The sequence below is a fragment of the Mustela putorius genome, unplaced genomic scaffold (assembly GCF_011764305.1).
Source record: "Mustela putorius furo isolate JIRA1106 unplaced genomic scaffold, ASM1176430v1.1 tig00003836_pilon_pilon_pilon, whole genome shotgun sequence".
In the NCBI taxonomy this organism is placed as follows: domain Eukaryota; kingdom Metazoa; phylum Chordata; class Mammalia; order Carnivora; family Mustelidae; genus Mustela; species Mustela putorius.
Window position 1 is genome coordinate 37,382,074 of NW_025421989.1, and position 144,179 is coordinate 37,526,252.

Here is a 144,179-nt window from a genome sequence, read left to right on the forward strand (position 1 = left end):
CAGCAAGATGAATGGATCCCCACACCAGCCAACCAAATCTTAAAAAGTTTAAAAAGAGGCCTTAAGTGGCTTCAGTCAAGAATACCGTGCAGGTGTTCTCAACACCACATCACCTTCTCAAGGCTCTGTCCTTGAAACAGCTTTTGGGAGAGAGAAAGGCAAGTGGAACCCTTAGTGCAAGGGCAGGGGAAGGGGTGAGGAGCCTCTGATTGCCTGAGTCCCCCTCATAGACCTATGGTGGTCACACCTTTTCAATGACCTTCCCCAAGACATGTATTCTTTTTTTTTTTAAGATTTTTTATGTATTTATTTGACAGAGAGACAGAGATCACAAGTAGGCAGAGAGGCAGGCAGACAGAGAGGGGGAAGCAGGTTCCCTGTTGAGCAGAGAGCCCGACGCAGGGCTTGATCCCAGGAGTTAGCAACTTGCAAATCTAGGGTTCAAAGCCAAACAATCTGGCTCCAGAAGTCATACGCTTCACCATTACACTCTTCTGCCTCTTTACATGGTGAGAGTCTCATTTTGGTGGCTATGTTCCTAAAATGAGACTCTTCTCACTGATTTCAGGTGTGATAAATCATATAAATAACTCTTTAGGCACAGAAGTACTTTTTTGAAGGCTTTGTCAATGAGGGATTGAGCAAGAAAACCCAGAAACTTGGATAAGAAAACAACAGAGGAGAGAAATTAGGAAGACTTCCCATTTGAACACGAATGTAAGCTACAGAGACACTGGGGCACAGCTGAGACATTGCCATCAGAAAATGAAATGATCAAACATGGACAGAGTTACCTAGAGTTGCAGAAGATTTTTGTATGCTTTTCTCACTAGGCATTTTGCCAGCTGCTCTTAAAAAAGCAGGTCATGTCTTCCACTGTTCTTTCAGACCCTGTACATTGTAATATAAGCTGGAACTGAGAAATATACATCACTGTAAAACTTGGCCTTCCAGGCTCAGATGAAAAAGTTGGCTTCAACTCTTTTCATAACTATAGGCTCATGAAGGAGCCTGTGGCTGCAAGGCCATGCAGTTCACCCTTGTCAGGGAAATCAACTCTCAGCACCTGAAACACATTAACTGTATCAGTTATCTATTGCTGAATAACAAATCGCCCCAGTACCCCATGGCTTTCAACTACAATTTATTACTTTTCATGATTCCATGAGTTAGTTGGCTGGTTCTTATGCTGGTTTTGCTAGAATCACTTATGCAGCTGTATTGAGCAGAGGGGGCAGGGGGGCTCTGAGTTCTGTTAGAACTGCTAGGAGAGCTGGATGTCTCCATGTGGTTTTTCATCTCAGAATGTTTTAAAGCATGATTGTCTTAGGTTTCAAAGACAGCCTAAGAAGAAGCAGTAAGACCTTGCAGAGCCTTTGTCCAGAGCTTGTGCAGCATCACTTCTGCTATGTTCTATCAGTCCAAGCAAGTAATAAGGCTGATTTTCCTACAAGATTAGAGTAGACTGCTCAAGTCCATGAATTCAAGGTGATATGATTCATCAGGGACTATTTTGTAGTGCTCTAACACTCAGGATTTTTTAAAGCCATACCAGGGCACCTGGGTGGCTCAGTTGGTTAGGTGTCTGCCTTCATCTCAGGTCATGACACCAGGGTCCTGGGATAGAATCCTGCATCAGGCTCCTTGCTCAGTAGGGATCCTGCTTCTCCCTCTATCTCCACCCCCCACACTCCACTTGTGATCTCTCTCTGAAATAAATACATAAAACCTTATCAAATAAATAAATAAAATAAAGCCAGACCTGTCTTTCTTTTGCATGATTGGCTGTGATAATAGCAGCTTAGGCAAGAGGAGAAACAGCATTCAGTACTGACCTCGTCTTTCAGAAAAAGGCATCATGCCAAAGGAAATGTAAGAAACATGGTTATTTATTAAGTCTTTAATTTTTTAAATGATTCTCATGGCATGTGAGTGACTCTGACATGGCCACAGCCAGAAGAGGGTAGGCCAGCATAGATTTTACCTCAGGATATAGTAGAGGATTTCTGGCTTAAAGTTGGTTAGGGCTGAGAGAAGGGAAGGAGGTTGTACAGAATAGTGTTGCCACAGGAATGTCATATCTTAAAGTCAGGGTTAACAAAATAAATACCTATGAAGAAAGAGGGGAGGGGATAACCACAAAAGTATTCATTAAAGCTTTGTTTCCCTTCAGCATGCTTGGTAACGAAGCTGGCAACAGTTTCCAGTGATAGAAGATTGCTCCTTCCCAGTCCTTGACTAAGATATGCTGCCAAGGAGGTAGTATAGTAAGGAATGTATGTGAGGGATGTGTGTGTGTGTGTGTGTGTGTGTGTGGTGTATGTTTTGGGGGAGGTGTGGCAAGAGATGTTCTGGGACAGATGTTCCAAAAGGGTATACATATTTTCATAAAATAATCTTAAAATGCAATCTTGCAAAAACCTTAATAAACTTCTACTTTTGTAGAAAATAGCAAAAAGATAGGCATCTGGGTATCACAAATGGATATACTAACAAAAAGCTTCTTCTTTTATCTAGACAGATCCTGATTATCCACAGAGCAAGTGGGGTAAGATTGATCAAAGTCTGGTTATCAGGCTATTTCTGCTACATTTTTTGTTGGTGTCCATACCCAAAACAATTGCCAAAGGTCAAGGTATTCCATAGGCCCCTATCAAAATGCCTGGTAACCATTTGGAATAGTTCTAAAACTGACAGCCTCTGAATGGAAGGTTCCTAAATGTTGAGAGTGGGGGAAGGCCTTTTCAGGAAGAAAATATGAAATATAAATTTTACTTCATTTACACCATCTGTCACTCCACCTAAGATTAATCTTTAGATACAGAGGTGGCTCAGTTCTGTCAAATGGCTCTTTAGGCCTATTGTTCATGGTTTCCTGCTTGAAAGAAGACAGGTCAGCAATCCAACTAATGAAGTCCACACATTTTGGTATCTGTCCAGGTAAAAGATACTCAAAAGTCAATGATGAAATGAAAATTATATACATTTTACATCACCTCAATAAGACTTAGCAAGTTCCTTTTTTTCTCTTTCTTTATTTCTCTCTCCTTCCTCCCTCCCTCCTTTTCCTTCCTTCCTTCCTTCCTTGTTTTCTTCTTTCCTTATTTCTTTCTTTCTGCCTAATGGCTCTGGTTAGAACTTCCAGCACAATGTTGAAGTGGCAAGAATAAACATCCTTGTATTGATCCTGATGTTATTAAGGAGAAAGCTTTCAGTCTTTCACCATTATGTATGATGTTATCTGTGGGTTTTTCAAAGATACCCTTTAACAGGATGAGGAAGTTCCTTTTTATCCACAGATTGTTGAGTGTTTTCAACACGAAAGTGTGTTGGATTTTTTTTCAAATGCTTTTTTGCCTTTACTAAAGTGATCATTTTATGCTCTTAACTCTATTAATGTTGTGTATTACATTGATTAATTTGTGGATGTTAAACCAATCATGCATTTCTGGAATAAAATTTTATTAATTGTGTTCTTAAGAGTTTGTGAGAGTATAGCTGCAGGGGGAGTAACACTAGTGAAAGCCCAGCCCACAAATAGGAGAATATTGTACTGGGTGTAGTGTGTGTATGTATGTACATGCACATGCACATGCATGCACATCTATGCTTTCTACCCCTTGGCCTTGAAAAATTGCAAAGAATCTAACCACCCTCCTGGAGTTGCATGTAGAAGTGTTACTCAAGAGAAATTAAAATCTCAAGTTCATACAATGCACGATTTAAATTCCATATGCATACTCTATACAAGAGGAAATAACTGTAAGTACTGAAATTAACTTTAAAACCTCATTTGGAACCAGTAAGGGAAGGCTGCTGCTATATTTCAGGGAATCAGAAAGTCACATTTAATAGTTGTACTAGTTTCCAGGGGCTGTCATGAGAAAGTGTCACAAAGTGGGCGTTGGCTTAAAAACACACACACACAGAAATGTGTTCCCTCAGAGTTATGGATGCCAGAAGTCTGAAATCAAGGTATTAGCCAGGTTGGTTTCTACTGGGGACTCTGAGGGAAAATATGTTCCATTTGTCTCCCCTAGCTTCTGATGGTTATTGGCAATGTCTCATATTCCTTGGATTGTAGCGCCATCACATCAATCTCTGCCTCCATTTACACATGACATTCTTTTTTTTTTTTAAATAATTCATTCATTTATTTGACAGAGAAAGATCACAAGTAGGCAGAGAGGCAGGCAGAAAGAGAGAGAGGAGGAAGCAGGCTCTCTGTCGAGCAGAGAGCCCGATGTGGGACTCGATCCCAGGACCCTGAGATCATGACCTGAGCCGAAGGCAGTGGCTTAACCCACTGAGCCACCCAGGCGCCCCTACACATGACATTCTACCTTGTGTTCCTTCATATAGTTTTCCCTTGCATGTCTATGTCTAAATTTCTCTCATAAAGACACCAGCCTTTGGGTTAGGGCCCATCTTAATTCAATATACCCTCATCTTAACTTGATTATATCTGCAAAGATCCTATTTCCAAACCAGGTCACATTCTGAAGTCACAGGTCACTGTGAACTCTGGGAAGATAGTATTCAACTTTAACTTCCTTAAATGCTTACATCTTCTTATAGCACCCTGGCAAATATGTGAGCCAAGAATATTCTATCCAATCAAGTTGTGTTTAAAATACAAAAGGATAAAGACAAATAGTATTGAACATGCCAGAACTCAGGGAGTATCATTGCCATGAGCACTTTCTGAGAAAATGAATGGAGGACAAATATAAGACAAAAAAGAGATTAAGACTTTACAACAAATTTTGAACATATTTAACAGTAGAAACAAGACGTGGGTAAGAAAGTCCAAAATAGAATGTAAAAGTTATACACAGGAATAATGGAGAAGTGATACAATATCTAGGAGACACTGCAACTTTACCACTTTGGGTTGTTCTAGCCGATTCTATCTACATATATGTGTCTTTTCCCCAAAGGCACCATAAAAGAAGTACCATGGAATTAAAATCCCTCCAGGAGAAGCCCTCAACAAATGATTGATGGGATTTGGTGAATAAATATTCTGGATCCCTTCATCCTTGGAGAGACAACTCTGATGCATGTGTATTACAATATGTCCCAGAAATTCTTCACAATATTAAGCTCTAGTTACCCACAGAAATAGCTGGCATAATATTCCTTTTATTGGTTGCTTTGTTTTTCCTGTGTACTTCCGTCCTTTCCTATTGGTATTCTTGTCCTTCACAAATAAAGAAGTTACAGTTGGATCACTGTCTCATGATGTGCCTCTGAGGGAACCCAAATTAAGACAGTATAACCAGCCAAAATTGATTGGGGGAGGGAGAAAGTAAATACAAAGTATTGCACATATCCAATCGCTTCATCTGTAATTGCTGGGAGTCCAAGAAGATAATTTAAAGTTGCAAATATGAAGTCATAGAAGCATAAGCATAGTTAACTATAAATGGTAAACAAAAATATAATATAATTAACTAAAACTCAGTGGTAGAAGGGAAGGAAGGAAATGAAAAGGAAGAAAAATATCCTAAGTTTATCATTGCTCAGATAAAAGATACTGCTTAAGAAATGGAAGATTAAGGATATTATGTAAATTTACAGTTATAAAGTGAAAATGGCGAAGTAAGGATGCCAAAAATTCTCTCCTCCATAAAAGCAATGAGAAAACTGGCAAAAAATAAAGAATCAGCTTTTTCAGACTCTGGAAATTAACTAAAAGCTTGCAGCAATCCAGGGAACATTCATACAAGAAAAACAGCTGGTAAACCTTGGTAAAAACAGCAAGCTTTGGGGCATCTTAAGTTGTCCTGGACTCATCCTCTGCCTTGCAGAAGCGTGGTTGCCTTGAAACAGAACAATGCACATTGATGGTGAAGATTGGCAACTATTGGAGAAAGCACAACAGTGCTGAAGCTCTTTCAAAGCACCATTACCCCCAATGGTCAATTTGTGACCTGCCTGCCAATTGTGACCCTGTGAGACCATATTTGCAAGCTCTCTGTATCTCACCCAACTGGGAGCTTACCTATTGTGAAAAGCCTTACTCCCTATGGACTTTTATCAAAAAGCAGTTACAGACCATTGCTAACCTTCACGGATGCCTGAGGCAGTGTATAACAGTTGGGGCAAACAACAGACTAACCAAAAGCCTTTGAAAACAAAAGTTGGGGAATGAAATTCCACTGGGACATTCAAAAGCTCTGATACATTGCAGGAAATCTGTAAGTCCGGGCACAATGCCTAAGGCTGTTTGTATGCTCAGGGCTATGCCTGTGCACGGAAAGGATCTGAGGAGGCCCTCAGCTCTTAACTCTGGCTGACCTTGAGATTTTGTGCAAATAAGAAGCGAAGGCTAAGGCAAAGTTTTAAACTGCTTGGCAAAGTGTTGAAAGCATACCTCAATACACACACACAGCCCCTCAGCAAAAACTGAGAGAGATCTACCAGTCTCAGGCACTTAAGAAAATCTCTGGCCAATCATTAGCTGACCACTCAGCTAACCAGGGAAAGATTCAGTGGCCACATATGACAAAGACGCAGACTTTATGGAACTAGTTTAGAAAACTTATTAAAAAATAACAAAAACTACAAGTGAAAAACAAGTCCCAGAGAATGGGATGAATCTGATTTTAAGAGTTATTACATTATATTACTTCAAATGTCCAGTTTGCAATAAAAAATAAGTTACAAGACATAAAGAAACAAGAACATGACCCACACACAGGTCACAAAAAAATCAAGCCATAGAAAATGTCTTTAGGAAGCCCAGACTTTGGACTTACTACACAAAGACTCTAAGTTAACTATTTTAAATATGTTCAAAGAACTAAAGGAAAGCATGTCTAAAGAATTAAATAAACGTATGAGAGTGATGGCTCACTAAATAAGAAAACCAATAAAGAAATAGAAATTGTAATAAGGAACCAAATAGAAATTCTGGAGTTAACAAGTATAATTATTAAAATGAAAAATTCACTACTGGGGCTCAATAGCAAATTTGAGCAAGCAGAAGACAGAATCAGCAAACTTGAAGATGGGTCAATTGAGATTATCCAGTCTGAGGTATAGAGAGGAAAAATAATGAAGAAAAGAAACATAGCCTCAGAGACCTGTGGCATATCATCAAGCATACCAACATACACATAATAGGAGTCCTTGAAAGAGAAGCTAGAAAGGGGCAGAAAGAATATTTGAAGAAATGATAGCTAAAAACTTTCCAAATTTGATGAGATAACCTGAATCTTCATACCCAAGAAGCTCACCAAATCCCAAGTAGGATAAATTCAAAGAGATCCATGCCAAAACACATAATTAAGCTGACAAAAGCCAAAGCAGACTCTAGAAAGCAGAAAGAGATAAGTGACTCATCACATACAAGAGATCCTCAGTAAGACTAATGATATCTCATCAGAAACCAGGGAGCCCAGAAAGCATTAAGATGACATAGTCAATGCATATGTGTATGTCTGGGGGGTCAGGAGTGGGGGAAGAAGTTGGAGCTGTCAACCAAGTATCACACACCTGGCAAAACTATCCTTCAAAAAGGAGATATTAAGTCTTTGCCAGAGAAACAAAAACTAAGAGAATTCATCTCTAGCAGACCCATCTTACAAGAAATAGTAAAGGCCCAAGAGAGATATACAAATGGCCAATGAAACCAGGAAAAGATGCACAAGAACTTTCATCAGCAGCAAAATGCAAGTGAAAACCACAATGAGATACCACTTCACATATACTCATGGCTAAAATAAAAAGGTCAGATAATAAGTATGAGCAAGGATTTAGAGTAGTTGGGACCCTCAAATACTACTGGTGGGAATATAATATGATACAGCCACTTTGAAAAACATTCTGATAATTACTTTTTCTTTCATTCCAGTAATTTCTCAAATGATTAGATACAAAGTAGTCCTATGACTAGACAATTTCACTCCTAGGTATATACCCAAGAAAAATGAAAACATGTCCACACAAAAACTTGCACATGGATATTTATAGCAGCATTATTCAGAGTAGCCAAGAGTTAAAAACCACCCAAATGTTCATCAACTGACAAACAGATAAACAGAATGTGCCATATTCTTACAATGGAATATTATTCGGTCCTAAAAAGGAATGAAGTACTTACACACGTTACAACATGGTTGGACCTTGAAGATGTTATGTTATCTGAACTAAGCCAGTCACAAAAGGCTGTGTATTATATGACTCCATTCATGTGTAAGTCCAAAATTGGGAAATTTATAGAGACCAAAAGTAAATTTGTTAATACTTAGGACTAGGGAGTGCATAAAGGAATACATGTTTGCTAATGGGAACAGGGATACTTTTCTGAGGTGATGAAAATGTTCTCAAATTGACTGTGGTAGTGATTGCACATATCTGTGAATAACCAAAAACCACTGAATTGTACATTTGAGTGAATTGTGTAGTATGTGACTCATATCTTGTCAAAGATATTAAAAAACAAAAAAATATACTAATGGGAGTCTGTTAGGCTTAAATGAGAGGATAGTAGACAGTGAAATCCACATGAAGAAAGACAGAGAACCAGTAAAGATTGAGCCATTCAGCTCTTCTCACCAACACCATGCTATGCATGCATTTTTGTGAAGAACCTTCTATATACTAGGTCTCGTGTTAATGGGACCAGCAATCTGCACCCCTCTCGAAATTTTAGACAAGGGAAGAGAACAGACATGGAACATACCTTTTCCCCTCTGGTAAGTAAGTACTAAAACAAGGGATAGCCAGGTCACTGCAAATTATCAGCCCAAGGCAAAGGATCCCATGGATCCTTGAACTCTTGTGAGGTAAAGAATGTTGACTTCTCTGGAACTCACTTTTCCCATCCACGAAATAAACTCAAAAGATTTACCCCAGGTCTCAATTCATAATAGAAAATAGGCTCAACCCTAAATTCTAATAAGTTCATTTTTATCTCATCAACTCAATGGAATATTATAAAAGCATTCTTTATGTAGTTATTAAGACTGTTAAAATGGGGCATAAAGCACTTTACAGGTATTTTGACATATTAAATGAAAGAAACACAATACAGAGTTTCATTTGTGCTATGTTTACAACCTTATAATATATGTAAAATTATATAAAAATGAAGCAGATTACAGTTATAAAGAAATTACTGGTATCAGGTTATAAATCTTCCTAAAAATATTGAGTCCACAGAGAAAAAGATGTGAAAAATTATAAATACAGAAACATAAAATTAACTGTAATGACAAAAATAAAACTGACTATATTTTTCATACCAATAAATTTAAACGGGCTAAAACCCTTCACTAAAAGAGTTCTAGGTTGGTTCATAAAATAAATTCAGACACATAAAAAAAGATTCCAAAATGTTAAAAATAAAGAATTGGTAAATGTATGCTGGGCATAAACCAAACCAAAAGGAAGAGGGTTCATGATCTTCATTTCAAATATAATACAATAAGTGAAAATGCACTAGTAGCAGGAAACTTAGAATATTCTCATTATCCAAGATAATTCAAGTTGTTAAAAAATGAGAAAGTCTATAGAATACCTGTGCCATTGGATCTTCACTTGGCTTCTCCAAATGCACATTCTTTACTCTGGGAAACCAAACTCTTCTGTGGACTATGCCAAATGCATCCCTGTGTCCCCTAGTCTCTGGCTCCTGGTGAGGTCCAGTCAATAGGGAGCACTAGTGATAGAACAGAGGATGAAAAGAGAATGAGAGCAGAGTATTTCAATCGAGTCCAATCCCAGTTGAGTTTCTGCAGGTGAGCAAGATCTTTCTACTGAAGCTCCTGTCAGGTGGCCTTTTTCACATAAGCTCTCCATCTCAAAGTATGTTGGCTCTCCTTTTCCTTCATCTACAGGTCTATGGGAATGGAACCCCCTAAATATCTGAGTTACTATTCTGCTCCTTGTGCTTTCCCCCTCTACTTTGCCTCTACCACTGTAAATTGTCCTTATATCAATCCTCCCTGTTCAAATTATCTCATTTAACTATGGCCCACCTCTTTTCTGGTGATACAAAAACTAAATGTTTTTCATAAGGTAGACCTAATATTTTCTTATCAAACTTTATCTTGAAAATACTGAATAAACTTTTTGAGTCCCCATTAAACAATCATGAGAAAAAGGGACCATGCAGTGGTCTCCGAAGAAAAACAAAACAAAACAAAACAAAAACACAAAAAGCTCAGTTAATTCCAAAAGGAAAGGAAACAAATGAAACCAAAAAATATTCTCTTGTTCCAGTGCAATAAAAGTAGAAATTAAACATAGAATCAGAAAATACTATCTATTGGAAATGAAAAAAAAAGTTGTTGGTTGAGTCAAGGAGCAAATACAAATGCAAATTGCATCCTACGTCCCAGGCAGAATTTTTTAAAAATTTAATACCTAGATACATTGTAATACATGCCTCGAACAATGAAAACAAGGTGCCTGGGTGGCTCAGTTCGTTAAGCATCTGACTCTTGATTTTGGCTCAGGACCTGATTTTAGGGTCGTGGGATTGAGCCCTACACTGGGCTTCCTGCTCAACGTGGAATCTGCTTGTCCCTTTCCCTCTGCTCTCCCCTTGCTTGTGCTCACTCTGTCTCTCTCAAATAAATAAATAAAATCTCTAAAAAAAAAAAAAAAAGAACAACAAAATCATGCTTTTTTTTTTTTTTTTTTTTTTAAGCAGCAAGGAGAAAAGAGCTTATGTGGAAAGATAGACAGAGGCTTTGGCCAGGTATGACAGAAGAATGATATTTCCCAAGTGTTGAGGGAAAATATTCGTTATTCTAGAATACTATGTCAGATAAAGGCATTAGAGTTATATGAGAACCAAGAGAGATTACTATTCACAGAAGCTGGCTGAAAGAATGAAAGGAAGTACTTTAGTAATAATCCAGAAGGAATATGTAGGATATAAGACACAATGGTGAGCAAAGAAGTTGGAAAACATGATAGTAACTCTAAACAATTATAGAATGTTAAGAGAGAAAGGGGGGAAAAAACAGTTTTGGTGTGTTTAAGACAAGGAGCTAAAATACAATAAACCTGAAAATGGGAGGGTAGAGCATAAGCTTTTAAATATTTCTAGCTCATTTACAAAACAAGTTATTTGGAACCTTTGTGAAGTAAGAGATGTGTTCGAACATGGTGCCATCTGACTGCAGTTTCCCTCATGGTGAACTTCATTTCCCTGTTTTCTACCACTGACCTTCTTATACCTGATGGGGTCTGTGATAACTTGCGTAGTTCCAGAGACCACAGTATGATGAGTATTGTGCATAGCAGTATAGCAGTTTTTAGCCCTGGCAAAGAAAGGCCAGCTTCTTTCTGTTCCAAATGAGTAACTCTCCAACTACCCCGAGTTTCAGAGGCCATGAAAGGCTGGGAGTTTCTGGGAATTTCATCTGATGAACACTCCAGATTGTTTAAGAATGAGATTAATTGTCCTGTCCCCAGGTAGAGATGGTGCATTTTATCTACAAAGCCTGCAAAAGAACTCTCATCTTCATTTTAAAGCTGGCCTGGGGCCCCAGAAATTCAGTGCGTGGGCTTTACACAAATTGGAAGGAAGATCAGAGAAACTCCCTCTGCACATTTCACTGCCTTTTTTCCCCCCACAGATTCCCTGAATTTTGCTGAGTCTGCTACTGAAAAAGCTTGCTCATCTCCCACACCCCATCTAATTAACTGGAAATTAACCTTCTCATTAACCCACAGATGGGGAAGACCAGTACACATATTTCAGTTATGTACACTCACATGGGCTCCCACTGGCCATGATTAAGAACGAAATTCCGGTTGATAGATATAGGAGGCATAAGTAGAAGATATTTGAAATAGAATTTTCATTTCAGAACTTGGTTGCCAAGACATGTATTTTTTTTTTAATGTTAACCAGAAGTCCACACTTGGGATATGATTGTTAATCAAGGAAAATATTGAGTCATCTCAGGAAACTGACCCAAGTTTCTATTGATTTTGCCACATCCTGTGGCCCCAGCTTACTAGCCAACAACACAGCCAACCTGTGTGTGCAGGTTGGTTTATTCACCTGCATGAGAAGACCCCAGGGGGTCTTCTATAAATCCATGTGAAGATGGAGGCCCTTACCTCTGCTAATCCTTTCCCATGTCCAAGCTCAACCTTTTCCCTTTCGTCAGGCCTTACATAACACAGTAGCTCTATTTATTGATAGCCCATCCTTTTTTTTTTTTTTTTGGCACTAATTCTAATGAAATCTCTTGTCTTTGGATAAGTCCAAGGCAAATTGGTGCCTTAATTAACACTCATGCCTCAATTGTCAATCACTTAACATAGTCCTTCTGGAGTCTTACTGTCAAAATCCAAGTATAAAGGCCAAAAAAAGCAGACAATGGGTTTCCAGTTTTATGCTTGTCTTAGCAATTCTATGAGAGATATTTTGAAGCTCTTCTTGAAAACTCTGTGCCAAAGACCTGGTAATTGTTTTTTATGGTTTTCCAATGAAGTGTGAAGTCCTCCTAATAGCTGTCAATAGTTTTTTTCTTCTCTGTAGCTGTGGACATGAAGAAAGAGGCCTTTAACAACTGTTCCTGTGTTTTTTTTTTTTTTCCTCTCTCCCATCATCACTACTTTAGTCTGATGTCTGGATAAAGAGTGAACATTTGGCTTTTTACCACTGAATAGCCTAAGAGGAGTTCAGGGTAGGTAAGATTAATCATGTTGGATCCCTCCTAAATTTCAGAAGAAAAGACAGTCATCACAGACAATATATATCCAGTAGTTCTATACAAAAATCACTGACTTTTACTCTGTGCCGGGCATATTGCTAGAACCTAAGGATATGTAGAAAAATAAAAGAGGTTCTTGTTCTGAGGAGAGAGGTAACCAAAAGAAGAGGATGATTCTAAGGAACTGTGAGCATAGACAAGTTTTGTTATCTCTGTTTCTAGTACTTAACACAGGGGCCAACTTTCGATAGATAGGCAATGGATGTATGTTGAATTCAATCATATGGCCTTACTTTATTTATTTATTTATTTGTTTGTTTGTTTGTTTGTTTATTTATTTGACAGAGATCACAAGTAGGCAGAAAGGCAGGCAGAGGGAGAGGAGGAAGAGCAGGCTCCCCACTGAGCAGAGAGCCCAATGTGGGTCTTGATTCCAAGACCCTGGGATCATGACCTGAGCTAAAGGCAGAGGTTTTAACCCACTGAGTCGCCCAGGCGCCCCATACCGCCTTACTCTTAATGAGACATTGACTAGAACAGAGAAATCATCTTCAATATATCATTATTTTAATATTGCAAGTCTATTAAAAGAAAAAGAAAGGCATCTTTTTCAGCTTTCTTAGATATCTCTTTGAAGAGGTAAGTCAGCAAAACTGTCCCCTAAAAAGCCCTTTAGTTTTTAAGAAGGCACATGAAATTATTGATAAGTAAATGTTTAATTAGTGTTTGTTCTAGTTAGCATAATAGTTTAGGTCAAATTTATGATTCATGAGAGCTGTATTTTTATGTGCTCTATATGCTCTTTATGGTACATCGGAGTCCCTTTTGTGTAATCAATGTGCACAATATATTTCTGCCCATTATATAGGACTTGACACATAATTTTACTCTTTTAAATTGTTATGGAGGATTGTAGTTGTATCTTTGGCTCTATAGCACACTGTTGTCCCTGTGTATAATTTATTTTATACCATATTCTTCATTAGAAACACAATCTCAATTATTATATTGTTCCTTGAGGAGAGAAGACGTGTTTCAGGAATATATGCTTTCCTCTTCGAAAGGAAAGAATGCATTGTGCTAGCAATGGGTGACTACCCATGCAGCCATGTATCACTGGTTGTGTTTTCACAGGGATGTTAGGAGTTTTTCCTTCAGTTTGAATTTAACCCTTTCATGGAGTCATTGTTTTCCCCTAGCTCCTCTCTCCCGATTTTTTCCTTCACCTGTCCAACTTCCTGTAGCTATTGGTAGGTTTTCCCTCTAGGCAAAGTTTGGTCTTTGGTTCTGAGTCAATTCTGAATGCCATAAGTATCTGAAGCTCCAGCTCACATCAAGAGGAATGTAGAATTCAATTTTAATGCAATAAGCAACGGGCCAGGTGTCCTAGGGATGTATATTCTCCTCTAATCCCTATGTAGTAGCCCAGCAAATTTAGTCCCATAATCTTCTCATGAATCCACCTACCACTTAACTGGGTTGAGGTCCTTCTGAATTCTTGTCAAACTCTTCTCTAAAGTTACTGGACCTTACTCTGGATATCCCCCAACACTACCTGAGGTCTGCCTTTGAATGGACAGTGTTCACAAACATGATTATCATTGGAGCTCCTGGGTGGCTCAGTTAGTTAAGTGTCCAACTCTTGATTTCAGCTAAGGTCACAATCTCAGGGTTGTAAGGTCAATCCTTGCATCAAGCTCTGCACTCAGCAGGGAGTCTCCTTGAGATTCTATCTCCTTCTCTCTGCCCTTCCCCCACTCACAAAAGTGCACTCTCTCTCTCTCTTTAAAAAAAAAAAAAGGAAACATGATGTCATCAACTTTCATAACAACTAACCCCTGCCACCTAACATCTGAACTAGACCTTGCCAAAGACCCTACCAATTTGAAGACTGGGCCTCCAGAGTTAGAATGCCTGACATGCTATGTATGCCCATAGCACAGTGGATTTCTCTGTTTAGCCATCCTTCCTAGGGCAAGCCTCTCCAGCTTTCCCAGATTTACTAGTCCTAGTTTTGTCTCCTTTTTCACTAGCTCCTGCTTCTGAAGTACCAAGAGGTCTCACAGCAGCACTCATTCGACCTTGGTTCTACAGATAAGAACATTCTATCAATCCTGTACCCTGCACAATATCTAGCACAGGATGGAGCACACAGAATTTCTGCTGATCACATGCCTGGCCCTAAAACAGGGAGCTTGTCTGCAGATACTGGTCCAAGGATTTGGGGCAAACAATGGCAGGGAAAGTGTAAATTAAATATTAAACGTTATTTGAGTTTATAATTTAATGGGGAAAAGAAGATCAACACACAGGAAATGAGAAGGCATAATGCAGACTGTCTGAACCCTGTGTTTTCTAGATAGATAAATGTTACCCCTTCCTACTCAGTGGCTCAAGCAAGAAAGTATGTTACCTCACTTCTTTTCAGCCCTACACACATTACTGGTGATCAAGCACCACCAATTCCTCATCTTTTTAAAAAACTTTGTTTTTTTTCCTTTTAGAGTTTTTATTTAAATTCAAGTCTATTAACATACAGTGTATTTTTAGTTTCAGGTGTAGAATTTAGTGATTTATCCATTACATACAATACTCAGAGTTCATCACAACAAGTGCCTCCTTAATCCCCACCACCCATTTAACCCATCCCCCCACTCACCTCTGCTCCAGCAGCCCTCAATGTGTTCCCTATCAATAAAAGTCCTTTATGGTTTGCCACCTTCTCTGTTTTTTTTTTTTTAAAGATTTTATTTATTTATTTATTTGACAGAGAGAGATCACAAGTAGGCAGAGAGGCAGGCAGAGAGAGAGAGAGGAGAAAGCAGGCTCCCTGCTGAGCAGAAAGCCTGATGCGGGACTCGATCCCAGGACCCTGAGATCATGACCTGAGCTGAAGGCAGCGGCTTAACCCACTGAGCCACCCAGGGGCCCACCTTCTCTGTTTTTATATTATTTTGTCTTTCCTTCCCTTCCCCTATGTTCATCTCTTTTGTTTCTTAAGTTCCACATAAGACTGAAATAAAATAGTGTTTGTCTTTCTATGACTATTTTGCCTAGTGTAATACCTTCTAGCTCCATCCACATTGTTGCAAATGGCAAGATTTCATTCTTTTTGTGGCTGCATAGTATTCCATTGGGTATGTATATACCACATCTTCTTTATCTACTCATCAGTCAACGGACACTTGGTCTCCCTCCATAATTTGGCTATTGTTGATAATGCTGCTATAAACATTAGGGTTCACATATACCTTCAAATCACTATGTTTATATCCTTTGGGTGAATACCTAGTAGTGCAATTGCTAGGTTGTAGGGTAGTTCTAATTTTAACTTTCTGAGGAAACTGCACACTGTTTTCCAGAGTGGCTGCATCAGTTTGCATTCCCACCAAAATCAATTCCTCATCTTTAATATCTCTCATAGTTATCCTTCTCTTCCACCATCAAACCTATTATCTCAATTGAAGTAATAGTTATTTGCTTGGACTATTATAATAGACACCGAATTAACCTTCCTGCTTTCAAATTTTCCTATCCTATCTATTCTTCATTTATCAATTTTATTTAATTAATTTGTTTATTTATTTGAATGAGCAAAAAGGTTTAAATTTATTTTTTTATTTATTTCAAATTTTTAATTTAAGTTCCAGGTAGTTCATATATACTATAATATTGGTTTCGGGAATAGAATTTAGTGATTCCTCATTCACGTATAACACCCAGTGTTCATCATGACTGTAAGGGCCTACTTAGCCAGAGCAAGCCATTTTTTTTGTTTATGCAGTAAACTTAGATTGACCCTGCCCCGCCAGAGAAACTTACTTAGAAACACGTTTGGGAAATCAGTAAAATATGACTGACCAGCCCCTGATAACAGAGCCCATATACCAGGAGGTGTCAGGTCAGGGAGAGGTAACAGAGCCCAGAATACAAGGATGAGTCAAGCCAGGTGTAGACATCCAATCAGGAAAACACCTCCCAAACCACCCAAGAATGTGGGCCTTGCCTTTTGAGTGCCAATTCTGACTAGAGTGATAGGCTAGTTCAAATAGCTACTATAGGGTGAATTATAATTCAATTGGCCATCTGCGTGTGGCCAGGCTCAAACAAGTGGCCTTTGCTCTATAAAAGTTAGTCTGTGAGACTGGGAGGGGTTGCCTCTTTGTAAGAGACGGCCCTGGCCGGTCAGTTTGATTCTCGATGTTTGGTGTGAAATAAAGCTTTGCTTGACCTTCACTTTGTATCAGCCTCGCTCCTTTGATCTTGGACCCAACAATGACAAATGCTCTCCTTGATACTCTTCACCCATCTAGCCTATCCCCTGCCCACCTCCCCTCCTGCAACCCTAAGTTTGCTCTTTCTAGTTATCAGTCTCTTATGGTCTGCCTCTCTCTCTCTCTCTCTCTTTTCCTTCCCATATGTTTATCTGTTTTGTTTCATTTAGCTATTTTAATGATGTTCGTTTTTATTTATACCACTTAAAGCTAACTATTTTTTATTATTTTTTAAACAAAAGACATGTGTTGTTCTTTGTAACACTGTAGAATAGTAAGAATGGAAAATAATTCTCCCTGCCATCTCAGATGTTCGTTTCTTTCCAGTAGTGATTCCAGAATATAGGCAGCCTTTCCTCACTTCCCATGCCTTTCTTCAACCACTTCCATCTGCTTTTGTTCCTATCATTTGATGAAAAAAGTTCTCACTAAGGACAACAGTAATATCCACATTTCTAAAGGCAACAGAATTGAGACTTGCCATCTCAGCATCATGTGGCTGTGTTGGCTACATGTTCCTTTAAGAAACTCTCATTGGATTCTATTCATTTCCTCTTACTGCTGTAACAAATGACCACCAACATGCTGGCTTGAAACAACACACATTCATTTGCTTATGCTTCTGGAGGCCAGAAATCCAAAATCAGTTTCAATGGGCTAAAACCAAGTATGAACTCTAGAGGAGAATCTGTTTCTTTGCTTTTTTCCCCCCCTTCTTTCTTTCTTTGCTTCTGGAAGTTGTCTGCATTCCTTGTTTTGTGGGCTCTTTCTTCATCTTCAAAGGCAGTCATGAAATATCTTGCCTCATCTGTCACCTTGCCTCCTCTTCTATAGTTCAATCTCTTTCTCCCTCTCTACACAAGCACACTAGATTATTCAATAGGTGTTAAATGTAATCATAACTGTCCTTATAAAGAGAGTTTCTGTGATGTTTAATTTTATACGCCAACTTAACTGGGCTGATGGATGCCCAGATAGCTGTTAAAACATTACTTCTGGGTGTTTGTGACAGTGTTTCTGGAAGAGATTAGCATTTGATTCAGTAGACTGAGTGGATAGATCCACCCATAGCAGTGTAGGTGGGCGTGATCTGATCTACCTAGGGTCTGAATAGAAATAAAAAAAAAAAAAAAAAGGAAGGGTGAATTCTCTTTCTCTCTTTCTTTTTGAGCTGGGATAGCTGGGATGTTTATCTTTTCCTGCCCTCAGATATCAGAACTCCCAGTTCTCAGGCTTTTGGACTCAGACTGAATTATACCACTGACATTCCTGGGTCTCTAATGTGCAGACAGCAGATTGTGGGAATTTTCAGCTTCTATAACCATGTGAGCCAATTTCTATAATAAATCTCTTCTTGTATATTCTCTCTATATATCATATTGGTTCTGTTTCTCTGGAGATCGCTGACTAACACAGACTGTGTTCTACTTATTTATTTACTATTTATGAATCATAGTTCTTTTGAGGAAGTATATTTTTAAATAAATTAATGTTGATAAATTTAAATTAAACTGAATAAATATTAAAGTATCTAAATATTGTGAAACACAACACACTTAGAGAAAAGTGCAAAAGCCATAAATATTTAGCTTACTAAATTATAACAAGACATGCAACCACCACTCAGGTTGAGAAACACATTTTCAGCAGTCTAGAAGCCCTCTGTGAGCACCTTCTCCATTACACCCCACTCCTTGTTAAATTTATCCCCAGGTGTTGTAACTTGTACAGTTTGAGATCTTGTATCTCTTTTGAGAAAGAGGGAAGCAGTGCCTGACATCCAGGAACTGGTTTGGCCCTTTCCTGGTGAGCATAAGCAAAAACAATTTCATAGAATATCAACACCAGCAAGAACACAGACAGAAACATGAACTCTTCCAAACCACAGAAATTACCTCTCTCCCAGGTAATGGGAGTGACTGTTGTTTCTTAATCAGTTAGAGCTTTGGCCTCACTTGAATCTTCTCTTATGGAAGAGATTTACTAAGATACTCAATCACAGAATTACCTCCATTTCCTGACAGCACAAAATTCTGAGCAAAGTCTCATTTGGACTCACTCCTAAAGGACCAGAAGCAAGCCTGAATCCTGTAGTAAGTCCTTTCTGGCACCTCTTAACTGAGATGATCCACTGTGGCCTGCATCCTCCCTCATGACGATAAGCAGTAAACATAACTTGTTCAACTCTGAGTATGTTCATGACAGTCTGCCTATAGGACACTGACATCTTCTAAGGCCAATGACTCCTTCTAAACAGGGTTTTCTAAGTGATTTTTTTAAATTTTCATTTTATTTTTATTTAATTCTATGGGATTTTTATTTGTGTAAACACAGCTGACTTTTTTTGTGTATTATTTACATTGATTTTGTGAATAGTCTCCTTGCTCATTTTCCTTCTGGCTTAAGGCTTCAAAAATTACACTTTCAAAATTGTAGGAAAAAATTCTACCTTTTCTTTTGCAACATTTACTCCTCTGATTTTTTTCTCACTTATTTGCATTGCCTAGTACTTGCAGAACATAGTAAGTATTTCTGATGATAATGGTGTCTTTGCCTTGTTTTTGCTTTATTGGGAATTTGTTGAGATTTTCACTATTAAACATGATGCTGGCCTTTGGTTTGAGATGCACATCGTGTAAGAAATTATCCTGGTTCAAATTCTGGCTCTGCCATTTACGTGCTAAGATTTGGGCAAACTACTTAAATTAGTACTAATTTCTTCACCTGAATATTATGGCAATAATAAAACTACCTCATAGGGCTTTGTCAACATGAAATGCATTTAAAAATGTTAAAAATATGAAAAAACGCTTAGAACGTGCTTGTTTCATAGTTATTGCTACATAAATGCTTCCTTATATAATTTCAACATAATATAGCATAACATAACATGATAGTAAAACAATACATAATATAATAAAAAATGATATTTTATGTATTGTATAAGTATTATTTATTATTACTCTATTCTGTTTTAGTTAAGAATTTTATCAACATTACAGGTTGGGTTTTATTAAATGCATTTGTGGGATCTACTGTGATACTCATATGGCATTTCTCCTTTCATGGATTCATTTTTCTTAAACACCCATCTGATCATGTTACACCCCTATCTGGACTCATCCTACCTGCATAGGAAGATGTGAAATTCCTTAACAAGACATTCAAGAAATCCCATGGTACACCCCTACTTCCTTTCCAACTTCCTCCCTGCATCCTCTGCTTTGGATTTATTAAAGAATCTGCTCCATCAATGTACCATATTCTATATTTTTATAATATTTTTCCATGTAAGTTTGTTGTGATGATCAAATAATTTATTTAAAAATACATGAAATGTATTGAATAGCACTCGGCATAGGGCAAATGCAATATAAGTGTCTCTATAATTTTTTTTTCACCAAGAGTTTTACCAGTACAAGATGTGGAATTTTATCACATTCTTTGGGGGCATTTGTAGAGATATTTATGTGATAATTTTCCTTTGATTGAACCATCTTTTAAAACATATATCTGATCACATGACACCATCATATAGACTCACCTGCAAGGCAAGATATTCAGTACCTTCCACGATCTAACTCTGTTTTGGGGTACTTGACTGTGGTCCTGTAAATAGCTTTTAAAATGTTCTCTTAATTCTGAACAGTTTTCTCCAAGCTGTGAATGTTCAAGTTTTTCCCACTCTCTCAGGTCCCCAAAGTTGGTGCCAATTATAAGATAAAAGCATAATATTGTAGGTGTTGGTGTAAACCTTTTAATCTATTGCAGCAATTTCTTGCCAACCTTGTTTCTTCTTTGGGGCCCAGATGTCACTTGATTAAGTGTTCATTAGTATGACTTCTATACTTCATATGTAAAAATTCCACATGTATTTAAAAAAGGCTTTCGTTTCAATACTTAGGTCCTTGTTCTAGGAGTTTCCTGTTTACCAAGCATACATTACAGACAACTAAACTGTATTTGGAGATCCCCTCAGGGCTGTCTGAAAATTTCAAGGTATATTAAAATCACTTCAACAATACCTTGCCCTTTCATAATATATTATGTGAGGGTTTATAATCTCTCCTAGGGAAACACAATTAATTTTTCAATGTTTTTCTCTTGTGAGAAAGGAGAGCATAATAAATACCCCTTCTCTGTACCTTTGGAGATAATTGGCTGGAAAACGATTGGGTGAAAATTGTTTTCTCACTCAAGGTCACTCTGCTGCACATTAGCACCACTGAGGCATGCTTCTGAATACCAGGAACATGCCCTTCAGACAAAGATTAATTAGATGCAAAAGTTAAAAGAAAGAAACAGATGAATCCTCAGCATGGCTTTCAGAATATAAGAAGCGCAGTCCACGTTAATGGCAGAGCTAGTTTTCAAAGCTAGCCTTTTGAACTCATCTTATTATGTATCTAGTTTAAAAAGCTTGTATTCCTATTCATAACGAGATTTTAAAATGAAGGAGAGCCATGTAATGATCTACCATTCATGCAAAGGAAATAATTATTTACCATAAAAGAATTAATTCACAAATGGCACCTAAGGAGCCAAACTGAGAAGAAACCCCTGTTTTGCTCATTGTCTTTCATCTGCTTACAACCTTCCATTGTAGTGGAAAGGGCTTCACCAGGATTGCAAAGACAAGTATAATGTGGTCCCACTACTCAATGGCACACTTCTTAAGAGTAGCAATCAGGACAGATATACAAACGTCTTTGATGCAAGGGAGAAGATAGTGGGGCCCAGAAGAGAAATTTCAAAAAATTTCAAACTTTCCTTGTTTTGCTTTCTGGATGCTTTGTCTTGCTTCATCATTTTCTCAAAGCTTTTGTTAGTTACAAGAGTAAATAAGACATTGCATAACAAGTCAAATAATACAGAGACATAAGAGGATACAGTTCATAATCTGCTCCTCCCTCCCTTCAGTCTCCACCCCCGTTCAAGGTAACTGATGTGAAATGTTCCTTGTCTAACTTCGGTACCTTTCTAGAATCTCATATTAAAGTACCCAAACTTATTTTATTCTTTTACCCAAAAGAATGGGATCATCCTACAGATCTTTTCACAAAACTTTTTTCTTCTTTTTATCTCTAGTTTAAGGTAAAAAGAGCTAGAGATGACAACGCATTTCGCTGGAGGAAATGGGAGTCTTTTCAATGAGCAAGAAATGACTAGGTCTGGAGCAATTGAATATCTGCATGAAAAAAAAATGATCCTTGACCCCCTCTCCCTCACACATATATAAAAATCAATTTGATATAGATCACAGACTTAAATATTAAAGCATAGAAGAGTGCATAAAAGAACATTGTGTGTATATGAATATATGACCTTGGAATTGGCAAAGTTTCTTAACAGAACAGAAAAAGAACCAATCATATTTGAAAAAAAAAGAAACATGCACATACACACACACATACACACACACATACCTTCTGCTCTGATTTCCAAAGTAAATGGACTCATGTATACTTTCATCAGTAGCAACTGAGGACTCTAGTGGCCCTACGCCCTGGTCAACCCATGATATTAGAAGATCCTTAAATTTTACTATTACTGTGGTTGTTTCCGTTTTAATTTTAGCCATTTTGGTTGGTGTGAATCTCACTGTGGTTCTAACTATACTTTTTTGATAACGAATGAAGGCAGGCACCTTTTCATTGGCTATTTGGATACTTACTTTTGTGAACTTTCCACTAAGGTATTGTATTCATTGAAAAAAGAGAAAGTAATGAGTTGTCAGTTTTTTATTGATTGCGGAGATTTGTTTTTGTTTTTTGTTATTGTTGTTTTGTTTTTGTTTAAACGACAGAAGTTCATTTTTTCAAAATTCAGGAGGCTGGAAGTCCAAGATCAACATTGTCAGCAGTATTGGTTTCTTCTGAGATCTCTCTCTTTGGCTTGCAAATAACCTTCCTTCTCTGCATCATCACGTGACCTGCCCTCTATGTGTCCTAACCTCCTCTTCTTAGAAGGACACAGTCAGATTGGATGAGGACCCTCATAAAACCTCACTTTAACTACTTTGTTAGTCCTTAAAAGTCCCTATCTTTGGAGGCATTTTTTAAATCTAGATATCTGAACATCATATATATATATATATATATATATATATATATATATATATATAAAATCTCAATCTCAAATATCTTCTCCCAGTTGGGGCCTTGCCTCACTATCTTAATACAATCTTTGGATAAAGAGAAGCTCCTCATTTTAATGGAGCATGATTAGCCAATCATTTTTCCTTACTGTTAGCGCATTTTGTGGGGGCCTAGCTAAGCAAGCCCCAAATCTGTAGGGCAGGCAATCAGGAAGGCAGGATCATGAGCAGGCTGGAATCCCACAGGCATGGGCTGTAGCTCATTCACACACAGGGAGACAAGCAGGCAGGCGGGCAGGATGGGAAGGTCCCCAGCAGGCTAGAACAGCAGCATGAGTAAAGCTTATTGTCCACAGATAGCAGGTAGGAAGGAAGATCCAAGAGGGATAGGAGAGCAATCGCAGACCCACGAACTGTTTGCAGTCTCTGAGCTCAGGAAAGCCCTAAGCCCTTTAATAAAGGTCTTCCAACAGATTAAATCAGACCCACAAAGAAAATAACAAAAGAAAATGTCTCTTTAAAAAGAAGATTTTATTTATTTGAGAAAGAACACAAGCAGGTTAAGGGGCAAAGGGATAAGCAGGCTCCTTGCTGAGCAGGGAACCAGACATGGGGCTCTATCCCAGGATCCTGAGATCATGACCTGAGACAAAGGCAGACGCTTAACCAACTGAGCCACCCAGGCGCCCTGAAAACATCAGTCAACTGACTTTTTTTTTTGCAAACTCCCTTTACAATAGCACCCAGATTAGGTCTGTGTATCCTACAAAAAGGGCTATTGCCTCCCTTCTATTCCTCAGCTCTTGCCAGACAATCTCCTCTGAAACTAGGGCTCAGCCCAGTCAAGTTAACACACCAAATAGTTACCACAGATAGTCTCTTATGTTAGCTGGCAGAACCGCAATACCTGATATGGGGACCACGTGTGCTACTTTCATTTAAATGAATTGCAATGAAATAAAATTGAGAACCGAGTTTCTCAGCTACACTAGTTAAGCACCAAGTGTTCAATAATCTCTTGTGAATACTGTGTTAGCACAGGGAGAAAACTTCATCATTTCAGAAAGTTCTACTGGATAGTGCTATTTCAGAAACTTTATTGTTTCACTTGTCTCCCATCTGGAGTTCATGTTTTCTCAAGATTTTAATTATTTATTTATTTATCTGTGAGAGAGCACGCCAGGGAGAGCATGAGCTGAGGGGGAGTGACAGAGGGCAGGGAGAAGCAGGATCCCCACTGAGCAGGAAGCTGAAGACAGGGATTGATCCAAGGACCCTGGAAACATGACCTGAGCAGAAGGCAGACACAACTGGCTGAGACACGAGGCATCTCTGGAGTTCATTTTTAAATATAAGATGAAGCTGGAGTCAATATTTTTTTTTCCATGTGGAAATCTAATTCATTGAGCCACCATTATTTATTGTAAAGTCCACCCATTCTTACTACATTTCAGGGGCTGGGGCACCTTTGTTATAAATTGGGTGACCAGGTATGTTAATCTGGGTGGTCTGTTTCTTGTTTTATTCTGTTTTGTCTATTAGTTTATCCTTATACCATTGCCACCCTATCTTCATTCAAGTCTCTATAATAAGTATTGATATTGGTAATGAAAGCTTCACAATTGTTTTTCTTCTTCAACATGGCATTGATGATTTTTGATGTTTTGCATCTCCATACGCATTTTAGAATTGGCTTGTCAATGTGCACAAATAATTTTTGTGGGTATTCACTGTGATTGCATTAACTCTATAAATTAATCGAAAATAGGCATTCTATTTTGAATTTTAATGCTATTACATACCGTCCAGGTTGTTGAGTTATGTTCTTTCAGACACACTCCCATTAGCAATATGTGAAGTGTTTACTTCCCTGTGTTCTCATCACCAGTGAATATTATCAATCTTTAAAATATATATTATCTGATATGCAAATGTCTTGCTGTTTGAATTTGAATTTTCCTCATTTCTCATAAGGCTGAGCATCTTTTAATATCTTCTTCCATTTGAATTTCCTTTTCCATGAATTGATTTTTTTACTTCAAATTATTTGTGCTAATTCAGTTTAGGTCTCTTGGTGTATTATGCACTGAGTGGATACTATGCCATGCCACCCAGATGCCCTTTCAGGAAAGAAGCACTTATTCCACCATCCGCCTGCTGTGTTATCTACTAGCAGGTCCCAGCTATGCCCTTTTTCAGACTTATCCCTGACCAGAGGATGCAGCACCATGTAAAGCTGTCCTTCATGACTGGTTAATGGTGGAGCACAGAGGCACAGGCTCTTTGCCTTAAGGCAGGACATTTCCAAAAGGCCATCCTGGCTTCAGAGCAACCCCACTGGACTAGCTAAAGTTGGTAGTGCAAGTGTACCATTGTTCAACTTCTCCCTCTGCCCTGTCTGCTTCCCTTGCTCTCCCACAGGTATTTTGGTCCAAAAACATTCCCCAGTAAACCTCCTGCATATAAATCTCAGTCTCAGAGACTTTTTCTCCAACAATCTGACCTGTGACAGTGCATTGAGGAAGTGGTTCTAGGTAACACAATCTAAAATAGTATTTTGAAGATGGATAATCTATAGACTTGCTGGTGATACAGATTCCAACACTGGTAGTAGGTGGACAATGGAAAGTCCCTGACATGTTGTGATTGTATAACTGCTAAAATTTACACCAGTGGTAAATTTAAAATCCTCTTGTGGAATATTGGTGGAGTGGAGTGCACCAGCAGTTACAATGTCTCAGGCATTTGGTATTTTCAACAAAGTAGTAATTTAAAGGATTTGGGATTGGATGGCTTGTGGGGGCCATTGCACTGGATCAAGTCAGTGCAATACTGAAATAGACGAACCTGTGATTAAAATGCTACATGTCTAAGTCAGATGGTCTCATTGGAAGTATCGAAAGACAATGTCCTTCTATAGCCATGGGGGAGAAAAATGGGGGAATCAGGCCCTGGACTTCATTACTAGAGTAGCAAAGCTCTACAGGAAGTTGAATTCTCAGAAGGGAAGTGTCGAAAGCGCACACATCAGAGAGCCATAAGAATTTCTAGGAGGTGAGCTTGAAACTATCATATATTTAAAATGTATGAATGAATATAAGTTTTAGCTCTCCCATTTAATCTTTTTGACCCAATATATATTGGTATCATAGGTATGGAAATTAGGAGAATCTGACTCTATTACTATAAAATTATTTACATCTTGTTATTTGCAATTGGAAAGGCAATTCCACTTTGGTCTTCTCTTATCATTGCCCTTCATTTTGTTGACTTTGTAAAATGATCTGGATAGTTTATCTGATTCCACAATGCCCTTTTTGAGATGTGTCAAGAATACTTGGAGGGTAAAGATTTAGGAAAATCTTTCAAAGGGTTCAGAGTGATTCACAGACCTGTACCCCTGGGGATAAAAATATATGTTTATAAAAAATAAAAAATTAAAAAAAAAACGTATTATAGTCAGAGAAAACATAGCTCCCTGATGTTTTTTATACTGAATAATCAACTCACAATAATCGAAAGCCAGAAAAGCAAGAATATTCAATTGAAGGACAAGTGCGTGTGGAAAAAAAGAAAGAACAAGATGGGATTAAGAAAAGGAAATTGATATTAAATCAAGAGTAAAATGACAGTGTGTAGTCAACAGGGTCCTGGAGTTTTGTTACTAAGGCAGCTTCACAGGACATAAGTCTAAATTGAAATGAACAATTTTCTAAAAGTCAATATTGACAGAATAATAGAAAAGATTGCATTTACTTGCCTCATGAGTCCAATGCAAGACCTTTTTGTAATAACACAAGTCAAAAGATATTGCTTCTTAGCTTTTCATTGCCCTACTGTTTTTAAATTAAACCAGAAATATAGAAATGCCAATAAAAATTAATATTGAGAATCCTTCACAGAATTGTATTTTTCTAAATGCTAAACTTTCAGAAGATGAAATGACAAGAAATCCCTAGCATATTGACTATGCTAGGACAGAAAGATCATCTGAGAACATTGTTTTCTTATTATTTGGTAGAAGAACTCCAGAGTGAGCTGTGCACAATATATGGAACATATTCTTCCCTATGAAAAACAGATAAAACTATATTCAAATACTCTCTACACTTTTTATTTTAAAGATGAACAAAAATGATGATATCTAATATTATCTTATGTAACCACATTGTAGGAATAAAAATTCCAATATTGATGAACATTGCGCTCTATTAAAATGTATTTGAAAGAGACCACATTGTCATCATTTTTCATTCTATTAATGTGTATTTTTTAGTGACTTCATCGAATATTAGAAGCTTCTGCATACAGTGATAGCAGGTGGAAAATATGACTCTCCATTTAGAATTTAAAATTATCTTGACTCCAAAAGCATTGATTATTCTAAACAGAATTTCCACAGTTGTGACTATAATAGCATTTTAGCTGACTTTATTCAGTCTGGCTTTGAAAAATAAATGTAAATTAAAATCAGGACATAGATACAGGAACTGTCATTGTTAATGTTTTCAGTCACTTTGTTGAGCCCAGTGCATCATTGCGGTTCCCAAGGGCACTGTACTTACTTAATGGTAAGGCTCTAGAAGTTCAGAGCTTCTTTCATTAAGTCTCCTACCCACTCTTTCCTCACTCCCTCCTCACTGTAACTACTGACCTTTGAAGTCCCGGGAAAATTATATGAGAATGAAGGCATGTAGGAGTTGCCAACTGAGCTTTCCATTTGGCATCGGCTTACATGGCATTTTTTCAACATTTTGTGAAAAATAAATGGGTCAATTAACTACATCTCTGTATTATGAATCTTAAAAAAACAAAAAACAAAAAACAGGAAACACTAACTGATCTTTTCAGGCTGAAGTACAGACACCTATTAAGATAATTTATCTTAGAATGATGGTTCAACAGGATTCTAGTGAGTTGTGAGAGTGGGGGGTAGACATATGGGGCACATCCTTCTCTCAGAAAGTTTCTAGTCTTAAGGGAGCAGCTAAATAAATTTACAGTGAACTAAACAAGTGTAGATAAATAAAACTATCAGAAGGTAGTTAGCCCCATCAAACTTTAGCATGAACCACAATCACTTGGAAGGCTTGTTAAAACACAGAGGACAGGGTCCACCCCACTATTTCTGACTTAATAATCCTGGGGTGAAGTCTGAGAATTTGCATTTCTAAGAAGTTTCCATTTAATGTTTATGCTGCTGATATGGTGACCACCCTGAGTACAGACAGGGACGTACCAAGAACACGTTTAATAAAACTGGTTCTGTTGTTATTTATTGTAAGTGTTGCTGAGGATGTTTGGATATTTTTTGGTGCATTAAATATCTCTTCTTTGGATGACATTATGGAGCAGATTTCTTGCTGGCCTCTGCTGTATTACCTCTGAAGTCATGTTTGTTTTTATTTTCTGGCCAAACTGAATAACTTTTTTCCCTTTTGAGTTGATCACTCGAAAGCTTAGAGCCAAATTCATGACTCCCATCTTGGCAGTGAACAGGTCTTAGATTTACAGTAAGCATTTTATTCCTATCCTCACATCGGGGTTCAATTTGGTTTTCTTATGTACATTCTCCCCAACTTCCTCATTTTCTCACTTTTTTTGTGAATATGTGTGTGTGTATATATATGACATAAATTTTATATATAAGATATAAGACATATATGTATATAAAATACATAAAATTTTTCATCTGCCTAATGTTCGTTTTAAAGTGTGAGTTCAAGGCTGTTTTCTGCCTCCTCCCTCAAAAATTCATCTTCAATAATGAAGACCACTAAAATGGGTCAAGGAGGAAGGCACCACCCTGATCTTAGAATTACATTCTACATACTACTTTTTTTGTGATCTGGCTTCCTTTACATAGTATGCTTAAACTGAGATTTATCCATGATGTTGTGTATATCATTAATTTTTTTCTTTTTATTACTGAATGACATTCCATTGTATAAATATACATATCCCAATTTGTTTATCCATTCAGCTGGTAATTGGACATTTTGGTTGTTTCGGTTTTTGGCTATTACAAATAAAGTTTCTATGAACCTTTATGTACAATTCCTCGTATGAATCAATAAATGATTTCACTGCTCTTGGGTAATTGTTAATATAGCCACTCCAGCTTTCTTTTGGGTAGTGTTAGCATGGTCTCTGTTTTCCCACCATTTTACTTTTAACCTATTTCTGTCTTTATATTTAAGCATGTTTTTTGTAGGTAGAATACAATGGGATCTTGCTTTTCATCCAGTCTGACAACCTCTGCCTTTTAATGGGGTATCTACACTATTTATACTTAATGTGATTATTAACATATTCAGATTTACATTTATTGTCTTATTATTTGTTTTCTATTTGCCTCATTTATTCTTTGTTCGTCTTTTTCTGCTTTCTTTCAGATTAAAACTTTTTTTTTTTAATTTAAGTATGTTGACACCCAATGTTAACATTAGTTTCAGGTGTACAACATTCAACAAAATCTATACACTGTGCTTTGTTCACCACAAGTGTAGCTACTGTCTGCCACCATACAGCATTATTATAATATCATTGATTATATTCCTTATGTTGCACCTTTTATTGCGTGATTTATATATTCCATAACTAGAAGCCTGTATCTCCCACTCACCTTCACCCATTTTGCCCAGCCCCTTACCTTCTCCCCTCTGGCAACCACAAGTTTGTCTTCTGTATTTATAGGTCTGTTTCTGCTTTTGTTTGTTCATTTCATATAAGTGAAATCACATAGCATTATCTTCATCTGACTTATTTCACTTAGCATAATATCCTTTAGGTCCTCAACTGATTACTTTTTATAATTTCATTTTAATACCTTTGTTGGTTTCTTGGCTGTAACTATTTGCTTTGCTCTTTACTGTTTTAATGTAGAAAATACATTTTAAATTTTGTCACAGTCTACTTTCATTTGTTATTAGGCTACTTCGTATAAAGTATGAGAACCTTAAATATTAAATTTCCATTTTTCCCCTCCTGGACTTTGTGCTTTTATTATTATACATGTTACCTCTACCTGTGTTGTAAACCCCACTACATCATTCTACATTATTTTTACCTTTGTTTAAGCAGCCAATTGTCTTTTTAAAAGATTCAAATAATAAAAATATCTCATATATTTACCTAAGGAGCTACCATGCTGGTATGCCTCATTTCTTTGTGTAGATCTAGATTTTCATCTATAGTATTTTCTTTTTGCCTGATCAACTTCTTTTAACCTTTCTTGTAATAGGAGTCTTTGGGTGATGAATTCTTTCAGCATTTTTATGTCTGAAAAGGTCTTTTTTTAATATTCATTTTTGAATTCTGTTTTTGCTGAGTAAAGAATTCTAGGTTGACAGTTTACTTCTTTCCACACTTTAAAAATGTTGATCCACTGTCCTTTTGCATTATTTCTGATTAGAAATCTGCCATCATCATCTTTGTCTTTGTTCCTTTGTAGGTAACATAAATTTTTCTCTGACTGTTTTTAAGATTTTCTTTATGACTGGTTTTGAGAATTGGATTAATGGTGTGCCTTTGTGTGGTTTTCTTCATTTTTTTTGTGCTTGAGGTTCATTCATCTTCCTGGATCTCTGGGATTTTTAGGTTTTACCAAATTTATCCACATCTATCTTTCCTCTCCTAGAAGTACACCAATTATATGCACATTAGTTGTGTGAACTTGTCTCACAGCTCCCATTTTTTTCTTTTTCGATGTTTTAGTGTCTGTGTTACAGATAGTTCCTTACACCACGTCTTGAGGTTCACTAATCAGTTATTCTGCAACATCAGATCTGCCATTCATACCATCCAGTGTACTTTTCACATCACACATTTTGGATCTTATCTCTTTAATTTCTTCAATGACTTCACTTAACATATTTAATCTTTCCTGTGGCTTTTTTTTTTAAAGAAGCAAATGAAATAGAGTTATACTGTTTTAATGTCATTGCCTGCCACATTTGTGCCTGTTCTGGGTCTCTTTTGGTTGATTTATTATTCTTGTCACTATGAGTTTTTTTCCTGCTCCCTTACTTGCCTGGTAATCTTTAATAAGATGTCAGACATTGTGAATTTCACCTTGTTGGATGCTGGGTATTTTTGTATTCTTATAAATTTTCTTGATCTTTCTGTGGGAGGAAGTTACTTAGAAACCCTTTAATCCTTTTGGGTCTTGCTTTTAAGACCTGTATGTCAGGAATTGAGCAGCATTTAGTCTGAGACTAATTAGTCTCCACTACTGAGGCAAAATTTTTCTAATGACTCTACTCAGTTCTCCATGAATTATGAAGATTACCAGTCCAGCTGGTGAGAAAAGGCACAATTAATGATCCTGTGTTATCACCAAGTGCTTTCCCTATGCTCATTTTGGGTGGTTTTCCCTCGGCTTTTGGTAGTTTTCTCACATGCCTATGCAGTTGGGTACTCTGCTGAATAGTTGAGCGGGATCCTCTATAAATCTTCAGAAGTTTCTTCCTGTGTAGCTCTCTTCTCTCCAGTGCTAGGTTTTGTTAACTTTATTATTTACTTCTCCAGAGCCTGCTAACAATATTGGTTCAACTCAGGGAATTTGGTGCATTCCATCTGGGTTTGCCTTCAATACACTGTGGCCTAGAAATTCTCTCAAAGGTTTAAGCTGGGGCAATAGTAAGCTTCTGTCTCTTGGAAATCGTATCCTTTATAGCCTGATATCCAATGACTTAAAATCTACTTTTTTGTATGTTTCATCCAGTATCTTATTCATATCAGATGGAATAGTAATCTACTCCTTGTTACTGCATCCTGGTTAGAAAAAGATCCCTGTCATCCTTTCTTTGGCTTCAAGCTTCAGTTCTCTTTTGAATCAATTCTCTGAGGATTTTTCTTCCTCAAGTGCATGGTTGGTCAGCACAGGATATCTCTGCTCTTGTCTCTGGAGGGACTAGGTATTTCCCTTTCTATCTTTCACCTTGCATTAATCCTTCCTTAACTCTACTTACCATCAACTGGAATGATGCTATGGCTCAAAATTAGTTAAGTGCACCTGGGAGCAAGGGGCCCTGGAGACCAGCTCATCTCCTCTAAAAGTGTGAAACAGAGGCCAGCCTTGTGTTTCAATTTAGCTCAGGAATAATTGTGGTCCTCACATTTATCTGCCTCTCATGACACCAATAGTTGGCTGAAGATTTGGATATTCAGAATTCTAGTCCTGTATCTTTTCATCTTCTAAGACTAATGTGGTCAATCCATTTTGAAATAAAGTTGGAAGAAGGAATTTGCACTTAAATGCCAAAATTGTATTTCTAATTATTTATACTGTGTTGTATATTCTGTTGAAGTTAATTGTATATAGTTCTCTCCCCTGGTGTATATTCAGTTTTTTTTCAATTAATCATTATTATTTTTAGAGTTTTCATTAAAAATCCCCTCAATACCTGCTTATATGTGAGTACTTGAACTTGGTTGGTCCAGATGATAAATTATAGTTCAAATGAACAGAATGTGGAGACAAGGTAAGCAACCTCCTTATAAGTGACTACAGCCATAAACATTCCTTTCTACACATGTCATAATCCATGTTAGTAAATCTGAATTTGCAGACTGGCCATGGAAGTTGAGGTCTGAGAAATTTAACAAATATCAAAATTTTATACTTAAAATTCTAGTCTTGCTCATGGGAATAATTAGCCTTTACCCAGATAGAGATTATCAAGCAACTTTTCTTCATATACTTACTCTTATCATTTATAGGAAGAATATTTTACTGTATTGGAAAATGTCCTAATGGGGAAAAGGTTAACTTTTTTACAAGACTATGACTTCTGGGTCAAGTGCCTGATAATACTCAGTCTTGCTTTCAAAAATAGGTAATAACTAAAAATCAGTTAAGAACATTGTTCCTTAGAAAACTGATAACAGGTTTTCAAATTCTTAGATTGAATCACTGGAATGAAGTAACTGAAAATTCTTCTTTTCCCATCACCCTTCCTTGACAATAGAGACAAGTCATCAGCCTACAACAGTTCTACTGTGAGGAATTGTCATCCAGTTGGGAGGTCTTAGGAAGGTAATATGGTGCAGCTAAGAGAGCACTACCAGAAATTTTTGCATCTCATCCCAGATCAGCCATGAAAAGGCATGAGTTTTAAGGGATTATGGGCCAAATTTATGATTCCCTAGTTAACATCCCTGCCAGAAAGTACATTTTTCATCCACCAAACAGATATTTTATGAGCACCTACCAATTATTATGTACTGTGAACCAAAAGGAGAAATGGCAAAGGCAAATGAATGTGGGCTTTGCTTTAAGACACACTCAAGTTGAGGGCCATCACAGTCATTCACAAGACATATCCACTATACCTCATGTTTCTCCAATTTGGTAAAGGGCATCAATGGGAAGGAGAAAGCTGTAGCTTTTATGATCATAACTCTGTTTAATTAAGATGGATTTGTCTACCTTTTGTGCTTTATTGCATTTGTCCTTTTCTACTAATTAACAGTCCCTCCAGAGATGGGATTTGTGTCTAAGATCACTTTACTATAGTCCTTCACTCTTCCCTCTTCCCACTGGAACCATAAGATAGCAGATTCCACACACTATACCAAGCAACTGTTTCATGAGTTTCAATGATTTGAGCTCCTATTAGTCTCCACTGTATCCAGTGTGAACCTAAAATTGTTAGGAAGTAATAATAAAATGAAAGTGTTGATTTGGAAACAAAGAACTGCAATTTGGGGTACACAGTTGTGGGTGGCAATCCAGAAAGTGTCCTGCTAGGGAGTAAAAGTTAAAGCAAAGAGGGAATACTTGTAGACATTGTTTACAAAGAATTTCTGATTGGGTGTTAGCAGTTGAAAGCTAATCTTGTTTGAATATAATTGGCTGCTAAGGCTATCACTACACAAAGTCTGTAACTGTAGTGGGTTGCAGGTCTTTGGGCTGAATCCTTGGAGTATTTGTGGTTTGGCCCACTTCAGAAGTTCATGGTTCCTCCCATGAGGACATGCATAAGGTCAACCTCCTTAAAGGCCTCCTGGCTGCATTTGAAAACCCCTTGATGTCTATGGCCATACCACCCTGAATGCACCCAATCTCGTCTGAAAACCCCTTGACATAAGACACCCCATTTTGGGGCACCTGGGTGGCTCAGTGGATTAAGCTGCTGCCTTCGGCTCAGGTCATGATCTCAGTGTCCTGGGATCGAGCCCCGAATCGGGTTCTCTGCTCAGTGGGGAGCCTGCTTCCCCTTCTTTCTCTGCCTAACTCTCTGCCTACTTGTGATCTCTCTCTCTGTCAAATAAATAAATAAAATCTTAAAAAAAAAGACACCCCATTTCATTCCCCCTTTTACACAAGTAACATGAGGTATTTGCTAATTCTGAGAGACTTTATATGATCCTTATCTGGTTTAGAACTGTGTATTCTTGGAGCCGGGGGGGGGGGGACAACTATTGGGATAGAAAATAGACTGTAATTGCGAGAAGCCAAGAATGGGAGAAGCAATATGACCATGAAGGGGCAGAAGGGAATTTTGGGGAGTGATGGAAATGTTCTGTATTTTAGAATAATGGTGGTTACTATATGCACTTGTCAAAACATACAGAACTCTACAATAAAAGGGTGAATGTATGTATGTAAATTAGACCACAGTAAACCTGGGGTGGGGGAGAATGAGTTCTAGGGCATGGCCAGTGTCCTTTAGGACCTATTACCTTGAGACTGTGTGTGTGTTGGGGAAATGCTTAGAGATGTGAACTAATACAAGGATGCGATTTTTGGGGTAATATGTATTTCTATGAAAGGCAAGGGGTTAATGGGATGAATTGTGGCTATGACTTGAATTCTGGATGGGAGCTATTATTTCCTAATGTTTTAACTAAAATTCTCAAATTATTAGAAAGTCAGCAAAATGGAGTGAATAAGGGTCTGGCTTCTGGAACCAGACTGCCTGGGTAGGAATCCTAGCTTCATCCATCACTAACTGTGTGACCTTTGGCAATTTACCTATTAGAAAAGGACACAGTGGGTCACCTGGGTGACTCAGTTATTGGGCATCTTCCTTTGGCTTGTGTCATGGTCCCAGGGTCCTGGGGTCGATCCCTGCATCAGGCTCCCTGCTTGGTGGGAAGCCTGCTTCTCCCTCTCCCACTCCCTCTGCTTATGTTCTCTCTCTCTCTCGCTGTCTCTCCCTCTCTGTCAAATAAATAAATAAAATTTTAAAAAAAGAAAAGAAAATGACATACTAGTTTGTAGCCAGCTGTATCAGCCAGCCAGTAAGAAGGTAAGTATTGTGGATATTTTCCTAATTAAGGCAGTGAAAAAAAACCACACCATGGGGTGTGTGGGTAGCTCAGTCGGTTAAGTGGCTGACTTGAGTTCAAGCCATGATCTTGGGGTCCTTGCATCAGGCTCCACACTCAGCAGGATCTGCTTCTCCTTCTCCCTCTGCCGCTCCCCTGCTTGTGCACATGCTCGCTCACACTCTCTCTCTCAAATAAATAAAGTCTTTTTAAAAAATAAAAAAAAATTAAGACCATATAAAAAACCATATTGTTTGAAGTTAAAAAATAACACTAATCAAACTGACTACATGTTAGGTACTCTTTTAAGCATTTTACATGGGCAAATTATTGAATTCTCACAACAACTCTATGATAGGTACCATTATCATCTCTTCTACAAATGAGGAAGCTGAGGTGTGGCATGAATAGGCACACTGCCAATGGTTACTGAAAGGGTCCGTAGACAAAAGGACAAGACTGATACAAAGCAAAGGTCAAGCAAAGCTTTATTTTGCGCCAAGCATCGAGAATTTAACTGACCGGCCAGGGCCGTCTCTTGCAAAGAGGCGACCCCTCCCAGTCTCACACACTAACTTTTATAGAGTAAAGGCCATGTGGTTGAGCCTGGCCACACACAGGTAGCCAATTGAATTACAATTCACCCCATGATAGTCATTTAATTCAGTCTATGACCTTGGCTGGAATCGGAGCCTTTCTCTGGCACCTGATAGGCGGGGCTCACACTCCTTGGTGGGTAATAGGTGCGCTTTCCCTTGATTGGACGTTTCCACCTGGCCTGGCTCATCCTTGGCGGGTAGGGAGGTAATACGTCCGCTTTTACTGATTGGACGTTTCCACCTGGCCGGACATGTCCTTGTATGTGGGCTCCGTTATCAGGGGCTGGTCAATCATATTTTACCAGTTCTGTTTCTAAGTGCTTTTCTCTTGGGGGGAAGGGGCAGGTTCAATCTAAGTTTACTGCCTAAACAACAAAATGGCTCGCTCTGGCTAAGTAGGCCCTTACGGTTACACAGGGACTGACAAGGCTGGGATTCAAACCCAGGCAGCCTGGTTCCAGAAGACAGCCCTTATCCACTTCACTCCACCGCCTTTCTAATAATTAAAGAATATTAGTTACAACATGAGAAAATAATTGTTCTCATCTAGAACTCAAGTCAAGTCTAATTTCAGGGTTTAATTTTAATAACCGAAGGGCAATGTTCTCCTCATCCGCATCCAAAGTGTGGATTAATCAAGTTCACGTTGTTCATTTCCAGTCACATTACATCAAACAGCACAGGACTCCATTTTTGACAAGGAAGTGAAAGATAAGACAATATTTGGGAAGAAAAGGCAGCAATTTGTTTGTGGAAAGGTCAAAAAGCAGACTATGTCCCAATTTATTAGGCGTGTCAGCTAGCTATAGGACTGTTCTCTCCCCCCATCTGGCTCACTACATGACTTTTTCATAGTCGAAATTCATCGCATTAGCCCTACACGTCTTGAGACAACATCAGGTTTTCTTTCCTTTTTTTTTTTTTAAGATTTTATTTATTTATTTGAAAGATAGAGATCACAAGTAGCCAGAGAGAGAGAGGAAGAAGCAGGCTCCCCGCTGAGCAGAGAGCCCCATGTGGGGTTCGATCCCAGGACCCTGGGATCATGACCCCAGCCCAAGGCAGAGGCTTTAACCCACTGAGCCACCCAGGTGCCCCCAACATCGGGTTTTCAAACTGCAACCCGGTAGCAAAAGCCATGACTACCACACACAAAAAGTCCTCAGCTATATGTTCCTTGCCTTGGGTTTTATGTAAGTGAAAATCTGTAGAAAATAAATCCATTTGGATACTGTTATTTACTTATACACTCCCTTGTTCCAAAAAAGGGAAAAAAGATATGGGTTTCTTTCTCAAAGTCCATAAACGCACACATTTAAAAATCTATATCTTCTATAATTTTATAATAGATGATGTACTGACCAAATAAATACGTTACACATTAGAATTCATATTGGGCATACATTCATCTTCAAGCTACAATCTCTTCCCATTTTTCTTTGTCAAAGACTTATGAAATGTTATGGCTAAAAATAACACTTTTAATGTGAGTAACAGGTTAACAAAACGAAAGTTGCTATAGAAACAGAATGCACACTTAAGAAACTGGAACTATGAGGAGAAATGATAGTTATTGGCTGCTGCGAATTGGCAAGAGTTTATCAATATATATTCCATAGTTTGTTTCAGATAGCTTGGTAGCTGCTAATACCAATACCTCCCAATATTTTCCTGAGTTTTACAAATGTATGCGATCAAGGATGTTCAGCCAAGAGGCAGGAAGGGGGAAAAAAAAAACAAGAAAGATGGCTACCTCATGGATTCTTGCGCCACTTAGCACAAGCAAAAGTGGGTCTATTAGGGCAGGGTGCTCGTGTCTCCGTAATGCCATGATTTATTTTTATGTCTTAACCATTAGTATGTGCAAGGTTGTCCAAATTATTCATGTCAACAGTGGGGAGTTCCTGAATCTCTGAGAATGATCATTTACATGGGGCTTGGGGTGCTTGGTTTGCTCCGAGTACTAAGCTGGCAATGTACTTGAGCAAAGCTTTAATAATTGGATATCTTCTGGTTAACTGCATTATTCAGGGGTATTTTATTTATTATCACTCTCCAACTGCAACTTTTGACTGAATGTTGCCATGATTTGACCATATTTTATTAAAGAGGAACAAACAGCAGTTTCTTACATCGTGTACCACTCTGCTTTTATAACCTGCATTTTTCATGCCATAAATCCAGACACTTTACAATCATTAAGAATATGTAAGGAGCCTTGGCTCCATAACATCCTCTCTCCAGAGTTCAGCCTGGCTATAAAACAAAAGCCAGTGCGGAAAACACGCATTCAGACTCGGCTCTCTGAAAGCCAAAACACCCTGTGGTAATTAAGTTATTTCTGGTGGGAACGTTCTAGGCTGTGTGTGTTCAATGTTTTGCTACCTTGACCCAGGTGGCTTTTGCTTCTTTTCCCCTCACCTCCTTCCTACGATGATTTGCTGTCTTTCTCAGTATATTAATAATGGAGGCTCTGGGAACACCTGGGTGGCTCAGTGGGTTAAAGCCTCTGCCTTCAGCTCAGATCGTGATCCCAGGGTCCAGGGATTGATCCCTGAGTCGGGCTCTCTGCTCAGCGGGGAGTCTGCTTCCTCCTCTCTCTCTCTCTGCCTGCCTCTCTGCCTACTTGTGATCTCTGTCAAGTGAATAAATAAAAATCTTTTTTAAAAATAAATAAATAATAAAATTAAAATAAAAATTAAAAAAAAATAATGGATGCTCTGGTAAATGCACAAGGCCTTTGATGTGATGACTCTATTGGAATTGTTAGCACCCACCTGGTTCCTGCACTGAAACTATGCGAGGTTTTAACTAGGCAGATTTTCTCCTCCCTTTGTGCATCTGGAAAGCTTTCCTTCAAGGAATTTTGAGAGGCTTGTGATAAGCACTGCTCCGGAGTTTGGTGAAGTTACCCTGGGACTCCCTTATTCTCATGGGGTCTCTGCAGAGCCTGTTTCTTCCTATGTGAGAGAGAAGGGCTGGTAACAGAGCTCTCTGGGCTACAGACAGAGGAACAGTGAATAGGCTCAGGCTTAAGTGCCTTCCTACCTGAGACTGCAATTTCCTCCTAGACATGGGAATGGCTCTCTGCAGAAAATGGAACCAAGATAGATCAGGGTGATTTTCAGACGTTATGGAATTCTGGACGTGAAACAGTACAAATGGCCTTTCTTTCTTCCTTTGACCCCAAAGAGCAGTCCTGACAATAAGAAAGGACCGTGTTCAGAAGCAACAGGACTTGATGAAGATTACGCCACGTTAGAGCATAGTCAGTGTTTATTGAGCCTTGACCATATCCTGGGCATTGTGCCTTATCTCATGCTTTAGTTCATTCCAATGTTACAACAGCCCTGTGAAGTAAGAATTATTCTTACAATGGTTAATCAATTCTCTTTTTCTCCCCAGTTCTTTTGAATGCTGGTTCTCTTTCTTGTTGAACACAGAAAGAAGTCAGAATGACTGAGTCCCCTTTCTCCTTCTATCATTTTTTTTTTAATGCTACATCTTCCTTGGGTGATGACCCTAGTCTTTTCTTCTTTATAATGTTGGTCTTGAAGTAATCGTTTTCAACCTCTTTTTATGGCATTTATCTTTTGATTTAATTTAGGAGTCAGGATGGCCAGAGAGTAAATACCGTGGGTTTTGCGGCTATGTGGTGTGTCTTAGTGATTCAACCCTTCTGTTGTGGTATGCAAAGGCAGCATAGATAATACAAAAAGGAATGGGTATGGCTGTGTTCCAGTAAAACTTAATTTACAGCAACAAGAGTTCTGCCCATGAGCATCAGTGTGCAACCCCTCGACTAAAAATTAAAATTAAAATTATGATAAAAATAAAAATGAAAATGTGACAGGTGATGGGACAAAGCAAAGGCATAGCCTTCAATTAATTCATTTCTAGGACCACATTATTAGCAGTGTGACCTTGGGCAAGTTACCTTTATTTCATTTAGGCTTAGTTCCCTTATCTGTAAAACCAGGGTGATGGGTCCCTTCTTAGATTATTTTGAGGATTAAAAGAGAGAAACATGCACTCTTGGACTTCTCCTCTCTTTCGGTTTGGTTACCACTGTTTGGCTGCTTCCAATATTCCAGGCACTTACTTAAATGCTGATGATACAACCATAAAACAAGGCCCTTGTTTCCTGCATCACCTCCCAAGAATCCAAGGAGCATTCTTCTTGCCTCAGAGGACAAAGGAAGGCTCCAGATGGGAGGTCTTCAAGGTCAACCTTGAAGGGTGAGCAGAATATTTCAGGTTGAGAAGTAAGAGAAGGGCATTCCAAGTAGAGATAACAGTGGGAGCAAAAAGATAAAAGCTTTGTAGAATTGCATAGTGTTTCAGGGAACTGTGAAAAATAGTCCAGTATAGAGAACATGAGGATGCACAGTGAGGTACATACTAATAGGACCTACCTGATATCCATTTCCCCTTCTTCCTTACTCACAGGTCCATGATTTTGTCCAGGGCAGAAAATGTGCCCACCTAAAAATACTCAATCCCCCCGTCTCCCTGTTTAGCTAGAGGTGATCATGTGATATAGTTCTAGCTAATGAGATATAAGTAGAGATATCTGGGAAGAGCTTTGTTTTCTAAATAAATAGGAAACAACTATATAAGGAGAAGGTTTTTTTTTTTTTTTCTGATCTAGAAGTTGGATGCAACACTTGGAGATTCAGCAATCCTTTTGTAGTCATGAAACCAAAAGCCACACTTGAAAGTGATGAGGCAGAAAGACAAAAGGAGCCTGCCTGTGTGCTCTGTGACATCATTGAGCCAGCCCTAATGACCTATTTCCAGATTTTTGCCATATAAAGAAAAAGAGAGTCCCATCATTTAAGCCACTGTGTATTGTGTTTTCCATTGTTTACAGGAACAAAAGACTATGTGATATACAGTGGATTCAGAAGTAGTAGGAAAGATGCTGCATAGGTAGATTAGGTCAAAGTCAAATGTTATCCTACAGAATTTAGACTCCATCCTATAGACAAGTGAGAAACAGTAAAGATTTTTAAGCAAAAGAGAGCTAGAAAATAACTTGCTCAACAATAGACATTAAGATCTAAGTATATGCAAGGAACTGTGGGGAACTGCACAGATAAAGAACAAAACCAAAACAAGAAGACATACTACCAAATACAACTACTCTAAGTGCTGATTTCTTAAGAAGGAAACTCATGTTTTTGCCAAGAATAATCAGAGTAGCCTACATCAGATGTAGGAAGCCCATTTGGGTAACAACAGAGCTCATACCTATAAGATGAGAATTCAGTCATGCAAATACAATTGAAAATAGCATTCTACACATAAAAGCCAGCATCGGCCAAGGACTAGAGCAAGAAAGAGCCTAGCAGTTCCCAAGATCTTTAAGAAATTCAGGTAGCTAGAGCTTATTACCAAACGGGGAGTCGATGGTTTGAGATGAGATGGTTCAAGATTGGCAGGGCCTTGTAGGTTATGGCAACAAGTTTTAAATGAACAGGAAGCCACTGAGGAGTTTGAAGCAAGTGATATGATGATCCAAGTCATGTTTTAAAAGAATGTTCTTGACATGGTGTAGAAAACGGATTAGAAATGAGCAAGAGTGGGATGGTATAGACCAGATAGGTGAAAGGTTATGGCATAGTCTCAAAAGGTAACTATGAAGATGGAGAAATATAGGCCCCTGGGGTACATCAGCATGAGTTGCTGTATGGATTGGATGTAGGAGTTTAGGCAAAAGGAGTAATCCAGGGTGACTGTCTCTGATCTGAGTTTGTAGGTGGAAAACAATACCACTTACTGAGACAGGAAAGACTCTGGTCTGGGAGGATACATTTTGAATAGAAACAAATTGTTCTGCTGCTGACACATTAAATTTGAGATGCCTATGAGACATCCAAGTGGGAAACCTCAGATATGTGGGTTGTAGAAGTCAGATTTAGAGAGAATTCTTCTGGCTGAGATCATCTTATGAACCATCAGCAAAATTATGATATTTTAATCCAAGGGAACAGATGAGCTCCCCTTGGAATACTGTATAGAGAAAGAAAAGACAGGGGGTCTGTTTGGGGAGGGTAGGAGGAGAATGAGTTTGAGAAAAGACAGACTTGGGGACAGGGAGATCAGCTCAGCAGTTCCTGGATTTGTTTTAAGTGAGAAGTAAGGGATGTCTGAACAAGAGCAGGAGAAGGAGCAATGGGAATGGAGAAAAAGGAATTTGTTTTACATTTAAGAGCTAGTCCACAGAACTTGGAGGTTGATTGGATTGCAAGGGCTAGAAACCTGAAGTCAAAGGAAGCTCCGAGATCCCTCCTTGCTTGACTGTATCCTGCCACTCTCCAGAATAACCATGTGGGTTGTGGAGGACTTTTAGAAGGTCCTGAATCCTCGTGAGAACTGCGAGGAGAAATTCTTGTGCCAAGCGCAATACTTGTTCCATGTTGGCTGTGTGCTCCACAGCTAACCGTACCCTCACCTGGAGATATATTGTGGACCTTCTACTTCACTTAACCATCTCCATAGGAACTTTATATTTCTAGATGTGTCTTTTGTTGTCTTTCTGTGGATCATATCACTGATTCACTGTTAAATGGAATTGCTGCCAACTCTTGGGTTCTGACAGCTAAGTTGATTAGGAGAACTATAGAAACCATGAAAGTTTTAATACCGGAATCCTATGTTAGCAACAAACAGACCATCTTGGTTGAAAAAAAAAAGTGTGGCTAACAATAAAGGAAGAAGTGTTTCAGTGAAGTATGTCAATTGTCTCTTTGATTTCCTGCAGCCTGGCATCCTGGGTTGAATATTGGAAGTGGTCGCAGTTATCATTTCTTGGTTGCTTCTGTTGCTTCAAACCAAAGGGTGAGGGATACCTGAGGTATTATAGCAGAAAATGAAATCACAAAACCCAGTTTGGGTAATAACGGAAAGTGAGACCAAGGGTGTTTCTTGTAGATGGCATTTTAGATGGGGATGAGGGAGATAGGGGGATAGGAAAGTTAGTCAGAGAAAAATCTTTCTTTTTTAAGATTTATTTTTTTAAAAGATTTTATTTATTATTGGTCGCACAAGCAGGGGGAATTGTAGGCAGAGGTAGAAGCAGGCTCCCCGCTGAGCAGGGATCCCAATGCAGGACTTGATCCCAGGAGCCTGGGATCATGACCTGAGCTGAACGCAGAGGCTTAACCAACTGAGCACCCAAGTGTCCCCAGAGAAAATCACTTCCCTTTTATTTTACATTTTGTCAGAGACAGCAGACTTTCAGAACAGTAAGAATATGCAAACTAAGAGGTTATAAATGTGGGAGGAAGTGGAGGCAATGATGATAAAATGTAGTCAAGGTCTATCTTTTCTGACCTGACCAGAAAAAGTGGATATGGAATACCTGGGTCCACATTAGAGTTTTAATTATGAATAATTATGCTTTAAATTTTGTGTCTAATTCTTTTTTCTTTCCTGTCAGCTCTGACCTTGGAGCTCTGCTATTTGTGTGAACTAATTGGGGTTTTAAAAATGTGTTTTGAGACAGCCTCTCAAAAACAATTTTCTCATTGGATCTGACACGCTTCAAATAGAAATCACAAGTGTCTCAATGAGGTATAAAACATTCATTGATTAAAGTGTACAAGAAGCAATTTCTTCTTGGAACTTCTGTTTGAAAGAGAAATGTTTGGTTGCATAAAGGCTAGCCAGGAGGTGCTTTTTTCAATATGATTGAGAATTAGATATCTCTACAAGTCATCATTTTTGAGATAACCCACAGTTACTGTGTATTAAGGTCAAAATGGCACTTTGGCAATACAACTATAATGGTAAATAATTGACTTTATAATTATAGATATGACTTTGCAAGAAGGGGGAAGTTGGCCTCTCCAAAGTGACAAATCATGGGGCCGGCAGAAGTGAACACATGTATGTTTTTAGCAATCTCAGAGCTAGGAAATAAGGAGGAATTTGACAAATCTACTCTCCCCAGAAGCTTTAGTTTAGTTTACTAATACGGCCACACCAGGGATTAGGGCTTTGACATACGAATTCGGGAGCAGGGGACACAAGCATTCTGTCTATAACATGGCCCAGAAGAGAGCAGCAGGTGGAGAAGGCATAAGGAAGCTTGAGAGTCAGGCTGTGGTCAGCAAGCTTGGATAATAAGCTGCTGAGAGGCCAAACTGTGGCTGGGCTGCGCCTCTCTCCTGTCCCAGGGCTGATTGAGCCTAAGGCCCAAGTGTCACAGGCCACCCACCTGGAGAGCATGCTACTTCAAGAAAGTGACAGGATAAAAGGTCTTAGCAGGATTGCACTTCAGGCAGGAGTGTTTCCACTCCCTGTGCAAAGATCGAAGAAGACAAGCAAAAGCAAAGTTCTCAAACTGCCAATTCCTAGGAATCTCTTGGTGGGTAACTGGCTGGAACATACCAGAGGCCATTAAACAGTGCCTGCATATGATGATAAAAATGATACAGAGATTAGCCTCCAAAGCAGGGTTTCTCCAGCTGCAGCCATCTTGGGCTAGATAGCTCTTTGACGTGGGGGCTGTCCTGTGCATTGCAGGATGTTTAGAAGCACCCCTGGCCTCTCCCCACTAGATACCAATAGCATCTACCCCCCACTTTTTGACAACCAAAAAATGTCACCAGATGTCGCCAATGTTGAGAACCAATGGCCTAAAGAGAGGATTGATGGTGGCCTCTTAAAGACAATTCGTGCATCCAATTAAAATGACAGTAATTTGGGTACCTGGGTGGCTTGGTGAAGCATCTGCCTTGGGCTCAGGTCATGGTTCCAAGGTCCTGGGTTCAAGTGCCACATCGGGCTGCCTGGTCCATGGGGAGTCTGCTTTTCCCTCTCCCTCTGCTCCTCTCTTACTCGTGCTTCCTCTCTCTCTCTCTCTCTCTCAAGTAAATTAAATTTTAAAAAGACAGTAATGGGGCGCCTGGGTGGCTCAGTGGATTAAGCCGCTGCCTTCGGCTCAGGTCATGATCTTAGGGTCCTGGGATTGAGTCCCGCATCGGGCTCTCTGCTTGGCGGGGAGCCTGCTTCCCTTCCTCTCTCTCTCTGCCTGCTTCTCTGTCTACTTGTGATGTCTCTCTGTCAAATAAATAAATAAACATCTTAAAAAAATAAAAATAAATTTTAAAAAGACAGTAATTTGTCCAATGAACTGAGACACTAAATAAAGTCATAAGTCTATGATAACCCCAAAAGGAGGATGTAACATAGTAAGCCACAGGAAAAATCCTGCCCATTTGAGTCAGTTAATTGGTACTCAGTCTTCCACAAAAGTGAGAGCAATTAACAGATTGTTCAATTAAAGAAAAAACTGCAATCGATTCATCATTTAATTGTGCGAGACTATCCTTTCAGTGGCTAGTTCAAGAAGTCATCACAGTCTGCTTGCGATGTCAACCATCTACACATTCACTCTCTTAATATAACTTGATACTGCAAAAATATTCAACCTTAAGGTCACACCTACAGTCATCAATGTACTAATTTGAGACTGCAAAAATATTCCATCTTATGCCAGGATATGGATCAAGGGAAGTCCTGAAGCCTGAGTCTTTGGGGGATTGTCTTGGGAAACTGAACACTTTATCAGTTGTGGCTATACACAGTCAAGTATATCCTGGTAGTTTTATAGAATTCTTTGCACCAAGTAGCATCCAGACTTTCCACAGGCAAGTGGTAGGTGGTGAGGAGAGTATGAACTTGGTCAAAGAGAGGTTCTGTGTTTCTGTGGGGAACTTTGAGAGACCAGAGACATTCTATATCCAGCAGAGGAGCACTATGTCTTAGCTCCCATTTCTGTAGGGTATCTCGTAAATTTTTACATTTTTTTGCCATTGAAGAAATTTTCTATCTTCAACAACACTATCTGTTGGTGTCTTTCTGTCAATCATATCACTGTCCTGTTGTGATGACCAAGCAGGTGCCTTTTGAATTTTCTGTGCATTTTTCCCATCCTACAGTGTTGCATGTGAGGCATTAGGAAATGTAGAAATAAAACTTAAATTGGCACCAGTCTTCCCTTTGGGTTTTCCTCCTCCTTTTATCTTTTGGGTGCATCAGAGGACCCCTGTGTAATCACATTACTGTCTTGGGATTCTTCCTCCTTATTTCTCTTTAGCCTAATTTCTTATTCCATTATAAGAATTTCTAGAACCTCTCAACTCTCTCGAATACCTTTTACAAACCCTGATCATGAGATAGATTATAATCACATTCTATCTGACTTTTTTTTTAATGATTTTATTTATTTATTTGACAGACAGAGATCACAAGTAGGCAGAGAGGCAGGCAGAGAGAGAGGAGGAAGCAGGCTCCCCGCTGAGCAGAGAGCCCAATGTGGGACTCAATCCCAGGACCCTGAGATCATGACCCGAGCCGAAGGCAGCGGCCTAATCCACTGAGCCACCCAGGCGCCCCTCTATCTGACTTTTTAAGAATATGGAGTTCTAAAATCCAGGCTACCTTTATTTCTGTTGCCAACATTTCACTTTTCGAAGCTCCAAGATCACTTTCTTCCAAAGTTCCTGTCGTACGCATTGTAAGAACTCTATTGTTCTTGTTGGTGAGAATTAAGCACAGAGTAAGACTTCAGCTTGATATTTCCCTCTACATGCAGATATGACATTGTCAGTAAGAAAAGTCAAGAATGTGTCAAATACTTAGTAGACTGGAACTTTCTAGAGATATAGATTCCTTGCTTACACACCAGATATAGAAACAGTATTAGGAAAGTGTCATCTACTTATTAAGTCATAGCTGCAGAGAAGCTCTCGATTCTGTATTTAACTTTTATGTCGACATAATTTCAGACTTACAAAAACATGGCTAGGAGAGCACAAGTAATCCCACATACCTTTCATCCAGCTGTCCACATGTGAACATTTACTCCACAGTGGCTTTATCTATGCAGATGATCTTAAATGAAAGATACAGGCAGAAACCCATGATGCTCCTAAGATGTGCAAACTATGACACCCAAAGTTGCCCCTTCCTCCTATTACACAAAACCCCTCACAGATGCACAGTCAGACCCTGGAAGCTTGCTGGTTGCTCCTTCCTCTGACATCATGCTACATGTTTCTGCGTCCATCACCAGACATAGTCTCATCACCCTGGGGAGCAGTCTTTCACTTTCCATCCTGCTACTCAGTGCTCATCACATTGTGAAAGTAGTCAGGCGGTGTGGAATATTGTTTTTCCCTTTGATGCAGTCAGGTTTGCTGTTGGCTTTGATGTTGTAGCACTGGTCTTCTTCTGAAACAGATGACCCCTTTTATATACTGGTCTTCCAGCAAAAACAGACTTTGAGGCATGTAAAGCCACAGCTGAAACTCCTGGGTCCAGAATCTATGAGTTTGGTGCCAGAGAATATGTGGGCACGGGAAATAATTCTTACTTAAGAGCAAGGTCGGGGGTGTGCCTGGGTGGCTCAGTTGGTGAAAAGTCTGCCTTCAGCTCAGGTCATGATCCCAGGGTCCTGGGACTGAGCCTGGCATAGGGTTCCTTTCTCAGTGGGGAGTAGGCTCCTCCCTCTCTCTCTGCCCCTTCTTCCTACTCATGCTCTGTCTCTCTCTCTCCCTCTCTCTTTCTTGCTCTTGCTCTCACTCTGAGCTCTCTTTCTTAAATAAAGAAAAAGCTAGAGGTTGGTGGCAGTAAAGAAGGCTTTTAAAAAATCTGGTTTGACATGGATGGCTAAGGCATAAAAATTTTGCAGATAGTTATGGGTTTGAATAAGGTTGTATTGCTGGCTAAGTAAAAACTGAAGGTTTGGAGCATTCAATAGTGAACTTCTAACCTAGCCAGTATAGCTCAGAGTGTGGAATTAAAGCCACTTAGTTTACACATGGAAATATTCAAGTATAAAAATGTTGGGACATACAGTATAGAATCTAGTTGCTGGAATCGTGGGCTAAAGAAGTGACTAGAATACAAATCAAAATGCCAGAAAAAAGAGGGATCCACCCACTGTTTTAGTAAACATCTATTATAATCATATCTTCCCATTATTTTTTAAAAAGAAGTTATTTATTTATTTGACACAAAGAGAGTGAGAGAGAACAAGCAGGAGCAGGGGGAAGGACAGAGGGAGAAGCAGGTTCCCCGTTGAGCAGGGAGCAGGACAAGGGCTCGATCCCAGGACCCTGGGATCATGATCTGAGCTGAAGTCAGACACTTAACATATCGAGCCATCCAGATATCCCTTCCCATCATCTTTTGAAAAGCTTTTCTGCATTTGAGGAAACCCCCATCTCATGAGTTCTGCCTCCACAGTGTTGAGGTCTGAACTCAAATTCCCAGCATCCTTTGCAGTAAGCATGCAGTCCTCTTGGGCTCCATGAGTCAGACAGATCTATAAGAGACTTCAGTGTAAAAATAAGCAATAAGGAAGCAACCTTGGTATAGAAGTTCTGTGCATGCCAGCACAGATAATAGCAAGGGCACTTCTAGTTCTGCTTCTAGTGCTACAGATTTTGAGTTCCTGATGAGAGCTAATGAGAAAGGGCAGGAGCATCATGGCTGGCATCAGTAATGGCTGAGGAAAGTCAAATTCTTGGCATTTAGTGCTCAGCTGGGGAAAGAGGTGGTTTTTCTGCATGCCAGTTATGAGATAAGATTTTGACCATTTCTCTATGAAATGGTGAACACCTCTGTCTTCACCTGTAATCTTTTTTAGTCAAAACAACTAAATTAGAAGGGCACCTGGGTGGCTCAGTGGGTTAAGTGTTTGCCTTTGGCTCAGGTTATCATCCCAGGGTCCTGGGATGGAGTCCTACATTGGGCTTCCTGCTCAGCAGTGAGTCTGCTTCTCCCCAGCTCATGAATGCACTCAATCTCTTTCTCTCTGGAATAAATAAATAAAATCTTTTAAAAAAATTAACAACTAAATTACATTCTGTTGTTTACACCTGCTTAAGACATCATTAGAAATATCTCCCACTTTGTTCCTCAAGGAGGCAGGTAATTCGCACTCAAGTCTGTAGCTATCAAGAGATAAAAAGAGTAAATGCAGACTTTAAGAAAAGCAAATCCAGAAGCTCAAATGGAAGGAAAGCGTGTTGGAGGTAGCTCACATTTCATTTGGCTCCTCAGCTCTTACCTTACACCTACTTTGAATTCATAATCTGCCCTTCATAGGAGTTCCCCAAATTAGAATCAACTATACAACACATGATGGAAGTGGATATTTTCTCTGAGGAGTTCATGGACACATAAAGGACTGGTATCACTAAACCATCTTCAAAGAGCACACCATGTTCCCATTAGACATCTCTGTTCCTTTCCTAAAGTACTTATCTGGAGCATAGAAAGACGATAAGGAGTGGCTTCTGTTCTAAACAACTTAAGTATTCTTAACCATTGTTGTTGTTGTTGTTGTTTTTAATTTAATTAAATTTTGTGTGTGTGTGTGTTCCAAAATTCATTGTTTATGTACCACACCCAGTGCTCCATGCAATACATGTCTTCCTTAATACCTACCACCAGGCTCACCCAACCCCCCACCTCCACCCCTCCAAAACGCTCAGTTTGTTTCTCAGAGTCCACATTCTCTCATGGTTTGTCTCCCCCTCTGATTTCCCCCAACTCACTTCTCCTCCCCATCTCCCAATGTCCTCAGTGTTATTCCTTATGCTCCACAATTAAGTGAAACCATATCATAATTGACTCTCTCTCCTTGACTTATTTTACTTAGCAAAATCTCCTCCAGACCCATCCAAGTTGATACAATAGTTGGGTATTCATCTTTTCTGAAGGAGGCATAATATTCCATTGTATATATGAACCATATCTTCTTTATCCATTTATCTGTTGAAGGGCATCTTGGTTCTTTCCACAGTCTGGTGACTATGGCCACTGCTGCTATGAACATTGGGGTACAGATGGCCCTTCTTTTCACTACCATAACCACAGTTCTTAAAGTGGAGAATACCTTGGAAATATTCTACCCACAAAATGGGTACCATGTACTTACAAATTTCTCTCGTTTGAAGATTAGGGAAAATCCTTACACTCTATATCAATTTTGCAGAGTATCCACTAATTGGAGAATATTTGCTCTTTGTTCTTTTCTTAAATGGAAATAACACATGATGATAACCATCGCAGATGGTGAAGGAGAAAGCAGAAATTGTTCTTGGTTCCCACGTGGGTGTGCATGTCTTACGCAGGGTTGGAGAGTTTATGTAGATGGACTTAAGCAGCCATGGGCCAGTGTGTTTTCTGTTAATTCTCTTGGTGTTTCTCCCAATTATTTAAATGTTCCATGCTAATAGACGTGCCCATCACAGCCCTCCAGAAGGGCAGACCCTGGACCTTTACAAGAGCAAGAGTGTCTCTTTTCCCTATAGCTGACTGCCTCTATTTGTTTTCGTTAGTAGAAATGAAAACAAATGGAATCCCTAGGTGTCCTAGGCAGAAGGAATGCTGTGCTGCCCATTGCTACTGTCTGCAGACTTGGGAGCTCATTCAGAAACGTGGTCAAAAGAGGAATGCTCTTGCTACACCTCTCCCCTTTAGAAGCTCCGGAGCACATTACTTTGAATCATTTCAGAAGAGGAGGCACTCAGCCAATCAAAATGCAGCCCTAAAATTAGCTTGTTTTCAACCTAATGATATAGCGAGGGAGAGTAAGAGTCTTCTCAGATCTCAACATTTCCAGGCTGCCTGCTACTTCAGCCCAAGTGGAGTCGCCATCTTTGGAACACTAACTCTCGGTTGCTGTCTCTGGAATTGGACAGGGATGAAGGATCTCTCCAAAAGCTACAATTAATTATTGGAATTTGTGTTTACAGAAGTTCCTTTCCCATTGTGCAAACTCCGGCTTAGCTCTGTGCAGGGAAAGCTGCTTCCCCTCAGCAGATGTTCTGGCTCTGGCTGGCTGTGTTTTTGTCTGCACTCATTTGTCCTGCTCTGCCATCCACATTCACCACCCGAGAGAGACAGGCAGCATGGTTTCTCCTCTCCCCTATATGGCTCTCTCCACTGGTGTTCTTGCCCACTGCTCTGCTCCACAAGTCACAGCCCTGGGGCTCTGCATCACCCCGTGGATTGCAGTGGTATCTGCTTCCATGGTTCTTCACAGCAGTGGTGACTAAAGCTTACATTTTTTTTTTCCCCAACACCATCTCCCCACCCTTAAGCTTTTCTGTTGCGTTGGGAGACATGACCAACTATAAAAATTCAGTTGGCTGCCAAGAATGTCTTAGAATCATGGTTGACCCTTTCCTCTCTACTGTTTCTTTCATATTGAAGGTAAACACGATTTGCTGCTGAAACCTGTTCAAGGTTTGTCACTTTATCCATTATTACACCCAAGTGCTTGGTCGGATCTCTAAGCTCTTATAATAGCATCCTCATTGATCATCACATCTGGGGCCTTATTTAGACAAATGTTTATTGATAGGTGAGAAAACATTTATTGAGAAGTTGCTTCTGGAGGAGACCTCCTTTTTGTCCATGTTCTCAGGCATCTGGAGAAGTATAAAGACCACTTACTTTTTTTATATATATATAAACATATAATGTACTTTTATCCCCAGGGGTACAGGTCTGTGAATTGCCAGGTTTACACACTTCACAGCACTCATCATAGCACATACCCTCCCCAATGTCCATAACCCCACCCCCCCTCTCCCGACCCCCCTCCCCCCAGCAACCCTCAGTTTGTTTTGTGAGATTAAGAGTCACTTATGGTTTATCTCCCTCCCGATCCCATCTTGTTTCATTTATTCTTCTCCTACCCCCCTAAGCCCACACATTGCATCTCTAATTTTTCATATCAGGGAGATCATATGATAATTGTCTTTCTCCGATTGACTTATTTCACTAAGCATGATACCCTCTAGTTCCATCCACGTCATCGCAAATGGCAAGATTTCATTTCTTTTGATGGCTGCATAGTATTCCTTGCACCTCATTGATAGCTTTTTTTATTTCAACTTGGTTAGATTTTAGTTCTTTTATTTCTCCAGAACGGGCTTTTATCTCTCCAGAGAGGGTTTCTCTAATATCTTTACCTAATATCTTTAATGCCTTTTTCAAGCCTGGCTAGAACCTTGAGAATCATCATTCTGAACTCTAGATCTGACATATTACCAATGTCTGTATTGATTAGGTCCCTAGCCTTTGGCACTGCCTCTTGTTCTTTTTTTTGTGGTGAGTTTTTCCATCTTGTCTAGGAAGGAGCAAATAAAATACTGAAAGGGTGGCAAAGACCCCAGGAAAATGCACTTTAACCAAATCAGAAGAGACCCCAAATCATGGGAGGGAGAAAGGGGATAAAAGAAGTTCAGGAAAAAAAATTTAAAAAAGAAAACAAATAAATAATAAATATAAAAAAGAAATATATATATATATATATATATATATATATATATATATAATGAACTAGTTAAAAAAAATTTAAAAAGAAAAGGGTAAAAGTTTAAAAAAAATTAGCAGAAAAAAATAAAATTTAAAAAAAATTAAATTAACCACAAGACTAAAGAATCATGGGGAGAAAGCCATGAGTTCTGCGCTTTGCTTTCTCCTCCATTGGAATTCTGGTGCTCTCCTTGGTAGGTGAACTTGGTCTTGGTTGGATTTCTTGTTGAGCTTCTTGGGGAGGGGCCACTTGATTCTCAAGTGTCTTTTCCCCAGCCGGAATTGCACCACCCTCACCTGGGTCTGGGCTAAGTAATCTGCTTGTGTTCGCTTTCGGGAGCTTTTGTTCCCTGAATGCTTTCTGTAGAGTTCCGGAGGACGGGAATGAAAATAGCGGCCTCCCAGTCTCTGGCCCAGAGGAGCCGAGAGCTCGGGGCCCCCACTCCTCAGTGCACCCTCAGAGAATAGCGCCCGATCACTCCCGTCTCCCTGGCCTCTGGCCACGCTCTGACCTCACCCAGCCTGCGACGGGTTCAAGGTAACCCCGAGCTGAAAGCTCACTCCTCAGCTCTGTCTCTGTAGCCAGCTTCCCTGCTCTAATACCTGCAAGCTCTACCACACTCAGACACCCCTGATACTTCTGTGACCCTGCAAGACCAGCGCCCACACTGACCCTGTATGGGCTTCACCCCGGTTTAGCCTCTGGAGCGATGTCCCTCAGCGGAACAGACTTTTAAAAGTCCTGATTTTGTGCTCCGTTGCTCCACCGCTTGCTGGGAGCCAGACCCTCCCCCCGTGGTCTATCTTCCCATCACTTTGGATTCACTTCTCTGCCGGTCCTACCTTTCAGAAAGTGGTTGATTTTCTGTTTCTAGAATTGCTGTTCTTCTTCTCTTTGATCTCCCGTTGGATTTGTAGGTGTTCACAATGGTTTGATAAGCTATTTAGCTGATCTCCTGCTACCTGATGTAGCCTCAGCCTGCTACTTCTCTGCCATCTTGACTCCTCCCCCACTTTTTTGTTTTACAGAGAGAAGGAACTCCTTTCCTACTTTCTTCCAAATGGTCATAATGATCAGACCTGTCTTCTCAGGAAATGAGGAATGCGAAGAGAATGAGCATATGATTCAAAGAGGCAGGATTATCTGAGACAGATCATGGCTCAAGGGACATGGATCATGGGACAAGGCAACTGTACCTGGGGCATCATGGGAGTAATTTCGCCCATAGCATGTTGTGAAATCTGAAATTGTGTTATAAATCCAGTGTTTTCCTTGGCTAATAAACTTTCTAATATTCTGTGCCAGCAACTGTGTTTGTGTCATGATCCCACTTAGACGAAGATGTCTTTTCTCCCAGCAACCATCTGTACAGAGAAGTCTACAGAAGCTGCAGGAAGGGGCAGGAGATTAGGAGGGTAAATGCTGCTCCCCAAACTATCCCCTGAAGATGTTAACATCTGGTCCAGTGTTCTGCAGCATTCTCAATACCTCCGTGTGCCTCCACTGTCCCCTCCCTCCATGTGTCAGAGTGATTCTCAAACTTGGGTATGCATTAGAATTACTGAGAAGCTTAGTAAATAAATCTAAACATCTAAAAATTGGTATGTTTTATGTTGTGTAGATTTTACCATAATAAAAAAAGATGCAGTGAGTCCTGTACCCTCAGGGAGGTGGAGCAAAATTCTCTATTCCTTCACCATGGGCTGTGCATAGTAACTGTCTTCCAAAGAAAACAATATGGAAAAGGAAAGAAAACCTAAATTTACAGTGGAGAAACTTGACAAACCTCAGCTGGGTGCTCAAGGACAACATCAACGGTGACAAGTCATGTTGACAGCATGCACTGCCGATATGATGTGATGAAAAGGACACTTTACCTTTGTGGTCTTTCTCTCCAAAATCTATAACCCCAGTCTAATCATGAGAAAAACATCAACACAATATCAGTTGAAAAACCCTCTACGAAATACTTAACCAGTAATCCTCAAAATTGTCAAGGTCACGGAAAGCAAGGAAAGTGTGAGAAACTGTCACAACTCAGAGGCGCCTCGGGATACATGACAACTAAATATAATGTGATTTATCTTGGATGGGATCCTGATACGGAAAAAGGACATTAGGGCACAATTGAGGAAATCAGAATAAAACATAGGCATTAGTTAATAATGTTCCATATCAGTTCATTAATTGTCAATGAGTGTTCTGTGTTAATGGAAGGTGTTAATAGGGGTATCCAGGAACTCTCTGTATTATTTTTTACAATAACCCTATAAATAGAAAGCTGTTCTAAAATAAGGAAGGCTATTAAATAGATAAATATTCTTGGATCTCACCCCTGATAAGTCTGTATCATTGGGTGTGGTATCTGGGCAACTGTTTTATAAGCTCCCCAAGGGACTGTAATGTACAGTGAAATTTAGGAATCGTTAGTCCATGTGGCCCTGACCTCAAGATTCTGATGTTAGTCTGCTGTCTCATTCCACCTTTGCCTTCCTCAGCTCTTACAGGTAGATTTATCAATGAGCCTCATCTCTTGGCCTGGACTCAGCTCATTCCCTGGGTGAAATCTGAATAAGCAAAGAGATCCAGTTTATAATGGTAATGAGCTCAGGCCAGGCTGGACATTTTCTTTCCTATACCCAACCCAGACTTGGGATGCTGTTTGGCAATACCTGGCTCCTCCCAGCCAGCCATGACCCAGTGTGCAGGAATGTGCTTCTGTGCCAATGTTTTTTCTGTGGTCTTTTTGGAGAACTGTTCATATCGAGACTTCCTCCATGGTAGGGACTTCAGATCTCTTACATAGAGACTTCCCTTTGCTAGTTGCCTTCACCGAAGACTTTGGTCCCCTCCTTAGTCACTGATGAGACGAATGAGAGTAGACAGAGCCTCTACAGTGATTCTGCCTGACTTCTATGTGTTTTTTTTTTTCTCTTTATTTGTAAGAGAAAGACAGTGAGCCAGGGAACTCAAGCAGGGGGTGAGAGAGGGAAACCAGGCTTCCTGCTGAGCAGGGAGCCTGATGCAGGGCTCTGTCCGAGGACTCCGGGATCATGACCTGAGCCGAAGGCAGCCACTTAATGACTGAGCCACTCAGGTGCCTCTGACTTCTGTGTTCTTGACTTCTACTTGTCTGGAAGTTTCTGCTACAGGGTACCATCTGCCGGGTGAGACCTCCTGCTCAATGCCATGAACTGCCCAGCTTCCTACCCAGAGGCTACAGGCTTTGGGTAAAGTTCCCCAGTCCACAGTTGGAATATTGTAACTGATCTGAGCTCAACTTTTTCTTGGTGGCCTTCTTTTACTCACCATAACCTGTCAAAGCTTGAGCCCATTCCCATATAACAAGAGTCCTGTCAAGCCAGGCTTCTTTCTCCTGCTATTTAATTTGTACTGCTAATGGATTTGCCACCTTATTACCCAAATACTTCAGTCTGATAGCAACATTTGCATATCTTCCACTTTCCACTAAGTCTTCTTCTTTCCACAACACTGTTTCACCCCATTCTGCTGAATTTCATCTATATATTGTTCTTATTCTGTTTGCCATTACTAATGGATTCCTTAGATTTTTCTCCCCCCGTTAACATCACTAGACATTAGAAGAAACCTGTAATTTGAAAATTTGACAGAAAACAAGCGAACAGCAACAAAAGGAATTTAGAAGAAACAGAGACAATACAAGAAGTAGAAGAAAATTTAAAAGAGAAAGAAAAGACCCATTATTATTATCCTCAAATAGAACAGTGAAAAGAGAGGTGCCTGGGTGGGTGAGTTGGTTAAATGACTGCCTTTGGCTCAGGTCATGATTCCAAGGTCCTGGGATTGAGCCCAGCATTGGACGCCTTGCTCAGCAGGGAGTCTGCTTCTCCCTCTGCCTGCCGCTCCCCCACTTCTGCTCATGCTCTCTCTCTCTCTCTCTCTCTCTCAAATAAATACATAAAATCCTTTAAAAGAAAAAAGAAGAGTGACTAATATCTCGTCCATGAAACAGAACAAAATTCTATCTTAAAAAATGTAAAATTAAGAAAGCGTTCTTAGAATTGAAAATCTGATACAGATAATTTAAAGCATTATTAGAAAAATTTGTGTGGTTTGGTTTTTACTTGTGCTTCCAGTTCTGAGCTGATAGATATCCTTAAACTTCTTGCTTTGTTGAAATGAATAAACCAATCAGAGCCTTTTTAAGCTTCTGCTACTGGGCATGTGAGACTGCTCCAGCGCCCTTGACCACACAGCTGGTTGGATTAAATGAACCTAAAAGTCTACACTACAGGACCATCCGTGTCTCTGGAATGACACCTCAGCAGGTAGGTCCTAAGACAAGATTTAGATTGAGGACCAGAAAGTACTTGGTGGATATTTTCAATCACCTGTCAAGCTAGTAATAAATCCTATCTGAGCCCCATCTGATCCTGACCTTTGTGTTTGCTTTAATGGACAGAATCCCAGAAAGGAGGAGAAGGAATGGTAACCAGAACCTCTGACATATCCCTTTCCTCTAGTGACTAGAAACAAGTGTCCAAAACCTGCAGCATGTCTCAAACAAGGCTGTTTAAAAAAACTATTAGTAGGGGCACCTGGATAGCTCAGGCATTAAGCATCTGCCTTTGGTTCACATCATGATCCCAGAGTCCTGGAATTGAGACCTGCATGGGGCTCCCTACTCAGCAGGAAGGCTGCTTCTCACCCTCCCACTCACCCCCACCCTGCTGCTGTGTTCCCTTTCTCGCTGTGTCTCTCACTTTGTCAAATAAATAAAATCTTTAAAAAATAATAAAAAATAAAAACGTATTAGTAACCAGGATGTCTGGGTGGCTTAGTCAGTTAAGCATCTGCCTTCAGTTCAAGGTCATGATTCCAAGGCCCTGGGATCAAGTCTTGCATCGGGCTCCTTGCTCACAGGGAACCTGCTTCTCCCTCTGCTTGCATGTCCCCTTGCTTGCACTCTCTCTTTCTCTCTAACAAATCAATAAATAAAACCTTTAAGAAAAATGAACTATTAGTAACCAAAAATAAAATAAGATAAAACAAAACATGATAAATTCCAAAGATTGTTTCAGGACATTCATGTGCCTCTATAGTTTACCTCTTCAGAGGGCTTACATTTTATACCCTCCCATTGTTCTTATTAATCAAAACAATAACAACAAAAATAATAGTTTTATGGGCTACTTACTTTGTGCCAGGCATTGTGCTAAGTAGTTTACAAATGCTGTTTCACTGAATCATAATAAAAAATTTTTCAAGAGGCAAGTACAGTTGTTATCTCTATTTTACAAATTAGAAAACTGAGGCACCGGAGATCGAGTAAATTGCCCCCAATATAAGAAGAAAGACCCAGATTAAAATACAAGATGACTGACTCCAGGCTATATTCTCATTCCAAAACTTGCTGTCCACAGAGCCTTAGCGAAATTCTGGTTCTTTGACTAGAGTCTCTCTCTCTTCTGTGTCTGTGGAAAGCTTTCTTGTTATGCAAAGAACAACCCAAATGTCTTTTCTTCTATGATAGTCCTCTCTCAAAATTCCATTCTCTCTCCTCAGTATTCTCATCAATTTTTAAAAATACCTTTATGACTTAGGTCGGGTTTCCCAGAAGCAGAGCAGTAAACGAAGTTTTGTTTGTAAGTGATTTACGAAGGAAATACTCTGAGGAGAAACTGGTAAAAGAGTGGGGAAGCAAGACAGGGAAGGGGAGGGATCCAAGCAAAGGGGGGCTTTCAGCCAAAGCGCCAGCTTCCAGCTGATCCTGCAGGTGAGCTCTTACAAGAGTTTATCTTGACCCAAGGCAAGGAACCTAGAATTCCCCCTCACCTGACAGTCATTGGTTAAGTCCCACATCCCTAAAAAATATAAACTCCCAGGCCTTTCAGGCTTTCAGTAAGTCAAGGCAAAGTAGCTTTAACTGCCAAGGGGAGTTTTCTAGTAAGAACATAGAAGCCTTGTTCACTTAGAAGAAAAACCATCCAGAAACTGGGTATGGGTTCACAGAAATGGTAAAAGGGAATGGAGGACATCTGAGCAGAGCTCCGATAGCATCTCATAATCTTTATAATAGAATTTATGAAATTATGACATCTTCTCTATTTTAATATGTATGTTTTTTACTACACTACTTGATGAAACCCCTTGCATTTTTTTTATTTGCACCTAACAAATTTTATTTGGATTTAATTCACCTTAAAATGAAGAGAGACCATGACCAGACTCATAAATTCTCTATTCATATCCGGGCTAGTCTGAAAACACCTCCCTCCCTATCACCAATGCTGGGCCCCATTCTTGTCGAAATCTCCAAAGACAGGAATCTCTAGTAAAAGTTCTCTTTTAAATACAACCAGGGGAATGTGTAGAGGACCTAGCTAAGGGTCACTGTCAAGGGCCATTTCCATTTTAACAAAGAATTCAATACTGAACAGCCAAGTTAGCTATTCTGTCTTTCTAGAACCAAAATGTCTGTGCCCTCTCTACACCATCCTTTCCTCTCTTCCTAATCCCACTAATGAATAAAACAAATTTAAGGGGGACCGTGTAGGTGACATAATGTAAAGATAGCTAGTGCAATCATGATGTGCTTACATGAATACGTCATTTCACAACATCAAGATAGAGAGAAAGCTCTGTGCATTGAGAGTTGCCACCATCACAGTGGTGAATTGTGAACTCTTATCTGTGAGACAATCTGCTCAAAGGCCCAGAAAACCGTTCTGTGGCAGTGCCTGCTCAGGGCTGGGAGAGCACGTGATTGCAGAGCTGCTCTGTTTTCACAGAATACAGATAACAACTGAAATGGAGAGGGATCCTTGAAATCACTTGTGTTATAAAGTAGAAGCAGATCCTTCTTTATCAAATTTCCACATAATAATGTTCAACATTATTGAGCACTTATTGTCAGGCAGTCAATACACGAGTGTTAGAGATGTGTTATCTAGTTTACACTCCTAACTACCCTTTGGTGTAAGCCCTTAACATCCTCCCTATTTTCTAGATGAGGACCTGGGATCTGGAAACTTAAGTCACATGACCAAGATCAAACCACCTAGACATTGGAGAGACCAGAGGTCTAACCACAGGAATAAACGATGGATGCCAGGTGCATTCCCAGAACCTTCTGTCCTTCTGCTTCCCTGCACAGGATCAGAACATGGGCTCTTCCATGAAGTGTGTTCATCAATATCATCGAATCCTTTTGGAAGTCCCACAGTTAAGATAATGTTCCTCCCAACGGAACCTTAAAATATCGAAAAGGCACTGAACATAAACCTCATAAATCCCTGATCATTTATGGCTCTGCTGAAGTTGATGTTAATCATAAATAGAATATCAGTTTGTAAAACTAATAAGAACAAGAATATAGGGGAAGTATTCATCCTATTAAACAAAATGACTTGGTGTACATGTGTTTGAAAACATTGGAATCAAGTAGTAATGTTCACCGAAATTGAAAAGTATGTAGATAAACTTCCATTTTAGAATATGTGCCTCACCACTCATTCATATATGTAAAGAACAATACATATATAATTCTACAGTTTAAACTTTTCATCATTTCAAGCTAGATTTACCTCTCTCAAGCCTATTTAATTAAACTTTTAATTAAACAGCTTTCAATTAAACTATTTAATTAAACTGTGTGCTTTTTTTTTCCTAAAGAAGTGAAGATTTTTGGTATGTACATCTGTTGAGGGTAGATGGAATTTTCAATTTCATTTGGCATTTTAATTTTTGTTTCATTCTTTCTTCAGTTAAATTTAATGATTTAAAACATGGCATGCCTGTCTTTCTTATGCTATCAGGGTCCCATCAGGAAACAGATGGCATGCTTAAGTTACAATATTTTCTGGACAGTTTAATGAAAGACTATTTACAAAGATGTCAGTGGGGTGTAGGGAAGCCATAAGTGATGGCAGAGGACCTAGGGCTAGTAACAAGACTCTGGGTCCATCATCCATAACACTTTTTTGGCCCCAAAGGTCTTGGAGAGGGGCTGTTACCAGAACCTAGAGACCTAGAAGGAGGAGAAGCATTGGCAGGCACTAAGGCATAAATGGCTTGCTGTGGACCCGCAGGAAAAAACCTGAGAAAATAAATCCCCAAACTTGTTCTCTATCCTTCCAATCCTCTGCCCACCCTTGTCTCTCCTAAAACCCCCCTCTGCAACTAGCAGAAGTCAAAGGGAAGCCAGAGGGCAAGAGAGATTGCTGAAGTTCTACCAGCAGTCTCACAGCACTGAGCAAGGACACTGACACAACGACACACTCAGGAGACACAGTGTCCCGTAAGTGTGGGTACTGGGCTCCCATCATCTCTATGTCCTCTACAAATAGTGGGTGCTTAGCTAGAGTGGGATGCATGAGTGATTCCTCTCCTTGTTGGAGAAGAGCTCAGCGGAAAATCAAAAGAACAGACCCAGAGCTTTTGTGTTATTCCTAAGCACATCAATCAGATCTACTTCAAAACCCACTAATTTGATGCTTTTTCAAATTAAGAAAATGATGGGCTTACTCGGGAGCATTTCTATCTTGTGAGTTAAGTTTATAATCAGAGGCCTTTATTAATTGGAACTTTTTTTAAAGGTATTCTTTCCCTTCACTTGTTGAGTTAAGTGCCAACCTTTCAAATCTGTGCACCAAACTGAAGTCTTCCTCTAGAACTTTGTTTTTCCATTTTCCTTGATTTTACAGGTTTTTTTGTTTGTTTGTTTTTGCTACTTCACCTTCTCCCTTCCCTGTTCCTTTTTCCATTCAGTGGCTGAGGTCCTCAAGTTAAAGGATAACTCACTTGGGACAAAATCCAGGAAATCAAAAGCTTCTTCCTTCCTTCCCTCATTCCGTTCGCTTGTTCTTTTCTTTGTTTCCTTCCTTCTTTCTTTTTTTCTTTCTTCCTTCCTTCCTTCCCTCCCTCCCTCTTCCCTTCCTTCCTTCCTATCTTTAAGATCTATTTACGTATTTGAGAGAGAGAGAAAAAGAGAGAGAGTGCACACATGCAGGAGAAGGGGAGGAGCAGAGGGAGAGGGGAAGCAGACTTCCTGCTGAGCAGGGAGCCCAACTCAGGTCTCCATCTTCAGACCTGGAGATTATGACCTGAGCCGAAACCAAAAGTCGATGCTTAACTGACTGAGCCACCCAGGTGCCAGAAAAGCCATTTTCTTATTTCACTTTGGCCCAGTTAAGTGACAGCCACTGTAGCGTATGCACTCAATGCCCTCCCTTCCTTTTCTTTTTTTTCCTCTCATATCTGTATGATCTCCCTATCCCCAGCTCACCATGATTTTCTCTCACAGAAGCAAGGCAGAAAGCAATCCAATGCTCCTCTGGCTACATTCCACACCTCACCCACAAATTACCTGATACTGAAGGAGGGGGTGCCTAGTGGCCTGTGGTTCAACTTGCCTTGAAGTCTTTTATCTTTTCCAGGGCTGTGTCCAAAAGGAATATTTGCTATCCCTTCACCACATTGCTGTCTCTTATATCTCCCCAGCAACCACTTCCCTCTTTACTAATTCTGCCAATAGTCCTTGCTCTACCCACCCACCCCATTCCTGTCTTTCTGTGTCCAACCTCAATGACTTAAGTATCCAATGGACTTGTGGTTGTGTCAACCCTAAATAAAGCCTTCTTCCTGCCAAAACTATATTCTCACTCCCTTCGTCTCCATTCTATATTCTCTTCCTAACCTTGCTTAATTAGTTATCTTTCCCTCCACTTCATCCTGTCAAACCCTACATATTCACTCTGATATAAATTATTTCACATAAAATTATCATCCTGTTTATAATTATTTTTTACATTTATCCTTATGGTTATGGTCATCATCATTGTGAAACCAGTGTGTGTGTGTTTTCCCCGTAAAAATGGAAAATGAGTTTCTGGCAATTACACCGTTTGCTTCATTTTATACTGAAGGAGCTATCTGTCCTGCCTCCTCAACCCTGAAACCCAGCTTCATTTATAGGATTTTCTTCCTAACATATTGCGTATTGATGACCAAGTTAGGCATTAAGTTCTCTGGAACATGAGAACAAATAACCCAAGAGAGGCAGGGCTGACTTAGGAAAGAACAACATAAACAAACTACTGGGAAAAATAACAAATGTTTAGCTTTGGAAACAAAGCACCTGCATTCCTAAGAAAGTAAACAGTGAGATCAGGCAAGTAAAGAGACAACTGAAAATTGTTGATCCAGGACAAGGAAAGAAATCACAGCTTCCCGTCCAGGTAGGGACTAATGGCTTCATGGGGGGAAACAGGGTCAGCTTCCGGTTAATGAAGGCATGGAACCAATGTATTCACTCTCTGGACACACTGGTTCAGTTCAGCCCATTATCATATTAATACACCTATTCAAGTGCGAAATGGAAATATGAACTTGGTTCTTTTGTCCTCTTTGCCTTCCAAAGCCCTCTTGATGCTAGTTCTTCATGTGACCTGTTTAGAAATGAGGTAGCGTTGAGTGACTTCTTTAGAGGAAGTATATAATGATATTTCCCTCTATAACCAAGATAAAGTGATGGTAAAGATGGATTGATGACAGTGTTTTATAGATTGGATGATACCTTCCCCAACAAACACTATTTTCAGACGATGGGGTGCTTTGTTTGCAAATGAGCACGAGCAGTTTTTTTTACCAATTTGGCACAAAAATCTCAAAGAAAACAGTACAGTTGAGCAAAGGAATACAGAAAATACCAGCTGTGACCCCTTTTATTGGTAAGAGGTAGAGTGCCCATTCATTAGAAGAGTATCACTGAAACTAAAATTATTTACTAAAGAGATTTAAAGTAATCACTTTCTCATATAGATGTTCTCACACTATCCGAGGCCTGGGCATTTGATTTTTAGTCAACATCATTATCATCATTATTATTCGTCATTAATTGTGCACATGTCATGAATTCGGCTCTTCTACTCACTAGCAGTCTATTTACCTCTCTATGCCTCAGAGCCCTCATCTGCAAAATGAGGATTAAAATAATACACACTTTAGGAGATTGGCGTAAGAATAAATAAGCTGGTGACACACGAAGTGCTTACTGCAATGTTTGATATTTACTCTTCTCCAGGACAGTTATTCTTTGAATAACTGTTCCCATTTTTAATCATGTTGCTTTTTTCAAATGAGTTCTTCTGTGAAGATTAAATAACTATTATTATTACTCTGTCTTTCCAGATAAGGAAAATGAAGCTCAGAGAAGTTAAGTAAGCCCCACAAGATGATACAGCTGGTCAGTGTAAGAGGTTGTCTGAACGACTGTGTTAGCGGGTCTAATCTGCATTTCTTTAATACCAGGCCAAGTGAAACTTTATCACTTTAACTATTCTGAAAATAGACTGTGTTTGCTGCATTTATTCTGTGATATTTTCGTCCCAAAGAGATCTTTGCCTCTCGGCCTCACACCCTTCCATCCTGGGCCCTGCCTGAGCAATTCGAGATTATAGAATGGAATAGAAGAGGGTAGCCTGGTGAACAAGCAGCAGAATAGAGGTGGAGAGAAGCGCTGATGCTCTTCGTCCATTTATACCCCAAACTCAAATGCTCAACCACACTTCAGCAGACATTCATCTTATAAATCAATTTGGCAAGGCATTGGCTTTACAATCCACTACATTGAATCAGGAGGGGACTTTACAGCTAATATGCCAGCAGGATGCTCGCACATGGCCGTGACCTTTTAAGTTGGTGTAAATTTCTTGCTCTGCTCTGCCTCTCTCCGCGATACTGAGTCGGTTATGTTCCTGCCTGTTACCTCATGCAGAAAGAAGAGTTTCTCCTTAGAAAACGCTATAGGAGGAGGATGAGAACATTGTTTCTGATCCCAGATTAGCTCTTCCAATTCTACTTACTGAAATAGTGGTCACCGACTCATTTTCCTAAAAGGGAAGAAGTCTAATATCTCTTTTTCTTTTTCTTTTTACTTCTCACTTATTGTCATTACTTAAAATCTGGTTTCTCCCACCAAAACTTGAGAGAAACAGTTTTCTGAAAAGCCACCCATGAGGCCCTAATTCTCAAACACTGGAACTTCTCTTTCTTCTGTCTGTAGCGATGCTTCTCCAGCATTTGACCAAGTGGGCTGGTCTTTTCTTCCTAAAAAGTCTCCATTCCCTTTGCTTCCATAACATATTTTGGAATTCTACTTACCCATCTGAATGCTACTCAATATCAAGCTCTTCAGTCTCTTTGATCTATTTTGTGAACTTATTTCATTAACTTCCATGGTGGACAGAATGTTGGCCTGTCAAAGATGTCCATATCCTAATCCCCCAAATCTGCAAATATGTTACCTTTCATGGCCAAGGGGGAATTTTCAGATGTGATTATGTTGAAAATCTTTAAATGGGGAGGATTATTCCTGAATCATCCAGGAGAGTCCAATGTAATCAGAAGGGTCTTTACAAAAAGGAGGCAGGAAGGTCAGAGTCAGAGCAGACAATGTGATGATGGAGGTGGAGGTCGGAGAGAGTGAGAGGGAGAAATGTTTGAACATGGTACATTGCTGGCTTTAAGGATGGTGGTGGCCAAAGAAAGTGGGTGGCACCTGTAAACTGGAAAAGGCATGGAAATGGACTCTTTCCTGGAGTTTCTGGAGGGACTACAGTCCTGCCTATACCCTGATTTTAGGACTTATGACCTCTCAAATGGTATAAGATAATAAATTTATGTTGCGTTCAGTCACTAAGTTTGTGGTGATTTATTATAGCAACAGTAAGGAACTGATATAATTATCTTTCCAATTCTTTACTCCTCACTCTGACAATTCTTCCAAATTCTAGAACAGACTTTTCAATGATCTTCTAGACATCCTACATGGATGCTTCCCCAGCATCTCAAACTCAACTCGTCCAAAATTAAAATTAGCTGTCTCCAAAATTGTATTCCTTCTATGGACTTTTATGACTGCATTCATCCCTTCATTTGTTAACTATTTTATTAATTTATTTATTCATAAGCCAAATGTTTAATGAGTGCCTACTATGTCAGATAATATTCAGACTCTTAGAATGAAGAAGTGAACAAAAGACAAAAATCCCTTCTCTGCTGAGGATCCAACACTGGTGAAGAGATAGACAAAGACAGAAAACAAACCAATAAATAAAATAATTCCAGCTGGTAAAAGTTTTAGAAGACTTTCAAGCAAGGTAAGGAAATAGAGAATAATGTGGGGTAGGACAGGGTAGGGGATGGGACTGTGCTGGCTATTTTAAATAGGATAGTCAGAGAAGGCCCATCTGCAGAGGTGACATTTGAACAAAGAACTGATTAAAGAAGATCAAGAATGGGCCTATGTGGAGAAATAGTATTGCAGGCAGACAATACAACAAACAGGAAGCCCCAGAGGCAGGAACATATTTGGACTGTTCATGTGCTGGTGACTGAAAGGTAGGGGACAGAAAGGTAGGCAAGACTTCTTCGGTCCTAGATAGGAACTCTAATTGCTTTTTACGTGTGATGGGAAACCATTAGAGAATTTTAGTTTAAAAAAAAAAAATCACCGTCTGGGAGCCTGGGTGGCTAAGTCAGTTAAACGTCTGCCTTTGGCTCAGGTCATGATCCTGGAGTCCCGGGACTGAGCTGCTCAGTGGGGAGTCTGCTTCTCCCTTGACCCTCACCCTGCTCGTGCTTGCTCTCTCTCTCTCTCAAATAAATAAATAAAATATTTTTTAAAATAAATATAATAAAAAATTACTGTGGCTGCACTATAGAGAACAAAAAGAGGTAGTCCAGTTAGGAAGTTACGTAATGAATGTTAGTGGTTTGGCCCGAGGTGGCAGCCAAGAGAATGGTCAGAATCAGAATATATTTTGAAAGTAAAGCTGAGAATAACTGCCTCAGGATTGATGTGAAGAATCAGGACAGGAAAGAGTCAAGGATAAACCCCTTCGAGAAGCTGAAAACATGTAGCTGCTGTTACCTAAAATGAACGAGAGTGCATGAAGAGGAGGTTTGGGAACAAAAACCAGAAGTTTGGTGTCTGATATATTGAGATTGATATATCATTAGACATCAAAATGGAGATGTCACATAGGTAGCTGAATACTGATATGGAAGTTTACTGCTCCAACAGGCACTCTGGACGGCACACTGATTTGTAAATTATCAGCATATAAATGATGTTCAAAGCCACAGGACTGGATGGACTCACTGAAGATAAGGAAGAGAAGAAGTCTGAGGGATGAGCCCTGGGGACTCCAATATAGAAAGATACAAAGAGGAGGAGAAGCCAGAAAGGGAGATTAAGAAGAAGCAACCAATGATGTGGGAGGAAAGCTGGGAGAATGTACTCAAACATCAAATGAAAGATGTATTTTCAAGAGAGGGGAATGGTCATCTCTGTGAAATGCTGTTGAATATCTGAATAAAAGGAAAACAAATAATTCAGCATTTGATTTGGTGACAGGAAGTTCTGTTCACCATGACAGGAGTTGTTTCTGTGCAATAGAGAAGAATTTTGGTTAGAATTGTTTAAAGAGAGAAAAGAAGATGAAGAATTTGAGCCACTAAGTATAGACAACACTCTGCAGAGTTTTGCTATAAAAGGAAAGAGCTGGAAAAAGACCTGAGACAATGGCAGGTATCTTTTTTTTTTTAATATAGCAAATATTGTATCTAAGAAGTGAGATTTTATAAATGTTTATATGATGATGAGAATGATCCTGTAGAGAGAGGATAATTTCCAGAGCAAAGATCCCAGGTGGTAAAAAGAAGGGGGATACAGTATATCCGTGTAGGGATTACTAGTATTCATTTATTTTTATAGGTGGCAGAGACAGAATATCAATTCTGAAAGAATAGGTTATAGATTCTACGGGAAGAAAAAAGGACGTGGGTGTGTTGGAGGGTTTGAGAAGGAAAAAAAAAACAAACATCTTAAAGAGTAGCATAGCAATTTCACAAGCAAGATGAAACATATTTGCTACACATCAATGAGGTCTCCTTGGTCAATGGTTAGAAGTCCTGAGAAGATTTAAGAATAGTTGGAAAAGGGCTAATAGGTTAGTGAGATGGAAACACAGAAGGCTATGATGAGAGCTGGTGATGTTTGAAGTCAATCATGAATTAGGCTGAAGACCAGGAGTACTCTATCTGATGACTTTTAAAAGAATGAGCCAACCCTGATTGAGGAAAGCACCCCAGGAACTTGCATAGAAACCAAGGACTTTTGAGGAATGCACTAACCACTCGGCCTCTAGCCTGTTTCCAGCCTGTTGTTCTAACCTACAGATCTTGGATTTTAGATTCAGTCGATACTCTTTCTCTTGACTAATGGAAATTTTGTGCAATTCAGTGATTTTGGTGTATTGACAAACTCCTTAGTTTGTCTAAAGTCCAAAGCTAAGGGAAGATTCTGGTCAGCAACCAAGTACCTCTCCCTCCAGTCTTGAAGAACGAGTTTCTCCTCCAACTGCAATGCAAAGTTTTACATGTCTTCCTATCCCCACAGAGTTTACTTGTATCACTAAATGTGTAAGTGTATAGATAAAATTTCCCACCCCCTAGATTCTTGAATTGCTTACTATAAAACCATCTATTTTAACTTTACTTTTCAGACATCTGGACATAAGGTAAACATTCTTCAGCTCAGTATTTAATGATCAAATTAAATGTATACTCTAAAACATGAAAACCATACCCATGTACCAAAAAAAACCCAAAAGAATGAACCAAGTATTGTGACATCTGGGATAATGCAATTCAAAAACCTGTGATTTTTTTTTAAGATTTTATTTATTTATTTGACACAGAGAGAGAGCACAAGTAGGCAGAGAGGCAGGCAGAGAGAGAGAGAGAGAGAGAGAGGAGGAAGCAGGCTCCCCGCTGAGCAGAGAGCCCGATGCGGGGCTCGATCCCAGGACCCTGAGATCATGACCTAGGCCGAAGGCAGAGGCTTAACCCTCTGAGCCACCCAGGCGCCCCAACCTGTGATTTTTTTAAAAGATTGTATTTATTTACTTGACAGAGAGAGTGAGCAAGAGACAGAGAGAGCATGAGTGGGGTGAGGGGCAGAGCGAGGTGAGCAGGGATCCTGATGCAGGGCTCCATCCCAGGACTTTGGGATCACAACCTGAGCCAAAGACAGATACTTAACTGACTGAGCTACCCAGCCACCCCAGAAACCTGTGATTTTTGGTAAAGGATAGAGATTAAATGAGAGGGAAGCATCAAGGACATGTACCCTACCTCAAGGTCCTATGAGTAACATTTAAAAGGGTTTCAGAGGAGGCACTGTCCTCAGGAAACAACCAAACTATTAGAACAATAAGATAAAGGCAACACCAAGAGATGAGGAGAGATGAGGTAGAAGTTACAGGAGATTTTGCTGATGACAAGCCATGAGTTTTAGAAAATGTGGGACTAAAGATCAGAGAAGCTTGGGCAATGAGATAAGACTTACACATACACAGAGCTGGATGGGGAGAAAGTCTGAATGGTGATGGATGACCTGAGAGCTGTGGATTTCTGGTAGTAACTGATGAAAACAGGGATGGGAGAGAGGTTCATAGGCTGGGAGGAGAAAGAGATTCATTAGGGCCCCCATTCTATTGAGACAGATAGTTGCTATCAATAGCCCTAACAATGTCAAAATGCATTCTTCCCTGGAAAACCCTGAGTCCTATGGACCTATTTAATAGACTACAGAGAATGGAGCCAGGCTAGAGGAGGAGTCCACCAGAGACAGGTGCTCCTTAGATCTACTTTGAATACTGCTGTGGGTAAGCAGTGTTGTGGCCACAGGATAAGTCTGGTCTTACCAGGTACTCTCACCCAGACCTCTTCTTTGAGTCCTAGGCCCCCATGTCCAACTGTTTACTCAATTTCTTCATTTCCTTGGTGCTAAGTTATCTCAAATTCAACAAGTTCAACAAGGCACTCAAGATCTCCAAACTCCAGCACTCCAAATTTTATCCTCTTTCGGTGTGTCCTCTTCTATCAAACAGTGCAACCAGAAATCCAAGAGTCATCCTTGACATCCATATCAAATCTGTCACCTAGCCCTGCTGAGTTTACCTCTTTAATATACCCCAAATTTATCTACTTTTTGCATTTCCAGTACAAACACCCTTCACAGATACTACCCTGTAACAAGCCACCATCATCTTTCCTCTCTTCTATTATAATAACCTCCCAACTAGACTCACTCCTTCCATGCCCACTCCAGATTGATTTTTTAAAACATAAGTCACATTAAGTTTTTTTCCAGCTGAATACCCTTTCATGAATTTCCAATGTCTTTAAAACAAAATCTCACTTCCTCCTCCTGATAGCTAAAGCCTAGCATGAACTACTCCCAGCTCACTGGCCTTTCTTATTCTGAACACTGCACTCTTTTTTGAACTTGTTATTCCCCCGACCTAGAACTCTCAGCTCCAAATTTTTTTTTTTTAAATGCCTGACCCTTTCTCATTATTCAGGCCTTAAAGCAAATGTCACCTTCTCAGCACAGTTTTGTCTTTTTTTTTTTTTTTTTTTTTTTGGCACAGCTTTGTCTTAGCACACAAGTAGCTAACACTCATCCCTAGTCTGTTTTCACTGCTATCATATTACCCTGTAGTATTTTCCTCATCCCCACTGAAATTTATGTACTTGTTTACTTGCATATTGACGTTTCTCTTCTAGAATGTAATCTCTGTAGGGCAGGAGCTTTATTATGTCCCCATAATAAGCTTGGTGCCTAGAAAAGTGCTTGCTACATAGCACTCATTCACTAATAGTCATTGAGTAAATGCCAAGGGTTTCTACTGTTCAATAATCACACGCCCCATGGACTGGATATCTTTAGCCTCACAAGATTACCAGTCAAAAATTTTAATGTATTCTTATTTAATGAGCAACCATTTAGATTACTCCTTAAACTCTTCTTTAGGTTTACCTTCCTGCTTTTGCTTTTTTGCAAAGATGAGGCTACTTTGATGATTTTGAAGGGTCAAGCAAAAGATTAAGCTATCACAATAACTTCCTAGATCTATTTTGGAAAAAAAAAGCCATGCTTTTTAGTACACGAAATTATTTGGATGAAACCATATTTGAGCTTTAAATGCCTCTATTTACCACTGACATATTTCAGAATATTTACTAGCTGTCTATGAAAAAAAAAAAACCAAGATCACCATTTCTCTTTCTCTACCTATATCTACACATACACATATATATTCTGCTAAACTAGCTGTTTTTTGAAAGTCAGTGTACACTGCAGAAAACATTTGTATCATAGTAATAGCCACTTATTAGAAAGAGATGTTTGTTTCTAAAGGATTACCCTTTTGCCTTCCAGAAAAAAAAAATATCAATAACCACTGGAGTATAGAGAAATCTTTACTTTTTAAATTTTTTCACTGCACTACTGGATGTCATTTGCTAGGGAGGTTGAGATAATGGTTGGCAAAAGTTTGCATTTCTAAAAGAAGCCTGCTGAGACTATGTGGAAAGATTAGTAATGGCTAAGAATTGTGAGCTGCTCAGTTAATTGATTTTTTTTCTGTCTAGAGGATAGCCATTCCTTTATTTTCACTATAGTTGGCATATAATAGACTGATCTCAAGGTGCACAATTGAACCCTTTCCAGTTGTGAGAACATGCACTTTGAAATGGAAAACTTGGTAGCAACTGAATAAAGGAAAATATGAGCTGACATTAACTCTTCCCATTTTTCCCCTTGGTGTATGTTATCATCATTCTCATGGCTTCAAGCTGACCCAGAAGACAAATAATGAAAGGACAATAAATAAGTGTATTTATAGCGAGTACTACCATGCCTCCTTTCATTATCTGTAGATTCTTAGTTCTTCAAACAGCTAGAAATAAAAGCTCTTTTAGATCATATTTTCTAAGGAGCATAGATAATATTTTTCTTTCAAACTAATCATCATCATCCTATCGGTATGTACTTTTTCAGTTCTGAATCCATGAATCTTTATAAACATTAATTTTGAGAGTTCCACTATGAAGCAAGATATGTTCATCACACAATTCAGTTATTCTATCCCCTTGCTGCCAGGACACCATTCAGGATTTCCAGAGTTGGATTGGAAAGAGCTGTCTTCTCCTATTCTGTCTTCCCTAACAGGTAGTTGGTGCAGAAGACATCTTATTTCTTTCCGAGTTAGTTCACCCTGTTGACAGGTCTGAAATTAACTAAGATTCTATTGCCAACAGGGTAATGTGTTAGTTACAATTAATACATAGTTGTACTTTGTAAAGCAGGTTTGAACTTGGGATTTCATTTCTGGGATTTTTTGTTCACTTGGACTTTCCAGATCAGGAACAACTTGAATAAGAATATAGAACTTCTAAGTCTCCTATCTGTGAGTATGATCAGAATATTAGGATTAATGGTTGGCATTTCGATCTTTCAATATTTTCTCTTCTAGTGAAGACAATTCGGGGGGACCTGGGTGGCTCAGTCTGTTAAGCATCTGCCTTTGGCTCAGGTCATGAGTTTTGGGATTGAGCCCCGCATCTGGCTCCCTGCTGAGCAGGGAGTTTGCTTCTTCTTCTCCCCCATAGCTCATGCTCTTCTCTCTCTCTCTCTCTCTCAAATTCTCTCTCAAATAAATAAATAAAGTCTTAAAAAAAATAAAAGAATTCAATAATTTTTTTCTGTATCCCTCCACACTATTTACATAGGTATGAAGGAAGAGAAAGGGATCTTGTGTTTTGCAGAAGTTATAATCCTAGGGCACCTGGGTGGCTCAGTGGGTTAAGCCTTTCCCTTCAGGAAAAGGGAAATCAACATTTTAATTAACATTTTAAAGTTGAAAGGTGATTATCAATGGTTAAAGGGAAAACACTCAATATTTCAGATACCAAACATACCAGTTAACTGTTGCTATACAATGAACTATCCAAAAGCTTGGTGGTTTAAAACAGCAACCATTTATTGAACAAACAGTTTTGGGGGTTGACAGTTTAGGCTATGCTCATCTGAGGAGTTCTGGTCTCTGTTTGGGTCATTTGTGCATTTGTGGTTAGCTGCCACAGGCTGGCTTCTCTTGGATGACTTTATATGGTACAATTCATCTCTCCTCCATGTGGTCTCTCAAGTTGCTGCAGGCTTCTTGGCAATTTCTAAGAGGTCAAGCCTAAGCATGCAAGTCCTCTTGAGGTCTAACCTCATAATTGGCATATCATCATTTCACCTACATTCTACTGGACAAGATCAAAGGGTGGGACCAGTAATTCAGAGAAAAGAGAGTCAGAGATGCTAAAGTGGATATAATTCCATGGATAGAGATATCCTTGCCCAAGTATAAATTTAAATATGGAAGTCAGACCCTGACGTTCTTCAGGCTGAAAAATGTACAAAAGGATCTTCATGCTGTGATCAAGCTCAAAATGCAACCTTCTGATTTAATTTGGTTTTCCATGTGACATGCTGAGAATTTCCTGATCAACATATTACAGTGTCATTTATATTTCTTATTACGAATGGGTAATTTGACACTCAGCTCTACTTAGCTCTTCCTTCTCCATCTCTTTTCCTTCTCTCCTTCCCATTACAAAAGTAGCTTCTTTCTCTGTCTAAACCCTGGGTACTATGGTACCTAGTTATGGGAGGTATGTGTTCTGTTTCAGCACAGGCTCCCTGACACAGTTGTCTTTTGACATCATAGATCATCTCCTCTTCCTCTGGGGGACAAGGACTTGGCTTCAGCATGGCCACCATCAAGTTTACTCCAGAAGGAGCCACAATGGCTCCAAAACCCAGGTCTAATCACCTGGACCAACAATGGCTTTGCCTTCTTAGATGACTGTCTAGGGAGGTCAGGTGATGTGTTAATGTCCCATAGGTGAACTTTGACCAATGAGACAGTAGACAGAAAGGATCTTTTCCCAACACAACTGGATGGTTCAAGAAAACTGGTTCCACACATTCTTTCTGAAGATATCCTGCATGACCAATCAGCCAGTTTTCTTCTGCATCTGTGAACATCCTGCTACCACTTCACTTTGTGTTAGCTTTGGCTCCCTCCTTTACTGAAATTCCCTTTCCCCTAATTCTTGGTTCACTAAGATTGCACCCTCCTCAAAAGCAAGCATGTAAATTGTGTATCATGCCTTCATGCTCTGTTTTTAAGAAGACTCGGGATAAAACAAGACAGGGAAGACTAACTTTCATGCATTTGTTAATTTCTACTAAGTAAATATAGACTTAGAGGATTTGTTTGTGTTGAGTTTTGGCCAACAGAGGGAGAAAAGTCCTATTTGGGAATGACCCTGAATGGCTTGGACATGTTGTAGCTTATCTTGCTGAGGCATAACTCAATTTTCCCTGCTTTGAGACAGATGAGTGGAGTTAACCAGCCAGAGAATGAAGGCGGCCTGCCAGCAGCAAAACCATACTGAGATGGAAAATATGAGTAGCTTGTATTAACTATGCTCTGTGTGGGTATTTTTTTGTTTTGTTTTTTATAAAGCAAAAAGGAAATTGCTGCTGATTCACAGTGATGACAGAAACTCTTATTTTATTATAATGGCCTATACATATAAATATGTATAGATGTAACCTAGGAATAAACTTCTTATGCTACTATCTCTTAATACAATTATAAAATCAGAATTAAAAGTTAAATTCATCGTATCACACAACCTATAGAATTTAAATAAACAACATTAATTTTACATAGCAGAGAATGTTTTGTGGAAACCAAACTAGTGCTCACAATTAATATTAGTTATATAAATATGATGTGTCATATCTCTTGTTTTCTTTGTTCAAATAATTTTGAGGCCCTTTATTTTAGTTTCTAGAATACCATTTAGTCCTTTTATCATGTGAATGGGCCATTCACATGTTAATGATGCCTCTGTCTCTTTGCGTGAGCCCAAAACAATTTAAGTAAAACAGTGTTCCAAAGCACACAGTACTTTTCAGGATGTCACATGAGGCTTTTATGTTAATAAATAGCTTAAGCCAAAACAGAAAACTTGCATAAACTAATGTTGTTTTACAGCAAGAATCTAGTCTTCCCCCTCATAATTATTTAAAGAAATCAATATTTGCACAATGGTAGGTGTTAGAAAATTTTCATTTGTAGCCATATAGAAGGTGAACAAGAACGAAGAATATGCTTACTAGATTAGGAGAACTTAAATGTACTTGCCTCGTGATTTTGTACAGAGTGGTCACCTAAGCACAAGGGCAAACGTGCATTGAAATATGCTCAATTATAAGGTAATCAAACACATTTTATAGCAAAGCTATTCTTACTAATGTCAGATGTAATTGAATGTACACTTTCACTTTAAAAAAATACTGTGATAAACTCCTGGACACACAATAGTTTTTATGGGAACTGCTACAAAGATCAGGTCCTCCACTAGGGAGATATGCCCTATAGCTATGATTTTAAACTTAACGATCATCTCTTTGTTAATTGGGTAAAAAGCCATTTGTCCTCATCCTAGAAAAAATTATGCATGTGTATACAAACAGTATTTTTGAATATAGTTTCAGTAAGTTTATGAATGCCCTGATGCCAATCTAAAAACTAGTTTAATTACATTATTTCATTGAATTCCTCCAATTATCTTGGTAAGTAATATCCTGTAGAGAAATTTTAGAGCAGCACAATTACTCACCCTTTTGTATGTTAATTGTGTTTTTTTCCCCCCAAGATTCCCTTAGGATACTGTTTTCTTAGCCTTTGAATATCAGTAACTTCACCAGTAACTTCTCCTAGGAAACAGTCAACCTAATTTGATCATTAGAGTGAAGACTTTTATTTCAAGAACACTTCTACTGGGGTGCTTGGATGGCTCAGTTGGTTGAGCGCATGACTCTTGATTTTGGCTCCGGTCATTATCTCTGAGTCATGGAATCAAGCTCTGAGTTGGGCTCCAGGCTTTGTGCAGAGCCCACTTGAGATTCTCTTTCTCACTCTCCCTCTGCCTGCAACCCCCTCCATGCGCGACAGTGCAAACACGTGTGCACGCATGAGCTCGCTCTCTCTCTCTGTAAATAAATCCTAAAAAAAAACCCTCTTCTATTAAATCTTTGAATACCCTTTTTCATCTTAACTGTGCTCTTTTCTTTAATCTTTATTCCGTATCTATCACCTTTTTCAATAATTTTTTGTATCTTATTTCTTCATAATTTCATTTCTGGTGGTAATTTTTTAAGCTTGACTTCCACATTCCAGATTATGGGTTCAGAGGTTGTTTATTCTAGCTTTGGTGGCATCCAAAGTAACATTTACTTCTTTAAATATTTTCATTTATTTCTAATATTTGTTTTTATTTCTCATAGTTCTTTTCAGTGGCAGCTTATTTTCCAGCTCCTGCTTAAGTCTCTTTTTAAACAAGATTGTGCTGCCTGTACATTTTCTGAAATTATAATTTGTTTTACTTCTTAGCATTTAAGTAGTGCTTATTTTAATACATGTGATTCATTTGCTTTTGATTATGTTTTTCCTCTCTTTGTTTTGTAATTTTGTGATTTCTACTCATGGGTCAAGTAAGGTGTATTTTTTTTAATTGGACCAGACATTAATTAATTTAAAGAGCTCTAGTCCCGGCCTCCAGATGTCTTTGTGTGAAAGAATAAAACTTTCATCAGTATTTTTTAAAAAGATTTATTTATTTATCAGTGGGGAGAGGAGCAGAGGGAGAGGAGCAGCAGGAGAGAGAGAATCTCCAACAGACTCCAGACTGAGTCTGGAGCTGGAGGCGGGGCTAAATCTCACAGCCCTAAGATAATGACATGAGCTAAAATCAAGAGTCAGACATTAAACCAACTGAGCCAGCCAGGTGCCCCAAAACTTTCATCAGTCTTAAACTACTATTTAGATGGATGACTCTTTTACTCATAATGAAACATAATTTCTAATTAGTACATGTTCAATTTACAATGGAGATGTAACATCTATACATATTTATATAGCAGATATCATTATATTATCATTCATGAAACAGAAACTACAAAAAATTGTAAGGAAAAGATAGAGAAAATTACAGTAGTATCATAAGGCTTTAATTACTTTTCCTAGTTCATATTAGATCAACTATACAAAATTATAAAATATATAAAAGGAAACAAATGCTATACTTCAATATGTTGAACATAAATTAAAAGGTAGAAAAATTAGAAAATATGCTGGCAAGTTTATAAAAGACTTGAATAATGTGATTCATAAACTTGATTTTTCAGTAATTGAGGAAGGCAAATTAAAATTTATTACAATTCTTTTGAATTTGGCTACAGCTTCATATTGTCCTGTCACTTCTTGCTTGATATATTTGGGTAGTATATTATTAGACACATAGAAATCTAGAAATGTCACATCTTTCTTGTGGATTAACCTTTATATCATAATAAAATGGCTCTTTTATTAGGAATCCTTTTTGTCTGAAAGTTTGCTTTGTCTGATATTAGTCTAGGTACACCAAATTTCTTGTGGTAAATTGTTGTCTGTGTATTTTTTTAACTTTTACTTTCACATGTCTTGTATTCTTATATTTAAGGTATGTATCTTATAAGTAAAAGAGAGTTGGGCTTTGTTTTTTAACTCAGTCTGATAATGTCTAGAATATTTACATAATTTACATTTCATGTAATTACTGATTATATTTATATTTAAATTTTCATTATATTTGTTTTTCTACATATGCTATATATTTTATGTTTATTCTCTCCTTTCCTGCTTTCTTTGCATGGAGGAAATATTCTTTTTTATTAAAGTTCTCCTCTGTTAGTACATTACTTATACATTCTCTTACTCTTTTCAAGGTTACTCTAGATATCAAAACATAAATCCTATATTCATTAGGTTAGAATATATATTAGCTATTTCCCCACATGCCTCATTAATTTCATTTATATTCTGTGGTAGATCATATGTTTTTCAGATTCAGAAATATGTTTTGATTTCTGTACTCTTTATAAAAGTTTATATAATCATGCCCATTGTGACATGATTCGAAGTATCTCCTTGTGGTAAATTTTCTTGACTCACTGACATAAGGCTTGGCTATATAACTTACATTGGCCAATGGGGTGTAAGTAGAAGTGATTGTGATATTCAAGCAGAAACTTTAAAGCCGCTGGATAATTCTACCATTTTTCTTTTTGTTCTGCCATGAGAATAGTACATCCCATAAACTGGTTACTTTTATTGGCTGGATATTGAAATGAAGACAATTAATGTTATTCACTGAAATATTGGGGGATCGTTTGTTATTGCTACATAATTTATGGATGCTGACCAAATCATCTCAGTTTCCTTTGTGGTATTGTTGAAATGTTTATAAACCATCTTGGACCTCATCACTATAGTTTTATGCAGTCTATATTTATTGAGAATGACTTACGTGTTCCTTTTCTTTTTTTTTCTTTAACCCCTTAATTCCTCCTGATTTCTCTATGTCTTTATCTAGGATCATTTTCTTTCTACATGAAGAACTCCATATGGAAATTCCCTGTGGGTGGGTGTGTGGGTGATCAATTTTTTTTTTGTTAGTTTTTGTTTTTCTGAAATATCTTTATTTTTGCTTTCCTTTTAAAGAATATTTTGGTGAGTATAGAATTATAGGTCAGCAGTTATTTTCATTCACTTTGAAGATTCATCACTTTGAAGATTCCATTGCTTTCTGGCTTCCATCATTGTAGCTGAGATGTCCTTTAAAGTTTATAGTATTTCTCCTTCGAAGGTAAAAATATTTTCCCTCTAGTCAGTGTCAAGATTTTCTCTTTGTCTTTGGTTTTGAGTAGTTTCACTCTGGTGTGTTTAGATGTCATTTTCTTTATATGTATTTGCTTGTGGTTCCTAATACTTTTCCAGTTTCTAGGTTGATATGTTTCACCCATTTTGGAAAATGCTCAGCCATTATCTCTTTAAATTTGCTTCTACGTCCTCTCCTTCTGGAATTCAAATTTCATATATGCTAAATGTCTTTGCTAGGCACCATATAGATCTTATACTCTTTTTTATTTTGTATTTTCTTTTTGCCTCTTTGTGTTTCATTTCTGAGCATTTTATTCTAAACTATATTCCAATTTTATAATTTGTCTCATTAACTACATCTAATCTTCCTCTTAAGTGCATCTGTTGTGTCCTTCATTTTAGTTATTGTATCTTTTCTGTTATAAAATTTCTACTGAGTCCTCTTTTTATTTATAGTTTCTATTTCTCTACTGGGATCTCTGAATATATTAACAACATTTATCTTAATGTTGTGCTTGATCTACTGAAGGCTTATTTCTACTGTTTAATTTTTCTCCTTGACTATTTGCCTGCCTACTTTTACTGCATATTTTTCCCTGTGTATGGAAAACCCATAGAGACAATTGGAAGCTCTAAATTATGTTTTCTTCTTGTGAGGATTTCACTTTGTTTCCTAAAGGCCATTACAGTGGGGGCATATCACCTTTACCAATAAGGTACTGAGCTGTTTCAAAGTTGGATTTTAGTCATTCTGGGGGCTGGACTATTTGCCATTCATCATCATTCTTAAATTTGAGGCCTTTGAGAATCCCAGCTTAAAGGTTTTGATGTGTAGCAGGATCCCTCTTTTTTCACAGGCTCTGCACTTTAATCCCTCCCCCAAGCCTATTAAACTTCCAGAAGCTCTTCTCAGCTTTTCAGCTTCTTGGCCATCACCATTTCCTTAGCTTTTTTTCTTTTAGGCACAATATTTTCTCAGTTTCTCAGCCTCTCAGAAGGCAGCTTTGGATTTTCTTTTCTTTTTTTTTAAATATCTACCTACCTACCTATCTATCTATCTATTTGAGAGAGAGAGGGCACTCTTAAAGAGGGGAAAGACTCTTTAAGTAGACTTCCTACTGAGCACAGAGCCTGATGTGGGGCTCAATCCCACAACCCATGAGATCACAACCTGAGCTGAAACTAAGAGTCAAATGTTCAACCAACTGAGCCACCCAGGTACCCCAGTTTTGGATTTTCAAATGTTTATAACTATGTATTAATTTGCTATTGTGGCTTAAAATAGCACACATTTATTATCTTAGAGTTTCTGTGCCTCAGGGGTCTGGACCTGGCTTACCTAGTTTCTTTGCTCGGGGTCTCATAAGGATGCAATCAAAAGGTTGGACAGCGTACATTCTAATCCAGTATGACCTCATCCTAAATTGACTACCTCTACAAAAACCCTATAGTTACATTTATAGGTATGGGGGGTTAAGACTTTTACATATATTTCTGGGGAACACAATTCAACCCACAACAGCAATTAAATGCTGCCACTTGGCCCGTTCTCTCATTGTCAGTGCACGTAGAGATTCCAGTTCCATGGTAGCAGTTCTGCTGTAATTTCTGACCGATAGTAAAAAACCAGCACAAAGCCCAGCAGGGATGCTGGAACTCTCCTTACAGTTTTATTTCTCACAGGCAAGGCAAAAGGTGTGTTCTTAGAACCCTCTCCAGGCAAGTGAGCAGATGTTATATGATAAAGCCAATTTGACATTCCAATATCCCTAAGCTTTTGGATACTTTCCTCTACAGTTTACCAAGGCAATTCTGGCATTTCGATTTCATTTACTTTAGATCATCTTTGGGTTTATGTTTCAGCCAACTGATCAAGCAAACTGTTAGAGCTATTTCCAGCTCCTCAAGCTAAAACATGCAAACAGAACCTTTGCATGGTGGGCCCTGTTATGGACTGAATTGTGTGTCTCCCTACCCCCAAATGTTGAAACCACAACCCCCAAGGTAATTGTATTTTAGATAGGACCTTTAAAGAGATAATTAAAGTTAAATGAGATCCTGAGGGTGGGGACCTAATCCAGTAGCACTAGTGTCCTTATAAGAAAAGGAAGAGACACCAAAGAGTACCCCCTCTCTCTTTGCATGTGCATACAGGAAAGGCCATAGGAAAACACAGCAAGAACGTGGCGATCTGCAAACCAGGAAGAGATGTCTCACCAAAAATTAAACCTGCTGATACCTTGATCTTGGACTTTGAGTCTCCAGAACTGTGAGAAAACACATATCTGTTGCTTAAGTCACCCAGTCTATACCATTTTTATGGCAGTCCAAACTAACTAATACAGGACTATATCAGTAAATTCAACCTGATCCAACTTCATATTCCTTTCACATTGACCCCATATCTTTAAGATTGATTCATACACATAGTCCCCAAGTTTTTAACTATGTAAACTGACAAAATCATGCAATTTTTTTTGTGTGCATAGTAGTCCCTCAGGGGTCACACTTTCTGCTTCACCTTTTGGGGTCTGCTTGGACTGGAGTACAGTTATAGTGCTCCAAGCAAAGAGCAGTGCAGGAGTGTTGCCTCCTGACGGTGCAGCAGAGAAGAATGAGGTACAAACAAGTTAGCTGCAAGAGAATGGGAGCAGGGGGCGACAGTGGAGGTAGGTCCTGAAGAGGATCAAGAGTAACTTAAAAAGTAACTACCTCAAGGCAGGCCACTGCAATTTCTTTTTTTTCTTTTTTTTGCAGGGTTAAATCTTTTTTTTGTATGTATACATATAATATATTTTTATCCCCAGGGGTACAGGTCTATGAATCGCCAGGTTTACACACTTCACAGCACTCACCATAGCATATACCCTCCCCACCCAATGTCCATAACCCCACCCCCCTTCTCCCAACCCCCCTCCCCCCAGCAACCTTCAGTATGTTTTGTGAGATTAAGAGTAATTTAATTCCCATCTTGTTTCATTCTCCTACCCCCTTAAGTCCCTGTGTTGCATGTCCACTTCTTCATATCAGGGAGATCATATGACAGTTGTCTTTCTCCGACTGACTTATTTTGCTAAGCATGATACCCTCTAGTTCCATCCCCGTCATCGCAAATGGCAAGATTTCATTTCTTTTGATGGCTGCATAGTATCCCATTGTGTATATATACCACTTCTTCTTTATCCATTCATCTGTTGATGGACATCTAAGTTCTTTCCTTAGGTTGGCTATTGTAGACATTGCTGCTGTAAACATTCAGGTGCACATGCCCCTTCGGATCACTACGTTTGTATCTTTAGGGTAAATACCCAGTAATGCAATTGCTGGGTCATAGGGTAGTTCTATTTTCAACATTTTGAGGAACCTCCATGCTGTTTTCCCGAGTGGTTGCACCAGCTTGCATTCCCACCAACAGTGTAGGAGGTTTCCCCTTTTTCCGCATCCTTGCCAGCATCTGTCATTTCCTGACTCGTTAATTTTAGCCATTCTGACTGGTGTGAGGTGATATCTCATTGTGGTTTTGATTTGTATTTCCCTGATGCCGAGTGATATGAAGCACTTTTTCATGTGTCTGTTAGGTCACTGCAATTTCTTCAGGCAAAGGAGGGCTATCTGTCTAAGCAAGGGCCACAAAAAAAGGTTCAGTGGATCTTTAAGGTTAGAAATCCCAGTGTTATCAGGATCTGTCCATAGGTCTCCATTCCAGTTTTTCAGGATTTCAATCTTTCCCAATCAGTACCTTAACTTAATTAATAGAGATGCCTCGAAGATAGGAATTCAGTTTGCCTAATTCAGCTACTGGTAGGGAGAAACTCTGGGTTTGGTTTTCAGAAATCTCAGCCCTGTGGCTACAGAAAATAAGGATTTATTTCAGGTCAGATATAGAAGCTTTCTGGTCCTTTATGTAAACACTGAGCTGGGAATTCAAATCTCTCAGCTCATCCATACTTCGTGTTGCACAGTTTGGAACACCAGACAATTCCATTATACTCCTAAGTTTTGTGAAAATATTCTAAAGCATCAAAGACATGGTCATCTAGAATCTTGCCTTCTGTAAGTATTTGATTAGGAGTATCCAGTGGTGATATTGGATGATATTGCCACATCATGCGATTGACTACTAGCACCCACCCTCCCTACCAATGGAAATAGATTCATTATTGCATTTTCAAAATTTTTTTTAGATTTAATTATTTATTTTAGGGGGAAGAGGCAGAGGGAAAAGGAGAGTCTTTTTTTTTTTTTAAGATTTTATTTATTTATTTGACAGAGAGAGAGATCACAAGTAGGCAGAGAGGCAGACAGAGAGAGGGGGAGAAGCAGGCTCCCCGCAGGGCAGAGAGCCTGATGTGGGGCTCAATCCCAGGATGCCGAGATCATGACCTGAGCTGAAGGCAGAGGTTTAACTCACTGAGCCACCCAGGTGCCCCAGAAAGGGAGAGTCTTAAGCAGACTCCATGCTGAGCACAGAGCCCGATGTGGGGCTTGATATCACAACCCTGAGATCACAACTTGAGCTGAAACCGAGTTCAATGCTTTACTGACTGTGCCACCCAGGCACCCCGATTCATTAGTGCATTTATAGTTAATTAGATTAGAGAGCCATTTCCAGAAGACTCAAAGCCAATTCAGAAACTCAACCTTAAGATTTCACTCTTCTGCAGGGGTGACTGGCTGGCTCAGTCTGTAGAACATGTGACTCTTGATACTGGGGTTGTGAGTTCAAGCCCCATGCTGGGTATAGAGCTTACTTAAAAAAGTAAATTTTTAAAAAGGCACTGTATCTTGCATTTTCAACATAACCTCAGCACCTTTTGAAAGACCCATCTAAATTTCCTTTAGAAGGTTTCACTCCTCTGGAACCACTCTTGGTAGCAAAAACTGTATCAGTTGGACTTAAACTGGAGAAGAAGAACCATTAGTATCTATCTATATCTGTATTTACATCAGAGTTTCTCAATAGCGGCACTATTGAAATTTTGAGCTGGATAATTTTCTGTAGGGAGATGGTGGCCTGTCCTGTATGCCACAATTTATTTAGCAGCGTCCCTGGTCTCTACCTACTAAATGCCAATAGTATAATTCCCCTGCCCCCTCCAAAATTATAACAACTAAAAAAAATGTCTTCATACATTACTAAATTTCCTAAGAGATAATACTGTCCGAAGTTGAGAAATACTGGTATTTCAATCTATATCTATCTATCTATACACACCTGTATCTGTTTACCTGGGAGAGACTTGTTACATGGAATTGGCCTTATGTGATTGTGGGAGCTGGTTTTTGTTTTTTTTTAAGATTTTATTTATTTATTTGACAGGCAGAGATCACAAGTAGGCAGAGAGGCAGGCAGAGAGAGAGGAGGAAGTAGGCCCCTCCACCAAGCAGAGAGCCCAACGTGGGGTTCCATCCCAGGACCCCAGGATCATGACCCAAGCCGAAGGCAGAGGCTCCAACCCACTGAGCCACCCAGGTGCCCCTGTGGGAGCTGTTTAAAATAGTCTCTGTAAGGGTGTTTCTCCACACATGATGCTAGGATTTCAAGTGCACAGGGAAGGCAGGGAGAAAGGGTTGATCACAACCAGACTGGAATCAACAAGCTTGAACTGAAGTCCCATGAGGAAGAATGGAACACATGCAAGCTAAAAAATGACCAATGCTTCCCTTCCAGCCTCCAAATCTCCTAAGAATCTCTCTTGAGGCTGACCTTAACTGGAAACAAACAAGGCAATGAATTCTGGGAAATGTAGTTCAGCCAAGGTTAGCTGACACATTACAAAATTATCACAAGATAGTTTGTTCAAAGCAGGATTCTAACTAAGGCAGCATTCAAATGACAATAATAACCAAACTGGAAGAATTTGTACTTACAAATAGAGAATACTTTTACTATAAAAGACATGATGAACTTAAATGGGTCCAAATCATAGTAAATAAACATTTAGGAAACTTCAGAACTCCACAAATTGAAAGTATGTCATGTATGAGAACAAATTGTTTTTCTTTATTAATAAGGTTGAAAATGGATTTGTTTGGAACAAATTTATGGCCCCTTTAATATTCAAAATGATCACATCCAAAGCAAAATGTTTAACAGAATGATAAATTTGATGTTAGCAAATACATTTGATAATTGTCCCAGGAAATATGTTGGATAATTGAATGGAAGTATTTTTCAAGAAATCTTTGATAGTCAGCATTTTATTTTTTCATTTTTTGATAGTCAGTGTTTTAAATGTGCCACAGAGACATTTATCTCAGAGATTCAGCAAAGCAACCTCACCTCTCATGTCAGAGGAAAAGTGATCAGCATCTGATTGGAGAAGATGCTGAACATTTATTCCATTCATAGTAAGACTACCTCCACTTTTTCTCTAAGATTTCCCAAAACCTTTCTGAGGCCTCAAGCAATTCATACAGTCATCCAAGAAACATTTATTGAGCTGCTGCTGTGTGCCCGCCACTTTTCTAGGTGCTTTCTGTTTAGCAGAGAATCAAATAGACAAAGAATCCACTCTTAAGCAACAAGCCTTCCAGTGAGAGGATATAGACAATGAATCAATAAATAGATAGGTCTAGTTGTGATAAGTGCTATGGAAGGAAATATGGCAGAGTCAAAGGATGAATTCTTATAAGCTAAGGTGCTAGTGCCTTTTTTAGAGCAGGTATTCAGGGGAAAGTCCACAAAAAAGATAACCTATAAGCAGAGATCTGAATCAACTTAGGAAGTGAATGAATGAAGATTTCTCGAGGAGGAGCATTCTAGGTAGAGAGAATCATAAATGCAAAGGCCCAGAAGATTGAAACAGTTGGTGTCACAGAGGTCCAGCAAGTAGACAGTTGGGAGATAAAGTCAGGAGAGACCCAGGGGCCAGTCCTCAGAGACCATGGTTAGGATTTTCTACTAAGAGACAAAAGAAAGTCATCAAAGAGTTTGAAACAGAGTGATATGACCTGACTTTTTTTTGAAAACAATCTTTCTGTTTGCTTTGTGAGGAACAATGGTGGAAACAAACAGATCAATGGGGAGGCTATTGGAATCATCCAGGAGAAAAGAGTGATAGTGATAGAAATAAGGAGAAGTGGTTGGATTCTGGTATATTTTTAAATGGAGATTATGAGATTTGCTGATAGACACTATCAGTGGTGAGAGGGGGGAAAAGGGGGTCAAGTCATGCAATTATCAAGAACTCCATGTTTAACTTGTTTCTCTTCCTTTTCTCCAAGAGTCATCTTTTATCTCCTAAACATTCACCTGCTTTTAACCGCCTGAAGTATTTACCATGCCCCAGCCCTAAAAATGTAGACTCCAATCCAACTCTACCATTTCTACTTTTCTCTTTACTGCAAAAACCCTCTGAGCCCCCTTTCTGCCTGTTCCTTACCCAGTGCTCACCCACCACCCCATTCAAAACCCTGTGCCCTGACACTTTCATTTAGGTGTTCAGCAAAAAGTACCTGATGTAATTAATTCATAATCCAGCTAGAAATGACTAATAGCCTAAATTAGAAAAGTTTTCTTCTTACAGAGGTTATTTTAAAGAGCTTGAAATCACCCAAATTAGCCATTTTCATGTGTGTGAATACTCTTAAGTAGTAATGGGTTTTATGATCACTTGTGAATTACACTCAGTTGATGACTGCCCCAGCCCACGCAGGTCTTATGACGATTCTGCTCAGAGCTCAGGCTTTATAAAAAAGGAAGCTACAAGAAAATGAATCATTATCTTTAAAAGGCAACACCATGATAGCTTGCTTATCATTATTAATAAATGAAGAAAAGAGGTGGAAAATGTGAACAAAGCCCATAACAAATGCAGATATTTGTCTTTATTTGGAGCTAGCAATTTTGAAAGATCTTCAGAGCAACCTGACTTGGTATAGATGTCCAGGGTTAGGCACAGCATCCCACCTGCAATATCATCTGAGTCAGAGTGATACTGGGGTGTCCCTTACTTTTTTCACCTCGAATTATCTATTGACATGCCTGGCATTTAGTTTCCATTTTTTTTTCTATTTTTTCAGATTAAGTTTCTAGGGGGATGGGAAGAATCTGGATATTTTTGTGTCAAATCTGGCACACATGTGTGCACACATACTCACACACCCACTTAATAAAACCAAAAACTAAAAAAAAAAAAAAAATCTCGTTACTTGCTATTCCTTTTCCTTTGAGGAAAATATTGACAAATAAAATCCTATAGATTGTGTACCTGGACTCGGGTATCCACTGAGTAACTAGAATAGAGGAGCTAGGGGCAATTTCGTCCACTTCAGTTTTGTCATAGCAATGAAAACACATATTCTTAAAACCACATATCATCTCAAATAGAGGGTGGCATATGAAAAATCAGCTCGCTGTGCTGTCAGTCTGCTGGTTGCTAATAAAATATCCACTCTGTCTTTCTCCCTTTGTTAAAAATTTCCAATTTTACTAGGGGAGATAATAGATCTACCAAAAAAAAAAAAAAAGATATCTCCCAGCCTATTGTGTTTCTAGGTTTGGCCAGGTGACTGAGATCTACCTAATGAGATATAACTGGAGTTGTTGGGAGAAATTTTTGGAATAGATCTTACAAAGAGAAAGAGACACCTGGTGAATATTCCTTTTCTATTTCTCACTTGCTTTTTAATCTTGAATTTGATGAAATTATTAGAGATCTAGTCACCATCTTAGATCACAAGGCAACCTTGAGGATAGAAACCATTTGCTAAGGATACCATAGCAAAAGAGAGGAAGACACTATATTCCTGCTGCATTGAATATTTTTAGACTCCTTTCATAAACGGAAAGATAAGCTTGAAGTTCTTTTAAGTCACTGTTATTGAAAGTCATTGTCATGAGCAGCCATATGTAATTCCTAAATGATACCATGATTTACAGTATACTGATTTGTCCTCAGAACTAAAATATATATTTTTAGATTCCTTCCCTGGCTACTCCTGCCATTGCCCAGTGAGTTCTTTTTTTTTTTTTTTTTAAAGATTTTATTTATTTGTCAGAGAGAGTGAGTGAGAGCGAGCACAGGCAGACAGAGTGGAAGGCAGAGTCAGACGGAGAAGCAGGCTCCCTGCGGAGCAAGGAGCCCGATATGGGACTCGATCCCAGGACGCTGGGATCATGACCTGAGCCAAAGGCAGCTGCTTAACCAACTGAGCCACCCAGGCGTCCCGCCCAGTGAGTTCTTAAACAAAGTGGACATGGTTGCAGAGATGGGGGTTATGAATAAGCTCAGCAACATAGACTTTCACTCACCAAGGTTGACCTGACTATAGCCATTGCTGAGTGCCCAAATTACCAGCAGCAGAAACCAGAGTCTTTAATATGACACCAGCTGTTTGGTGGCAGGTTGATTTTATTAGACTGTTTCCATCATGGAAGGGGCAGTGTTTTGTTCTTACTGGAATAGACATTTCACTTGGGTATGGATTTCCCTTCTTTCTACAAAATGCTTCTAGGATAACTACTATCTATATACTTAAAGGATGCCTTATCCACTATCATGACTTTGCATGCAGACTTGTTTCCAATCAAGGAACTCACTTCATAGCAAGTAAAGTGTGACAAGGGGGCCACTCTCATGAATTTCACAGGTCTATGTTCTTTACAATGTTGAAGCAGATGGCTTCATAGACTAGCAAAATGGCCTTTTGAAGACTCAGGTACAGCACCAGGCAAGTATCAGTACCTTGGAAAGCTGAGCAAAGTTCTCCAGGATGCTCCATAAGTTCTAAAACAACATCCAATATATGATGCTCTTTCTACCTTAGCCAATTTCCATAAACCCAGGAATCAAGGGGTGGAATTGGGAGTGGCACCTCTCACTCTTTCCCCAAGTGATACTCCAGCAGAATTTTTGCTTTTCATCCCTGTGACTTAAGGCTCTAGTGATCTAGAGGCCTTAGTTCCAAAGAAAGAAATGCTTCCACCAAGGGACCCAAACATGTTTTCTCAGAATTGAAAGTTGAGATTGCTGTCTGGCCAGTCTGAGTGCCCTGCATCACCAAATGAATAGGCAGAAAACACAGTTACTCTGGTTGGGGTGATTAATCCTGGTAACCAAGGGGAAACTGGGTCACTACTATCGTATAATGGGAACAAGGAATGAAAAAGAATGTCTGCCTCTTGGTGTTCCCACATCTTATGGTTAAAGTTAGTGGAAAACTACAACTTAATTCAGGCAAGGCTCCTAAAAGCCTAGACTCTACAGAAATGAAATTTTGGGTCACTCCACCAGGTAAAGATCCAAAGGAAATGAGGTGCTTGCTAAGGACAAAGGGAATATTTATAAATGCCTACTATATCCACATGACCACTGCAGAAATGAAGACTGTAGTTAGTTATGAATATTTATTCTTTATTGCAGTATGTATATTTAATAATTTAATTTTTATACATAATTTAATATTTTAATTTATTTTCCTCTGTTATCTCCTTTCCATCTAACATAGGACCTATTAATAATTGTCAATTTTCTATCATCTTTAAGTTACATGACATAAGACTGATGCATGAATCAACAGAAAGAAGAATGACTGTCAACCAAAGACACAAAAGGAAATTTCTATACTCTTCTGGGAAAAGGAATAGCACGTTTTCTCTTTTATGTAAGATAATCTTTATTTGGAGATTAAGTATGGCTCAAGGAGATGTACTTGAGTTCAAAGTCAACAAAAATGGACCATAGCTTTGTAATGTCTTAATTAGGCTAAGTTAACTACATTTCCCAGAATTCATTCTCTTGCTTCTGGTCAGGTTAGGCTACAAGTATATTCCAAATCAGTTGCCTCTATTATCCACTGTTGTAACTCAATCATTCATGTTCCTGTGGTTGACAAAAATATGGATCCTGAAAAATGCCCACATTCTAATCTTCAAAATATATGGTATGTTATATTACATGGTAAAGGGATGGAATTTAAGGTATTAAGATGCTTACTTGAAAATAAGTAGATTCTTCTGGATTACCCAGGTGGGGCTAATGTTATCACAAGGCTCCTCAAAGTGAAAGTGAGAAGATGAAGAAGAGTCAGTGTCAAAGTAATTAGCACTTGACCAGCCGTTGCTAGCTTTGAAGACAGAAGGGGGCCACGTGTCAAGGAATGTGGGTGGCCTCAGAAAGTGGGAAAGGCCAGAAGATGGACTATACCCAGAGCCTCCAGGGGAGAACCCAGCCCTGCCAACATCTTGATTTTATCCCAGAAAGACCATGTTGGACTTCTGACCGCCAGACTGATGAGAAAATAAATTTTGTTGTTTTAAGCCACTAAATTTGTGGAACTTTGTTACAGCAGCTGATACAGTACCTACACACAACCTGATATAGTACACTTGACATTCCTCTATTGTGTGCCTCAATTACTCACTTCCTCACTATCCTTCCTGGGTCACTTCCCAAATAAACTCATTGTACCTGAATCCTTGTCTCTGGTCTGTGCTCTGGAAATCTAAACTAATACATTCCCCCTCCTCAAAAAATTCTATTAGAATGACCAAAAATACACAAAAATAAGGCATAATCTATAATGATTAGGCAGTAAGTACAGATATTAGTAACAGGCTTACATTGAGGAAACTAATATATATGGCATATTTCAACAAGATTGGCTGGCAAATAAAGGAAGCAAGTGATCACTATTACTCCACAGAACCAGGAAAATCCCCACCTCTGAGAAGAACTATAAAAAAGGGCTTCCAAGATGAAGTAGATGTGACAAAATCAAAGTACACAAGGAATCATACAGAAATTTCTCGGAAAGTTTAACTAAATATAGCATTCATTCTCAGTTTTCTCTTTGTTGCAAACAAAGAAAGTTTAAAAAAAATGGTATTATATTGATTCTTACATAGGTGAATCTTCAGCTCCCAAAATCTACACATAAAAACTAAAACAAAATAATTCAGAGAAGAAACAGCTCCTTCTCCATTAAGTTGAGCTCCTACTAATTTTATTCTTCAGGGTTCTCCAGAGAAAAAGAAGCAATTGGACCTGTGTGTGTGTGTGTGTGTGTGTGTGTGTGTGTGTGTATCCTTCTCGCTCAGGACAGGTCAGTCTTTGTTCTAATAAAGTCTTTAACTGATTGGATGAGGCTCACCCACGTTATGGAAGGCAATCTGCTTTATTCAAAGTCCACCAATTCGATGTCAATTTCATCCAAAAACATCATCTAAGCAACAGAATAATGTTCAATCAATTATCTGGACACCATGGCCCAGCCAAGTTGACACATAAAATCAACCATCATGTTCATTCCCAGGTTCCTTCCTGGGAAGGAAGTTCTTTCTGGGAAAATGGAGTTCTATTCTCACCCAGGAACACCATGTTCCCAGTGTGAGGGAGCTAAGCAGTGAAGGAGGTAATCTGAAACCAATCTAAATCCTACAAAGTCTGTTTGAGCTGTACCCATCAGGACTCAAAGGCAGCCACTGAAAAGAAACCATTTGGAAAATCAATTAACTTTCCTGTCATGAGGTTTTTTTTTTTTTTTTTCCATAGCTCACTCCCCACTATATGCAGACAATGTAATTCAACCTCTAACAAAATATAGCTGTAGGAAACAGAAATACTTTCACGTTCCCAATTTCTGGGACTAGAAGATTTGGATTCTGACACAGAATCCATCTCAAATCTCAGTACTCAAAGAACTTGGAGTTCCCTTGGTAAAGCTGAGGCTATAAAGAAAAACTACTAGACTTTTGAAAAGTACTTTGAACAAAATAAAAAGGCCACTTGGGGATTGAGAATAAGTGTATCCATGTGAAACTATTTTATACCAAGAAAAGTTAAGTTAAAAAAAACAGTTTAATTTGCATCTTCAATAAAATTTGCTGGAAATCTGTACTCATTGTGTTTGACTAGGCAGTTAGTCAGACTCTAACAGGATATCTGGAGGTCAGCAACGAGGAGTCATGGCCAGCAGTGGGAAAGGTCAGAGGCCTGTCCTGGTAGTACTCCAGAAGAAGTTGGATCAAACTAGACAGGCCCAAGATGGCAGATACCATGACAGAAAGCCCCTGACCAACTAAGGAAGAAAAAGTACAAAACCTTGCTTCCCACCCCAAGTAATAAATATTCTGCCCCCTAGTTAACAACTGTCAATAAAAGATAGAAACCCAACCCAACCCCCAGGTCACCCAGCTTGCTAGGTTGCTAGCTTTCTGTCTCCCTCTCTCCCCACCTTTCTTCCTCACTCTCCCACTCTTTCCCTCTCCCACACTCACTCTCCCTGAGCTCATCGGCTCATATATCTCAAAAGTCTAGTTTTCATTTTTTTATGTAGTTTTCATTTTAATAAACTTTCCTGCTTGTGTTACTCATCTGCTGTGCTGCGTGTCTGTCTTTGAATTCATTCTCATGCCAACACCAAGAACCTTCAGACACTCCTTTGGGTGTGGCTTGGTGGAGGCCCCAGGGCCCAGGGCCTCCCCAATTCATCAGGCAACATCTTTTGGGCAACTACGAAGGGAAAAGGTAATAGCAGGTTGGGCAACCCTCTTTATCAGTGAGTCTCCAGTGCTCACCCCCTTGTGCTGGAGAGTTGATTGCCCCTGTTGTTGGTTCTACTCTCTCTTTCTGGTCTACCTGAGACCCAGATGATCTGGTAACGTTTATGAGACACTCATTTTCAGCTCCAAAGAATAAAGGGACACTTGTTATTTCCTGCAAAAAGGTGTTCTTAGGCAACCAAGGATCTTGGGAAATGTCTCAGGTTATTCCTAGAGATGTGTAGCAGTCCTAAAGGGAACTCACTTTCTTTTTCTTTTTAGATTTATTTATTTATTTAAGAGACAGAGAGAACAGGGAGAGGGGCAGAAAGGAGAGAGAGAATCTCAAGCAGACTCCCTGCTGAGCAGGGAGCCTGACACAGCGCTCAATCCCAGGACCCTGAGATCATAACCTGAGCCAAAATCAGGAGTCAGATGCTTAACTGACTGAGCCACCAAGGCACCCTGGGAACTCCCTTCCATGGTAATTAATTTTTGGCTTCTCAGGGGTCACACACATATTGATCGTCCAGTGCTCTGAGGCTACCTGGTTGTCTTAAACTTTTGGCAGGAGAAACCAAGACTGCTTCATGGCCACTCATGGAAGTGACAGTCACAAGTACCACACCGAGAGATCCAACACACCAATCCCTAGGTGAAAGTCCAATATTCCCAGGCTGTCTGTATACCATCAGAAATATTTCGTTTGGTCCTTTTCTTTTGTGTTAACATGTTATGCTTATTTCTCTCATCTTTTCTAACTACAGACACTCCTCACAGCCCTTTTGCGTTGGCTCCATCTGACAATAGCTAGAAGGGGGTGACTCAGAGCCGACACTGGGCAGATCAAATGCATTCAGGTTCGCCTTACTTTTTCCCCTAATTCATTTGTATTTGTACAACTTTTTTTTTTAAGATTTTGCTTACATATTTGACAGAGAGAGACTTAGTGACACAGGGACCACAGCAGAGGGAGTGACAGAGGGAGAAGTCTCCCTGCAGAGCAGGGAGCCCTATGCGGGGTTTGATCGCAGCACCCTGGGGACATAACCTGAGCTGAAGGCAGATGCTTAACAACTGAGCCACCCAGGCACCCCTGTATTTATTACAACTTTTAAAGCAGAATGTGGGGGTGCCTGGGTGGCTCAGCCATTAAGCGTCTGCCTTCAGCTCAGGTCATGATCCCAGGGTCCTAAGATCCAGCCCCGCATCAGGCTCCTTGCTCAGCGGGAAGCCTGCTTCTCCCTCTCCTGCTTCCCTTGCTTGTATTCCATCTTTCGAAGTCTCTCTCTGTCAAATAAATTAATAAAATCTTTAAAAAAATTAAGTAGAATGTGACTTGAGCACCACAGTTCCATTCACAAAACTCATGAGTTACTTTTTGGACAACTTTACAACACACTTATGTAGCCTTATAATTTGGTTATTCTCAACAATGCTCTTCTTCAGAAAACAAGCCCTATAGATAATTACTCCTATCAAATTGGTTCAAATTAGTTCAGTTTCACATACTAGTTTCCAGAGGCCTGGTACATGCAGTTGGTAACTACAGGGGATAGAAAATTTAAAAAGATCCTAGGGGCACCTGGGTGGCTCAGTTGATTAAGTACCTGCCTTTGGTTCAGATCATGATCCCAGGGTCTTCAGATCCAGCCCCACTGATCAGGGAGCATGTTTCTTCCTCTCCTTCCCACTTATGTTCTCTGCCACTATCTCTGTCTGTCTGTCTGTCTCTGTTAAGTAAGTAAGCAAGTAAATAAATAAGTAAAGTAGACCCTAGAAGGTGAAAATTGTTTTAACCAACATTTTTCTTTAAAACTCGGACTATTTCAGTGACAAAAAAAATTTGGTCTTACTAAAGAATCCACTTGATAGCTAAACACTTTAGAATGCACAGTTAACATTAGGTTATATAGCGCATCTTACAATAAACATTCCCTTGTGTTGTTAAAATAAGTCAACATGAAAATAGGAAAGAAAAACGAGCTGAGCTTCAACTCTGACATATCACAGTATTGCATTAAGAAATAGAAATCTCATTTTCAAGGACTTTTTCTTTACTTTGGTGAGATTTTAAAAATCTCTATGACATGATAAGAACTACTCAAGGGGAAGATACAATTTTGACTTCTGACTGTGTTCCCTTTAGGAGATGATCCTGAGAGTGGGGGAGGCTTGCCCTTATGCCACACGGTGTCTGGAAGTTGGTTTCATGTCTCCTAGGACATGCGATGCTCTAATCCCTCCCCATGCTTCCTACTTCCACATTCTCCTCCACCAGTGGTGGAGCAAAGGAGACCCACCTCTGGGATCTTAAAGGATCTCTGCCATTACAGAGATCTTATAACTCCCACTGTTGTGTTTGCATGGGTCACCAATTGGCTATAAGCCATTTCACTTCCTAGCAAGGGACCCTGCCCAATGAGACATTTCCCTGTGGGTCTGCCTTATTCAACACTTAATTGAATGCCATTCAACCCAAGCAATTCAGAGATTCAGAGAATTGGAAAACTGAGGTTAATTCTACCTACACTGGATACAAAGTAGAAGGGATTCAAAGATTTCTGTGGTCCAGACCAGAAATATTTAGACCATTAAAAGGACCCCCATGGCCAGTTTGAAACCAACTGTTGAGAGGCCTATCAGAATGAGAAGAATGTGTTATTCAGCAATCTCAGACTCATGACAATGTCTACTTCTGAGGAATCCACTCCAAGACTTCAAGGTTACATATCAGACACTGTTCTCATCTTTCCTATTAAGGTCTTCAGGAAGACTGACATTCCTGGGACTGCAGGCATTAGGATGAGGTGTAAGCCCTGGTCAGCCAAGTCATCCCACAACCTGCTGGCCATTGCTGTGGTGACAGGGCAAAGGGACAGCAGGCTGGGGATGCCTGTGATCCACTTGCCAACAGAACTCTTTGAGAAAGAGAGCTCCTAATTAAGGTCCTATCAAGATCCTGGGAGAGAATAATCTTTCCTCCAGATAATAGGACCCTGGGATTCTATCAAGGTTCTCAGGAGAGGGTTGGAGCCCTCTCTTGAGAATAATGTGAGCCCATGTTTAGTTGCTCCTTTTTACAGGAGTCAACTCTCCCTGAAGACAATGGAAAATTCTACTTCTCTCTCCAAAAATTCTCCCCTAAAGTGTATCTTGAGACACTATGATCAGTCCCCATTGAAAGGCCTAAAAAAGGAAACAAAAACCGCTGATTCACCAGATTATATACAATCTCAGAGCAGGGGAGGAAATCGTGTTGACTGATAGGAAGGATGGACAGGGGCTCCCCCTTGGGACGCAGGATAGGCCAAAGAGGTCTGCAGGTCAGGGACACCCGTCTGAACCAGGGACAATATTGGATGGGTCCAGGGAGATGTCCCTGGAGCCCAGATTATCTAAGGCAGTACTGTTCAGGTTCAGCAGGGATGCCTCTAGCCCAGGAGACTGTCGCTATCTTTTCTCTAAATCCTCGATCCCATCCCATACTGCCTTAGGATGCATCTTGAAAAACTGGAACCAGTTTGACCCTAACACCTTATATGCTTTCTTCCCAAGTCCACTTCTCTTGTTACACTGTTATCCTAGACATGAGCTAGAGGACAGGGACACCTGACAAAAATAAATAAATTGTAGTCTTAACTATAACACCACATTACAACTTGATATTTCCCTTCTGGAAAATGGACCCAAATCCTACATGGTCACGTCTTTATGGCCCTATGCTGAAACTGTGATTTGTCCATATTCCTTTGAGGGCCTGAGGACACCCCCTCCTCACCTTCTATCCCACAATCCACCATCAGCTCAGCTGCTTCAGGTGACTTCTACCTCTGTTCGGTTATTCCGCCCCCTTACTTATGTTCTGTCCTGTTCTCTGTGCCGCGCTGCCAAGATGGTGCATAGACCTCCCTTTGTTTTTCCCCAAGTCACTTTGCTTGCTTCTGCTTTTGTGTGTCAGATCTGGAATATATCTTCAGAGGACTGGATGAATGTTGCCTGACTCTCGTGGTATGGGTTCCCCCCCCATTCATTTCCCAGGTTAACGGCTATGATACTTGGAGCCAATTGTCTGGTTGGTCTACCTCAGCATGCAGACTTTAAGGAATATTCTTAAGCAGCTGCCAAAACTTGTTTTATTTTGGAGATGTTCCCTGTCTTCTCTGGCCTGACAAGAACTGCTTATTATCACTCGTTGGTGGAAAGAAAACACAGGTCAGTTCATTTGTCGGAGGTGAGGAACTTTAGGACTGGGAGTCCTCTTTCTCTGCCTTCTGGGCTGTTTCCTGCCTCCAGCCTTGTAGGCAACACCTCACCTCTTCTGCCTCCCCACCCCTCCCATTTGGGCACCAACATGGGCAGGGCTTGCACAACCAGCTTCTACACCATCCTCCGTGTCTCCAGTGTCATTGGCTCCTGCCCCTCCTACCCTCACTACCAAGGTAGGGGGAAGCACCCCCAGCTGTTGGGCTACCTGCTTATGAGGTTCAAACTAAATCATCTCCTAAATCAGCATGAAGGGGCCCCATGGACTCAAACCATCCACTTCAGATTTCCCCAAAGGAGTCCCAAGTACAATCAACAGCAGGGAACAAATTGACTTTTGATGGACACAGGGGCAACATATTTGGTATTAAAGCTAATTAAATGTTTTGGCTCCATTAAGACAGACATGTCTTTAGAGTTATTAGCATTAAATATAAAACTTTGGTTCTCCCAAGGTTTACTAAATGTCAAATAAACTTGTGTTATCTCTGCTGCAACTTGTCAGCGAGAAGATGACTTAATATGATGGTTAATTTTGTCTGTCTCACAAGGTTTTCATGGGTAATTGTTAAGAACAAGTAGGTTGAATAAACAAAAAGGTTTATAGGTAAAACTTTTAAATAGCTTTCAAAACTTTCAGTAACCTGAAAGTGTGAAGTTGTGCTAACTTAAATGATAACTGGCTTGAATTCATTGGATATCTAAGTATTCTTCAAAGAAGATAAAATACTAAAGCATTGATTACCAAATGCAGATTGTCTACTTTGGGCCTGTTATTGGAGAGAAACAGGATACTTGGGTCTATTGGTAAACATGCTTGATGCTTCCTTGAAAGATTTTACTATGAAAAACATAAGTTTTTAGAAATTATGGAATGTATTCATAGATTAACAGTTCATAATAGGTTACTGCCTAATTTTCATTGGAGACTAAGGGTTCTAAGAGTTAATATTCTGCTAAATATAGGGGTACCTGGGTGGCTCAGTTGGTTAAGTGTCCATATCTTGGTTTTAGCTCAGGTCATGATCTCATAGGCTGTGGGATCGAGCTCCCACTCCCATCATAGGGCTCTGTACTCAGAATGAAGCCTGAAAGAGTCTGTCCCTTTGACCCTCCCCTCACTCACACTCTCCCCACCCCACCCCCCAAATAAATAAACATTTTTTTAAAAACTCTGCTGAATGTAATTAAGATTGATAGAAATAAGAGAAGCAACTCTGTATAAAAGGAAAGTAAGAGGTATTTTAATTTAAAAAAAAAAAGGTATGAGGAATGAGAATACATTGAGAAAAGAAGTATGTGCAGTCAGAACTAAGATTGAAATGAATGGATTTTTTAGTGAAGGAGGGACAGGAGGAGAGGGAGAGACTCTTGAGAAGGCTCCATGCATGGACTCTAACTGAGGCTCCAACTCACAACCCTGAGATCATGACCTGAGCTGAAACCAAGAGTCAGCTGCTTAACCTACTGAGCCACCCAGGTACCCTGAAATGAATGGATTTTAAAAGTACACTGGTATATGATTGAAATTCTTCTTTTCTTTCTGTTAAAGAGACAAAGTTTTCTTGGATTGTTCATCTGCTTTTGATAAGAAATTGTAAGCAAAGGGTTTTTGTTTTTGTTTTTTTTTAATTCTTTATCTGCCCAGAAAACCAAAGCTTCTGTGTTTTTTCTTTACCGGTCTTTGATTACTTAAGAAATTTAAAACTTCTCAATATTAAAGGAGCTAAGTTTCATTAACAACTATATAAATTCCTGTAGAATTGCTTATTGCCACCTTGGTTAAATATAAAAATTAAATTTGGAATGATCTGTGATCCTATTTAGGTACATGCTTTAAAACTTTCTAAGGATTTTAACAAATTTCCTGAGATCTGAATTGTAAATAAAGTCCTTTTGACTAATTACACTTGTCTATTTGATCTGTTAAGTTACAAGGGAAGCACTGTCAAACAAATAATGATAAGCCTTAGGTTGTATATGGAATGGGTAAAAGCTGTAACTGTTCTAGAAATTTTATGGAATTCTTAAAGTTTTAATATGTTCTGGCATAAGGTTATCACTTGACATTCTAATTATTAAAATGTTCCATGTCACAGAAATAACTAGATTTCCTTGTCAGCTGCATTGTAATGAACTCTCATCAAATTTTTAACCATGCCTATTTCTGAGGATTTTTGTCATTTATAGTTATTGTTCTGATGCTCTTGCAAAATGTGTTTCATCTTCAAGGAGATTCATGGAAAGGACTTTTGACAAATATAGATTTCTAATATACTTAAGATCATAAAACTAACCTGAGTAGGAATTTCCAGAACTAATGGGAAAGCTACATTCAAGCAGAACAAGAATTAGTAACATAGAACTAAATGAATTGAGGAAGATGATTATAGTTTTTGTGACTTTTGTTTGAAACATTGCTGGTTCTCTGATGTTTGCTCTTCTAGATTTAAGAAAATTTTTTCTTAAGACATCTATGACTTATCTATGAATATGATAAAATATTTCTTTGTGAACAAATTGAAATATTTACCTTTTCTCCCTACCTAAATCTCCTGAAATTTAGAAAGTCTCATGAGTATTCTTTCTTTCATGGCAATATAATCTGCATAAGTTCAGTGAGAATCTGTTCTCCCTGTAACAGGATACCATTGGAAACATTGGTTATATTACCAAGTCTTTGACTAGAATGTCATATTTGAGAAACATCCATAGACTCAGATATGATCAGATAGCTTTAAGGAATTAAGGCTGACTTTGTGGAGCCAGTGGAGCCCCTGGAAACTGTTGGCCTGGTACCTTGCTTATAGAGTATCCAGCCAACTTACCAGGGGAGTAAAGAATATCACTTCCTGGAGGGTGTAAGAAATTCAGGACATTTTGGGGGACCTTAACAAGAGGAATTCACCCAAATCTATAGGTAATGCAGGCAAGTCTGATGACAATTATCTGGCTTGACTTCGGCCTCAAGAGCATATTAAAAGTTCAATCTAGAGATTTTTTGTGAGAAGTTCCAGTAAAGCAAATTTTAAAAACCTTATATGGCCAATCTCTAGTCTTGCTGAGCTTACGTAAATAATTCAGCCAAATTTGTTTAACCTGTACTTGTTTTACAAATGAGTCTTGATTTGGCTATTTTTGATAAAAATAAGGGTGATTATAGAGAGAAATTATGTTTCATTAATACATCTTTGTAGATATTAGATTTTAATACTATTTATTATAAACTAGACTAGATCTTAAATTCTTCTGGCTTCCTCCAATATCTAGCTCTGGCCCTCCAAACCATGGTTTCTTATCCTCTTCCATTCTCTGGAATTAAAGTCATTAAAAACTAAAACTGTCCTTTTTCCTGAGGCCCTGCAAACCAAAGCTGGACAATTTAGGTCAAATTCGGAAAAATTGCAACAGAACTCGTGTATAGACAATCTTTGTGCCTGTTCTATAGGCTATTCAAAAGGATCACCAGAGACATCTGAATGAATAACAAACCAGAAAAACTCATCTGATTGCTACTGCCTGCTCCCACTCCATCTGAGGAGGCTTTGAGCCTAACATTTAGCAATCTCCTCACTGACAGCACTCAGGAATCAGGCACTGGGTTTATAACTTGTTCCAACTATTAACCTATGTTTTTCTTTGGTTCCACAGAAATGTCTCTTATTAATTAACTGATTGCTTGCTAAACAAAACAGAGTCTATATGATGGCTCACACCACCTACTATATCTATTTGAACTCCTCCTGGGAAATAAGAATCCATATAGAGAAAATCAGACAGCAAGCCACTTAGCTGCAAGACGCCCTTGACTACATTCTCACAAAACTGAGGGGAGTCTACACAGTGACTAACACATTATGCTGTCTATGGATCAATTCATCTGGAGAGGTTAAAGAAAGCTTCTAGGTAACTGAGACAGTAGCTAACTGGATGGACCACAGTTCCCCATAAACCCATCCCTACCTCCTCTTCTTGATGAGACTCCTTGTTGTTCTGGCTTCCAGGCCTTTCATGGTTATACCTTCTTGTTGGACCCTTAATAACTATTCTCCTTATCCTAATGTTTGGACTTCATATCCTAAAGTTACTAACAAAATGCCTTTTCTCTCATGTCAGCCAGATAAATCTCTAGATGGTTGTCTGCAACAACCCTGAAATAAATGACTATCCAGACCCACTAGACCGAGTCACACCGTCCTTCTACTCCCCACTGTCCATCCACATTTCCTAAAACTTAGATAGGAAAGACTACTGGAACCCTCCCGCAGAGTAAATATCCCACACCTGCATGAAGTAATTACAAAAGCTGGACCATCGCCCATTTTCCCTTAAGACTTTAAGGGCCCAGAGTCCTTGAAGAAGAAATGTCAGAATAGACAGTCAGGTTCTAACAGGATACCCAGAGTTCAACAACAAGGAGTCATGGCCAGCTATGGGGAAGGTCAGAGGCCTGACCTGGTAGCAGTTCACAAGCTGGATCAAACCATACAAGCCCCAAATGGCAGATAGCATGACAGGAAACTTCCGACCAAATAAGGAAGAAAAAGCACAAAATCCTGATTCCTGCCCTGTGCAATACATATTCTGCCCCCTAGTTAACACGTGTAAAAGCTAGAAACCCAACCCCAAGGGTGCACAGCTTTCTTCCTGGCATTCTCTCTCTCTCTCTCTCTCTCTCTCTGTTCTTCCCTCTCCCTTTGTCTCTATCTTTCTCTCTCTCTCTCCCTGCCCCTCCCCACCCTCCTTGGTTCTCATATCTCAAAAGTGTACTTTTTGCTTTAATATATTTTCCCACTTGTGTTACTCATCTGCTGTGCTGTGTTGTGTATCTGCCCTTGAATTCATTCCTGCGACAAGACCAAGAACCTTCAGGATTCCCAGTTCACCTGGCAACAAGTTAAAGAATAGAACATTGGGAAAGATTGCATTTTAATAAAAACTAAGATTACTTAATGTGGTAAAGAGCAGATTGAAAAAAGCAAAAAAAAAAAAGAAAGAAAGAATAAATTTCTTAAACAATTAAGGAAAAGATGAAGGGATAAGGAAATAAAGCTTATAAATAAAATGAATAAAAATATAAGGATATATTTTTATGTTATATTTTCCACAGAATCAGATGATGCAAAAATGGAATAAGAACTTCAGGCAAATATCTTGTTTCTCCCTCCAGATCCACTTGGTGTCTTTTCCAGTCTGCTTTTTGTCCTATGAGGCTGAGCTATTGAGATGGCTTCAAGAGTTCAGTCTATGAGAGGCACCAGCACGAATTGGGAATGTGGGAGAAGAACCAGGCTCAGATATCTATTCCCCCAGCTGCCCACTGCTTAACAGTGACTATGTTCCTCTACTGAAGGTCACAACCCTTATGCCTAGCCCTCCCCTAGACTCGGGTAGAACCCACAGTTCTTTCTACATCCTGGAGAACTCTCCCTTCCCTCTACCCTTTCAGACTCAGGGGTGGTCATTGAACCTCAGATGTTTCATTCCTCATGCTTTGTTGTCCCTTTGCTTTCCTTTAATCCTTTCCAAATCTTTGTAACTCACTAAACTCTACTCAATTACCTTATTTGAGAATTACATCATTATTATGCTACTTGAGATGGGCACAGATATATCCATGAGCCCTGCTGCTCAACTATAGACTCCAAAATTTAAAACCAGATATAGATAATCTGGCTTTAACTCAGGCTCTAACTAAAACCCTTTGTGCTTATTTCTTATTGCACTTTCTTTGGGTGTTAATGATGTTTTGCAATGACTGGAACTTGCCAGATGCCAGGCCAACAAAGCCCTAATAACAACAAAATGCCTAGAAGGCCAAACTCCACATATCCTTCTCTGCCCATGATCTTGTGCTGAACACATAATGACCATGCACTCTCTGCCTGCTTTCTTACTTGTTCCGCCCTGAACCTCTTCCTATAAAACTCTAGGTGTCCATCTTGTGGGCAGAGAGGTTGGTTGTTAAGACTTGAGCCTGTCATCTGCCCAGCTGCCAGCACTCAAAATAAATGTCTCTGTCTCTTTTACAAACCCTTGTCTCTTGAGTTATTGGCTTCTCTTGCAATGAGTTTATATGAGTTTGTTTGGCAACAGTGTTAGCAAACCCAACCAGGAGCTGTGCTTTCAATTTGTCCAGCTCCCCACCAGAATCCCTTAGGACAGAGCAGTTGTCCAGGGAAGCATATGGGGCTCACCAATTCATTTCCTGAGTTAGTAGCTCCTGAGTTCTACAGATCGATCAGTAACATAAGCACTAATTTAAGTTCTATAGATCGATCTATAGATCTATTGAGTTCTATAGATCGATCAGTAACATAAGCACTAATTTAAAAAAATAATAACATGAATAGAGGAAAAACTCCAGGCTTTAAGTCAGAGTCATCCATCTAGCAGAGAAGATAATGAAAGAAGTTTCTCGCTTTGAAATGAAAACAAAACAAAACAAAAGAAAACCCTAGGATAGCACAAAGATTAGAAAGAGAAGCATAAACTTATCCAGGCAGGGGAAAAAAGGTTACATGTGATAAAATAATTTTAAAAGATCAGGATGGTATTAGATCTTTTTTTTCTGTAATGCTAATTGTCAGAGGACACTGAAACATCATTAACAAAATTTTGAAAGCCTACTTAAGCTGGAACAGAAAGTTGTTTACAGCCAGGCTAGAATTTAGGAGAGTGTACCATCCACAAACAGCTCTAAGTAGTATCTTCTTTCCTCCTCCTCCTCCTCTTCCTCCTCCTCCTCCTCCTCCTCCTCCTCTTCTTCTTCTTGTTCTTCTTCTTGTTCTTCTTCTTCTTGTTCTTCTTCTTCTTGTTCTTGTTCTTCTTCTTCTTCTTCTTCTTCTTCTTTTTTAAAGCACTTGTGAGCATTTAACAAACCTCCCTCCATGTGGCTTCAAACTACCAGAAAACAGGCCCCCCATACACACCCTTAATTTCAGCTCTCCTACTAAACAATTTGGCCTTCACAATGACAGGCTGTTTGGGGAGCTTTCCATTCCCTAAACTTTGTAGTAGGTCAATTCTACCACATCAATGATAGGAGCAGCTCCAGTCTTGTTTTTGGCAGTATTTACCTGTGTCTCCTCACTGACCAGGGTCCACAGTTTATCAAGGCTGACTGTTGGGCAGAAGCTCTGGTTCCTCCTAAGTGGTAATGCCTCAGACCAACTTTTCCAAAGTAACCTGGGTGATATTTGTGGAAGAGTATCCTGTAGTGATGCATGCCACCAGCATTACCCCAGCCCCCTAAGTGCTTCTGGTGCTTGCTGATGAGGCTGTGGCCGTGGCTCACATAGCCCTGAATTTTCTGGTTCTTTCTCATACTGGATGGCAAGTCGGCAGCCCAGCTGAAAGAGTCTGAGTAATATTTTCAAAAAAAGGATAAATTCCAACAAACCAAAATGTGTATTGCAAGTAATTTCAACAGAGAGAAAAATATGATTTAAAAGCAATTGTGAAGGGTGCCTGGGTGGCTCAGTCAGCTGGGCATCCAACTCTTGACTTGGGCTCAGGTCATGGTCTCAGGGTGGTGAGATCAAGTCCCACATTGGGCTATGTGCTCAGGGGGAATTCTCTCTGTGCTCCAGTTTCTCTCTCTCCCCCTCTCTGTCCTTCCCCCGACCCCATGTTCATCAGTTTTCTCTCTCTGTCTCAAATACATCTTTAAAAAAAGCAATTGTGCTTTAAAAAAAAAAAGTAATTGTGCTGACTACTTGAGATCAGTAATATTTCTGTTCAGTGTTGAAATGATTGTTCACATGGTTATGGAATGTAATAAACAATTTTTGAAAGGACATGCAATTATAAAGTAAACTAATCCAGGTTTAATATCCCCGATTATTCTAACAAAAACAGTGAAGTACGGGGGAAGGGATAAAAATAAAATGTACCAATATTTCTTTTTTCTTTCTGTTTAAATGAAACAAAAAATCGTTTTGCAGTTGTTTCAAAGGAAAAAAAACTATTTAAATGTTTAGACAATTACAAAATAACTTAAATAAAACTTCTAAATCACAAACAAAAAGAGCAAGTTACAGCAAAAAGTCTGAAAGAACACACAGTAAACTATTAATATGTTAGAAAACAAAATTCAACTGACTAAATGTGAAGATCTAATTGGCTTTATTAAGTGATACGGGAATTGGGTAGCATTCCCTCTAGCAAGCAGAGAGATGTTCTGAGGAGCTGTACAAAAATGGAAGGAATTCATAGGCAGGAGGGCAGGGTAAGGAACAAAAGAAAAGATTGTTTCAGACCTGGACTGCAGGTTTTGGGGGAGAAAGGCAACAGCAGAGTTTTTATCATGCAGATCACCTCACTATAGTGCTTATTAGGAAAGTTCAGAGTGACAGTTAAAAGATCACATTTCTGAGAGAGGTTGAATCTAAATCTTGGTTTGCTGTCCTTGTGGGGCAAATGACACCAGTTTGGGCTTGTTGTTTCTTTTTAAATCAATGTTTACTCCTGAATTGTGAAGTCCTGGAGATTTTTATTTTTCATTTTTGTTCATCTATATTTTATATTTTTCTATAATGCATACATATTTACTAGTGTAGAAACAAACTCATGTGAATTGCCCTATCTTATAAAATGAAATTCAGCTATAATGTTTTTAATTTCTTGAAATTTGCATATTTCCTGGTTTGTTTGGGGATCTTTTTCCCCCTCAAAAGTATTTGAGGCAGTTTAACAAACTTAGAATGTAAGATAGATACTGGGTCTGGATTAAGTTGTGCAAATTTTATTTTTGGAGAATCCTGGGAACTTAAGAACAAGAAGAAATCCCAAGTAGAAGTAAACATACTGTCAACCTTAAGAATAAAAGAGCCAGTTGGGAGAAGGGGGGTGGGGTTATGGACATTGGGGAGGGTGAGTGCTGTGAAGTGTGTAAACCTGGCGATTCACAGACCTGTACCCCTGGGGATAAAAATATATGTTTATAAAAAATAACAAATTAAAAAGAAAAGGATAAAAGAGCCAGTTATATTACTAGCAAAATGAGTTTATTCAGAAATAGCAGAGGAATTACAATTCAGGTCAAGCAAGCAAGGAAACTATGGCAAACCATAGGCAAGTCTAAAGAGACAAAGACAAGGTCAGCTTTTATCGGGTGTTAGAAGGAAATTGTGGAAGGTTGTTTTGAACAAAAGTTCACTGGAGAAAAACAAGAGTTGGAGTTTGTGGTGGTTTCTCATTGGCTATAGGTGGACTAGGAGGGATCTTCTTCTTCTTCTTCTTCTTCTTCTTTTTTAAATCAGGAGATAAAATTCCTATGTGAAAATGTCTTCCATCTTCCAGATAATTCTTTTCTTCCTTCTTCCTGTGGGTGATGCCCACTGCTAAGAGAGGTTTCTGCATGAGAGTTCCCCCTTCAGGGCTTCCTGACTCCATTTTATTATTATTTATTTATTTTTAAGATTTTATTTATTTATTTGAGATGGAGAGCAAGGGAGAGAGAGCATGAGCAGGGGGAGGGACAGAGGGAGAGGGGAAAGCAGGCTCCCTACTGAGCAGGGAGTGCAATGTAGGATTCCACCACAGGATCCTGGGATCATGATCTAAGCTGAAGGCAAATGCTTAACCCACTGAACCACCCAGGAGCCCCCAACTCCATTTTAAATGAGGTTTCCTTTATTTATTTTCACAATTCTAATTAAGTAGTATAATAATTTTCAAAATATATGAAAGCATCCTAGAAATATCTTAAGTCAACAAAATGACTGTTAAAAATCAATAATCCCCAACACAGACCTATAGTGTACCTCTTTTGGGCTTTCTCCCTAACAACTCCCCCTTTTCTTTTCTTTTCTTTTTTTAAAAAAATTTTATTTATTTATTTATTTGACAAAGAGATTGAGATCACAAGTAGGCAGAGGCAGGCAGAGAGAGAGAGGGAAGCAGGATCCCTGCTGAGCAGAGATCCAGACTTGATCCCAGGACCCTGAAATCATGACCTGAGCCCAAGGCAGAGGCTTTAACTCATTGAGCCACCCAGGCATCCCTTAACTCCCACTTTTCTAATAAATTCCCTCTCCTCTTGCACATGTGGGCAGTGGGATGGTCATTCATCATGCTGATACAGGTGCAGTTGTGCCTTACCACAGCTCACAGGACCACAGGGGACAGCTGAACCAAGCTGGGATGCTAGACATGGGCTTGAGAGAGCCAGTCATTCTGTCTAGAGGCTTTAACTGTTAGAAACACATCATTGGAACAGTTGCTGGCCTTGTTCCTCCTTGTGACTGGAGACCTGAGGAGCTGAAAGAGGGCTTTGGCTGCCTCCATTTTGACCTCAAACTTTTTAGTTGGGTTCTTCTTTCTAGTTTATCTCTTGGTTCAGGCAGAAGACCCTGAGGGTAAAGCATCATCTGATGGGAACTGAAACTACCCCTTCAAGCACAGGGCCTGTCCTGAGGTAGCAAGACCCCATCTGTGATTAACCTCAAGATAGTGATCCATTTGACCCCTCACTGTCCACCTGCATGTACCTACCCACCTCTTCCCCAGATTTTTCTTACACAAACTTGCAAGTACTTTCAGTATTTTGCAGACAGTCTTTCAGTCCCCTGTCTTCCCAGTGTTGGCCTCACTGAAACAAATTCTTTTCTTGTTTCAACCCCACTCATTTCTCTGCCTTTGGGTTTTATCAATGGCAAATGGCTGAACAAGGTCTGTTTGGGACCTCTCAGAGCCAGCTGCTCTTGCACCTGTATGAGCTGGTTTGCAGAGACTGGAGAGAATGAAGACAAACAGAGTAGGTACGACAATGACTTGATACACTAGCTTCTTCCAGTTTTTTCCTGCACTCCAGCTGTGTTTTTGTAGGGACTTCAAAGCCACCTCAAGGTATCCTGCAGTAGTTCAGATCACAGGCTGGAACATTAGATTGCCTGGATTTCAATCTTCATTACTAGGTCTGAGGCCATTTGCAAGTTCCACTATCATTTGAAGCGTTGGCTGCTTCATCTCTAAGAGGGGAATAATATTAGGCCTTATTTTATAGGATTGTGGTGAATATTAAATGAATTGATACATTTTAAATGTATGACATTAATTAAGTACTGGATATTAGTCATTAATGATATTTAAGACTGTATTTTAATAAATTATGCTAATATTATATATTATTAATTATGATACCTATTAATTAACTATTAATACCCTTATAATAAATTAATTTTTCTGCATAAGTACTTAGTATCAAGAGCCCATCCAGATCTGCAGTTCCTTTCTAGAAGTACACCAGGGATGATTTCAAAGGCTAGTGATGGGGTGGCAAGCGGGGTCACAACCAAGGAAGAGGAAAAGGACATAGTCAAATAGTTAAAGAGTATGAGCTCTTCAGTCACTAAGTACATTATTTATGTCCTGTTTTTGTCTTTTACTAGTCATGGGATCTTACAAAAACTACTAAGTGTAATGTTTTATAGGCGAGATAAACACGACACCAGGTGAGGTAGGCACAAGGCAAGATTTATTAAAGGCACTCCCTGGCGAAATTTCAGGGCTCAGGAGAAGGGGAGCAAGGAAAGTTGCACCGGGAGGAGATGGGCACCCTCTTGGGTGAGGTTTCCTGACTCTGGAAAGCAGAGTAGGGTAAATCGCTCTGGGAGGGAGTTGGCGGGGGTCTTTTATCTGTTTCCTGCATAGGTATCGGGTTACCTATGGTGATCTGGGCATACATCCTTTTGGCGGGAGAGTCAGAGTGAAGGAAAGGGCAGGGACGAGGCTGGAAAAGGGCGGGACCCGGCGGTCATTTCTATTGTTCCTCCTGCACTCCCGGAACCCAACGACCTAACACTAAGCATTAAATTCTTTATTTGTAAAATTAGTGTAATAATAGATCTGGCTCAAAGAGAAGTTGTCAAATATTTTCAATGAGAATATATGCCAATTATCCAGCACAGAGGAATGCTAAACAAATATTTTATTATTTTAATTATTGTAACTAACTCCACATTCAAGTGACCAACACATCAAGTGGCCAAGTTTAACTTTGAGACGTAGGGATATAGACCTGGTTTATACTTGTTTGTCAAGAGCCATAAGACTCTTCAGCATGCCTTTACCCATTTGTAACATCCCAGCTACAGTTTGCTCTTCTTATAGATGGATTACTTTAATTTCCTCAGATCTTGGATTGTTACTGTGTGTTAGTGATAAGATTTCTGCTTTAATGTCTTAAATCCAGCAGGGACTACTGAAGTTATTTTAGCCAATTGACGGAGTTATGTATTTAAAGTGAGAAAGGACCTAAGATCCACAAGTAAATAAAAATCTACAAAGTCCTTATAAGACAGGAGTTGAAGAGCTACTTGAATGTTTTAAAAAAACAAAGCTACAAAGCTTTCTTTTGTTTTTCCACTAACAAACTTTTCCAGGCCCTTGTTAAACCTCTACTTTACATGTACACAGAAACGAATGAATGAACATATTATCAGGGCAAACCAAATCAATAAACATGAAGCTAGTGAAGAGATCTCTCCAAGCACTGATTCTTAACTTGGGTGCACCACAGAATCTCTTGGGAAGCCTTTTCAAAACACGCATTTTCAGGCCCCTTAGACAGCTTTATTGAACCAGCACTTCTGGGTAATGCAACCAGGGAAACTGTATTTTCAAAAACCTCTCCACAGGCCAGGGCTAGGAATGTAAAGCAATTCCGGGCTGAAAGGCCTCAGAAATGCAAATTACTCCCTGGAGTTTAAGGGTGTCCTGAATGGAACTGACTCCCACCTTTTGTTCTACTCTGAATATATCTGAGGCTCTGAGCTGTGACTGGGGACCTCTTGAAAGGAAGAATCAGAATGGCCCAAAGAAGCCATGAGTCTGTGAGAAGAAGCATCTGGTTGAATTCTTTTTCCACATAAAACTGGAAAGCTGGTATCATTACAAGGTGTGATGTGGCCCCCATTCTATACCCTCTCTTATCTATGCTCTTTGCCCTATATCTTTAAAATACCCTCCCACTCTATGCATGGTTTCTGCCCCTTCCTTGGTTCTGGGGTTGGCCATATGACTTGCTCTGGTCATTGGGACTTTTAGAAATATTAATAGGTAGGGGCATGGAAAATCATTTCTTGTTCCCATTAGCTCTCATGCATAGGCTTTTCCCATGAGAATGTGGCCTTCTAGAGAATGAGGTTTTGTGCATCAATCTATGTAGCTAAATTGTCCTAACTGGGGTGACTGATCATCAGCCAACCTCTGGAGCCTAGCCAAAAGATCTGAGCTCCATAGCCAACATGCTGTTGACTGCAGATGCACAAGTGAGTCCAAGTAATTCCAGAAAAACTCTCTCATCCACCCAAGCTTTCACAAGTTAATAAATCCTTATTGTTTTAAGCCATTTGTGGAATGCTTTGTTACATAGCATTACTGTCAGAAGAAATAACTGATACACAAGGAAATCTAGGTATTTGTGGTCCCAAGAATCACAACCATAAGAATTATATTAATTTAAAAACATCCTCAGGAGGGCCTGGGTTGGTCAGTGGGTTAAGACTCTGCTTTTGGCTCAGGTCATGATCTCAGGGCACTGGGATTGAGCTCCACATCAGGCTCTCTGCTCAGCAGGGAGCCTGCCCCTCCTTCTGCGTGCCTCTCTGCCTACTTGTGACCTCTGTCAAATAAATAAAATCTTAAAAATACATACATACATACATATATACATACATCCTCAAATATTTTTCTGAACCCATCTTCCTCTGTGTATCTTCATAGGTATTATCAATACATTGCCTAAAATTGGTAGAAGCCTATGAAGGGTTGAGGTAGGGACAAGTAAACATGAGTAGTATAGGGGAGAAAAAAAATGATTTTCATTCTATCCATCTAAGTTTCATTGATTGGGGCCTACAAATCTAACTGATAAAAAACAAATTCATAAGAGGAAAAACAGCTTTAATTAGTATATGTGCAACACAGGGGGTTTACCAAAAAATGACACTCAAGGAAGTGGCCAGATGATTGACGCTTATATACCTCTTTTGCTAAACCAAAGAAAAGATATTTAGGGCTTCTGGGGTGGGGGCAGGCAAGTTACAGGAAGGTGACAAGAAAAAGTGTAGTCAAGAGAGTTGGTTAGTACAGTCTGTCAGGCAGATTTAAGCCGGGTGCCTTCTCCATTGTTAAAACTTGTTGTTTATGATAAGGAAAGGGAGAGAGCTCTACAAATGGAAATTTCCTTTATAAATGGAAATCTTTATATAAATGGAAATTTCCTTTTTACAAGGAAAACTTGTGCCCTGTTTTTAGTACTTTTCTAGTGTCTGCTGGTTATAAATGGCCTTTAGCTCAAAATAATCTACATGCCAAAGAGTCATGTTTTGGGGTGGCATCTTCTTGTACCCTTCATTGTAAAAAACTCTAAAGAGAAGAGGAAATTTGTGGTTAGAGAAAGGTGTGGACCCTAGAGCCAGAAGGAAAAAAGAATATAGGCAGCAGAACAGAGCATGAAAAAGTGGTCCTGAAAAATAACAGTTGAAGAATCTATAATGGAACCTGATTTTTCACTCTGCTTTTTAGTCATGTACTGATTCTTACTAGAAATGGTCCACTTAACCACCACTATATTTTCACAGATTCTACTGTGATCCCAGATTGAGATCGTTAGGTGAACCTTTAGTTGGAGTCTGCCAAGGAAACCTGTGCACTCTTGTTGGAAACAAGAGTTGCATGGGGATATAGACTGTTTCAGCCCATTTGAGCTAAGTCCCAGCACTTGCTTTTAAGTAATAACAGCAAATTGAAATGAAGAAATGAAAGGGATTTGTTTTAAAATGCCATGAAAAGTGCTCTGGGCTATATAGTCTTTCCAGAAACCTGCATTCTGATTCCTTACCTCCTTATGATTCTTTATGATTTTAGGAAATATCATAAAATAATTAGAAGACAGTGTGGGTACATGTAATATTGGTACATTTTCCAGTGGCAGAATCAATAAGGAAGAATATCAAGAGAAGAAGAAATCTGATTAAATAAAAAACTGAAAGTGATTGCATTATAAAAATGCAATAAATCAAAATGAAAAGCAAATAACAAATGAATAAAATATTTATAACATATATGACAGATAGCAGTTTGATATCTTCAATATAGAAAAAACTCTTCTAAAATAATGAGAAATGACAAATTGCTTAGTAGAAAAATGGGCAAAACATATAAACTGTCATTTCACATAGTAAGAAATATTATGGCCAACAGGCATATAAGATATTCAAACTCACTAGCAATAAAGAAGGCAAATTAAGACTTTTGCTTCTGGCCAAGACGGTGGTAACAGGGGCTAGAATTACCTTCACACTTGAAACATTTAAATAAAAGAGAAGTAAATATATGAAATGACAGTTTTCAAGACACTGGGTACCAGGTGATGAAGGACAATGATCCCCGTGGAATGAGAAACAAATGAGGTCAATCCTGTCATTACTCAGGTTACTCAGAGAAGAGAGTTTCCAGGCCGAGGCACATGGAGGGACAACCCAAGTAGAACACAGAAAACTTCCTGAGTTGAGGAGACAGAGCTAAGAGTTCAGGGAGACCAGGATGTCTGGAGTTTACAGGATGGGATACTGGAGAGGAGAGAAATTCAGAGAGAGAGAACTCCAGTGGTCCAGAGATCTATAGAGTGTTCAGCAGAGCAGAACATGTGTGACAGGAAACTATGTAGATCCAGGGAAACAATCATTTGGAAGGATTAAAGTACTACACAGTACTCATGCAAGGCTGGGAACAGTGCCTACTTCTATTAGCCAAATTGGAAAACCTGTAATTCATGGGACATTGGGTAAACAAGTTAGCAAGATTTTGCCCGAGTACAAGGGAATAATGAACTCTTGTGGGGTTTAGGACATGTTACTGCAAAATATGGCAACTTGGCATATTGAAATTTTAAGCTGAAGGAATTTGCAAAATGGCATGTATATAGGAAGGACTTTCTCATCTTCCGAAGCAGATCATAAGACCCTTGTGCGAAAGGTGTCCTCCTTTTACATGGAGAAAAGGAGCATTCTTATCTCCAGATTAGGGACACCCAGAAGAACCTGAAGGAACAGGTTTTGTTGTTTCTCCCAGTTTACTACACTTAGCTCATACCCCTTTGCCCTATCATATTTTCCCATAACTTCTCACTTTTCATCAAACCTAGCATAAAAAGTGCTCAGGCTTAACTGCTTCTTCAGGTCTTCATTTATTTATGAAGACTCCTATGTCACATAAAACTTATATTAAATAATTTTTAAAACTGTTTTCTTGGTAATCTCTTTTGTTACAGGGTCCCAGCCAAGAACTCAGAATGGTAGAGGGAAACTTATATTTTCTTCCCCTACAGCCCTATAGTGTGCACTGCTCCAGACCTAATAAATCATAAAAGCAAGACATGGGGTATCAAATGTTTCCAAATAATGTGACCATATAGCAGTAGAAAAAGCTTAAAAATATTTATAGAAATACAAAAACATCCAAGACCCAAGTTAAAATTCACAACTTATGCATCTAATCAAACATTTCCAAGCATGCAAAGAAGTAGAAGAGTCCAGTGAAAACTGACCCATATGAGGATAATCAATAGAAGATAACACAAAATTAACACAGATGCCTAAAATTAGCAGGTAAGAACATTAATAGTTACTATAAGTATATTCTGTATACTCAAAAAGTCAAGTAGAGACATAGAAGATATTAAAAAGTCTCAAACTGAACTTACAGAAATGAAAACTATAATGTATGAAATATATTAAATATACTAAATGGGATTAAGAAAATTTTACTCATTGCAGAAGAAAATATAAGTGAACATGAAGGCATAGCAATAGAAACAATCCAAAATGAAACACAGAGAAAAATATTATAAAGCAAATAGTCTATATGCAAAAAAACCATAGACATATATCTCACATCTCATACAAAAATTAGCTCAAAATGGATCATAGACCTAAATGTAAAACATAAATATTTAAAATGTCTATAAAGGGGCACACCTGGGTGGCTCAGTGGGTTAAAGCCTCTGCCTTCGGCTCAGGTCATGATCCTAGGGTCCTGGGATCGAGCCCCGCATCAGGCTCTTTGCTCGGCAGGGACCCTGCCTACCCCCCTCTCTCTGCCTGCCTCTCTGCCTACTTGTGATCTCTGTCTGTCAAATAAATTAAAAAAAAATTAAAATGTCTATAAAGGAAATAAAGCACAAATCTATATGTTAGATTTGGTGATGAGCTTTTAGATACAAGACCAAAGGCATGATCCATAAAGAAACAATTGACAAGTTGGACTTTCACAAAATGTAAAACATTTACAAAAGGCATTGTTACTAATATGAAAAGGAGATAAGCCGCTGATCAGGAGACCATAATTGCAAACTGAATATCTGCTAAAGGACTTATATTCAGAATATCTAAAGAACTCAAGAATAAGAAAATAACCCAAATAAAAATGGGCAAAAGATCTGAACAGACACTTTGCCAAACAGAATATACAGATGGCAGATAAGCAGATGAAGTGACGGTCCACATCACTGCTATCAGGGAAATGTACATTAAAACCAGAATGAAATAACATTGTAGCCTAGAAAGGCTAGAGTGAAAGTAGTATCTGATAATACCAAGTACTGGCTTATATACAGAACAACTGAATTTCTCATATATACCTGATGGGAGTGAAAAAATGGTACTGCCACTCTGAAAAACAGTTTGGTATTTTCTTATAAAGTTAAATTTATACTTATCATATGACCCAGCAGTCCCACTACTAGGCAGTTTCCTGCCTGAGATCAATAAAATCTCAGAACCTTGTAAAATCCTGCCTGTGGATGTTTATAGCAGTTCTAGTCATAGTATCTAAAAACTGGAAATAACCCAAATGTCTATCAGCAGTTGAAAAGATGAACTGTGATATATTCGTGCATGAATAGGAAAGGAACAAATTACTGATATATCCCACTACATGGATGGATATCAAAGGCATCATACTGTGTGAAAAGAGCCAAACTCAAAAGATTATATAGTGTATGATTCCCTTTATGTGGCATTTGTCAAAAATTATAGGGTTAGAGAACAGATCAGTGGATACCAGCAATTAATGGAAGGAGGTTGTAACTACACTGGGGGTATTTTAGGGGGTGATGGAACAATTCTGTACCTTGATTATGGTGAATATGGTGGTGGTTCTACAAATCTAAACATATGTTTAAACTCAAAGAACTGTATACAACACAATGAAATGCACTATGAATCACTATACACTCATCAAGATGGCTTAAAAGCAAAAGACAGACAACACGAAGTATTGAGAAGAATGTGCAGCTATTGGATTTCTCATAGACTACTGGTGGGGTACACCTTTCTGTACTGAAAAATTATATAATAAAAAAGTAAGAAATTACTGCTACATGTAACAACATAAAGACTCTCAGCAACATAATAATACAGAGCAAAAAAAAAAAAAAAACCCCACCCAGATACACACATACAAATGCTTGCCATATGATTTCATTTTTAAGATGTCCAAAAAGAGACAAATCTAATATATTATAGATCAGGATAGTGATTATCTGTGGGGAGATAATCAGGATTTTCAGATAAGCAGGATTTTCAGAGACTAAGGTGTGGTGACAATGACACAGGATCAACCCTGTGGTGTCAGTAATACTCTGTTTCTTTTTCCATCAGCTGGTGATTGTTAAAATAAAAAGTCACAGAGTAGCATGTCAGATCCAAAGGTGCTAATGTTTATTTCTCCATGTTTTGGCCATTTACTTTTATATTAAAGTCAATAAAGCCCAACCGTTTTAGTTTACAGGTACCAATAAAATTAAAACATAAATACTGCCTAGGAATAGGAATAATAAGTATAGGACATGCAAACTGCCTTCGCCAGAGTAGTGGAAGGAACCTTCCAGGTTTCAGGAACCTTCACCAACTGCTGAGCTTCAGACATAATGGGTGGGGAGGGAGACCTCATAGAAAGAACCTTCCAAGAATAACTTGCATAAGAATTTCGAGCTTGAGCCAATTGGCACAAATAATTTGAAAACCAAGAATAAGGATCTATGTTGGAGTCTCTTTCTATTGTTGTTCCATTTGTGGACTGGCGTCAAGGGAAAAAGTTTGCGAGTAGAAGCTGAAGGAGAGATTTTCTTGAGCACTCCCTACTTTTTTCTCTATTTCAGGGTCCCAAGTGTTTGGTTAAATCATTTTCTGAACTCTGTATCTTTGAGACAGTATTTCAAGCCTTTCCGGGTACATATTTCCTTCTTTAGTCCCAACGCCTGTCACTGCCCATAGCACACAGTACAAATCCAATCAATCTATATTTATTTCATGGAAGAAGGAAAGTAAGATGGACAGAAGAAAAAAAGGCAGAAACATGTTTCATAGGAATGCTAGAAGAATGGATGAAATGGTGATGACTTGATGCTTGAAATGGTAGTGATTAAAAGATTCCAACATTTGGGGCACCTGGGTGGCTCAGTTTGTTTAGTGTCTGGCTTTGGCTCAGGTCATCATCTCAGGGTCCTGGGATCAAGCCCCACATCAGGCTCTCTGCTCAGGAAGCCTGCTTCTCCCTCTCTTCCACACTCATCTCTCTGTCACTATCTCTGTCTAGCTCTCTCAAATAAATAAAACCTTAATATATTCCCAAAATTAAAAAAAGACATGCATCTTCCTAGCATAAGGCATTCCAAATAGCACACAAGATGAATAAACATAAATTTCTTATAAACATCTTAGTAAAACTAGAGAAACCAAGGATAAAGATGAAAACCTTAAATGCTGCAACAGAGAAAAAGAGAAAGAAAGGAGAGAAGGAAAGGATTTTTTTCTGTTAAAAAAGGAATACACTTTGGTCAAGATGGTATTGTAAGAACATGCTTTGACCTTCAAGTACATTGAAGTGATGGATAAAACATTAAGAAAGGAAAGTAAAAAGACACACTGGACTTACAGGCAAGATAAGTATCTCAAAAACTAAAAAATGAAACAAGAACCCAAATACAGAGCACAGGTAAAGCCACACACCAGTTGGCACTTTGGGTTGAAACCAGAGATGACCAGGTGTTTAGCGGGGGTGGGGTGGGGGTGGGGGAAAGAAAGAAAAAAAAACCCAAAACCCAAACGAAACCAAAAACCAGAAACAAAACAAAACAAAACAAAAAAACCCAAGGAATTAAAATCTTCACTTGAGTAGGTGACCAGAATCAAGGCCCCTCCCTGAAACCATCCTTCCTGAAAGGGAGTTGAAAATTGCTCCTGCTAGTTTGTAACTAGAGTTTCAGCTCCTGAAACACAGCAGGCCTAGGGCACTGTAAGACAAAAATAAACCTTCCAGCTAGCTCTAACAACCAAATCAGCCATATCTCTAGTATCACCACAGGATAAGTACTGTCAACTGTTAAATGTGACCTATCTCCAGATGGGGACACTATGTAGCTTGAGTGGAGGGATAAGAGGAGAGAGATAGTAGGAGAGAAAAAGAAGAGAAAAAAAGAACAGCTTAAATAGGCCTACCATGCTTGGGTGAGCTACTGCCATCTTTCTCACTGCTGCCAGTGAACCAAATTATGTGATTGCTTCTCTTCACCTAGATCCCAGCCTACAGAAGATAGCCACTACCCAACTCCCCGATATCATTGGTGTTCCTCCTACATCTGATGACTTTGGTTATACTATGTCCTCTAAAGGCCTTCCCTTGGAAGGGGTAATGTCACTTCTAATTGTTTTCTAAGAGACACTAGTGTCAGGAAGGGAATATTTTCCTATTTCTTGCTTTGTTTGACTTCCTGAGCAAAGAAAATGGCCATGCTAGATGATGTCTCCTTTACCCCAGAACCACTGGCTTCTCACAGTCCTTGTATAGTAGACTAGGAGCTCCCATTCAAAGTGTAATAAAAATATATCTCCCTTGGAGTCATGGAGGCATTCCAGGCAAAGGATGAAAAGCCCCTCGGAAAGTTTCCAGATTCTTTTTCCTACTGACAGTAAGTGTGGAGGGCATGTGTTGGTGGGGCATAATCCCAAGGCAAAGCAGCCCAAATTGCTGAAGTAGTGTGGGGGGTGGGAGAGTTGCCTTGGAGAGTCTTTAAACCTACAGTGGACTGTATAGTATATACTATATATATATATATATATATATATATATATAGTATGTATGCAGAAGAAATAAAATCTATGCGGTAAACCACTAGGATTTAGGGGTTGCTTATAACCAAAGTCTAAGCTTAGCTTATCCTAATACAATAATGTTATCCACTTTATTGACTTTTTCAAAGTATAAGCTATTTGATTTATTTGTTAAATATAGCTATTTCGTTTTCTATATCAACAATTTCTGCTTTTGCTTCATTTCCTTTCTGCTTCCCCTAGGTTTATTTTTTGTGTTCCTTTCTAACCTACTGAGTCTGATTAATTTATTTTTATTTTTTCTTGGTTATTAATATAAGTATTTAGGGCTAAGATTTTTTTCTTTGAGTAATGCTTTAATTTTTATCTGATATATAGCAGTTATATAAGTGTACTTATTTCGTTTTGAAATGATTTTTCCCTCTTAGATGTTCAGGAAAGAAGTTGTATTTTACTTTAGAGGTGGTAGTTTTTTCTTTCTACTTTTATTGTTAATTTCAACTTATGTGTTATTGTGATCAGGAATATTTTCTGTTTCTTCTAAACATGCCGAAGTAGGTCAATCTCATGTGTCATATTACACAAATCTTCTAGAGGCTTTTGGTTTTATTCTTTCCAGCTTCTTCTAATTTGACACATGTAGAATATTGACCCCCACAATTATAGACTGTGCATTACTTACAAGGGCTTAGAAAACATTTATTAAAATTTATCATGTGTTGAGCCATAGAATATGTTTCAAAGGAATGAATTCATTCAGAATATGTGGAAATAAGCCAGACATCATTAACAAAAAGATAACCAGAAAATCCCCATGTGTTTGGAATTTAACAACACAAGTTTTCAATAGACAATGAACCAAAGAAGCAATTACAATAGAAATTAGGGAATATTCCAAATTAAATAATAATTAAAATACAAGATGACTTGTGAAATGCTTCTAAAGCTCTGCATATAAGGGAATTTATAAACTTAAATGCATATATTCCCTTTATTCCTAAGGATATGTGAAAAGGTGCTCAATCTTATTAGTTATCAAAAAACACAAATTAAAACACAATTAGATATCATTGTATACCTACTGAATGGCTAAAATGAACACTAAAAATAGCAAGTATTGTGAGGATTTAGAGCAACTAGAATCCTTATATATTGCTAATATTATTATAAATTTATATAGCCATTTTTGAAAAGTAGGAGTTTTTATTATGTACCGCATATCCTATAATCCAGTAATTTAATTCCAAGATATATACCAAAAGAAAAATATGTATCTGTGCACCAAAATTTATGTACAGCATTACTGCAATAGCTAAATCCAGGAAACAGCTCAAATATCCATCAGTAGAGTGGATAAATGAATTGAGTATATTTATACAAACTATAGCAATAAAAATTAATGAACTACTGCTATGTGCAATGATACTGATGAATCACTCACATAAATACAATGTTGGGCAAAAAAAAAAAAAAATCCAGACATAAAAGAGTACATAATGCATGATTCAACTTATATAAAATTCAGACACAGGCAAAATTAAATTATGGGGTTGGACATTAAAACAGTGGTTACTTTTAGAGAGGAGAGTGGGGTTAACATCTGAGAGGGGGCATAAAGATCACTTAGGAAGTGCTGATCATGTTTTAGTTCTTGCTCTGGATGGTAGTTCAGGGTGCCTGGTTGGCTCAGTTGGTAGAGCATGCAACCCTTGATCTCATGGTTGTGAGTTCAAGCCCCACATTGGGTGTGGAGCTTACTTAATAATAATAGTAATAATAATAATAATTAATATAATAAATGGTAGTTCATATTGTGATTATTTCTTAACTAAAACTTTTGATTTGTGTTCTTTATTTCACGTATTTTATGTTTCTTAAAAATGTTTAACAACTGAATCGGAAATCACCATTTTGTCATACATGTAAGCTAGGAACTGATAAATACTGATCTGGACCAAATTTGAGCTGCAGAGATAGACACAAGAGGACACTTATGTTGAAAAACAGCAACAGCTCAAATTTGCCCATCAGAAGCCCAAATTTATGCTTTGAAAAAGGAAATGACCAATTCCATTTTTCTTCCTGACACCAAATATGGTGATGTCTGTTCCAACACCACTCGTTCAACTCTCTGACATCAACTAGGTGTCCAACAATTCAATTCAATTGTGATACTAACTGCCAATCCTTAGTGCAGACCCCATAGGTTGAAGGCTTAGTCCCATAAGACTGCCCCCACTTCAAACACCAGCTGCAAGTACTGGATCACCCAATTACCCACACTTCTGTTTCACTTGGCTACTTATTGGGAGTTCCCATGATTGCCTCACTTCAGGTTGAATAATTTGCTAGAACAACTCACAGAACTCAGGAAAGCACTTTATTTGCTATTACAGTTGAGTATAAAGAATACAACTCAGGGGACAACCAGATGGTAGAGACAAACAGAACAAGGTGTGGGGAAAGAGTATGGAATGATGAAGAAGTAGTCATCTCATTAACATGTGACAATGTGATAACTCAGGAGAGTCCAAGCATTTTAGGAGGGATGTGCCGGGAAATAAGGACAAAGACCAAAGATATATTTTATTGTATTGCAGAGCTACAAATATTAAGTGCTAGCTGATTCTTCCCTGAAATAATTCAGTTTTATTCACATTAAACATTTGCTCTTTTATTTAAGCCCCTTCTGTAATTTTACTTTTCATGATCCTGCTAATTTTTTTTAAATGTCTTAGCTTTTTATCCCACAACTTCTTAGCTTTAGCCTCAAAATGTATTTAAGATCACCAGTCATTTCTCATGCTTTGACCAGTCTGTCTGATCAAAGACATCTCATCTTTCCCCTAAAGAAATAAAATAAAATAAAATATATTCCTAACTAGTTTCTCTGATTTGACCCCCACCCCCACCCCAAAACCCAGTCTAGGGTTCACAAAGAAACCAGAGGGATCCCATTAAAGGTAAGTTAGATAAAATTACTCCTCTATTCAAAATATTCAATGGCTTCTCATTCACCAAAAGTCAAATTTGAAACCTTTACCCTGACCTACAAGACCCACCCTACAAGATCTGACCCTTCTCTTCCCTCTCTACTACTCAATTCCATGCACACTGCTTTCCTTTGTACTTCTTTCATATGATTCACATGGTTCTACCCCAGGATCTTTGCACTTGATGTTCCTTCAAACCTGGAATTCTCTTTCCACAGATGGCAGTTTCCGGATCTGAGGCAGTAAAGTGCAAAGTGAGCATAAGAACATCTCACTGTCACATAATGAAATTATCTAAGGTAATTTCTTTTTAAAAGTCATTATTTCAGGTTTAAAACATTAAATACTAGAGGAGAGAGTTCTTAAAATGACCTAAATGTGTGTCTAGTAGTGAAGAATAATTCAGGTTTACAGTTCTATTGGATTATTGATTACAGTTTATAAAAGACAATCTACCACTCTGAGCCTTTTTTTTTCAGGATATGAGGCAACAACCCTTGAATCCCAGATCCTCCAGAATAAGGTGATATTGGAGATTCCAGCTGCATTTGGTGTTGCTAGTTTTACCTGCTTTTACACTTATAGGGGCTCAGAACAAGAGATGTGGTTGGGGGAGTGATTTGAGTTAAAAACATAGATTAGAATTAGATTCTGGACTAAGACATTTTTAACTGATATCCCTTAAGTATTTAACATTTATTTATTAGAAGTGAGTGGCAGGGGTGCCTGAGTGGCTCAGTCCATTAAGCGATTGACTATTGGTTTCAACTCGGGTCATGATCTCATGGGTCATGGAATGGAGCTTTGCGTCAGGCTCTGTACTCAGTAGGGACCCTGTTTGAAGGTTGTCTCTGTCTTCCCCTTCCCCCATGTGCACTCGTTCACATGCACCCTCTCTCTCTCACACTAATAAATAAATGATTAAAAAAAAAAAGAAGTGAGGGACAAGCTGCTTTTCTATCAGTCCAATTTTATCCCCTTTTATATTGAAAGTAAGAGATTCATTCAAGTACCTTATCTTCAGTTGTGCTATTTTACACTGTTCTCACCATAAATGGTTATCATGAGCCAATCACACTACGAATATAACAGGTGCATTCAGTAATTGGGGCCTTTGTAGTGGCTAACCCCTCCATCTGGTATGTTCTTCTTCCAAATAACTACATCTAAACTTTCTCACTGCCTTTAAGTCTATGCTCAAATGTCATTGCCTCATGATTTAATTTAAAATGTCTTGTTCAGTACTTAAATGTTCTATTTTTCTGAGTTTCATGTTGAAAAAAAAATCACTCCATTTTTCTTTTAGGTTGTGCTCTCTGTTAGTTTTTCTTTGTGATTCTCAACCAGATATCTTCTTGGGAGGCATAATAAAGGGTTTAAATTTAGGTAATTTGTCCCCAGTGAACAAAAACTACCCCACTGTTATTATGTCTGCAAATTTTAGCTGATTCTGTCCTACTGCTATCACATGATTCAGCTGACCAGGAACAACTAACACCTGTTTGCTTCAAAAATATTGGGAAAAAAAAAACCCAAAGATGTGTTGGCTCTGGCTCTCCTACATTGTATTTCTGCTTATATCACTTCTCTAATTTAATCCACTTATATCACTTATAAGTAGATATAATCTACTTAAATTACTTATCTAATTACTCTATTACTCTATGTAGGGGAGAAGACTTTTACTCTACCCTCTTATGTCCAGTACCTGAATTAAAAATTAACAAGACACATTAACAGGAAGAAAACAAATTCATTTACACTTGTAATGCTGCATACATGAAGGAGTACTCAGTGAGAAATAAATCAAAGGGGTGGATAGAATTGGGGCCTATATGCCCCAGGTGATGGGAGGGGTAGGAAAGGCACTTGGGAAAGGGAAGACAACTGTTTGGAAAGATAAATGGATCATTAGGAGAATAGATGGGAGATAGATATAATAGTCTTGTGACTGTCTGCTGCTTGGGCATGGTGCTGACTTCTTGTCTCTAGCTCCTGAGGAAGGAATTATGACAGTCGAGTTCTTTTGAATTCTTTTGGGGTGGGGGTGGGCTATGCTTTTAGGTAGATAAGGAAAGCTCTGAGAAGGCTTCTTTCTGGACCTGTTGCTTTTCAATTGCTTTCAGCTCAACATAATCCTTAAACCAAAGTGGTGTATTTTGGGGTGGCATATCGCCATCCCCTTCAACAATAAACCACCCTCAAATGTCATGATTTGAAATAAAAACAAAATATTATTTCTCACCATTTCGTGAATTTGCAGAAAGGTCCCTGCGTTGCTTTCATCTGAGCTCACTCCTATAGCTATTGTTAGCCAGAGAATTGGCTGGATGACAAGGAGCCCTACTCACATGTCTGGCCGTTGATTCTGGTTATCAGCTGGGGCCCCTGAGTTCTCATCCTCAAGTAGAGTAGATCAGCTTCTTTATGTGATAGTCTCATTGTGGCATTTTGGGAGAGTCATCAGGGAAGCTGCACGGTGTGACTGGCACAGCCCCACTGCACCCTAGTCATCAAAGCAAGTGACAGGGTCAGTCCAGATTCAAGAAAAGGGGAAAAAGACTCCATCTTTTCATAAAACTGACCTTGCAAAAAGCGTAAGAGGAACTGTTGTGACCATCTTTGATGAGATATGTGACCACACCACTCCAAGACATTGTCCGCCATTTCTTATTTTCAGTTTAAGGAATTAAATAAGTTTTTGAGGAAAGCTGAGTTAAATGACATTTTTCATTTTGATTTATTTCAGGTGTATATTTGTACCCTTTCATAAATTGTATCATCTATACAACCAAGTCTGGTGAAATTAAGGAATTTATGAAAAGGGGTATTACAGAGCTTTTGGAAACTCTTGATGAGGCTCGGAAGCCCTACAGTCAAGGGTGATGCCTCTAATCATACTCTGGTGGGCACAACACTGGCAATGGTGCTTCACTGTATCTCTCAAATAAATAAGTAAAATCTTAAAAAAGAATTCTCACTTGGTATACAAGTGGGCATAGAAGAACATAGTCCTGTTTCTTCAACTGAAAGCCTGAAATTGAAAATGTACAAGTAAAACCATTGTGCTCTTGTTGAAGAGAAGAGTAGAGAACTAGAGGCAAGCTCCAAGCAAGTGTCCTCTAGGCCTGCCCCCCTCCATCCCACCCATGAGGGATAATCATGAAGGAGTTCCTTAGAAGCACAACTAGAAAACTATGACCAGCACAAGGACTTTGAAAATCCTAGAGGAGGCACCAAAACATAAATAACTCAATGTGGCAAACTGGATGCTATAGGACTGTCATATGTAGGAAGGAAGGGTAAGTGGATATTAAAATAATAAATGAGTCCTAAGAGTTGCACCTTCATAGGAGCTGGGAGACCTTGCTTGATCCACTCACCTAACCTCTTGCTGAGAGAGAAATGCTCAGGATTTGTCCCGCTTCAGTGATTTGCTCAGCTCCATATTCTCCCCTCCCCCACCCCACAGCCTAGCCTGTGCTTGTCAAACAGTGCCATTTTCTCTTCTGTGATAGAATATCACGACACATAATTTCATTGTCTTCCTACCTCAAATGCTACAGGTCTACCTCTGATAATAGGAAGAAAGCGATAGGGAGGAGAGATGTGATCAAGCGCCACAACTCTTCCAAAATCACACAGCTTTACCTCAGGCACACAGACTGGCAAAGGTATCAGAATAGCCCATTTTTACAGACGACTTGCTTATTGCTGTGAGAGGCTTTCAAAAGGAAGTGGACCTTGCTAGACTGTGAAAATCCAGTTAGTTGAGCAACCGTGGATTCCTTCACAGGAGTGAAGCGACGTTATTGCTTATCGGTGTCCCATGCTCCTGTCAGACATTCTGCCCCAATAGCCAGATGTTCTCATTGCTAGCTCTCTTTCATCTTTTCTCCCTTTCTCCATCCCTACCTTCCTCCTTCTTTGTCTTTTTCCCTCACCTCACAATGAGTCAAAATGGCTTCTCTCAGTACTTCTACAAGCAAAGTCATTAAGAACCGCTGTTATTAATATCCACTACGGAACCTGTGCACATTGTCTCTACCTGCTGTCTACCTGGGCCCCAAGTAGGAGAGGAACTGGTGAGGGAACTTGTATATCAGTTTGAAATTTTGAATGAATACTTTTAGTATTTCCCCATTCAATAAGATACTGGTTATTTTGATTCTTTGATTCTTATTTTATTGAGAAGTTTTAGCATAAATAGTTGTTAGATTTTGTCAGTGACTTTTTCAGCATCTGTGGAGATAACTGTGTGGTGTGTAACACTAACTGGTTCCTTAATAGTGATCCACATTCCTGGAATAAATTCCACAGTCACGGTATATTACTTTCTTACTGTAATCTTGGGTTTTGTTTGCTAGTATTTTATCTGTCTGTTTGTACTTTGTTGTTGTTGTTTTGTATTTACATTCTTGAGTGACACTGGCATGTAGTTTTCATTCTTATAATATCTTTGTCAGGTTTTGCATTATGAATGGAATTAGGAGTTTTCCATCATTCTCAAGGCTCTGGGACAATATAGAGAGCACTGAAAGTATCTTCTTTAAGGGTTTGATAAAATCTCTCTGGGAAAACATCTAGGCTTTGCTTTTATGTTCGGTAGTCCCTTAATGATTTTCTCTATTTCTTTAATGGAAATTGGTCTTTCTAACTCTAATGGAGAAAATTTTGGTCAAGTATACTTCCCTAGGCAATCATTCATTTGATCTAGATTTTTGTATTCAAATTCTGTAGAGTTCTCTGAAGTAGTCTCATGATTTAAAAAAAAAATTGTTATCTTCTGTTTCAATGGTTAGTCACTATTTGTCATTGCTTATTTTATATACCTGTGCCTCATCTTTATTTTTGAATAAGGTAGCTAGTGATGTGTCTGTTTTGTTATTTTTCCTTAAACAATGGGATTTTGTTTTATTAATGAGGTCTATTACTTTCTATTCTCAATCTCTTCTTTTAAGGTCATGTTTCCTATTCTCAACATCTGCTTTCATCTTTACAGTTTCTTGTGCTTTCTTTTGGTTTACTTTATTCTTTTCCTAGTTGTTTTAAAAACTATGACTTTCCCTGCAATTGCTGCTTTAAATATATCCCATAGATTCTGGTATGTACTGTTTTCATTATCTTTTTTCTTAAAGATTTTTGTCATTTCAGTCTGTGTTTCCTCTTCACCCAGTAGTTATTTAATAGAAGGCTTTTTCATTTCCAGGTGGGAAAAGCAATTTGTTTTGTTTATTTGCTTGTTTCTTTTGTTAGTGATTTCCAGTTTTTTAAAGATTTTATTTATTTATCTGAGAGAAAGAGAGGCAGAGAGAGATAGTGAGCATGAGCAGGTGGAAGGGCAGAGAGGAGAGGGAGAAGCAGGCTCTCTGCTGAGCAGGGAGCCTGATGTAGGGCTCCATCCCAGGACCCCAGGATCATGACCTAAGCCAAAAGCAGATGTTTATCTGACTCAGCCACCCAGGCACCCAGTAATTTCCAGTTTTATTGTACTGTGATCAGATATGTTATTTAATATTTCTATAAAATGGAAATTATTGAAGTTTTCCTTGTGACCTAATGTATGATCAAATTTTGTCAATGTCTCATGGGCACCTGAGCAAAATGTACATCTAGATGTGCAGTTCTAAGGGTGCCTGGCTGACTCAGTTGGTAAAGCATGTAACTCCATGTCTCTGGGTTACACAAACCTCATGTTGCATGTAGAGATTACTAAAAAAGAAAATCTTTTAAAATACAATATGCAGGAGGGTTCCCCTCCTACACTGTTGGTGGGAAGGCAAGCTGGTGCAGTCACTCTGGAAAACAGCATGGAGGTTCCTCAAAATGTTGAAAATAGAACTGCCCTATGACCCAGCAATTGCACTACTGGGTATTTACCCTAAAGATACAAACGTAGTGATCCAAAGGGGCACATGCACCCGAAAGTTTATAGCAGCAATGTCCACAATAGCCAAACTATGGAAAGAACCTAGATGTCCATCAACAGATGAATGGATCAAGAAGATGTGGTATATATACACAATGGAATACTATGCAGCCATCAAAAGAAATGAAATCTTGCCATTTGCGACAACATGGATGGAACTAGAGCGTATCGTGCTTAGCGAAATAAGTCAAGCAGAGAAAGACAACTATCATATGATCTCCCTGATATGAGGAAGTGGTGATGCAACATGGGGGCTTAAGTGGGCAGGAGAAGAATCAATGAAACAAGATGGGATTGGGAGGGAGACAAACCATAAGGGACTCTTAATCTTACAAAACAAACTGAGGGTTGCTGGGGGGAGGGGGGTTGGCAGATGGGGGGTGGGGTTATGGACATTGGGGAGGGTATGTGCTTTGGTGAGTGCTGATTCACAGACCTGTATCCCTGGGGATAAAAATACATGTTTATAAAAAAATAAAAAATTTAAAAAAATACAATATGCAATTCTTTATATATACATTCGTAACATCTACCTTATTAATTGTGTTGTTCAGGGATTCTATCTCCTCACATATTTTTTGCCCCTGTGGTCTATCTTGTACTAAGTATTATAGTTAGGTCTTTTATTATTAGTGTGTGTCTACATGTTTTCTTGCATATATGATGGTTTTTGTTTCCTAAATGTGATTTCTCTGTAAATTAGTGCATAAATGTTCATTTCATTGTATCTTCATTTTGTATGATGGCTTTTAACACCAAAAAAAGAGTCCTTGGTCACATTCAATGTTTTGGGGCTTGAATTAATCTTCGCCTGATATCAAACTCTATACCTGCTTTCTTTTTGTTTTCATTTGCTTAGTGTACCTTATTCCTTCTCTTTTAGGCTTTCTGAATCACATAGTTGTAGGTGTGTTTCATGTCCATGGCATATAGTTGGGCTGTGTTTTGTGAGAAAATAAAAAATATTTTTCTTTTAATAAATGAGTGTTAAGTATCTGTTGCTAAGCAAACAAGTAAGTTCACAACTTTGCAGCTTAAAGCGACAATCACTTGTTATACACAGTTTCCATAGGTGAAGAATCAGAGTTCCTTAGCTGGGATCCTGTATCTCATGGTCTCTCACAAGGCTACATTCAAGTTGCTGGCCAGGACTATGGTCACTTCAAGGTTCCACTGGGGGAGAATTGACTTCCAAGTTCTTGTAACTGTTCTCAGGCCCTAGCATGTTGCTGGCTGTTGGTTAGAGGTTCTGCTTCCTTACCATGTGATCCTTTTTATAGGGCAGCTCACAACATGTCAGCTGTCTTCTCTCAGAACAAGTGATAGAGAGTGAGGGAGACAGAGGCCATAATCTTTTTATAACTTAATCCTGGAAGTGACATTCCTTTACTTTTGCTATATACCATTCCTTAGAAGCTGGTTATAAGTTTAGAGTATAAGGTTAGTATCCAGATGAAACAGGGATCTTTGGGAACATCTTGGAGGCCGCCTACCACAGTATGCCCTCTTGCCCTCAGTGATCCATTTCCCTTTCATATGCAAAATACACTCACCCCCTCTCAAGGTCCTCAAAATTTTTAAGCCATTACTGTATCAGCTCAAAGTTGAGAAGTTCATCATCTTAATCCAGTGCAGGTGCCCCAACTTGGGTGTAGTTCCTCATTCTACAGATCTGTAAACCTAAAGAGACACATGCCTTCCCCACAACACACCTGACATATAACTGTGGGACAGCATAGGATAAACACTGTTCATATTTCTATTTAAAAGGGTCAGGGGAATTGGAAACACAAAGGAGTCATTGGTCCATAGAAATCCTGGAATCCAGCCAGTAAGTGTTGGATGTTCCTTAAGGAGGCTTGGTCTCCTGACACTATTGGCCAGCTTTTGGGTTCACTCTCGGAGTCAGCATTCAGATTTTTCTCAGCCTGCTAGATTCCAGTAGAATTTTAGGAATCCAAGAGTTTCTTTGCATTTTGTTTTCTCTCTGTCCCTTATAGTCCAAACTGGCAGTGTTTTTGCTGATATAATTTTCTCATTAACTCTATGGATCTTCTGTAAATTTCAATGGGATTCATTCCATTAAAGAAAAGCCACATGTACAAATCTGTTTGAGATAAATCTTTCTCTATCTTGTGTTACTTCAGAGAGGGCTGTGGGACAACACCCCCGCAAGGTTTTGATTTAAAGGGTCTGTGAGGTATACCTTTAATCTCTTTAAAGGGTCTTGTGTATGACGAAAATAACTCTAAATATCTAAATGGAACCTTTAATATTTCTTAAGTATTAACAAGGGATTTCACGGTGATACCCTTGGCTTCATTTTTAGACAATGTTTTCCTAGGAGTGGCCTGGATTTGATCTTTGCTCCAAAGCCATTTACTAATTTTAGCATTATTTACCATTGTAGGGGCTGAGGACTTTTCAAAACCATAAATCCTGGCTCCTTTTAAAAAACAGTCTTTCTCTCAATTTATTCCTATCCTCTCACATTTTATTATAAACAGCAAGAAGCAACCAGGTGGCACCTTCAACATTTTAGAAACAGCCTTAGGTAGATGACCCAGTTTATTAGGCACACTTTCTACTTTCCATGGAACTGCAGACACCAGCTACATTCTGTCACTACATCACAAGAATCTCCTATTTCAAGTTGCCATAACATTTTTCTTACTTTCTCTTGAGCCCTCACTAGCACCCTCCTCAAAATCCAAAATTTTAGTGTGTTCAAGGCATTTTAAACATTCACTAGTACTCGCCTCAAAATTTACTGTCCAGTTTCAATGCCACTTGCACACTTTAGTTATTTGTTAGAGCAGTAGCAGACATCCAAGTGCAAACATCTGTACTCACTATCTATTGCTATATAGCAAATTACCCTAAAACTTAGTGTGGCTTAAAACCACAAACATTTTTTTTTTTTAAATCCAACAGTTCTCTGGACATGTAAATCCTGGTATGGACAAGCTAGGTGTCTCTGGCTCAAAATCTCTCACAGGTTCTAATTTGGTTGCGAATGGGTTTAACTCACTGCGAGAGGTAGCCTTAGATAATACAAAATTATTCTCACTTTTTCTGTCATTCATTTTTCCTACTTTCTCTATGATCAATTTTACTTCTTTCTGTATCTCCTTATCATTATCTTGGTTGTTTGCTTGTCTTTCTTCATTGCCCTTTACTAAATTTCACTTGAATCTATTCTTCCTTGGGTATCTTACAATTGATTATTTCTCAGATAATTTTGTCTTTTCTTTCATTCTTTCATAAATTAAGTCAACTCTCTTTTCTTAGGTCCTTGTTTTTTTTTTAATTTTTAAAACATTTTTACTGTTAGTTTTTTTAAAAAAGATTTACTTATTTATTTTAGAGAAATAGAGAAAAAGAGAGAAAGAGAGAAAACGTGCAGCTGGGGGGAGGGGCAGAAGGAGAAGGAGATGGATAGAATCTCAAGCAGACTCCCTGCAGATAATGGAGCCTAACATGGGGTTTGATCTCACTACTCTGGGATCATGACCTGAACCAAAACCAAGAGTTAGATGCTTAACCAACCGAGCCACCCAGGTGCCTCCCTTTCTTAGTTTTAAAATTTCTAACAGGGTATTTTTTTCAGAATCTCAAATGTATGTTTGATTATATTTAATTCTTACCATTTTCTTCTGCTATATGGTTATTTTTTTCTATGGAACCATATCCACATTTGGGTGAAATGTTGTTTTCTGATTTTTTAGAACAGCTCTAAGTGGATTTGCTGATATTCCTTTTGTTCATTTGTGGGGGGGTGGTATTGGGAGTATTTCAGAAGATTCCTCATTTAGTGATGTCCTTTCTCTCACCATAACAAAGTCCAGACACTTCAAGCAGATCTGTGTGTTTGTATGGGCAGGGGTTGGAAAGGCTGCATGTCCTCTATTTTTTATATTTCTCTTCTGTCCTGTAGGACCCTGCATTTCCCCCTTTAGCTCTTTTCCTTTTCACCACCCAATTGCCAAGGGAAGTTTCTCTTTTCTTTTCTAGAAGCTATGTGTTTCAAAGATTGACCCCTTAAACCATAAGGACTTTTGGATTCCTTCCCTTATAATCTGTGCTCTGATCTATTCAGATGCTTTCTTAGAATATTCAGACTAAGGTAGACTTAATCTTTCTGAGGCTGATGTTGAATCAGTTCTGTATCTCTTCCCTTGCCTTCTCCTTCTGTCTTTCTCACAGTTTTTCTACTTTGTCTTATGGCTGGCACATGGGAGGTGGCAGCACGGAAGATTACACTAGGATCTGGAAATTTCCATTATTTATTTTCACCTATACTTACATTGAAGCTTTGGCATTCTATGTCTTCAAGTCATGCTAAAGGCTTGGTTTTTGTGTAAGTTTATATTTCCCATCTTGTTTGGGGGAGATATAGTGGAAGACTGATAGCTTTGTGGCCACCATTGTCTTCAGCTACCTAGAAGTTCTCTTAATTTTTTTTAACACTTCTAATTACTTTTTTGAAGTTTCTCTTCTTTGTTAAATTGGAAACTTCAAGAAGGCAGGGACCGGGGCGCCTGGGTGGCTCAGTGGGTTAAGCCGCTGCCTTCGGCTCAGGTCATGATCTCAGGGTCCTGGGATCGAGTCCCGCATTGGGCTCTCTGCTGGGGACTGCTTCCCTCTCGCTCTCTGCCTGCCTCTCTACCTACTTGTGTTCTCTCTCTGTCAAATAAATAAATAAAATCTTAAAAAAAAAAAAGTGAAAGAAGGCAGGGACCATGTCTATCTTGTTCTTTTCTCTCCACTGTGCCCAGTATGGATATAATTACTGTTGAGTCTAAAGATCACTGGACTTTAATCTAAAGTAATGAATACTGGATTCAGAGGATTTGTATTTGAAGATCTAGCCTATTTAAGTCTTAGATTTCTCATCTATTTCCAAGGATCTCACATGTCATTGTGGAGCAAGACCAAGTAGGAAAGTACCTGACAATAGTTATTGTCTTGCCCATGTTTAGCTAACATTTAACCAAGCCCACGTGCACATGTGCATGCACACACACTAAACTCTGAATTAATAACCTGCACAACTTTCTTATGTCACACAATCCTAAGCATTGGGTAATTATATTACACCTTTTTATGCGTAATTTTTTTCTAACTAATCTAGCATCGTCCTTTCTTACAAACAGAAGTGCCTCATGTCTCATTTCCTAAGATCTTGCTTTAGAAAACTTCATTTGTATCTTCTTTCTTTTATTAAAAAATGTAGAACACAAATTAAAATAATAGTGCATATTTTATCTTTCATATAGGTAATAATCTATGTTCATAGTTTTTGTTAAAGTCAAAAAAGCTAGTACCCTAAAAACTAACTTTTATCTTGAACTTTAGAAATGAGATCCCTATTAGTAATAGTAATAACAACAATCACTAACACATATTGAGTTTACTATATGGCCATCACCATTTTAAATACTTTATTTTTTTTATCATGAAATGTATAGTTTATTTTCTCTTTATATCTTAAATTTTTTTTAATTTTTATTTCTTTTTTAAGTTTCTTTTCAGTGTTCCAGAATTCATTGTTTATGCACCACACCCAGTGCTCCATGCAACATGTACCCTCCATAATACCCACCACCAGGCTCAACCAACCTCCCACCACCCTCCCCTCCAAAACCCTCAGTTAGCTCCTCAGAGTATACAGTCTCTCATGGTTCATCTCCCCCCCAATTTCCCCCAACTCACTTCTCTCCATCTCCCCATGTCCCCCATGTTAGTCCTTATGCTCCACAAATAAGCAAAACCATAGGATAATTGACTCTCTCTCGCTTGACTTACTTCACTCAGCATAGTCTCTTTCAGTCCCATCCATATTGATACAAAACTTGGGTAGTTATCCTTTCTGATGGAGTCATAATACCCCATAGTATATATGCACCACATCTTCTTTATCCATTCATCCGTTGAAGGGCATCTTGGTTCTTTCTATAGTTTGGCAACTGTGGCCATTGCTGCTATGAACATTGGGGTACAGATGGCCCTTCTTTTCACTACATCTGTATCTTTGGGGTAAATACCCAATAATGCAATTGCAGGGTCATAGAAAAGCTCTATTTTTAATTTCTTAAAGAATCTCCACACTGTTTTCCAAAGTGGCTCCACCAACTTGCATTTCCACCAACAGTGTAAGAGGATTCCCCTTTCTCCACATACTCTCCAACACTTGTTGTTTACTGTTTTGTTAATTTTGACCATTTTAACTGGTGTAAGGTGGTATCACAATGTAGTTTTGATTTGAATCTCCCTGATGGCTAGTGTGATGAACATTTTTTCATGTTATCCATTAGTAGGTCTGTTATCCACTTGTATGTCTTCTTTGGAGAAGTGTCTCTTCATGACTTCTGCCCATTTTTTTTTTAAAGATTTATTTATTTACTTGATAGACAGAAATCACAAGTAGGCAGAGGCAGGCAAAGAGACAGAGGAGGAAGCAGGCTCCCTGAGGAGAAGAGAGCCTGATGTGGGGCCCAATCCCAGAACCCTGGGATCATGACCTGAGCTGAAGGCAGAGGCTTTAACCTGCTGACCCCCCCAGGTGCCCCACTTCTGCCCATTTTTGATGTGATTATCTGTTTTGTGTGTGTTGAGTTTGAGGAGTTCTTTATAGATTTTGGATATCAGCCCTTTTTATTGTCATTTGAGAATATCTTCTCCCATTCCGTGGGTTGACTCTTTGTCTTGTTGACTGTTTCCTTTGCTGTGCAGAAGCTTTTGATCTTGATGAAGTCCCAAAAGTTCATTTTTGCTTTTGTTTCCTTTACCTTTGGAGACATGTCTTGAAAGAAGTTGCTGTGGCCGGTGTCGAAGAGGTTACTGCCAATGTACTCCTCTAGGATTCTGACGGATTCCTGCCTCATGTTGAGGTCTTTTAACCATTTCAAGTTTATCTTTGTGTATGGTTTAAGGGAATGGTCGAGTTTCATTCTTCTACACATAGCTGTCCAATTTTCCCAGCACCATTTATTGAAGAGACTTTTTTCCCACTGGATATTTTTTCCTGCCTTGTTAAAGATTAGTTGACCATAAATATGTGGGTCCATATCTGGGCTCTCTACTCTGTTCCACTGGTCTATGTGTCTGTTTTTGCACCAGTAGCATGCTGTCTCGGTGATCACAGCCTTGTAGTGAAGGTTGAAGTCAGGCAACATGATGCCCCCAGTTCTATTTCTCTTCTTCAAAATTTCCTTAGCAATCTGGAGAATTTCAGACCAATATCCAGATGAATATGGATGCTAAGATTCTCATCAAAATCCTAGCTAATAGGCTCCAACAGTACATTAAAAAGATTATCCAGGGGGCGCCTGGGTGGCTCAGTGGGTTAATGCCTCTGCCTTCATCTCAGGTCATGATCCCAGGATCCTGGAATAAAGCTCCGCATCGGGCTCTCTGCTCAGCAGGGAGCCTTCTTCCCCCTCCCCGTCCCCATCTGCCTCTCTGCCTACTTGTGATCTCTGTCTATTGAATAAATAAATAAAATCTTTTAAAAAATAAAAATAAAAGGTTATCCACCATGACCAAGTGGAATTAATCCCTGGGTTACAAGGCTGGTTCAACATTCACAAATCAATGTGATAGAACAAATCAATAAGAGAAGAGAGAAGAACCACATGGTCCTCTCAACTGATGCTGAAAAAGCATTTGACAAGATACAGCATCCGCTCCTGATTAAAATGCTTCAAAGTATAGGGATAGAGGGAACATTCCTCAACTTCATAAAATCTATCTATGAAAAACCCACAGCAAATATCATTCTCAATGGGGAAAAGCTGACAGCCTTCCTCTTGAGATCAGGAACACGACAAGGATGCCCACTCTCACCACTCTTGTTCAACATAGTATTAGAAGTCCTAGCAACAACAATCAGACAACAAAGAGAAATAAAATGTATTCAAATTGGCAATGAAGAAGTCAAACTCTCTCTCTTCGCAGATGATGTACTTTATACGGAAAACCCAAAAGACTCCACCCCTAAACTACTAGAACTCATACAGCAATTCAGTAATGTGACAGATTACAAAATCAATGTACAGAAACCAGTGGCTTTCAGATACACCAATGATGAAAATACAGAAAGAGAAATTAGAGACTCAGTTCCATTTACTATAGCACCAAGAACCCAAAATACCTGGGAATAAACATAACCAAAGAGGTAAAGGATCTGTACTCAAGGAACTACAGAACACTCATGAAAGAATTTTAAGAAGACACAAAAGATGGAAGAGCATTCCATGATCATGGATCAGAAGAATAAACATTGTTAAAATGTCTATACTGCCAAGAGTAGTCTATACTTTCAGTGCCACCCCGATCAAAATTCCACCAGCATTTTTCAAACAGCTGGAAAAAAAACAATTCTAAAATTTGTATGGAATCATTTTAAATACTTTAAACCTATCAACTCATTTAAACTTTACTGTAGTATTATGAGGTAAATATTATTATTATCCTCACAATATAAATAAGCAAAGTAAACTAAGTAACTTGCTGAAGGTCATCCAGCTGGTAAATAGTGTAACCAGTGTTTGAACCAAATGAAAAAAATGCCATGGGTTGATTAAGCAAATGGTAAAATACTACTTACTTAAGTGGACTTTTCTTTGACTCCTACTCAAGCTAAAAATCTCTAAGAAAAAGTAAATTTCAAGCAGATAAGGCTGTTTTAAAACACTTACAAGAGAGGTATGATATCTTCAATTCCCAGGAAAAGAGAAGTTTCTAAATTGCAAAGACTCAGTGCTCAAAGGCAGAAAACTGGAGGTGAGAGGAATAGGGCAGAACTGAGCACAAGCTGGGGGCAGGGCAGGACTCCAACCTTAGATAATAGTTGAATTTTCATATCCATCCATCCTCAAGGAAGAGCTCAGCCTTTGTCTGTGATGTCTGAAATGAATAGCTTCAAGGCAGTCAATTAAGATGCTCTTATTTTTAACAGAAGTTCTCTTTGGGATTCTTTGACTTGGAAAACAAATGAAGCAAAATGAAGTTAATGACTCTTTCAAGTCCTTTCACTCAAGAGTCCCCAATTATATCCATTGTTATCAGTGAAAAATGTCCCAGTATCAAAATCAGTTGCTCTGGGACACAGGAATGGAGAAAGGGAGGAAGAAGATGCTCAGGCTCAGTGAAATCCTAAAGATGGTAGCAAGTTGTTGGCTGCAACACAGAAAATGGAAGGACTGATGTTGGGAGGTGATAGAGCCATTTAAATTCTAACCTCTATCTCACACTTCCCTCTTTAGAAGCCTGATGTGATCAGAGCATGCACAGTAGCAACCACAACATTCATAATAGGAAATCAATGTTCCATCCTTGTTATTGTTCTTTGTAGAAAAAACTGGGAGAATGTTGGGTACCCATTAGAACTCCAGGCATACTTGACTTTTGTGCTACTGGGTACAACCAGCAATTCAATCCTTGGCAGATTCCTCTTTTTGTAACCAAGAAGTTCACCTTAGGATTTACTCAAAAATCACCATTTAGGTCCAAAATCCCAGACTGAGCTGAGAACATGGTTACCAAGAATAAATAAACCTCAAGCAGATTAGATTACTTAAAAATACACACAAGAGGCTTGAAATCTTCAATTCCCTGGAAAAAGCAGGATATGTACTACCTTGATCAACTACATATTAATCGAGTCAAGTAAAACATGTCCTTTGATCTCAGCTAAAATTACTGTCCTTACTGTGAAATTTTTGGGGTATACTAGAATCATCTCAGCCATTGAAAAATCATACAGACATGTTAGGAAGTTAATCTGAATATCATCAAAATCTTACAAAAATGAAAGGAACATCAAACATGTAATTTTATGCATTAAAACAGGAACTTGGGGGCGCCTGGGTGGCTCAGTGGGTTAAGCCACTGCCTTCGGCTCAGGTCATGATCTCAGGGTCCTGGGATAGAGTCCCGCATCGGGCTCCCTGCTCAGTGGGGAGCCTGCTTCCCTTCCTCTCTCTCTGCCTGCCTCTCTGCCTACTTGTGATCACTCTCTGTCGAATAAATAAATAAAATTAAAAAAAAAAACAAACAGGAACTTGGAAAATAGATGTCTTTTCCTAGGTATGTGGAGCACATTTCAGAGGTGGTCATGGATAACAGAGAGGGAAAGAGTTTGTAGATATTATTCCAGATGAGGTAAACAAAGAGGAAGACATGCCCATCTTTTGATATACCTTAGAATGGTGAAAGGGAAGGCAGGTTTTCTTCCCTTTTTTCATGTCTACCCCATAACATTAACCAAATTCTTTAATTTTGGAATTAAACCTTTCATTAACTACAGACCAGTCACATCTCACTTCCTATACACACTTAGAACTACCTGTAAATAACAGATCTTCATGATGGCAACTGGAAGGCAATTAAAGACTTCCTTCTCCCACTTTATCATCAAAGGCATGGTGATTTGTTAAGGCATCAGTGGTCATCAGATTCATGAAGGTCCTGCTAACCCAGCATGCATTCCAGGTACCCTGAATCTGAAAAAGACAAGAAGGAAGAAAAGGTTTGAATGGCTCATAAAATACATCTTTAATCTGGTAAACAAGATTCATTGGATTTAGGGGATTAAAATCCACCCCTCCAAATGAACGAGATTGGAAAACAGTGGTCATTTCATGAATTCTGTATTGTAGTCATGTTTGGGATGATTATTTTTCAAGAGTCCTAGAACAGCTGGATAGCAGACTTAGGACTTCTGCCCTTTTGTCTTGATTTTTAGGGAGTATTTGTTTATAGCCAAACTCAAAAGAACATACTGCAGTACAGACACAAGACTCCATTCAGTGCAACATCTCTGAGCAGACAACTTGCATCCCCCCATCAGAAAATAAGCATTCACCAAGGGACGGATGTTGCAGAAAAGAAGAGATGAGAAACTCAATCCACACTCAAGAGTTCAGGGAAGGTCACTCCAGGAAGATGATGAGGGGAAATGAAGCCACGTATTTGGGAACCAAATTAATACGTGAATCCGGAAAGCATGCAGGCTGACCACGAGAGGAATGCATATCCTTCTTCCAACCAAATCATAGTTTATCACTTCTCTTTCAGAAGGACTGCCTTTCTGAGTGCTGACTCCAAGGAAGCCTGCTCCCAGGTGGGTTGTCCCTGACAGGTATAAATGTTACTTTTTATCATCTATTGTCCACTGATGACAAAAGGAAACTAATTAAGCATAATTTCCAGGCTTTCAGAGTTAAGGTCTCCTCAGTGGCCTGAGAATTACTTGCAAGGTTTGGAATGGTGCCAACTGCGTGCTGGATCTGGGCAATGATCCTGCACTCATAATAAATTCTAGAGTTAATGGCGAAATAATAGAGTCACAATTTGTGGGAAGCATATTTTTCTGTCCAGAGGAATGAAGTCCCTGCAGATGTGTAGTGAATGCATCAGTGTTTACCACTCTTACAAATTCTCCTAAAGCCTCCTCCTAAATCCACAAAGTCTCTCAAAGCATTTCAAGTTTGTGGCATTTTCTATTATTCTTAAATGTGGTCTTTTCATGGCTTATTTACTGAAAGCCTCATTGTACCTTTGTGAAGAAATTTCTTCGCATGGTGTAACAGTGATACCATTAGTTTCTCTGTATGAATAAATGCTCCAAAGATGGCTTCATTGCAGCCATATGCAAATATTCCCACTGTCCATTTCCCTGAACAGCAAAACTGACTTTATTTTTATTTACAGAATTTCTATTCTTACCATTCTAGAGAAGTCTTCCAGCTAAACAACTAGTATTGAACAATCACTTGTTTACTCTCATTTTCTTATTGTAGAAAGCATACATTGTTGTTTTGTGGCCTGCACTGGAGGGGTCTTTATCTTGATCCCATTATGTGCCCAGGAACAGTACGTGGTACTTGGCAGATGCCCAGATCAAATTTACTAGAGGAAATTCATGAATGGATTAATCTCATAGATACACTGCTTGTCTTATTGCTTGGATCTTAGGTTTGTGTCTATACACAGCAGAAGGACAATTTCAACAATTGTTCTAGTGAATACCTTTGGGAAACTTGTCAGCACGGAAGACCTAGAAATATGTCTTGTTCCAACTTTACTAGGACATAGATGATTCTTGCTGATTTTAGTTGCCAGGCATGCAGATGAAGCTTTGGAAACTAAATCTGACACTCGCTGTGTGAATTTACAGCTAAAACGTGACCCCTGAAATTCTGTACTGTACTGATGAACAGAGGAAAGAGTTGTCATCACAACTTCCCCCAGGGCATTGATGTTTGCCTTATTGTTAGAGGGAAGTAGACTTTTAAAAAGTGTGTATTTGGTGCTCACTTGAGCAGGACACATCCTGAAAAGTACAGATTTGTAGGACACTCTGTCGTAACTGTTGCTTTACAGACAGGTAGTTTGTCTAGAAGTACTACTGCATGTGCATAATCCTCTTTATGAATTACAATTACTGGTCTCCATGCTTGAACAGTTTTATCTGCTTTGGTCCAATTAAATTTAGCAGGATAAATATTTGAGAGGGAGAGGTGTATGGTTTTATAGGTACATCTGTGAACACTGCTTCTTACTGAGGCTCATTGTATATAAACTGCTTTTCATACTAAAAGCACTCAAAGTGCTTCCCTGAACCTTCATCAAATGGGTTAAATGACACTCCTTGTATTGAGACTTCCAGCATATTTTATAGAAGTTTACTGCCTAATGGTTTCTAAATAATGCATTTAACAGAAGTATGAGATAACCGTGCTGACTTCCTCAAAGAGTATCACATATTTAGATACAGCCAACCCAAAAGCCCCATACTCAGAAGACTATACTTAGATACCAGCTGTTTGTTTTGATTTCTAATTCATAGTTACTCACTGAATGGGTTTTTGCAACAGGAGATGGAAGAGGATTTTTGTTTGCTTATATATTATCTGTACATAAGTGTTTCTCTTAGCAATGAGGAAGTTAGATTAATTCCTTTTAATCATCATGCAACTTTTTTTACTACACTTGGGTGACTTTTCCCTTTTTTCCTGCTCATAAAATGAACATTATTTCATTTCATTACAAAATGTATTTTTGTAATACAAGTATTACAAAGGCTTAATATTACATTTTAATATCATGAAATGGGGCATTTTTTAAACATTTCCATGTATTTGTACATTCTACAACTAGGAATTCCCTGCCTATTAGAGCGCTGGAGTTTCAGTGTCTTGGGGGAAGGGTAGATACTCCATCAGAAAAACTCCTGTCATTTCTCAGCATGAAGGGTCAAATTAAATTTTTATTTGCATTTCTAGGAAAACAATAGGCTTGAAAATAAGACTTTGGAGAGAGGGAGACATTTTCATAAAACTCCTTAGTATATCAAAGATCAAACATGGAAAACTCCCGGTTGATATTTCCGAGGTTCACCAATACCCTGCTGAGCACATTGTAGTTAGTGAGGCTATGCATCTACAGTTGGCTAATGGGCCAGGAGAAGAAGTATTAAGTTGTCTTATAAAGCCCAGCATTCAAGGGGCATCTGGATGACTCCACCAATTAAACATTTGACTCTTGATTTTGGCTCAGGTTATTATCTCAGGGTTGTGAGATCGAGCCCCGTGTTGGGATTCATGCAGGGCATGGAGCCTGCTCCGGATTCTCTCTCTCCCTCTGCCCCATCACTCCCTAAAAAAAAAAAGTTAAAAAATAAAAGTAAAACTCTATACTCAAAAAACAATAATCCTGGGGCACCTGGGTGTTGCAGTTAGTTAGGCATCTGACTCTTGGTTTCAGCTCAGGTTGTGATCTCAGAGTCGCAAGATCAAGGCTTCATGCTCAGCACAGGGTCTGCTTGGGATTCTCTCTCCCTTTCCTTCTGCCCCTCCCACTTGTGCTCTCTCTCTCTCTCTGGAATAAATAAATAAATCTTAAAAAAATAATAATCCAGTGAAAAATGGGGCAGAAGACACAAATAGACTTTTTTTTCCCCCAAAGAAAACATACAGATGGCCAACAGGCACATGAAAAGATGCTCAACATCACTCATCATCAGGGAAATATAAATCAAAACTACAATGAGATATCACCTCACACCAGTCAGAATGGCTGAACTTAATAACACAAAAAACAACAAGTGTTGGTGATGATGTGGAGAAAGGGGAACCCTCTTGTACTGTTGATGTCCATTGACTGATGAATTAATAAAAAAGAAGTGGTGTATATATATGCAACAGAATATTACTCAGCCATAAAAAAGAACAAAATCTTGCCATTTGCAATGATGTGGATGGAGGTAGACAGAATTATGCTAAGCAAAATAAATCTGTCAAAGTAAGACATATATGATAGGATTTCACTCGTCTGTGGAATTTAAGAAACAAAACAAATGAACATAAGGGGGGGGAAAGGAGGAAAAACAAAGAAACAGACTCAACTATAGAGAAAAATCTGATGGTTACCAGCGAGGAGATGGGTGTGGGGATGGGTGACGTACGTGGTGGAGATTAAAGATGGCACTTGTGATAAGCACTGAGTGATGTATGGAAATATTGAATCACTATCTTGTACACCTGAAACTAATATTACCCTATAGGTTAACTAACTAGAATTTAAATAAAAACTAAAAAAAAAAGAAATAATTACTTGTCTGTTCTGGACAGACATTGAAATACCTCTGTTCAACTTTCCCTTTCAGTGATGAGTCTGGATGGGACATTAAAATTGAGGAACTGCAAGACTGAAGCAGCCTGCACTGCTGAGTCATCTCACAAAAGACAGTTGCACTGGTAGGTCACCTGACCTACAATAGGCTCTATATGTTCTATATTTCTATATATAGAAATAAATTTCACATGCCAATTTATCAAAACTCGGGATTGTTTATTACTATATCATAACTCAATCCTATTTTGATTACAACAGCTTTGGATCATTGTATTTTCTTCCATGAGATTGAGAAAATACTTCTATGGCTGTATGAAGGCCAGACTATGTGTTTTACTGCTCCAGAATAAAAGGAAGGAAAGGCACTGAGCCATCTCCTCTGAATGGATGGATTATAGGACAAAACAGGGGGACGAAGCAAGATCAAGCTCTGCAGGCATGGACGAGGGCTTTCGTTTTACCATCTCTTAGTTTCTGTAATCATAGAGCAGGAACATGAATGTTTAGATTCTTCCAAAGTGGTCTCCTTTGTTAATATTGTTTCCTATTTCTCATCGTATGTGTAAGATTTTGTCATTCAATGATTTAAGTTTATTCTTCCCTGGCCCTAGAGTTTTTACTGTTAGCCTTACAGTCCTCTTTAGCTCCCCTTGCACTCTTTGAGGTTACAAACCCTCATTAATATTCATTTTAGGGGTGCCTGGGTGGCTCAGTGGGTTAAGCCTCTGCCTTCAGCTCAGGTCATGATCTCAGGGTCCTGGGATGGATCCCCACATCGGGCTCTGCTCAGTGGGGAGACTGCTTCACCCTTTCTCTGCCTACCTCTCTGCCTACTTGTAATCTCTCTCTCTGTCAAGTAAATAAATAACAATCTTTAAAAAATATTCATTTTAGATTCAGGATCCAGTGGAATAGAAATATTGCCTTCCAAAACTGGCTTCAAGAGATGATTTACCTGTAAGCTTCAGTGTCTCTGACCAAGAAAACAATTTCCATTTTTCTTTCCTCTGAATGTATTTGCAAAATTTTCTACTAACCAGGGCATTCCATTGCATTCCTAATATTCCCAGTGTTTCTTGGACAAGAATTGCTTCTCTTTTATTATGATGCTTTTGCACAATGTCTTCCAAGTGCTATTTTCTAAACAGCATTTGATTTGGCTTTTACTACTTTGTTGATGTGTTTATAAGCACATGCTTACAGTTTGCTCGATATGGGTATCTAAGCTAACTTCTGATTAAGCTTATTATTCCCATCTACATCTTACAAAAGCCAAAGCTTTGCTTCCTCCAATTATAGGTTCACTTATTTAACCATTTTTCATACATCTTCTTTACTTATAACCAAACAAGCCTGCAGTAAATTTGGTAGTAATTACTCTATTCTGAATTGCCATAACAAACCCTTTGATCTCATTTAATATGTTTTATTTTAGCTATAAATTACATATGACTTTAACATAATCTTGTATAAATCAGTGAGAGAAATATTGTTATGGATTTGCTTCTTCCTACTTTCATTTTCAGAAGGTAATTTTATTCCTAATAGTTAATTAATGAAATTAAACACCTGTTGCTGTTAATTAAGATATGGTTGATGTGGATGTGGCTGAGAAGATTTGAAAAATACTCAAGTCTAGAAGACTGGAGTGTCTCTTCAGGGAGGCAAGACTAGAACATTTTTTGTAACACAGAAAGTTGAATTCTAACCAACTCCATTATACCCCATCTGAATAGATGGGAGAAAGTGGACTATCTGGGAGTTATTAAAAAAGATGTCCAAAGAGGGAGACACACTGGACCTAAGGGACATCTTCATATTAAAGTCAACAAATAGACTTTGATGCACTATGATTGCCTGCCCCACTACAATAGATTTATCCATGGCTAGAACTATCCATCTCCTTCAGCTCTAACTTCATGCTGATCACACAACTTTTAAATTATTATTTTAGTTTCGCAGAGACCTTGATACAAAGTAGGAAATGCACTGGACCACAGAGATGAGTGTTTGAGTTATGGATAAAGTGACCATATGTCCTGTTTTGTTCTGGACAGTTACAGTTTATACCTCTTGTCCCAGTCTAATTATTAACAGTTCCCTTTTTTCAATCTTAAAAGTGTCATAGTTTAGATAATAAATTATGTGGTCACTCTAGTTTATGGGTTATCCTTTAGCAATGAATTTACTTGAATTCAATTTATACACTAGCCTCTTATAAGTCTGGTTAGTTGTAGTCTGTCCCAAAGACCCTGATCAATACAGAGTAGACTGACAAATTAATTTGCTAAATCTGCAAATATGAGCAACAGACTCCAGACTCTGGGATTCTGCCCAGATGGTTCCACCTTTTCAAATACTGTATGATCTCTCTTTGGACATCTCTACTTGATTTCTCAGTTTCCTACATGTGAGATTATGGCAGCCTTGCTCATCTATTTTTCTTCAAGTTACACTTAACTTTCTAGGCAATTATCAGCCCTTAAATAGTTGTAAGAGATTTTTTAAAAATGATTTTATGTATTTGAGAGAGAGTGAGCAAGAGAGAGAGCATGGGGGTACAAGCAAAGGGAAAGGGAGAAACAGACACTCCGCTGAGTAGGGAGCGCAATGTGGGGCTCAATCCCACAACCCTGGGATCATGACCTGAGCTGAAGGCAGACGCTTAAACAACTAAGTCACCCAGGCGCCCCATAAGAGATTTTAAAATGTGATAAAGTTTTCAAATTAATTGCAGCTCTTGTGAAGGGTGTCAAGGATGTTTGGAATCACTAGGAACAGGATACTGAGTTTGTGTAGGATGCTTGGAGAATGAAGAATATTAGTATTTCAAGTCCAAGAAGTGTCACATAGTTGATGGCAGCAGTGAGAATAGAATGTGCAACTGGCAACAACTATGTAACTGCTGAGAAAGATGACAATCCCCTAAAAATAGTTGTCCCATCATTGAATACTTTTGTTGCCTTAGATAGAGACTACTGTCCTGATGATACCTAGGGGAACTACCCTTGTAGAACTCACAGTGATTCATTTATCTGGCAATGCCCAAGCATAAGCAGGACTGAGACCCAAGCAGGAGCTCTGCCCTGGTCAGCCTGTGGTATATCTGTTGTCCACTGCCACTGGCTGTTATAATGTTTTTTGCCTTGTGGGTAGATATGAATGATAAACAAATATTTTTGGTTATTAGTGTGTAGATGTTTCCTTAAGGGGCTTGTCACAATCAGTCATAATGCTGAATAAAATAAAACTGCTATAAACCTATCACTTAAGATATGTAATGGTGAGGGCTCCTGGGTGGCTCGGTGGGTTAGGCCGCTGCCTTCGGCTCAGGTCATGATCTCAGGGTCCTGGGATCGAGTCCCGCATCGGGCTCTCTGCTCAGCAGGGAGCCTGCTTCCCTCTCTCTCTCTCTCTCTCTCTCTGCCTGCCTCTCTGCCTACTTGTGATCCCTCTCTTTGTCAAATAAATAAGTAAAATCTTTAAAAAAAAAAAGATATGTAATGGTGAAACTTCAAACTTATTGTAGAAGACATTTTAAAAGTTGTGACTGTCTATTCTCGGGGAAGAGGGTAGGGCGAAAGGGAAGGAGATACCATTCTGTGTATCAGGAATTATTGTCTCAGGCATCTTTCAAGTCATAAAAATAGTGGTCATTGTCTCTGTCTCTGTGTGACTGGAATGTAAAAAACAAAGCGCATGAACATGAAAACAATGAAACAAACAGACCCTCAAATACAGAGAACAAACTGGTGGTTGCCAGAAGGGCAGGGATTGGGGCAATGGGCAAAATAGA